At 36.5% G+C, this 144,179-nt stretch overlaps 2 protein-coding genes and 5 non-coding genes across 12 annotated transcripts; 1 reads left to right on the forward strand and 6 right to left on the reverse strand.

Moving 5' to 3' along the window:
• Nucleotides 1–235: 235 nt before the first annotated feature.
• LOC148871809 (uncharacterized) lies at nt 236–26,152 on the forward strand. Of its 3 annotated transcripts, none has more exons than XM_088968815.1 (8): nt 236–407; nt 1,935–2,203; nt 4,430–4,535; nt 6,023–6,205; nt 10,100–10,585; nt 10,669–10,755; nt 10,828–10,908; nt 25,869–26,152. In XM_088968815.1, exons 2-7 carry the CDS (start codon nt 2,156–2,158, stop codon nt 10,890–10,892), a joined length of 975 nt encoding a protein of 324 aa, XP_088824941.1. In that variant the 5' UTR covers nt 236–407; nt 1,935–2,155; the 3' UTR covers nt 10,893–10,908; nt 25,869–26,152. The 3 variants fall into 3 exon arrangements, with proteins under 3 accessions (XP_088824941.1, XP_088824942.1, XP_088824943.1); XM_088968816.1 differs by having other exon boundaries at nt 1,942–2,203; XM_088968817.1 differs by having other exon boundaries at nt 390–948.
• A 324-nt stretch (nt 26,153–26,476) lies between these two features.
• LOC148871810 (cystathionine beta-lyase, chloroplastic-like) lies at nt 26,477–51,800 on the reverse strand. Of its 4 annotated transcripts, none has more exons than XM_088968813.1 (14): nt 51,448–51,654; nt 51,255–51,353; nt 50,991–51,162; nt 50,805–50,917; nt 50,416–50,486; nt 50,239–50,330; nt 50,051–50,138; nt 49,852–49,963; nt 32,472–32,568; nt 32,259–32,340; nt 31,111–31,228; nt 27,174–27,281; nt 26,998–27,100; nt 26,477–26,913 (listed from the first exon to the last, which is right to left on the reverse strand). In XM_088968813.1, exons 2-14 carry the CDS (start codon nt 51,315–51,317, stop codon nt 26,738–26,740), a joined length of 1,395 nt encoding a protein of 464 aa, XP_088824939.1. In that variant the 5' UTR covers nt 51,318–51,353; nt 51,448–51,654; the 3' UTR covers nt 26,477–26,737. The 4 variants fall into 4 exon arrangements, with proteins under 4 accessions (XP_088824939.1, XP_088824938.1, XP_088824940.1 ...); XM_088968812.1 differs by having other exon boundaries at nt 51,255–51,368; XM_088968814.1 differs by lacking the exon at nt 51,255–51,353 and having other exon boundaries at nt 51,448–51,800.
• Nucleotides 51,801–68,095: 16,295 nt separating this feature from the next.
• Nucleotides 68,096–68,169, reverse strand: TRNAV-AAC (transfer RNA valine (anticodon AAC)). The gene has a single exon. It is a non-coding gene; the product is annotated as a tRNA-Val (tRNA).
• A 2,079-nt stretch (nt 68,170–70,248) lies between these two features.
• On the reverse strand, nt 70,249–70,322 carry TRNAV-AAC (transfer RNA valine (anticodon AAC)). The gene has a single exon. It is a non-coding gene; the product is annotated as a tRNA-Val (tRNA).
• An 8,631-nt stretch (nt 70,323–78,953) lies between these two features.
• TRNAV-AAC (transfer RNA valine (anticodon AAC)) lies at nt 78,954–79,027 on the reverse strand. The gene has a single exon. It is a non-coding gene; the product is annotated as a tRNA-Val (tRNA).
• Nucleotides 79,028–96,484: 17,457 nt separating this feature from the next.
• On the reverse strand, nt 96,485–96,558 carry TRNAV-AAC (transfer RNA valine (anticodon AAC)). Its single transcript has one exon. It is a non-coding gene; the product is annotated as a tRNA-Val (tRNA).
• Nucleotides 96,559–107,764: 11,206 nt separating this feature from the next.
• Nucleotides 107,765–107,838, reverse strand: TRNAV-AAC (transfer RNA valine (anticodon AAC)). The gene has a single exon. It is a non-coding gene; the product is annotated as a tRNA-Val (tRNA).
• Nucleotides 107,839–144,179: the final 36,341 nt, after the last annotated feature.

Here is a 144,179-nt window from a genome sequence, read left to right on the forward strand (position 1 = left end):
AATATAGCCGAAATCCGAGAGTAGAAGTTATCAACGTCATGTACCAGTGGGCGGGACCCACCAAACCCACCAAAGGAGCCAACATGATGACGCCTGACAGCGGTTCAGCTCCAGAATCCATCAGCACGAGATCTCTCGTGTGGGACCCTCCTCCCAGTGGGCCCCACCGATCATTACGGAACGGCCGAACACCCACTCCCCCGTCGACTGTCGTCCCATTACGTGCTACGTTTTTATGTTGAGTCGTTTGTCCTTTATCAAACACTCGAAAAAGGAAAAGAAGGAGAAAAGCAATCGAAGAATTTGGACAGCGAAAGCAGAGAGCTTCGCCATCTCTCTCTCTCTCTCTCCGAGCTTCAGTGGAGAAACTTTGAAGGGTGTCTGCCTTTGAGAAAGAACAGAAAAGGGTGAGAAGAAGTTACAGACGAAATTAAGGAAAACTGATGCTGGGTTTTCAATTCTTTGTGCTCTTGTGTGATCGCTGGAGTTCTTAGTGTTCGATTCGTTGTTTACAGAGACTTTATTCTCTCCTTTATTGGTGGTGGAATTTTGATCCGCTTAGTTCAACCGTGATTCTTTTTTTTTTTTTTTTTTTCTATGTATCTTTAGAAGTTTGGGATCAACATTTACATTTTGGGTTTGATGATCTTTATTTGGGATATAGTTTTCTTGTTTCTGGGTTCTTGTTTATTGCTTTTGTTTTTTGGTCTTATTGGTGTTGCTGGCTAGGGTTCCTATACTGTTTCGAGTGTTCTTTTGAACTTGATTCCAGTCTGCCCATTTTTTTCTTCTTTACATATATTTATTTATTTTATTGCTGAAGATGCTATTTTTTTTACATACTGATCAGTGTATTTTTGCTGTTACTTACGCGTTTACGCTTAACTGAATGACGCCCAGAAAGGATCTTCGAGTTTTCCTCTTAATTTGAGTTCATCATGTTTCAAGGTTTTGCTAAGAAAGGGTCTTTATGGGTTGCATATGTTTCTAATATTTATGTTATTCTTTCTGTTTTGGCTCTGTTTGTTCCTGATCTTGCAAGATTTAGTTACTAAGTACTAACATTTCCATCCATTTTATTTTGAGACAAACACAGATTTAAAGGAAAACCTTGAACTTGAAGATTTTTTTATTTTTTTTCTTTTTAATAGTACAGTAAAATTTTATGAAAGAAAAAGAGAAACGGGAATGTACAAGACAAGATTTATTAGTTTATTTTCGTTGTAAATTTAACAATAAATGAAAGGAACTCTTTATGTTTCTATTTCTTGGTTTGTAGCAGTTTTTGTCATGTAAGAAATTATCTTTGTTTCTTTATAGTAAATCTATATTTTTTTTGGCTATAGTCAAACTTATATTAACATAACATATTGTAATTCTAGAATATGTCAACTGAATGGATATAGCTACCCTTGCCAGTAATTAATCATTTTGTGGAAATGTTGTCTATGCTTTACTATAGGATATTAATTTGTTTGGTTCTCTTTTCATATCCTTTGTTTTTAGATCCAGAACTTTGCCTTAAATAACCATATGATAACTGAATGAACAACAACCAATCTGGTTCCCAGATAAACCCAAAGTCCCAAACTGTTGACTGTGGAACCACGCGTCCACATGGAGTGAAAGGGTCCAGAATTTTGAACTGTATTGCATTTATTGCTTTATTATATTGTCCCCTATGGTAATAATCTTGGGTTATTCCAATTATAAGTTTGCTTTTGTTTTTTCTGTTCAAATTATATGGTTATTTGGCTTAATTGTCAATATTTATGTAATATAACTTCTGTGTTTGGGTAACATCCATTTCTATGTCTGTCATATTTCTGATGCCATTGCTTCTATAGTAATTGGTGTCTTCTCTTCTCATCCTACTCATATTTCTGATGCCATTGTCGTTATGACTTATTTTTCCCTCTATGTTTCTGTATTAGGATACAGGCTTGCATGTGCTCCAGTTTGTCATCAAGCAATTAATTTTGCATTCTCATCATAGTGGTAAATGTGGCATCATCTGTGTATGGATCAGCTTTTTAGTGTCTCTGTTTCCTCCTTTGAAGCATGATAAGACATTCACCATAGTCTCTCTTGCAACTACCAATTTACTTGAAGCATTTTCAAGAAAAGTAGTGATTTAATTGAGGAACCTCAAGAAATGTCCAGTGGAGAGCCAAGAAGAGTCTCACATAAAGATATACAATTGGTAAGAAAATCATTAGTCATTAAGCTTGATATTTCTTTTACAGATTCATAGTTCTGATAGCATGTGATAAGTTTTTTCTGTTTATTTTTTTGATATATAACAGAATTTATTAATTATGAACAGAAATATATGTACAAGTTAAGCATCCCTTGGAGAGGTCAATATTACTACCTCTCCCAAATGGCACTAAATTACAACTAAGAGTGCAGTTGATCCCTATTGACCCCTTGCTTTGCTATTGTGTCAGCCAATCCATTTGCAGATTTTACCTGTTGTGCCCTTATCAGCATGCTCCTTTTTAACCATTTATTCTTTAGCACCTCTCTGTGATACCAAACTGCTTTTTCCTCATCCTCTACCCAGCTCACCACCACATTAGTGTCTCCTTCAATGATTAACCTATTCAACTTCATTTCTTTTGCTCTTTGTACTTCATGAAGAACAACATAGAGTTCAGCCCTTGTGGAGTCCCCAAAGCCAATAGAGCCCGAGAACAAGACTAATGCAGCCATCCTTATTCCTAAAAATCCCCTCCAACACCTAAGGGACCTAGATTACCACAACTTCTCTCATTGAAGTTTAGCTTTATGAAACTATCCTCAAGTGGTTTCTATTCCTTTTGAATTCTCCACTTTTTTGATAAAGTTACTGCCACTTCCCCATTTTCTCCTTGTATCATCATATGAGTAGGATGAGAAAATATCCATAGCTTTAACCGAATCCACCCTATCCATGATGCATTGCAATACTGCTTCCCTAGTTCTTGAGATTGCCATTTAATAGAAACATTCTTGATAAATCACTTACACATTTTGACTTTCATCTATTGTGTCTTCATTGCAATTTAGTTTCTAATGTTAACCCTTATAGGAGAGAATTGAGCTAAATGTACAAATCATGAGATTCCATTTTTTTCCTTAAGAAGTTAGTTTTGGTTTTTGATTGATAACTAAAACCTCATTAACTAAAATTATGTTTGACATAGAAAAAAGGAAGGAAAAGAAGGTCTCCACTCTGAGAGAACAATCCTAAGTTAAGGCTTCAAAGAAGGAAGTGCAAGAGAAAGAACCAAAGGGAGGATTCCAAAACTGGCCGTTGGGTTTAGTGGGGTCAAGGAACACCTCATCAAGGATTTGGAGAAGTCTAAGCACACTGGGAAGTTCAGAATCCATATGCTTTAAGTGTAGTCAGCTAGTATATGTATTAGCCACAAGTTGAGAGAATTCTTGTTTACCTGAAAGATTTACTAAGAAAAAGGATCTTATATGCTATATGCTGATCATGATCACCTGAAGCTGGAGGTGTTCACAAATGTATATTGGACTAGCTTTTGTGATAATAGCCATTTCACATCAGGCTATTACACCTTTGTGGGTGGCAATCTTGTGCCATGGAGTAAGAAATAGTAGTGACTAGTTCTAGTGCTGAGGTAGAAAATATGGCTATGATTTATGGATTTTTAGAACTGTTGTGGGTTAGATCCTCCTTGGCAAGTTTGGCATTAATCTTGATGAACCGATGAGGTTATATTGTGACAACCAAGCAGTCATTATCACTGTACACAATTTAATCCAACTTGATGGAACCAACATATTGAAGTTGATTGACATTTTATACAGGAGACGATTACTTCTGGTTCTGGAGATGTGTGCATCAGTTAAAATTAACAATAAATTACCTGCCAAGCTGGGCATTCTTTAGATCTATGCTTAGTTTAAGGGGATGTATTGAGATGCTTAGTTTGTACATGGCACTCATATGCATGCTTATGTGAGGGTATTGGTGTCAATCTGCATTATGTTATAAATAATGCTGACTGCTTAATCATTGACTCTTATTCTCTCAAACACGTTCTCTTTTTCATCTTTTTCCATTCTTTCTCAACCCTAGTCAAGGTAAAATCAATCACACAATACCCAGTATTTCTTTTTGCTGGGGCTGATTTTCCTTCGCTTGGATCACAAATCATGTATACTTCATTTTCTTCTCTTTTAATAAATTTCAATTTTGTATGATGCCTGTAGAAAAATATGCAAATAATCCCTAATTAGAATTGCTTGGTTTTCTTAGAGTTGATTAAATTCTTCCAGTATATTTCCTTGTTTTAGTTGCCACTTACTTTGGGCTTCATAACTAGAAGTATAAATCTATGGTTTCATATGTGTTTGGATCAAGTTCTTTTCTATTGTTGTGACATCTCTAGCTATATATATTCCCTAATTGCAGGTACAAAATCTTATAGAACGATGTCTGCAATTATACATGAACCAGAAAGAAGTTGTTGATACTCTTATGAAGGAGGCAACCATAGAGCCTGGTTTTACCGAACTTGGTAATTGTTATGTATGGTTTATTATTTAGTCATGTCTCATGCGATATGATATATTGTGGTGCACAGACATTTTATCTTTTTTTGGAAAAAGGTAAGGTAATTTATTAAGACAAACAGAAATTACAGAGGAGCTCCAAAACCAGAGCTAGAATACAGAGAACCAAATGTAATACATGGGTATGATGGATATAGTATATGTGTCAGACTCATCAAAGCTACGGCATTTCTTGCTTTTGGTTTCCTATTTTTTCTCTTTTTTGAATTTTGAGTTTGTTGGACTTGGTAAATACCCAATTATTTGGATATTGATCCAACTTAAAGTATGAATTGATATTTACAAAGCACTATAATTTGAGATTGATATTTGGACACATGTAAGACCAATCTCAATTTAACCTTACACACCACACCATACACTGATAGTGAACAATTGTATTTTGAGTTTGTTTCATGCTGCAAGTTCATTTCTTTGCCATTGTTGATGCTCTTGACCCCTTTGAATATTTCCTCAGCCATCAAATTATACTTGGCTAAACAAGGGGAAAGTAGGGAACAGTTGTTTTGGGCCAATTGTAAAAGGAATTTATGGGGAGAGATAGGATTCCCTCTACTCTCTTTGAGTTGCATGTAATATCTATACTTACTTGCTTATAATTAATAAAGTTTCTATTATCTATCAAAAAAAAAAAAAAACAAAAACAAAAATTATCAATTTTTCTTCTGATGTTTTTTGACCACTAGTCGCCCTTAAGCCTGGCCCGGGCCTGGACCCAGTACTTTAGGTCCAAACTGCACATATTTACATATATTATATCTCTACACATGTATACATGTTATTTTATCATATACTTTATATTATGTATACACATTATAATATTTTTTATCAGAAACAGATATAAACATTATAATGTAACACCTATAATAGATATTATATATTATAAAATATATAACAAAATTTGTACATATATTATATTTCACATATAATATGAAATTTTATGTATATTTAATATTTTATTTTTGAAGTCATAGGCCTGAGGTCCAGGCCCAGGCTATAACCCTTATCATAGGTGCTAACTGCTAAGCCCAGCCTGGTCCATGGTCACACCTAATTGGATCTCTGTTGGGATAGATGCCATGATTGTATTTCTATTCCAATACAATGATGCTTTTACACAAATCTTAGGTATGGAAATAATGTTCTTTCTCTTTGCTGGAGTTCCAATCCTACATTTTTAGCATTAGAAGGTTAACTCAGCCACACCTACAAAGTAAGACATCGTGATCTTTTCTTTCTTTTTTTTTTTTTTTTGCTCAAACATCAAGAAAGGGCATGATGGATGATGGGGATATAGTAAGGTTATTCTATAATAGTAAGCTTGATTTTCCCACCTAGCTACTTGTTTAACAGAAACTTCTTTTATTTTACATCAGAAAGTGATTATGTTATTTATTTGATCTCTCCATGATTCTTGCTTTTTTCTCCTCAGTTTGGCAAAAACTTGAAGAAGAGAACAGAGAATTTTTCAAGGCATACCATTTGAGGTTGATGGTGAAGAACCAGATTCTAATTTTCAACAAGTTACTTGAGAAACAGGTTGAGTTAATGCGCCAAATATGCCCACCTGGAGTTGCTTCTCTACCTGTTTCTAACGGGTCTCGTACATCATCATGTATGACAGCTTTCTGCATCATTGTGTTTTATATGTGCTTGATCTAATTTGAACGTGTTCTATTTTCATGCTTACAATTCTTTGCTCATTGTTTTTGTGGCATTATTGTATAATTCTTGGCCTGTAGCATAATTAATATGGATACCATTTCTGTCATCATATCACATCCGTAGCTTTGACTGAAGCATTTGAACCATGTGCAAATACTCAGTCATAAAATGCCTATTTCTTCCCTTGGTTGATTAGGAGATTAAGATACAGTTTGATGGCAGCTCTCTGTGGAAATGTGGAGCCAGCTGGGATTAGCAGAATTTTTCTGGGTGTATAGTGAACCTGTTGGCAATGTGGACCCGACTGAGGCAGGGTTGTTTCTTTCGTAACTAGGGCCTGAATTTGCTGAGGATCTTTCATCTCATCCTCTGATAGTTTTGTTGAGGGGGACTTGGCCAATAATCAGGTGGAAGTGAATTGGTCAAGGTCCTTGGATACTTGCTTACTACATTCAATTGCTTAGCTAGATCATTTGTAGGAAGCTTTATGTATGTAAATAGGTCTATGTCCACCTAAATTTTCTAGGTGGTGGGTGGGGGTCATCATCATATTCTTTTTTACGTCATTGTATGTCTTCTGATATTTGGCATATTAATACAATGAAAATCAGCTGCCTTTACAGAAGAGGAAAGGATAACAGTAACAGACCAAGTTCTATGTTATCATCAGCATTGCGTGGACATGGATATGGTAGTTGCAATATAATGCATGCCCAGAAGTCTGACTCAGCAAGATGGGAAAAAAGGCATGCAGTTGGGGATGGGGAGATGTCCAAAATCAGTTTTTACTAACCCATTTAACTTGGATTGTCATGTCTTTTGACAGCCATTTAAATCATCTGAGTTCATTTCTTAGATGCCATGACACTCCTTCCCCCTTCAGCCATTTCACAATAGTTCTTGAATCACTCTCACTGATCAGTCTATCAATACCCAAACCTTGGCCCTCTCAACCCTATTTACTATAGCCAATAACTCTGATCTAACCACGTCACCTTGTTCAGTTGATCCAAGTATAAGGCTACGATGTTTCCTTCTTCATTCCTAATGACACCTCCTATGCCTGAGGGGCCTGGATTGTCTAGATAACTTCTATCACAATTGAATTTCTTCTAGCCACAATTTGGGGGTGACCACTCCTCAACTATTTTCTGTCTTCTGGACAATGAGGCAATAATTACACCCCAAGACCTGAAGAAGTCCTCAACTTTAAAATCCGAGAAAAGTTTCAGACTTTTAGCCCATTGTGCCACCACTGTTAGAGCTATGACTTCTACCAAAGCTTCCTTCTTTCTTTATCTTGAAAAATTCTTGAGTTCCTTTCCTCCCACACTGTTCAAAGCACCACTGCTCTGGTACATCTCAAAATCTTGTGCCTCCTTTTAGTACAACTAAAAACAGTAGGGCTAAACAATCCTTCCAAACTGCTAGGAGAAGACCATTTGCATCCAAAAAGAGAAGAAAATCAATTCCAAATACAACTAACAAAAGGATAGGAGATGAAGAGATGAAAAGCAGTCTCACCATTTAACTTACAAGGGAAGCACCGGCCAAGGGGCAAATAGGGGGACAAACATCAGTTTGGACTTTTTCTTTGAAGCAAGTCAAAGGTATTAATACAACCATAAAGCACTGATTTTTGGGGGGATATGAAAACACCAAACTTCCTTAACCATGAAAGAAGAAGAGGAGATGGCTACCAGGGAATTAAAGAAAGACTTGCAAGAGATCAAACCATCAAGATTAAGATCCCAAACCCTAGAATTCAAGCCACCTTCTCCCAGGACCACTGAATTCAGAAAACCTAATAGCTCAAACACACTAGGAATTTCAGATTTTTCTATTGAAACCTAAGTTCCAGTTCAGCCTTGAAGGAAGAGAGTGCTGGCCAAAACAATCCAACACAGTTACCCTTAAGACAGGAAAGAGCAAAAGGTGAAGGAAATCTCTCCCCCAAAGGGATATCCTCAATCCCTAAAACTTAACTCTTTGACCCAAAGCCAAAACATACTTGACATGATTGAGGAAAGCAGGAAGAATCTCATGAATGGCCTTTCAAGGAGCAACCAGAGTAGCTCTACGAAGACCACCAACATCCCATCCATTGATTGACATGACATGAATACTTGCAACAACTTTGTGCCATAACCTCTCATTTTCTTTGGGGAACTGCCAAATCCATTTATTAAGCAAAGGCAAAATTTTCAACCTGACATTACCATTTCCCAAGCCCCATTTTGTCTTTAATTTCACCACTTTCTCCCGTCTTACTAGACGATCTTTCTTTCTTTCTCCTGGTTCCCAAAGAAAATCTCCTCTGTGATTTTTTCAATTTTTCTCACTACCTCTTGGAGCATCCTAAACATTGGGAGGGTGGTGAGGGTGGACTTAGTAAGAGTTAACCTCACCCCCGACGAAATATTGCTCCTCTTCCACCCATCTAATCTCTTCTCCACCCTCTCCACCACTGGGTTCCAAAAACTAGAAGATCAAGTGTTGTCACCTAAGGGTAACCCTTAGTATTTCATAGGCCACTCTCCCTTCTCACAACCTAAAGAATCTTTTATAACCCTCAATTCATATTCTTCTATGTTGATTATCTTCCTAAACAAGGGACTTCTCGGGAACTATTATATTGGGCTGCATGTAATCTTTAGTTTTTGAGAACCTGTAATCACTATTATAGAAGAGGTCACACCTCTTCAAGGGATGCTTGTAAAAGTTTATCTTCCTGATTAATGAAATTATCAATTCAATTATCAGGAAAAAAAGAAAAAGTTTGTCAATGAACAAAATTTTACAAAAAAGCATGTAAGAAAGGGGAAGGTGAAGATGTATATTTTTTATGCTCGAAAAAAGTGAGTAACTATAACAAAGAAACTGAATCTACATTTTGAATATCATGCATACAGTTAAGGTTGATTGTTGTACCATCTAGTCTAAGGAAACTTTGAAGTACCATTTCAGAAGAATTTTCAAAGCATATATTTACCTAGATCAATATGTGATTAAGAAGGCCCATGGCCTAGATTGTTGATAGACCTGTTCATGGGCCGGGTCGGGCTTTGCCTCTTTATCAACAGAAAATGTGTAGGCCCAAGCCTGGCCCAACCATCGGGCCTAGATCTTGAGCCCAAGCCCAACCCTTATATAAAGCTTGAAGCTCGACATGTACACAAATGTCTTATTTTTAGTGTACTTTTATAAACTAATATTATATTAATTTAGTAATAATTTAATTAATTAATAAACTAATTTGTATTTTCTAATAGTAAATTAATATTTATTAATAATTTAAGAAATAAATATATATTATATATAACATAATGCTTTTTTATTATATGTAATAGTATTGGGCCCGGCTCGGACCCAAGCCAGGCTTTTTTGAGAAAGCTCAAGCCTGGCCTAAAAAATGACCAGGCCTAGTATTTAAAGCCCAAGCCCAAGCCCGTGGGCCTGAAGTTTTGTCCAAGCCCCAAAAATAACAGGTCGGGCCATTGGGCTACCTGGCCCATGAACAGGTCTAGTTGATCGCCATTGCACTTGGAAGGGGTGCATGCCTAACATTTGCCCAACTGTGAGTGCACACATCAACAAAAAGAAAAAAAGGAAACTTTTTGTTTGAAGCATCTTTGCATGTTATGTTAATACATAGTACATGAGTTTTGCTTTCATGGGGGTCACTTGATAGATTTTGCAACTTTTACACCATGTATTTGATATTAATTTTGTGGCCTTTAGTATTTTTTTGCGGATCCACTAGATTGTATTGATTTCTGTTGACAAGTGTTATTTTGGAGTTAAACTCCCATTGAACCAGCAATCTGATGTTTCTTTGTTACAGTAAACCAGGCTTCTGCATGCTATGTCCCAGAGCATACAATAGCACCTGCAAGGCTGGAGAACAGGCATCATGGAATTGGTCCTAATGCTCCTAATGCATTCATAAGTGATGCATCTTCAGTGTGCAGGAATATGCATGTAACTGATGATGTTCCTGCTCATACCAGGAGGATAGATGTCTCAGCTAGCATACTTTCAACTCAAAACTCACAAATGGGAATGGTACCAGGAATGAATGGAATGGTGATCAAATCAGAACCTGGGTATTCAAACAATTCAACTTTTAGTTTTGGTACTGAAACCAATGTCTTGGAAACACGCTCAGCACTTGGCGATGCATCTATTACAACTTTCAGTAGCACGGAGTCCAACTCACACCCCCTGAATGAGCTCCTGGAAAATGATGTTTCTTCATTTGGACTTTTAGGCCAGATTCCTCGAAATTTCAGTCTTTCAGATTTGACTGCTGACTTTTCGCAGAGTGCTGGTGAGTAGGATTAGTCATTCTGATCAATCAGTTAATTGTTCTATAATGGCCAATGCTGATCATTCTGTTCTCATAACTTAAAGATATACTGGAGAATTACTCTAGGTCCCCATTCCTAGGAACAGATGCAGAGGACTTCCTGAATTCCCCTGGAAATGGTGACTGTCAAGGTGAGAAATTTATAGTTTTATTTTGCTAAATCTCTTATTTGGTTCCTGATATTTACATGTTGGCTCAATCAGGAGGGAATAAGAGACTGGATACCATATCAGAGGACTTAAGTTATGAGGAATTTGGTAGTGAATGATCAGACTTTTCAACTTGTAAGTTCCTGTATCTTAGAACTATTTTAAAACATGTTGCTTCTGATTTTCTGCTATTAGGGAACCCTTCAATAATAAGATATGAAAATTCTTGCTGGCAAGATTAATCAATGACAACCCATGAAGTTAGAGCATTGAGCAAAGGGGCAAGACAAGAGGAAGATAGTGGTTGAAGAGGGTGTGACGTTTGGGATGTCAGTGGAGATTCTGGGTGGTTGGTTAAAGTACTTTTATTCAAGTAGGTGTTGATTATCTTTTGTCTGTAACAGACTGATAAAACCCAGCCCACTCTATCTGCTGTGTGTGCTCCAGACCCGAGCCTATACAAACCCAGGAATATCCTTGGTCCCCCACCACCACACTCAACCTCACCAACTAAGCCTATCATTCTCTGTGTACCTTAGAAAGCTGTGTCAGGCTACTGGGAATAACTAACTGCACATGGCTTCAGATGTAAAGCCTATGAGTATCAGCAGAGCAATTGAATTGGAATGAAAAATTTCCCACTATTTTCCTATATTCTTCTACTTCTTAGGAGGTTGAGTCGCCCTCGAAGCCGATTCCTGTGTTGAGCAGTATCTCAACACAGACCTGTATTGTGCCTGTTGTCCCTTGATGATAAATTCCTTACCTTTGCCATTGGATATATTGTTTTGGAGGGAGGGGGATATAACCTTGTGTGTGGGTGTAGTAAAAGAAAGAAAAAGATGAAACATGATGAACCAATAAAAGAAACTGTGCCATAAGTATTAGAATACATGGAATTAACCACCAACAATGTATCCCGATTGTCAAGAAGGAAAATTTGATTCAAATAAGGTGGTGGACAAGGCAGTTCAGGTTATTAAGAGTTTGGGCATTTTCTTTCTGGGTGGAGATTGCCAGAAGTGTGTCTATGGACTTAGAAAGGAGATTGGGGTGATGCCTCAGACTTTGCTGGAGCTTCTGTCATCCTGGCAGAAAAGGGGAATGAGTAAAGAAGGGAAACTAGTCTGGGATGCTGTGCAAGTGGTGGTCATATGAACCATTTGGGCTGAAAGGAATAGATGGATTTTTCGAAATGTAAGCAGATCTAGGGAGGAGCTCATCAACATCTCAGTAGGAAATCTGAGGTCTTAGGTTGTGGCTGCCAAGGATTTGGACCATCAATCCATCCCTTCAATCTGTTGATTTCTGGTTGTAATGTTCTGTTGGTGTGTATGTGTGTGGGCTGGGGTCCTTGGTGTTTGTCAAGGCCTTGATCCCTTTGTTATATCATTATTTTTTGTTTCCAGCAATAGATTTTACTTTATCTTTCACAAAAAAAAAAAAGAAAAGAAAAGAAAAGAAAAGAAAGGAAAAGAAAAGGTGCCAACCAGCTGGTTGGTAAGGTCTCCTGCTGGTCATAGCGGAGACTAGGGGTCGAATCCTGCCTGTCCCTGGGTTGTGGGGTTGGGGGTTGGGTTTCAAAACTTGATCCCAACAGTGAGTCTCACATACCAGCAGCATCATGATGATCTTGATGAGAAATTTGATCCCAATTAGTTTTAGCCTGGTGTTTTGAATCTGTGAATGTTGGTTTTCTTTTGGGTCTGTTAGCTGGTTGGGCTACTATAGGGGGCTTCTGGTAGTTTCTCCACACCATATATTCAGGTTTCATGTCTTTTGGAGTTATTATAGGTGCATTTTTTTTACTGGGCTGTAGTTTCAGATTTTGGTTTGTAGGATGTTTGCCTGTTAATTGACATACTGTCTGATGTTAGCATGGGTTGGATCTTGATTTTTAGTACTGTATTTTGTTTTATAAGTTATTCCTTTCTGGGGCCACAGTGTCTGTATATAACTTGTATTTTTTTTATGAGCAAGACAATTTTCAATTATTAATATCCAAGACAAATTCAAGTGTTTTAGCTACTCAGTAGCCTAGAATTCATCAGAATACAGCTTGCCGACAGTACTTTGGTTTGCCAGTCCCCCCGTTTTGCTACTACAGATTACAACATTGCCCAAAATAAAGTGGATCTATCAGCTACCTATTTTGCTAGGACATCTGCCAACCCATTTGCTGTCCTTTTTTCCAGCCAAAGTTAGAGTAAAAACTCTTTACAAGAAGATCAATTTCCTTAAAAGCAAATCTATATTTCCAAGGGGTTGAGTTGATTTGCTTAGCCCAAGAAATAACCAACGAGGAGTCTCTCTCTACTTCCAGTTCTGTAACTCCTAGCTGCACTGCTAGTTTCAGTCCTTGTAAGAGAGTCATTATTCTCAGCTTTAACCAAGTCTCCGAATCCACTTGGTCCCGAGAACAAGGCCACTACTTCTCCTTGATGGTTTCTAAAGACTCCCCGTATACTTGGTCCTCCCTGGATTGCAAAAAGAGCTGCCATCAAAATTTCGCCTCAGTTTATTTGGCTCCGGAGGTTTCCATTCCATTCTCACTTCTTTATGTCTATCTATTTGTACCACTTCAGCCCATTTCCATAATAAGTAATTTGTAGAGACATCATTGACAAGTTCCATTGTTCTTGCCCATGTGCGGATCTGAATTATATGGTTTCAATCGCTTCTTCCCATTTTTTCCAAACCACGTTTGCTCTTGTTGTCCTCCACAAACATCTTCCCTTTTTTTTTTGGAAAAGGGTAAAGTGATTTTATTCAATGAGAAAGCCAATTACAACAAGACTCAGGCCAACTAGGCCTTCCTGGGCCCAAAACATATTACAAGAACATCCATGATTTAGTACAAAGAATGAGAGAAACATTCTGACTTTTAAACTCCTCATTCACCGACACCCAGGAGCAAATCTTCCCCACCACTTTGTGCACAATCTCATCTGGACTTTTTGATTGATTATAGAAAATTCTATTGTTTCTTTCCATCCAAATGGACCAAAGAACAGCCTGCGGAATAGTATTCCTAACAAGCCTGCCTTTCTTGCTAAGACCCTCCAATCTCCAACTCATAAACAGATCCTTCACAGACTTAGGCATAGCCCAACACACCTCTAGTTTCTTGAAGAAAGGTCCCCAGATTGAAGAGGAAATCGGACAGTGAATGCACAAATGATCTGTAGATTCAGCCCCAATGCCGCATAAAACACAGGAGGGATCAGGAATCTGAACACCCCTTCTCTCCAAGTTGACCCTGGTTAAACATTTATTCAAAAGCATTCTCGAAACCAGGAAGTTAACCTTGGAGGGACAGGTGGGGTTCCAAATCTGCCTATCCGGGAAGTTCTCCTGACCTGTGCCCCTTTTTTTTGTTGCCTTAAGAAGTTGGATTTGAACAAACTAACCTCATCCTGTGGGGGAACCCATCTGCAACCAAAGAGAACAGAAATATTCTTAAATGCAAGTCAGAAAAGAGTAGGATATTAGTGAGAAAGGGTCTCACCACTAGCCTTACAAAGGATATGAGGGGATATGAGAGAGAGAATTATTTGGCCTCCTTTTCTGTGGCACGCAACAGGTTTTAATTTTTCCAAAGAACATTTCCCAACAAAGAGCCTGCACTTTAGGAGGGACTGGTTTGCACTAGCTCTCTCACCGGGAAATTCACCCCCATAGGTTTTGAGCGAATAAAAAGGTTAAAGAAGGATGCACAAGAGAAGAGGCCATTACGTGAGGGGTACCAAACTCTACCATCCAAAAGATTTTGATCCAAAAAAGAAAAAAAAAACTTTTCCAAATTTGAGAGTTGGAAGAACAAGGGATTAAGTGGTAAATCCCCAAGCCAAAGCTCTTCCCAGAGTAAGACTTTATTTCCAAATCCCACATCAAAGCAAATGAAGTTAAGAAAGGTAGGCAATACCTCAAAAGTTGCTTTCCAAGGGGAGTTTGAAGCAATATGAGGCATTATTTTGCATCACAGCCATTGTCCTCTACACCGTGAATGTTTCCTTGTACTGCTTTTTCTTTAAGAATTTTATTTTACTAACAAGGCCTTGATGATGATGATGACCAACAGTTGGGAGTGATGGTAGAGCACAATGGCTAGACAGGATTCATGTAACCAAACCTCAAATGTTGGGATTAAGGCTGAGTTCAGTTTATATACATTATCTGAAACTTGAGGGTCAGTAAATTGTTGGATTTATTCTTCTTGCGAGGAGGGGGGGGGGCGATTTGCAAAGGAAGCTTGAGCTTGTACAAAACAAACCGTATCTTCAAAAAATAAATAAACATAAGCACAGAAATTTAAGCAAGCACCTTTTAGCCCATATCATTGATAAAAAATTTAAAAAAACTTTTAATCCGTATCTTTTTTTTTTTTTTTAGCAAAGGTAAAGTATAATTGTATTAATGTAAAAGGTCCTTTGTACAATGAGCTTGTACAAAACAAACCAAAAGCAATGTTTTGAAAATCGTAAACGCATTGTAAATCGTAGAGAAAATTGAATCGTGAAACATATTGTAAATCATAAGATTATTTCTATTTCTACAAACTTGTCAAAAAATTAAATATAGATATATTAAAAGGCTAAATATATATAGGAAAGTGATTTTACCCTATTCTTAATCTCTATCTACCATATATGTACTTAAAACAATAGAATTTACCACTTATACAATAGAAGTCTAAGATGATATAATCAGTTTGACTTGAAAATCAAATAAATCTACATACAGTGGCCCTTTAACTTACATATGATAGAAAATAAACTCAATTTCTAGTCTTGAATAATGTTAAATAAGTCGGCAAAACTAAACATAACCCCCACCAAAAAAAAAAAACAAAGTAGACAACTAATTCTTAGTTGAATTTATTTGAATCTTAAAAATCATGTAAATCGTAAGATTTATGAATCAAATCATAGGATTCATATAAAAATGTAAGATTTTTGCAGAAAAGGATTCAAACATAAGAGTCGAATTGAAACCTTTGGGATTCATGATTCAAATCGTAAATCATATTGTAAATTGTAAGATTTTGACAACATTGGTACTCTCATTTATCAAAAAAATAAAAAAAGATTTTGACAACATTGGCCAGAAGGACCTCAAAAAAGTACAATCAGAAGTATCCTCTTTCTCAGTAAGTATAGACAACAAATTTCTAATAAAACCTAAAGCCATCCATATTTATGACCTCAGCTTCAGTGGAGGATTTGAGATCAAAAACCCTGCTATTCTTTTCTGTCCATACCACCCACATAATTGCCAATAGAATGGAGGACCATCAAATCTTTACATATCTCAAACACTAGGAAACTGTTGAAGATTAATTAGTTTTATTATGTTTTTCTGAGTAGATGTTTATGTTAGTTGTTAGATAGGAGGTGGGGACCACAGTAGTTATGTGAGTCCAAATTTTATTATGTTTTTTTGAGTGTTATATATGATGTTTTATGTTTTGCTGCCCTATAAGGGCATAGTTGTCTTTGTACTGTTCTATTATTTTAGTATAAATCATAAGTGAAGGGGGCAGCCAGAATTATTGCTCTCTTTTCTTTCAACTTCTCTTCTTCTCTTCTTCTCCTTCTCTCTTCCTTCTCTCCAAGAAACTACTTTCTGTCATATTTTTTTTTTAATTCAACAGATTTCTACTTGGTATCAAAGCATCGGCTAGGGTTTCTTGAAGCATTCTCATGCAGCCCTAGATCAGCCGATTGCATGAAGAAGTAAAGGGATGATCGATCTGCTATAGATTGCCCAGTTCTTGGAGTTTTTGGTGGGATCTAGACATCAGGAAGGTGATCTACTGTTCGGCATCAAAATTAGGAAGAACTAGAGTACGAGGAAAAGTCCCAGAAAAGTTGGACTCTTTGTTTTTTATCTGATCTTGGGCGCTCGGGTATTGTTAGTTTTCTTTTGATTTTCTAAAGAGGGAGGTTTGGTTTTTGAAATTTTCTAGGCCTCCCGGAGTGATCGATTCCCTTTTCTCTCTGTTGGGAGACGTGGGGAGGAGAGAGATTTCCCTCCAGCTAGGGTTTTCTTCTTCCGGAAGGGTTGGTTTCTATGTGTGGTATTAAATAATTTTGTGAAGGTCTTCAATCTATTTTTTCTTACTATTGAACTGTTTGAAGTAAAATGGAGAGTTGGAATACCGAGATGAAATCTACCGGTACTATGGGACTAGGTGTTGGAGGTAGTAGTGATATTTTTTGGTCTGGGATCATTACTACATTAAAACTTGATGGCACAAATTATTTGGAGTGGGCACAATCAGCTAAGATGGCTATTGGTGCTCGTGGGAAATTAGGGTATCTCACTGGGGAGGAGAAGAAACCTGATACAGACTCTTCCTGATGGGTGCAAGAGAATTACATGGTAATGTCTTGGCTGTGTAATTCTATGTTACCTCATATTGCAAAAAATTTCCTATGGGCTAATACTGCTAAGGAAATTTGGGATGGAGTGACTGAAACCTACTCTCAGAAGCAAAATGAAGCCAGAGCCTATCAGTTAAGAAATCAGGTTATAAGTATAAACAGGGAGAAAAACCTCTTGCTATGTATTTCTCCATGCTGAAAACCCTATGGCAGGAAATAGATCACTTAGAAACTGTGGTATGGGAAAGTGTAAATGATGCAACAACTTATCACAAACTGGTAGAGAGGAATAGGGTTTTTGAGTTCTTGGCAGGGCTGAACCCTGAATTTGACATTGCTAGGCAACATATTCTTTCTAGGGAGGGTGTGACACTCTCTCATGCCTATGCTTTTGTCTCTGGAGAGGAGAGTAGGAGGAATGTAATGCTGAGACAGCCTGGGATTGACCAGTCGACTATGGTTGGTACAACAAAACCTAAGCCGAATGGAGACAGGGGGAGTAGTGAGACTAGAAGGGAAGATAAGAAGGACTTGGTGTGTGATTATTGCAAGAAGCCTAAGCATACCAGGGACACTTGTTGAAAGCTTCATCCAAATCTTATGCCTACTCGGATAAGAAACAAGAAGGGAAATGCAAATGTAGCCACTACAGGAGACTCTTCAGCCCCTTTCTCCCAAACTAATTGGGAATCCATTGCAGTAGTAGCAGTGAGAACAGAATTGGAGAGGTTTGGACAACTTATGAGTAAGAAAGATTCACCCAGCCCAAGTGAGTTGAGAGGTGGTCTCTAGGTGTAAAAAACTAGAGATCTTGGGATTGGTAATTTCAAGAAAAGGAATATGGCTCTACTGGGGAAGTGGTTGTGGAGGTTCTCATTGGAAAGGGATAAATTGTGGGCTAAGATTGTGGCTAGCATTCATGGGCTGGAAGACAATGGCTGGGATCTTGGAATCTTGGCAAAGGCTTCAGCTGCTTCTCCTTGGAAATCAATCCACAATCTGATTCCAGTTTTCTCCCCTTGGATCAGGTATGGTCTAAATTTTGGTAACCGAATAAATTTCTGGGAACAACTTTGGGTCGGGGATTATCCTCTGAAAGATCAGTTTCCTTCACTGTATGCTCTTGCAGACTTGAAATGAACTCATATCTTCTTTCTTGGTCCCTTCAGCCTCCACTTCTGGCTTTGGATGGAACCTTGGCCTGCGTAGGGCAATTAGGGATACAGACTTGGATAGCTTGGTAGCTCTGCTAGCCTCCCTTGAGGGTGCCTTCCTAAACCCTACTAAGGAAGACACCGGATTTTGGACCCTTTCTAGCTCTGGTATCTTTTCTTGTGCTTCATTCTTTGAAACCTTAACTCAGCCTCCTATTCCCTTGGGGTTGTCCTTTCCAGTTAAGGAAATTTGGAGCAGGCCTGTTCCTCCTCGGGTTGGTTTTTTTTGTTGTGAAATTTTCCTAGAAAGAATCAACACTTTAGACTTACTTCAGAGAAAGAGACCCAACTATTGTCTACTTCCTAATAGATGTGCTCTTTGTAAAGCTGATGGGGAATCTGGCTACCACCTCATGGTCTCTTGTAAGGTTGCTAAAACTGTTTGGGAGTGGGTTTTCTCCCGTTTTGGGTGTTCTTGGTATTTTCCGGAGACTGTCCAAGGTTGGTTTTCTCCTCCTTTTTTCAGTTGGTCTAAGAAGCGAGGGAAGACTATGTGGAGGTGTATTAGGGCAGCGGTATGCTGGTCTTTGTGGGAAGAAAGAAACTCACGCATTTTTTTTGACAAGGAAAGGGCATTGAAAGATTTGTTAGATCGAATCCTTTTAAGAGCTGTCCACTGGCTAAAATCTTTGGAGTTGTTTTCAGATTTTCCTATGGATGACTTACTAAGAAACTGGAAAGAGATTGCTTCCACTGCTAGATGCAAGAGGACTCTTTGTCCGTTCTGGTCCCCTCCCCCCTCGGGCTTTATAAAGCTGAATTTTGATGGCAACATTGTAAGGAATCCAGGGCCCTCTAGGATTAGAGGAGTCTTTAGGAATGAGGAAGGGATTGTTACTGCTTTATTCTCTGGCCCTATTGGAGAAGGTGACTCTCTTAGGGGCTGAGATCCTTGCAACGCTTGAAAGTATTCGAAGAGCAAAGGAATTAAATATTAGCCGCTTGATTCTGGAAGGTGATTCGAAGGTGGTGGTTAGTTGGTTGAAGACAGAGGACAGTGATTTGTGGAACTTTAACAATGAAAAAAAAACAGTTCTTATGGCTGGGTAGGGACATTGAGATTCAGTACAACTGGGTGAAAAGGAGTGCCAATTCATTTGCGGATGGGTTGGCCAAGCAAGAAGTGAATAGGGGGGCTGTTTTTTGGGCTAGTTTTTAATAATTTTCTTTGTATTCCCTATGTTTTCTGTTTTTGGGGAGCTAAGTTATTTTATCTCCCCCTTTGTATACTTATTCCCTCTCTTCTCTTATTTTAATGAAGATGGTGTTATTGATAAAAAAAAAAAAAGATTCACCCATCCCTGACCTTCCAGATGGACAATAGAATGCAGGAGCCAACTACACCACTTCCTTTGCACATACAGGTAGTCCATATACAACTGCGAATCTTGCATCCACTTCAAGTAAAGAGGGACCTCCCTGGATTATAGACTCAGGAGCATCCAAGCATATGACTAATGCCCCTACCATTTTCAGTTCCTATCAGTTGTGCTCTGGTAGAGACAAAGCCTCTACAACAGATGATTCACATATGCCTATTGCTGGGAAGGGGACAGTTAGAGTGACCAATGATATAACTCTGTCCTCTGTTTTACATGTCCCTAGACTTCATACCAGCCTACTGTCTGTTAGTTCTTTGACAAAAAATTTGAATTGTTTTGTGACCTTTCTTCCTAGTAATTGTGTTTTGCAGGATTTGGAGTCAAAGAAGATGATTGGGAGTGGTCGTGAGGTGAATGGAGTCTACTTTCTGGATGAGATTCTGAGACATCAAGGCCATCATGTTAGCAGTAGTAGTAGTAGTTGGTCAGAGTCAGTAAAACCAGATTATGCTTTGGCACAATCGCTTGGGACATCTTTCTTTAAATTCTTTGAAATATCGTTTCCCAAAGTTGTTTGAGTCTGTTCAATTATCTACTTTGGAGTGTGAGAGTTGTCAGCAGATCTCGACAGTATTTTGAGCTTTATTGCACTTCTTGATAACGTTGTCTTAGACCCCACTAGGGCGGATTCTAGAATTTGGACACCTACCCCCCAATGGCATCTTCTCTTGTGCTTCGTTCTTCAAAGTCTTAAGTCAGTCCACCAGTCCTACCTTCCCCCCTTTCCCTGTTGGTGAGGTTTGGTTTAGAGCAATACCTCCTAGGGTTGGTAGTTTTTGTTGGGAAGCCTATCTGGAAAGAATCAACACTGGTAATCTACTCCAAAAGAAGAGACCCAATACTTGCTTGTCACATCAGTGGTGTGTTCTATGTAAAGTGGATGAGGAGATTGGTTTTTACCTACTGGTGTCTTGCCACTTTGCGAGGTCAATTTGGGATTGGGCTTCCTCCTTATTTGGATGTAGTTGGAATCCCCCATCAGACTTGCAGGGCCTTTTCTCCCCTACCTTTTTCAAGTGGCGGATAAAAAGGGGAAGGATAGTGTGGAGAGGACTAAGGGCTGCAGTATGTTGGACATTGTGGGAGGAAAGAAACTCCAGGATATTCTCAGAAACTCAAAGAGGAGCAGCAGATCTGAGGGTTATCATACATATTAGGGCAATACAGTGGCTGAAATATTTGGAACTATTCACAAATTACACTATGGATGGCATGTTGAGGAAGTGGGGTAAAATTGCAAATTGCACATAGACCAAGTCAGTAATGAATGTGGCGTGGACTCCCCCACCTAGTGGATTCTTGAAATTAAACTTTGATGGATGCAGTAGGGGAAATCCAGGGCAATCGAGGATTAGAGGTGTTTTTAGGGACGAAAATGGGGTCATCTCTGCCATGTTCTCAGGCCCAATTGGAGTGGGTGACTCCCTTAGAGCTGAGATCTTTGTAGTTATGGAAGGAGTCCGGAAAGCTAAGGAGTTGAATATCAAGAAACTCATAATTGAAGGGGAATCAGAGGTGGTGATAGGGTGGCTGACTAAAGATCAAAATGGTTTATGGAAGTACAACAATGAGAGGAGGAAATTCATGTGGCTGGTGTGGGAGATGGAAGTTAAGACATGTTGGGTTAAAAGATCGACTAATTCTCTAGCTGACGGTTTAGCTAAACAATGGGCAAAAAGGGATTCACTGTTTTGGGCTAAGCTGTAACTTTAGTGTCTTTTTTTCTTTTCTCTTTTTCTCCTTTTTTTCCTTTTATGAGGCTCTTGGAAGATAAGTGTGTTTGTCTTCCTCCTGTAATTTTTCTATTGATGATTTAATGAAAGTGTTATTGATAAAAAAAAAGTGTGAGAGTAGTTAGTTAGGAAAGCATTGTAGACAGTCTTTTGAACCAAGTAATAAAAGAAGTACTTTTGCTTTTAATATTGTTCACACTGATGTATGGGGGCCATATCAAATCCCTTCCATGGGAGGATTCCGTTACTTTCTCTTGTTTGTGGATGATTATACACAATATTCTTGGCTATATTTGATGAAATCACGTGATGAGGTTCATAACTTAGTACGACAATTCCACCATATGGTTCTCACACAATTTGGAGTGAGAACTAAGGTTTTTAGATCAGATAATGCCAGAGAGTACTTTGAGAAGGATCTAACCACGTATCTCATAGAACATGGTGTAGTTCATTAGAGCAGTTGTGCATATACACCGCAACAGAATGGAGTTGTTGAGAGGAAAAACAGACACATTGTGGAGGTGGCAAGGAGTCTTATGGTGCGCGCTTCAGTCCCTGTGCAGTTCTGGGGAGATGCAGTTCTTACAGCCGTACATGTGATTAACCGTGTTCCTTCACGGACTTTGGGGTTTAAGGTGCCATTTTGCCTCTTTTTTTCAGATGGAGAGATATTTCATATACCTTTGTGGGTTTTTGGCTGTGTTTCTTTTGTTCACATTCTTGGCCCTCACCGCAAGAATTTTGATCCTAAGGCCAAGAAATGTGTTTTTCTTGGGTATTGCTGTTATGACCCAGTGTCGAGGAGCAGATTTGTCACTATGGATGTTACCTTTTTTCAATCCACATTCTTCTTCTCGAGTGGTTCTCCTCGGGGGGAGAGTTTTGGGGAGGAGAACTCACAATCTATTCCTCTTCCTGTTTCTGTGGTGCCTCCATTGGTTTAGCCAGCACTTGCACCATCAGTTCAGCCACCACCTGCACTATCAGTTCAGCCAGCATCGGTTCAGCCAGCACTTGCACCTCTAGTTTCATTACCTGAGCCACTATGGACAGCCTCACAGCAATATCAGTGTCGACAAATGATGGTTGACTCCACACATCCTCGACCCACACCACTCTCTATCAGTCCTTCTAAAACTCCAGATTCGGCAGATAAAGTTGTAGGTATTCCTCTTGAGCCTGTTATGTTTTCTGATGATAATGTTTTTGTCCCTAACACCACTGTTGCAGTTGATCCCACTGACCTTGATCTTCCCATTGCACTTCGTAAGGGGAAGAGAAAGTGTATAGCCCACTGCATTTCACATCATCTTTCCTACAATGCATTATCACCCTCCTACCGTGCTTTTCTTTCTTCCCTGGATTGTGTCTATACACAGGAATGTTACCGAGGCTCTCTCCAAACCTGAGTGGAAAACAGCCATGCAAGATGAGATGGATGCTTTGGTCAAAAACCAAACTTGGGAAATAGTTGATCTTCCCCTAGACAAGGAGACAGTCGGATGTCGATGGGTATTCACAGTGAAGTATAAGGCCGATGGCAAGATAGAGAGGTACAAGGCAAGGTTGGTAGCAAAAGTGTATACTCAGAACTATGGTGTTGATTATCTGGAAACCTTTGCACCAGTAGCTAAGATGAGTTCAGTTCGTATTCTTTTATCTCTAGCAGCCACCTATTCATGGTCCTTGTTCCAGTTTGACGTCAAAAATGCTTTCCTCAATGGTGACTTACAGGAGAAAATCTCTTTATGGATTGAAACAATCACCTAGGGCTTGGTTTGATAGGTTCAGAGGGGCACTCATCCATTTTGGATACACACAGACACAGTTTGATCACACCCTCTTTGTGAAGAGGAAAGATGCTTTGGTGTCAATTCTGATTGTGTATGTGGATGATATAGTGGTGACAGGAAATGATCTAGAGGAGATTGATGATCTCAAAAAATCATTGCAGCAAGAATTTGATATCAAAGGTCTTGGTGAGCTCAAATATTTCTTAGGGATTGAAGTTGCAAGATCCAAGCAGGGATCTTCATTTCACAAAGAAAGTATGTACTTGACCTACTACGAGAGAATAGGAAGCCGGGACCAAACCAGTAGACACTCCTATTGATTCAAATCACAGAATTAATGGTGTGGATGGTGAATTGGTAAAGGATGTGGGGAGATATCAAAGAATGGTGGGCTGACTGTTATATCTGTGTATGACACGACTAGATATTTCTTATGCTGTCAATGTTGTGAGTCAATACATACATGCACCTCGGGTTCAACACTGGGAAGCTATTGAGAGAATACTTGCATATCTGAAAAAACACCCTGACAAAGGTATTCTTTTCTCAAATCATGAGAATCTGAAGCTAGAATCCTATACAAATGCAGACTAGACAAGATGCTTAGATGACAGGAGGTCTACATCAAGAGTGTGCACCTTTGTAGGTGGAAACTTGATCTCCTGGAAGAGTAAGAAGCAAGCGGTTGTGGCAAGGTCAAGTGCAGAGGCTAAGTATAGATCCATGGCCCATGGTGTCTCAGTACTTCTTTAGGTTAGATCTCTTTTGAGTGAGATTGGGGTGAAAGCAGAAGAACCTATGATGTTATACTGTGACAATCAGGCTGCAATCAATATTGTCCACAATCCAATTCAGCATGATAGGACAAAACACATTGAAGTTGATAGACACTTTATAAGAGAAAGGATAACAATCGGAGAAGTTTGTTTGCCTTATGTCTCTTCAGAGTTGCAGCTGGCTGATGTTCTAACTAAAGGGGTGGCAAGGAAGAAGCTTGAACATGATCTACACAAGTTGGGAATGTGTGACATTTACTCCCAACTTGAAGGGGAGTGTTGAAGATTAATTAGTTTTATGATGTTTTTCTGAGTAGATGTTTATGCTAGTTGTTAAATAGGAGGTGGGAGCTACAGTAGTTATGTGAGTCCAAATTTTATTATGTTTTTTTGAATGTTATATATGCTGTTTTATGTTTTGCCGCCCTATAAGGGCATAGTTGTCTTTATACTGTTCTATTATTTTAGTATAAATAATAAGTGAAGGGGGCGGCCAGAATTATTGCTCTCTTTTCTTTCAAATTCTCTTCTTCTCTTCTCTTCTCTTCTTCTCCTCCTCTCTTCAAGAAACTACTTTCTTTCAATTTTTTTTTTTAATTTAGCAGATTTCTACTGAAACCATAGCAGGAAAGCTATTGCTTAAGCTTCTACCACAATAACTGGAAGATTGCAATAAATGTTTATTTCATCTTCAGGATTTCTAATAAATCAGGTTGAAATGACTGATTGAGCCTCATCTATTTGCATTTCCTACATTTACTGGATGTTAGCGTCACTGTCCTGGCTATTTCAGGCCAATGAAATCACTAGGACAAGATATAACACCCCTTAGGGACTGTTTGATATCTGCTGAAATGGCTGAATTGAATGGCTTATTACTATGTCTTTTAGTGAATAAAATATTTGTGGATAGTAATTAAACCAACTTCAGCATCAGCTGTTAAGGAGTTAAGGAGCTCACCTCCTTAACTGTTCATTCAGTTCAGCCACCTCAACTGTTATCAAACTGCCCCTTAATCCCTTGCATTGCGAAAAATTCCTGTTTTTGTTTTGCCTATTGTGGTTTGACATTTTCACAATATAAAGGCCTGCGATCCTATAATTACTCCCTCCATTACAAATTTTGTATCGGACACCTTATTTCCATGTCAAAACCAATAAACATATAAACATACCCGTTTTGCTAGCATTTCATGTATCAGTAATGAATTTGTTTCTCCGATAGACAGAAAATGAGATGAAAGTGTCAAGATTCTCTGTTAAGTTAGGATTGTGCCATTTCCTTCAATACTATCAAAATCCTATGTCAAAAATCAAATCTTGTTCTCAATGATCAAAAAAATAAAAATCAAATCTTGCCACTGATAAGAAAATCCAAGCTAGAGTCCCTTTTCATTTCTTTGTTCGATAATGTGATTCAGAATATGAATCTAGTTCTATTAAATCTTATTCCTACGCTTTGATTTCGACTGTGACAACAGTGGAAACAATTTTGTTTGAAAAAAAATAGTGTTTTATTACGAATGCTGGTAGCCAAATTGGATTACTTGCACCAACTGGCTTGTTTTAACATTCGTCATCTGTGGGCAAAAAGTACATTGCATGGGGTATATTTGGTATTTCAGCATATTGTAGTGAATTTAATCTCTGCATCCTGTTTGCATGTTTCTGTAATATTTCTAGGAAAGTAGGATAGATTCTATGTTCTTCCTTTAGCCATTCCATTTCTGATACCTAACGATTTTCCATGCTTTGATTTTACTTCAACAAAACTAATTCATTCTTATGTTTTGCTTTTTGTACTGCAGAGCAACTACATAACTTTAGAGAAGTTATTGATTGTACATAACAACTGCAAATCAAGAAGGATTCAAAATTTATTGCCTATGTAAACTTATAGTAACTAGAGATGGGGTTTTGATTATATTAGATTGATTGCCTAAAGGAGGCATCTACAAGTAAGTTCACTTTGAACAGAAATGGTTCTTTGTAACCATGGCCGTCAAATAAGTGATTTACTTTATATTGTGGCATATACAATAAACAGAATAGATCAAGTCATAATGGAGTGTGCTTTCATTGAGGATTGAAATCCCTTTTGTTGGTGCAGCCACGTAAAGAAGCTTACTAATCGGCACGATACTTTTTAACTTTTTTCCTTTTATATATTTATGTACCGTATATGCGATTGGGCTTGTTTACTGGGTTGTTCTATAACCTCCCCTAAATCAGTATGGAATTTCATATTTGCTTGTATCCGATATGGTTTCATACTTTCCTCTTCCCACCCTCTATTCATGAAAAAAGAAACGACCCAGAACACCTCATAACGTGTGCAAGATTTGTTCAGTTTTATTGATAGATGGATTTATGCAGCGAAGATTCCCATAAATCGAAACGGATCGGGATCCAAAGATTTGATAATAGGATCGGATGGGGATGTAGCACTATAGCTGGATCCAATCTGAATCCGGTCCAATTACAGCCCTACTTCTATCTAGGAACCACTAGGAAGAAAAGGGCCAAAAAGAGGAAAAAGAAAGAACACAGAAAAACGGTTATGTTTCTTCTTCTCTCTCTGAATCAATATACTTGCAAGAGAATGAGATGATGACTACATCAGTTATTGGCCAATAGTATCTGACACAGATTAATCAATATCAAATCAGCAACTATCCTACACAGGTCCCGTTCTAATTGCATGGTCCAAATCAGCAATTAGATCATCAACATCTTCAATGCCAACAGAAATGCGAACAAGGTCTTCAGTTAAACCCCTAGCTTCACGGACTGCAGCAGGTATGCTTGCATGAGACATAAAGCAAGGCATGCTAATGAGTGACTTCACACTCCCTACATAAAGAAAAACAATGAGGATCTAACTGATAGCAGCAACTATTTGGAAGAACTTTCAGTGTCTGGAGAATAATATTTTACCAAAACTGACAGTAATGCTAAAATACTTGGTAGTTTCCACAATGTGTTTGGAGAGTGCCAATGACCCTGTCAAAAAACTAAGCACAGAACCTGCACCCTTTGCCTGCAAGATGTGGATGTGAGAAGAAATCTCCCTGGTGAAGTACCAATTTTGCTAATGAAATCAGATTAGTTACCTGAGAATAATGTAAGGAGCGTCCGGGATGATCAGGAAGACCAGCATAGTAAACTTTCTTCACCCTAGGATGAGATGAGAGGAACTCGGCTATCTTTTGTGCATTCTCCTGTCAGATGCAAATCCACATTATCCATGAAAACTCAAAAAGAGGAAAGAAAAGAAAATTGACAAAGATGATGGCTGTGCAACAATGATGATGATGATGATGATTGAAATAAATTGGAACAAAACATGAAAAATCCTCAGGGCAAGATCTAGAAGCATGGTACTGCTGAAAGTACCATAGCCAAAACATTATTGTAACATGTCCACTTCTCTGCAGGTCAAGAAGTCAAAGGAAACCTCTGTCACAACCATATCTCACACCTTATCCAGCTGTGTCCTTGTTGTATCTGGGTAACATAGCCAACCCATCTAAAATCCACCTTTCCTTTCTTTGATAAATAAGGTATGTAAAAGAAAAGGGAAAACTCCAATTTTATATGATATATACATGTCTATTAATGAGTATTGTGCCAAGGAAAAAAATTAAAAAAAAAAGGTGAAAAACACAGGCACACCAGAAAAGAACCATAGACAGCCAGTGAACCTTAGATATTTGAATGCTAGCTCTATCCACTACCTTGCTTGGCCAACTAATAGCAAATGAATCATTTTTCTTTCTTTTATACCTCATAAGTCGTGTGATACCCCCAGACCACAACTTTTTTAGTTTTTCTTTTGAAGAGTAAAAATAAAATTTCATTGGAAAAAGGAAAAAGAATACAATAGGAAGGTGACAAGACATCACCCAAAGAGGAAACATACCCAAAGAACCCAAACAACCTCAAGCAAAGGCCAAGGGAAAAAACCCAAAAAAAAAATCCCCATGAGAGCATATACAGCCATCCCCACCCCTGATCAGAAACGTAATCCCTCCTTGCCCAATAACCAAGGCCTCAATCTTCCTCCACGAACTCATCCTTCTGGCTTGGATCATCTTCGTCCCAACTCATGTCTCCTTCCCAATGAACTTTACTGTTGACCTTCTCTTCCCATTTCCTCCTTTCAAAATCCTCAAACGCCCTTCTAGCAAACTCCTCACCACCCCAGAAAAACAAACCCATGCTCTTTCCAATCATGACCTCACCAAATTCTGGAGTCCCACACCCCGATCTAGCGTCATCGCCTTCGTTATTTTGCATTGTCCCGCTTGCACCAGAATCAGAGTCAACACCACTCATTTTGTTCTCCTGTTGCTCCTTCCTCGAATGGGAGGCCAATGGCTGACTTTGCACCGTTGCCCCCTATTGTCAGTGCCAGATGTCCCACTGCCTCGTTCTTTTCCTCCTATAAACCCATTTGTAGTTTTTCGTAGGTCCTTGCCCTACCAGACCAAGTTTTAGCCTGGAGAAGATCTTAGTCACATGCACTACATTATGATTTCACAAATTGTGTGAGTTCTTGCTAATCGCCTTGCTAATCTGGTTCTCTTCCTTTTCATCAGGCATGTTCCTTTGGCCCAAATCAAAACCCAACCTTCCCACCTTCACCTCCTAAGTGAAAACAGTCCTCATCATAGCTCTCTTCCTGACACCCAGCACCTTCGTCATCACCTGTTTCCCCTTTCCCTCCAGTCTCACCTTCATTCTCATATTCATCACCTGCAAAGATGCGCCCTTCCCCAACTTCCTCCTCCCCCTCCCCTTCCAGCCTCTCTAAACCTGCAAAGAAATCCACTTCTGAAGTCAATAGAGCAGGATTTCCAGAGCCGTACTTGTTCGCATCTGTAACCCCAAGCTCAGTGGAGTTGCAAATCACCTTGGCTCCTCTGCCACCCTGAGAGCAGAGATCAGTATCACCATTCGCTGAAGAATTTGGGCAATTAACAAGGTCCACACCTGTTCCACCGATAATACTCTTCTTATCAGTCTTATCATACTTGGCGATCACCCAGTCCACCTTTCTTCCTTTCTCTTTCTACTTCCAGACAAGGCACTTCTAATCAGCGTCCCACTTCTTTTGAATTTGAACTTTGGTCTGTTAGGACCCAAGTCCTTTCTCTTGTAAACTCTGTCCTTTCTCCTCTGATTTTTCTTCCTTCCATTAACTAGATCAATACTACGAGCTTGAGCTTCATTTAAAACTCCACTTGGATGAGACACAAGCTTCAGGCAAGTCCTCTGAATGGAGAAGATGATGATAGACGAGGCAAATTGTCACCTACCGAGTCACTCAAAGACCTTTCCACTCAAGTCGTCTGATTACTTAAATAATCGCATGACCTGCTTTTTGTAACCCGACCAGACCCTAAAGCCGGTCCCAACCCTTGAACTATACTTAAGTTGTGTGGTCCCAATGCTTTAGATGGGGTGGCTCCGCACATAATGGCCTCTACACAAGTTTTTGCACTTAACCTTTGTTCTCCGTTTTCAAGTAAACTTGAATTGCAACTTTATCGCCAGACCCACGTGCAGTCTCTACAGATTCCTTTGAACTTTGGCCAATAGCCTTTGATCCTTTGTTAATCCTATCCCCTCCATATGTGACCCATTCCTAGAGAAAAACATAGTCTGCTACCTTAGAACATTTCATCCAAAGCAACATTTCGACTTCCAGCAGAACCCAGACATTCAGCCAGAGACCATCTGCAAGCAGACTCATGCATCTAGGGACATCTTCAGGTTTCAGTCCCGCGATTCTGAGTCTTGCAGTATGAAGACCTTGAAGATTATAAGCTGTCAAATCTCCACCCATAATCTAGATCAACCTTTCAAGGGTTACCACATTCCAAAGATTGAAGGAATGCCCTGCAAGCTGAATCGCAATATTTTCTTCAGAGATGGGGTTCTGATTATAAGACATGTACCAAACCTCCGCCGTTACCATGCCATCTGGAGAGGCCACCATTTCAGCAGTGGAAATCACGTCTTCGTCAACTCCAAATAAAACAGCCTTCGAATCCTCGAAGGGCTTAATATTCACAGGACCCTTTAATTTAAATCTCTCCACAATCACCTCCAAAATCCTTCCCCAATCAGTAATTCTTTTGACTGATGTTAAGATCACATTCTTCTACCAGGCCATTGGGCCATTAGAGTTTTTTTTTTTTTTTTTTTTGCTGTATCAACATACCACAGACCACAATCTGCTAGTTGAATTGACATGGCACCTAGATTTGGAGCCAAAATGGCCCATCTTGTCTAACTCTTACCCTCTAATCATGGCATAACCTTCAGAACAAAAGTTCTTATCACATAACCAAAATAAACACCTCATGTGGGCAGTTTTAAACAAAAACAGTTGAACTTTGGGATAGTTACCACCCAAAAAAACATTTTCCATATACACCAGGATCTTATGCATCATCAGATCTAACCACCCAACAAATCCAAATTATAATAGTTTAAAAAATCATCATTAATTCTTAGAAAGAGACACTTTGTCACCCAGTACCACATTTGCGCATATGCACACACTATACTTTTTTATTTATACAGAGATGGAATATAGGTGAGACAATTCTATCATTTCTATAATTTGCGTATTAATGATAAAATATGTTCAAAGATTTCCAAATGCTATTCTTTGTTTTACAAAACATTACTCACTCACCCAAGTGATTTCCCAAACTAACATCCTCCCTGTCATTACATTGCACAAGAAGTGTTCTATTCTTCTGTTTATAACAATCATAAACTTTATACTTCCTAGTTCTACACTTATCCTTGCATATAGTTGCCAAGGGAGTTTCTACTACTTTACCACTCCATTGGTACTACATTTCTTTTCTTTTATTACCCCAATGGTTTATTTATCTAACTATTACAACAGAACAGACTCAATAATAGCATACATGTACCAAAAAATAAAAAGAAAAACTCTAATTTTAAGCAGGACAGTCTTACAAATTACTGGAGGTTAGAAGAATCTAGTATTAGCAGGAGGTATTGTACCTGCTGCTTCTCAATACGCAAAGCCATGGTCTTAATACCACGCAAGCAAATCCAGCAATCAAAAGGAGCTAACCCAGACCCTTCTGCGTTTTGTAGGAAAGCTATTTCTTTGGCCAAGCTGAACATTGTAAAATAAATATATAAATAATCACAAAGAAGAAAATAGAAAAAGTGCAATACCAAGGGTTGATGTCTCAATCATCAAATGAATTTATAGTAATTTCAGAACTCAGATGTGGAACCTAAACTGGGGTTTTAATCAAAAACTTATTAGAAGAGAACTGAATATTTCTTTTCTTTTAAAAATAAAAGAAGAAAAATATTTTTTTTTGATAATTGAAATATTAATTTATTAATCAAAAGATAGATCTGTTATAAGTATCCCAGAGAGAGCCACAAGATGCAGCCTCACTCTTAAAAGATTACATCCAACCAAAAAGAAGGAAACTGAAATAACAAACAATTACAGTGCAGCCCAAAACAGGTGCTCCCTATTAAAAGAAAAAAAGAAGAATATAATATTTCCCAAAAAACTTTGTAGCACAATAATATGAAATACGTCCAATGAACATAACTAAACTATTTAAATCTTCTTGAAGACAATAGAATGTATACTTCCTTGACCAACTGAATGTAATAAATCAAAGCCAACAAATAAGGCAATGAATAGCACAGCTTAATTAAAAGAAATGAAATATAACCAAGGTTATATAGCTCCAAAGCCATCGCCAAAGGATAGGGGATGCAACTTCATCAGGCCTGGATTGAGCATTGTTAAATTTGAAGGGCCTGACCATAGGGGCCCAGGCCTGATGCAGTGTGAAACTTTCAAATCAGGTACTGATTTTCACCTTCTAGTCAAAGAATATGCAAGAAAACCAAAAGCCTGGAAACAAGAAATCCAGTTGCAAATGCATTAAGTCAAAAGGCATTTTCATGCATAGGACTGGGTGTCATTTTACATGATCAACAACCAAGTCCAGTAAATGAGGGGGAAACAAATATTATAAGTTATTTTTTCTTTTACTTGTATATCTAAACCATAAAGTATATATCTTAGAACCCATTTGCTTCAAATAAAGTTCTTAATTTTTGTTTTCCATAAAATATTACATGTGAAATAAGCTACAAATGGTAAAATTACAAACCTTTCACCCTTTACAGCAAGGACACCAGCCATGACATCACTATGTCCAGCTATAAATTTTGTAGCTGAGTGCATCACAATGTCTGAGAAGGTACAAGGAATGATCAGAATCACATGCTGATAGTTGAAATAGGAAGCTATTGCACTTTGTTTAACTTTAAATATTAACATGCCACACGGACTTTGTTTAACTTATTATATGCATGGAAAATACCTGCTCCTAATTCTAATGGCCGTGAAAGTACAGGGGACATAATACTGTTATCCACCATCAAAAGAGCACCATGTGCATGAGCTATCTCTGCTATCTTCTGGAAACAAGAACAAAAAATGGAAAAAATCCCCATGTTAGATAAAATGATAATAGGAACATATTTTATCTACCAAGGAAATTTTTAAGAGAACAAAGTACTGTAAACAAAAGAAAACAGAAGTAAAACAATGTAAAATGGCATTCGAAGGTTCTTGGTTAAAGCCAATCTCTAGACAGATAAAGAATAGTTTTTTAATAAATAGTCATAAGCATTTCATTAAAAATCTCCATACTACCAAAAAAGAGTAGCAGGCCAATAGAGTACAAGCCCATCTGGCTCAGTTTTATAACAGTTGATTTACAAACCCATCTGTAGACAGATAATGGTTAGATCTTTCCTTGGATAGAGAATCAACTTTTTTTCTGATCAATAACACAATTCATTAATTTAATTAAAAACTTTCAATAATAATTACAAAGAGGAAGACAAACTTTCTTATCTTCCAACTATAACTTGAGCCCCAAGAGAAGGAAAAAGAAAAAGAGAAAAAGAAGGAGAAAAAGAAAAATAAAATTACAACTGTGCCCAAAACATTGACTCCCTCTCCACCCTTAGTTTAGCTAACCCATCAGTAAAGAATTAGCTGATCTTTTTACCCAACTGATTTTAACTTCCATTTCTCGAGCCAGCCATCTAAATTTCCTCCTCATATTGCTGTAATTCCATAAACCACTGCTGTCTTTATTCAGCCATCTTACCACCACCTCTGAGTCCCCTTCAATTATAAGTTTTCTGATATTCATCTCCCTGGTTTTCTGGATTCCTTCCATAATAACCGCATGGATCTCGTGTCTGAGAGAGTCACCCACTCCAATTGGGCCTGAGAACATGGTAGAAACAACCCCATTCTCATCCCTGAAAACACCCCAACACCTGATTGTCCAGGATTCCTCTACAACTCGATCAAAGTTTAGTTTTATGAAACCCGCAAGTGGGGGAGCCCAAGACACATTCATCACTATTTTGGTCGGCGTGCTGTTAACAATCTCACCCCAATTCCTCAACATATCATCCACTGTATAATCTATGAATAACTCTAGTGACTTCATCCACTGTACGACCCTTGTAAGGGATCAAAGCCCTCAATTCGTCAGCACTTCTCTCTACTTCCAAGAAGATCCTGGCATTTCTTTCTTCCCATAAGGACCAGCAAACTGCAGCCCTCAGTCCTCTCCAAATAGTCCTGCCCCTTTTCATGTGCCACCTGAAAAAAGGAGAAAACAGATTTTGCAAATTTGATGGAGGGTTCCAACTACACCCAAATAGGGAGAGGGCCCACTCCCAAATAGACTTTGCAAATTGGCAAGACACCAGTTGGTGAAAACCAGTCTCCCCATCAGCTTTACAAAGAAAACACCAGTGAGGGGACAAACAAGTATTGGGTCTCTTCTTTTGGAGTAGATCACCAATGTTGAATCTTTCCAAAAAGGCTTCCCAGCAAAACTACCAACCCTAAGAGGGATTGATCACCACCAAACCTTATGAACAGGAAAAGGGAAGGCTACAGGACTGGTGGACTGGCATAAAACTTTGAAGAAAGAGGCACAGGAGAAAGAACCAGCGGGGTGGGGGTCCAAATTCTAGAGTCCACCTTAGCAGGGTCTAAGAAAATATTGTCAAGAAGCTGAAGTCAAGGTCTGAGTCTCTCACAGCCCTTCTCAAACCCAAATTCCACCCAAACCCAGAGGTGGAAGAGGGGGTTATGAAGGAGGAGATTGGCTCATTTTTAAGGTCAGAGAGGGCATACAAAGAAGGAAACTGATCCTTTAGAGGGGCATTTCCCACCCAAGTTTGCTCCTAGAATTTTATAGCATTACCTGAATTCAATGGCTTTCCAAGGTGAAGCACTTGTAGTCCTAGCTCGGATTTCCAGCATCCCATCCATTTAGCTCCAGCCCATGTATGCTGACCGCTATCTTGGCCCATAACTTCTCCTTCTCTAGTGGGAATCTCCACAACCATTTCCCCAGAAGGGCCAAATTCCTTTTTCTAATGTTCCCGAGCCCCAAACCACCACTATTTTTACTCCTGGTCATCACCTCCCAGCCTACTCTATGGTCCCTCTTCTCCTCTCCCGGCTCCCAATGGAAGTCTCTCATCATCTTTTCCAATCTACTAGAAACTTTACTGGGGTTTTGAACACTGAAAAAAAAATAAATTGGTAAATTTGCTAGAGTAGCCATAATCAGTGTTATCCTCCCACCACTGAATTCTAGAAACTTTCTTTGGGTTATCACCCAATGGCAACCCCAAAGGCCACTCTGAGACTTCACACCCTAGCACTTCTACAATCTCTCTTATCTCACCTTCCTCCATATTCACACCCACTACACAGCTTTTCTTAAAATTCACCTTCAAGTTTGACATTTGTTCAAAGAGTTGTATCACCAATTTCATGTTCCTTATAAACCTCTGATTTCCCCCTTCACAGAACAAAATCGTGTCATCTGCAAACTGAAGATGGGTGAGGGGGGTATCCTCCCTTCCAACTCTCCATCCTCTAATAAGACCCCTAGAATCTGCTCTATGGATCAATCTCCCCAAAACATCAGCAATCAGTGTGAACAGGAAGGGAGACAGGGGGTCTCCTTGTCTTACACCCCTAATGGCTGGGAAGAAGTCAACCACTGTCCCATTCACTAGTATCGAGTAATGACAATTCCGAACACACCCCATAATCCATTTGCACCATTTAGCCCCAAATCCAAATTTGGTCATAACTTTCCTCAAAAATTCCCATTCCACCAAGTCATAGGCCTTTTCCAAATCCAACTTACAGACCACTCCCTTTTTTCTATCCTTCCTAAAATTCTCCACACTCTCATTAGCAATTAGAATTTGACCTGTTATTTGTCTTCCACTCACAAAAGCTCCTTGATTTGGTGAGATGATAGCTGGCAACACTTCCTTCAATCTCAGAGACAACACCTTTGCAAGGATCTTATACAAGATATTTACCAAGCCGATTGGCCTGAAGTCCTTTGGATGCAATGCATCTTTCTTTTTAGGGACCAAAGCTAGAAAGATGGAATTCACACCCGAGTTAACCACTCCTCTCCTATAAAATTCCTCAAAAACCGACAAAAGGTCATCTTTCACCATATCCCAACAGTCTAGTAAAAAGTCATTGTGAAACCATCCGGTCCTGGAGCTTTTGTTCTATCCATAGAGAAACAACCTCCTAAATCTCTTCCAACTCAAACCCTCTCTCCAATCTTCTGTTATCATTTCCTACATCTGGCCAATCCAATCCTTCTAACCGTACCCCCTACTTATAGGCCTTCTTAGAATGGATTTAAAGCGTCCAACAAAGGATCTTGCAATCTCATCTTGTTGTGTTAACTCAACTCCGTCTACTTCCAGTTTGGAGATAACAATTTCTCCTTTTCCCGTTTGGCAAAGAATGAAAGAAACTGGTATTTTTATCTCCCTCTTGTAGCCATTTACATCGAGATTTTTGCCTCCAGCTAATTTCCTCTTTATGTAGGCAGTCCTCAAGCTGACTTCTCAAACCTTTTCTTTATTCCTTGTTTGCCTCTCCAAGGTCTCCCATTTCTTCGTTCAAGTCAAGGCTCTCAATCTTGTCCATCAAGGTTCTCTTCTTTTCTTCAAGCCTTCCAAACTCCAATTGATTCCACTCCTTGATCTTTGCTTTCAAAAATTGTAGCTTCCTATCGAACCTCATCCCCTCCCAATCCACCATTGGGTTGCACTCATACCACTCCCTTACTCTTTTAGTGAATCCAGGATAGAGCAACCACATATTCTCAAACCTAAAGGGGGCAAGTCCACCATTCCTCCTTTCCTCCTGGCAAATCACTATAGGCCAATTGTCAGAGGTCAATCTTGGAAGAGCACTAGATTCTAAATTTCCCCAGTTTTCTTCCCAATCCAAAGAGAACAGAAACCTATCCAACTTGGAGCAAGTGGGCCTCAATTGGAAATTTGACCAAGTGAATGTCTTATGGGCTAATAGTATCTCTTTGAGTTCAAAGGCATCCACAAATTGGTTAAACTTCCTCATACTAGTTGTCACCCTCTGATTAGTATTACTAGTTTCCTCCAAGAATCTAATCACATTGAAATCCCCACCCACACACCAAGGCCCATCCCAAAGTAAGATTGTATTAAATCAAATAAAAAGTACATATGGTCCTATGTACAAAGAGTTTCTATAACCTGGTTTGGTAAGTGAGTCCATAAAAGAGTTTGCACTTCTCTTAATCCACTTAAACTTAATTTCTATGTCTCGGGTCAACTGTCAAAGAATTTGCTTAGCTAAAGCATCCACCATCACATTAGCCTATCTCTTAACTAATGTATCCTCAAATACATATTTCCAGTAAGCCATTTAAATATCTTTATATCATCCCTAAAACAATAAGGAACAATAATGGTGACAAGGAATCTCCTTGTCTTAGACCTCTTGATCTCTTGAGATTTCCTTTTGTAGGACCATTAATTAGGATCAAGAATCTTGGAGTAGTGGTGCAAACTTTTATCAATTTTCTCCACTTCTATCTTGCTATGTAGGAGAGAAGAAGAAAGGAAGAGAGAAGAGAGATCTGAGAGCCAAAAGTTCTACTGGCGACATTTGCTTTTGGTATATATACTAGGGCGACAAATATAAAAAATAAAAGGAGAAAATTACAATAGTACCCCTACGGTACTATACTTGGAGAATTAAGAGCCTTTTAACACTCCCCCTCAAGTTGGGACATAGATGTCAATCATGCCCAATTTGTCACGTAAATCATGATGACGTGAGTGGTGTAACCTTTTTGTAAAGATGTCTGCAAGTTGATCTTCAGAACTAACATAAGGAATACACACTTCCCCTATGACAACCTTTTCTCTGATAAAGTGTTTGTCGACTTCGATGTGTTTAGTTCTATCATGCAGCATTGGATTAGCAACAATGTTTATGGCTGCTTTGTTATCACAGAATAGGGTCATAGGCCCGTCAGCTGGAAAACCCAACTCACTCAACAAACATTTAAGCCACACAATTTCAGCTACTCCATGAGACATTGCTCGATATTCAGCTTCAGCACTAGATCTATCTACCACATTTTGCTTTTTCTTCTCCAAGTAACTAGATTACCTCCTATAAAGGTACATTAGCCACTAGTTGACTTTCTGTCATTCAGGAATCTTACCCAATCTGCATCAGTATACACTTCAACTTTCAGATGTCCATGCTTTTGAAACAACATGCCTGCATCTGGGAACTTCTTAAGATATCTGAGAACTCCTGCAGCTTCAAGATGGGTAGTCTTAGGGGCATGCATGAAGTGGCTAAGAACACTCACTGCATAAGCTGTCTGGTCGTCATAGAAAGATATAACAATCTTCCTACAAGTCTCTAGAACTGTTTCACATCCTTGATGAGTTCACCTTAACGGCCGCCTAGTTTGTGGCTAGGATCAATAGGGGAATCAACTGGCTTCACTCCCAATTTTCCTATATCCTGGAGTAGATCTAAGACATACTTTCTTTGGGAAATGAAGATACCCTTTTGTGAGCGGGCCACTTCAATCCCAAGAAAGTACCTTAGAGGACCTAGATTCTTCACTTCAAACTGGGTAGCAAGAAAATTCTTCAACTTCTGAACTTCATCCTTCCAATCACCAGTGATAACTATATCATCAACATACACTATCAATGCTGCAATTTTCCCCTCCTCTCTTTTCACAAACAATGTGTGATCAGATTGACACTGCTTGTATCCTCTTTGTTGTACTGCTACATGGAACATGCTAAACCAGGCTCTTGATGATTGTTTCAACCCATATAGTGATTTCTTTAACTTGCACACTTTTTGTTCATTACCTTGAGCCTAGAAACCAGGGGGTTGTACCATGTATACTTACTCTTCAAGGTTACCATTCAAAAAGGCATTCTTGATGTCAAGCTGATGAAGATCCTAGTCAAGATTAGCAGATAAGGAGAAAAATAGGGCTGTTCATAAGAAGGCCCAACCCGACCAAACCGACCAACCCAGACTGACCTAACCCGAGTCGGTTGGGTTTTCATCAGCACGGGTCGGTTTCGGGTTGTGCAAATTCCTTGTTCATAAGAAGGCCCAACCCGACCAAACCGACCAACCCAGACCGACCTAACCCGAGTCAGTCGGGTTTTCATCAGCACGGGTCAATTTCGGGTTCTGCAAATTCCTAAACCGATTATTCGGGTCGGTTTTGGTTTTCACACAAGAAAACCGAAACCGATCCGAACTGAACCGACTTAGTTCCTAGTTCAAACATGAAGTTCCAAAGCCCGTTAGGCCACCTAGTTTTTGAATGGTTGCAAGAATCTTTGGATTAGTGAATAGTGATTAATGAACAACTTTTGTGATTAACTTTTCATTTAAATTTTATCATAGGAGATGGCTGAAATGATGTTCAATTTATGACTGTTTTTAAAATTAGCAAGATTTTATCATAGGGATGAACTTAGAACCGAAACCAACCCAAACCGACCCAACCCGACTCAAACCGACTAGGTCGGTTTTGATAAACACTGGTTCGGTTAGAAAAACCGCAATAAACCGACCCAACCCGACCCGTGAACAGCCCTAGAGAAAAGGACTCTAATGGAGTTCATCTTAGTAACAGGTGCAAATGTTTCTGCATAATCTACTCCATACACTTGTGTAAACCCCTTTGCCACTAAACGAGCTTCATACCGTTCCACGGTGCCATCAACCCTGTGTTTAACTATGAAAATCCATTTACATCCAACTAGATCCTTTCTCTCAAGAAGATCTACTAGTTCCCTTGTGCCACTTTTATGTAACACATTAATTTCTTCCTTCATAGCATCTGTCCATTTAGGTACCAAAAGAGCTTCTACAACATTCTTAGGGATAGGAACACTGTCAATGGAAGAGAGAAAGGCTAGAAAGGAGGGTGAAAATGTTTTCATAGGAAACAAAGTGGGAAATAGGGTGTTTAGTGGTGTAAGATCTAACAACTTTTCAGTGAGCAATAGGAAGGTCAAGGTCATTAGCAACAAAAGTATCAATAGCAATAGGGTCAAGAACATCAACAAGAACCAAGGTACCTGAATGGGTATGATCCGCCCCCGGAGAATCTGATGGCATTGGTGGTACAGCTTCTAGGTGCCCCACAGCTCTTGAACATGGTTAGCCTTTGTGACGACGAAAGAAGACACGAAAGCAAGGAGGATCAAGAAAAGGAGGGAGATGAACTAGTTTCTCCTCATTCCTACACTCCTCTTGAGGAGAAACAGGGAAGAAACGCTCACTCTCAAAGAAGGAGACATCCATAGAAACATAAAATTTTCGAGAAATATGATCAAAAAACTGGTATCCCTTCTGAGTGAAAGAGTACCCCAAGAAAATGCAAGGAATGGCACGAGATCTAATTTTCCACGAGTGGATAACAGATTTTTAACAAAACAACAACAACCAAACACACAAAGAGGAATAGAAAGAAGGGGAGCCTTAGGAAAAAGAAGCTGATGTGGGGCTTTGCACTCTAACCAACAAGAGGGCATGCGGTTGATGAGATAGGTAGCACAAAGGACAGCCTCAAGCCAAAAATGTTTCGGGACATTCATATGAAATAGTAACCCCCGGGCCATTTCAAGGTGTCAATTCTTTCTTTCAGCAACATCATTTTGTTGTGGTGATCGGGCACAAGAGCTACGGTGAAGTGAGCCACACGAAGCAAAAAACTCCGTAAAATCACTATGAAAATATTCTTTGGCATTATCCGATTGAAAATTTTGGATTTCAGTTTGAAATTTGGTGAAGATCATCCGTTGAAAATCTTGGATAATTTTTGGTAGTTCATCTCTGGTTCGCATGGAATATACCCATGTATATATGGAGTAATCATCAATAATGGTAAGAAAATACTTGTAGCCACTCTCAGATGGTAAAGTAATAGGGCCCCAAAGGACCAAACATCAAAATGAACAATGTGGAAAGGAAATTCAGATTTATTATTGTTTGAAGAGAAATGGGTTCCACACTACTTACTTAATTGACAAGTTTGACAAGTAAATTCTAACATTTGTACTAACTTAAACAACTCTGGAAACACAATTTTAAAGATTCAAAAGATAAATGACCAAGACGACTATGCCATAAATAGACCTGACTCTTACAAGACTGACTCTTAGACTCTGCGACTTGAAGACCAGCCTTATTCTCCAGCATGTAAAACCCACCCACCATACATCCTCTACCAATCATCTTCCCCGAGGGTAGATCCTGAATCACACAGTAAGAAGGGAAAAATGTCACTGAGCAGTTTAAAGAATTAGTAATACTACTAACAGAGAACAAATTAATGGGAAATTTTGGGACATGTAAAACCTTAGATAAGGTAAAGCCTAAGGGAAGAGAAATGGTTCCTTGACCAACTATGGTAGAGTATGATCCATCAACTAGTCTCACCTTGTCTCTTCTAGAAGAAAGGTGATAGGTTTGAAAGTAAGAGGGCTTACCAGTCATGTGTTTAGACGCTCCATAATCAATGATCCAAGGAGTGTTAGGGGTATGGGATGCTACATGGAAAGCTGTGGCAGACTTACCTGATGTAGACGCAAATGAAGTTGAGGGAGGAGCATCCATCTGACGAATTGCTCTACCATAGAGCTCTAAATGGTCATAGAAGGAATTAATAATATCCCCCCTTGGGTCAAATCCAGAGGCGTGTGTCTGAATCACAATAGTAACGGGGGGCTAATTCTCCTGAGTAGCCATATTTATCATAGTGTGCTTTCTTGTACCTTGTTGTCCTCCTGACTTTTTATTCAAATTTGAACCTTGCTTCTTACTCGGATCTTGAGCCCATTTCGGCTTCCCATGAAGATACCAGCATGTGTCTCTAGTGTGTCGGGGTTTATAGCAATGAGTACACCATAGTTTGTCCTTGTCATCCACCTTTTTCTAAAAATCCCCCTTCTTAAAGGTATTTCCCCCACCTATAGTAACACTCCCTTTCACTGCCAACATGACTGCATCCCCTCTAGAATTGTTCATCAAATTTCTTTTGCTTTTTTTTTATTGTACTAGAGCATAAACTTCCTGGACATATGTAAGATCCCTGCTACCTAGGATCTGGACTCTGATAGATTCATATGCAGGGTTCAAGCCATCTAGGAAAGCAAGCACTCTTTGTTGGAAAACAAGTTTTTTATACAATTTTACATCTTCATCACACTTACAGTCCACACTCTGATAATGGTCGAACTCCTTCTAGACAGAGGTCAAGTCTAAATAGTACATAGACAGACACCTCTCCCCCTGTTCAGAATAGGTTGATTTTGCTTGTTTCCGGATCTCATTTGTCGTTTCAGCACACATACAATTCCTTCTTATTTGAGGTTGCATAGATACTAAAAGCCAAGACATGATCATGTTGTTTTCCTGGTTCCATCTATCATATTCAGCACTCCCAAAATTGGGTTCTTTGATTCTCCCATTTATATAACCTATCTTTCCCCTTGCAATGATGTATAGCTTGATCCCTCTTGACTACTCTAAATAATTTACCATCGAGAGGGATAACAGCCATGGGAAATTATAGATCCACACCCCACTCATTCCATTCTGCATTGAGGAAACACCGGATGTAGCAAAATCTTCACCACTCATGATTACAGATTCAAAAACTCTTAAAGTGGGCACAAAACCTTAAAAAAAAGGTCTAACACCAAGGGAGAAAGGAAACCCCTTTTTTTCTTCAGAAACACAACCTTTTTCTGTAAAACATAGGTGCTGTTACAGCACTAACAGGTCATCCCTTGACCTATAGAATCAAACACAGGTGCTGTCACAGTGCACACAGGTCATCTCTTGACCTACGCATCAACAAAAATGTTGTTACATCAAGTACAGGTCACTCTCTGACCTTCAGTGCACCATGCAGCACACAAAAGGTCTTCACGACCTACAATTTATACAAGGGTCAGTTGACCCCACAAAAAAGGAAAGAAAGAGGTGTTGATCACCTCACATCCAACCAGTAGACCTAGTACAAGTTCTGCCCTGACACATGACCAGAAAAAAAAAAACAAAAAAAAAGAGAGAGAGAGAGAAGTTACTTCAGTGCGTGAGAAAACCTTGATCTTCAATCAGCCAAACAGTAGATGTAGGTGGCAGATCCAGAAATTTGGCGCGAAGGAAACTGTTCACTCGACCTCTCCTTTCAGATCTAATCATCCCACTCTGATACCATGTTATGTAGGAGAGAAGAGAAGAAGAGAGAAAAGAGAGAGAAGAAGAGAGAAGAGATATATGAGAGCCAAAAGTTCTACTAGCAGCACCAGCTTTTGATATATATACTAGGGCGGCAGATATAAAAAATAAAAGGAGAAAATTACAATAGTACCCCTACGGTACTACACTCAGAGAATTAACAGCCTTTTAACATGTCCAAATTGCAATCTGCCTAACATGTAATTTGTTGCAGTCCAAATCAAGAAACAAATGAAAGAGGAATGAGATGAAGAGTCGAACGGGCCAAAGAGGTCGTGTTTTGGAATGGTAGAATACTGATATGTTTCATTCTATTGCCAATGGGCACATTTATACAGTAAGCTGATGCAATAAATAGAAAGAAAGAAAAATAGAATGAAAAGAAGATAGAAAGAAGAAAAAAATAGAAAGAAGAGAAAATAGAAAGTACAAAAATAGAAAGTACAAAATAGAAAGAAAGAAATAGAAAGAAAAAACTTTCTAAATCAATCCTTCCACAATCCTAGGAATATATACAATTCTATTCCACAATCCTCAAGTTGGTGAATAGAGATCCTCCATTCCCAGCTTGGCTATAATTCTCTGAAAGTCCGTACTACTGAGCCATTTAGTAAGTACATCGGCCAGTTGTCCTTTTGTAGACACATAGGGAGTGAAAATCAACTTGTTGTCCAGTTTATCTTTTATAAAGTGTCTGTCAATTTCGATGTGCTTCGTCCTGTCATGTTGAACAGGACTGTGAGCAACATTGATGGCTGACTTGTTGTCACAATATATTTTCATAGGCTCTTCTTGTGGAATCTCCAGGTCTTCTAAAATTATCTTCAACCAGAGTAATTCACACACTCCTTGTGCCATAGCCCTGAATTCTGCCTCTGCACTTGACCGAGCCACTACATTTTGCTTCTTACTCCTCCAAGTGACTAAGTTTCCTCCTAAGAAGGTACAGTAACCAGAAGTGGACCGTCTATCCACTGGAGATCCTGCATAATCGGCATTTGTATATGCTTCAAGAGTCAGTCCTCCATTTCTTCTGAATAAAATTCCTTTTCCTAGATTGGCTTTTCAAATAGTGCAGAATTCGATGAGCAGCTTGCAGATGAACTTCTTTAGGATTATGCATAAATTGACTTATTACACTTATAGCATATGCAATATCCGGTCGTGTATGTGCAAGATAAATTAGTTTTCCAACTAGTCTTTGGAACATCTCCTTGTCTACACTTGCATTCTCATGGGCTTCTCCAAGTTTATGATTGGGATCTATAGGCATGGAAGCTGGTTTACATGCCATATTTCCTGTTTCTCTCAAAAGATCAACAACATACTTTTGTTGAGAGATAAAGATGCCTTGTTTAGAATGTGCAACTTCAATTCCGAGAAAATACTTTAGTCTCCCCAAGTCTTTTATCTCAAATTCTCTGGCAAGGCAGTTTTTCAATGCTCCCTTCTCCTTTTTATCATTCCCAGTAACAATTATATCATCCACATAGACTAATAGTGCAGTAACTCCCCCTGAGGCTGTGTGTTTGATAAACAATGTGTGGTCACCTTGACTTTGCTTGTAACCTGTACTCAGCATTACCTTCGTAAGCCTTCCAAACCATGCCCTCGAAGATTGTTTGAGACCGTATAGTGCTTTCTTCAAGCGACAAACTTTGTTCCCTTTAATGCCTTCTCCAAAACCCGGTCGAATGTCCATGTATATCTCCTCTTCTAGATCACCATGGAGAAATGCATTTTTTACATCAAACTGTTGTAAATCCCAATTATAGTTAGCAGCCAACGACAGTAACACCCTCACTGTATTCATTTTAGCTACTGGGGCAAAAGTCTCCTGATAATCTACCCCATAAGTCTGTGTATATCTCTTGGCTACCAGGCGTGCTTTGTAACTTTCTAATGACCCATCAAATTTGTACTTAATTGTGAACACCCATTTACAACCTACCGTCTTCTTGTTTCTTGATAGATTCACAACTTCCCATGTGTTGTTTTTTTCTAATGCCTCCATTTCCATTCTCATGGCTTTTCTCCACTCCTTATTAGAAAGTGCCTCGGCCAGAGTATTAGGAATTGGAATGGTGTTAAGGCTGGCTAGAAAACTTTTATGGGATTTAGAGAATCTTTGGAATGATACATATTTGGCTAAAGGGTACAATGGACGTTTGGTACATTCTCTGGTTCCTTTTCTCAGTGCAATAGGTAGGTCATACTCATACTTAGACTGTGAAGGTGTAGGTTCAGGATATAAGCATCCCTCAGTTCTAGGATTAGGAGTTGAATCTTGGACTTGCACAGGTTGAGGATCTGGATTTTTCCTCCTAGAGTAAACCTGCATATATCTCACATTATCATGCACATCATTTGTGGGGTTAACAGTGTCCGAATTTGGTTCAATGGTCGGGTTGTTTGACTCTTGTTGAGACTCAGGAATGTGGGGCTCAGAGGAATGTGACTCAGAGGGATGTGATTCGAGTCCTTATCTTCCATTAATGAGGGCTCCCCCTGAAGATAAGGTTGAGTGAAAAAAGATTTTCCTTCCTCAAATGTGACATCGATGGAGGTGTAGAATTTTTTGGTGGTTGGATGATAACATTTATAACCTTTCTGAGTTGGGGAATATCCCAAAAAGACACTTGATTGCTCGTGGGTCTAATTTTCCCTTATTATGGACATGAATAAAGGCAGTGCAACCAAAAATTCTTGGTGTGAGGTTATTTGAGGCTCGAATATCAGGGTAAAATTGAAAAAGGACTTGTATTGGGCTTCGGTTGTCAAGAACTTTAGATGGTAGTCTATTTATGGTGTAAGCAGCAGTAAGGACAGCTTCCCACCAATATTGTTTTGGCACCTGATTTTGAAAGAGAAAGGCTCGAGTGGTTTGCAAAAAATGGTCATTTTTTCTCTCAGCTACCCCATTCTGATGGGGAGTGTTAACATAGGAGGATTCATGCACAATGCCTTCTTTTTGAAAAAATGGGGACAAATTGTAATTAAAATAATCTGTAGCATTATCATATCGAAACCTTTTAATTCTCACACCAAACTGAGTTTGGACCATGTTATGAAAGTTGGGAAGAATCGTACCCACATCAGATTTAGACTTAAGAAGAAAAATCCATGTGACCCTAGTGCCATCATCAATAAAGCTGACGAACCATCTAGAACCAGTAATGTTGGGAATTTGAGAAGGGCCCCATATATCCGAATGAATCAAATAAAAAGGAGTTGAAGATCTTTTATTGCTGATTGGGAAAGAAACCCTTTTGTGCTTAGCAAGTTCACAAACATCACAATGAAAGGTTTCAACATCAATTCCTTTAAACAAGGAAGGAAGCATTGTTTTTAAAATAGGAAATGAAGGATGACCAAAACGAAAATGATGACGCCAAATTAAATCTTTATTGGAGGTAGATAAGAATGACTCGTGTGTGACATGCATAACAGTGTGAGATGATTTGCTGGTTGCTTCAAGGTAGTAGAGTCCATCTCTTTCCTTAGCAAGTCCAATCTTCTTCCCCGAAACTTGGTCCTGAAATACACAGTAAGAAGGAAAGAACACAACATTGTAGTTCACATCCTGGGTGAGTTTATGTATAGAGATAAGGCTAGTGGATAACTTAGGAACACGAAGCACATTTTTAAGTAATAGGGATGGAGTAATTTGAATATTCCCAATCCCCGCCACTGTGGTGAAAGAACCATCAGCAACAGAAATTTTTCTATTATTAGGACAGGGTGTATAGGTGAGAAAATGTAGTGAAGAGGGTGTCATGTGGTCAGTAGCTCCATAATCAAGAATCCATGAAAAAACACTAGCCGAGGCATGTAATCCTAGAGATAAAGACTCACCTGAGAGAGCAAGAGAGGTAGAACCACTTCCTGGTTTCAAGGATTTCAAGAAGCACCTTAGCCTTTCAATTTCTTCATCATTAAATGGTCCCTGACTTGAGTGTTCTTGCTGCAGGGTTGTGGAGACATTATGGGCCTGTTGAACTCCTTTTGAAACTCCTCGATTTCCCCATTCCTTGCTGGATGTGGAAGGTTTCCCATGAAGTTTCCAGCACCGATCTTTCGTGTGTCTGGGCTTCTTGCAATAGGTGCACCAGAGGTTATCGTTAGAGTCACGGGTGGTTATGTCACGAGTCAAGTTGTGATTGTTTTCACCCTTTGAACCACTGTAACTTCCTCCCCTTGCCACCATGGCTGAGCCTTCGGGATCTTTAGGCTCAAGCATGATTCCACGGCGGCTTTCCTCAGCTCTGACAAGGGCTATGACTTCATTCAATGGAGGCACTTCTTCTTTGCCAAGAATTTGTATTCAGACCTGATCAAATTCAGCATTCAGTCCGACCAAAAAATCATACACCCTATCTCTTTCAATAAAATTCTTCAAGATCACAGCATCATTTGCACACTTTGTCTCAAGAACCCGATAATGACCAAGCTCATGTCAAATTTTGTAGCAGATTTGCATACTCTATAACACTCCTGCTCCCTTGTTTGGCCGCCACAGTCTTCACTTTGACCTCATAGACACGATCAGCGTCATGGGCTTTGGAATATGTTTGTCGGAAAGCATCCCAAATAGCCTTTGCAGAGGGAAGAAACATACAAGTATCACTAATCTCGGGTGTCATTGAACTCCACAACCATGACATAGTCATGGAGTCCTCTTCGTCCCAAGCATCAAAATTTGGCTCGCCCAACCTTGGTCCTGTTCCAAGGAGGTGACTAATTTTTCCTTTTCCCATCAAATAGGTACGCACTAGTTGTGATCACTTCAAGTAATTTTGTCCATTCAGTCTATATGTTGCCTGAATATTCTACAAATCACCAGTGTGAGGATGAGAATTTGTTGCTCCTTCATCGGTTTGGATGGGAGCACTTGTTGCAGTCATGTAGGACATTGTTAATGGAGGAAAAATAAGGCCGACAGGAAAAGAGAATAAAGGAACACTTCTGGTTACAGATCAACACTGAAGGCCATAAGAGAAAAACACAAAAAACTGGCAATGAAGGCCAAACAAATCTCAAGGTTGACAAACCTAGAGCTCTGATACCATGTTTTGGAATGGTAGAATACTGATATGTTTCATTCTATTGCCAATGGGCATATTTATACAGTACTGCAATAAATAAAAAGAAAGAAAAATAGAAAGAAAGAAAAATAGAAAGAAAAGAAAATAGAAAGAAGAGAAAATAGAAAGTACAAAAATAGAAAGAAAGAAATAGAAAGAAAAAACTTTCTAAATCAATCCTTCCACAATCCTAGGAATATATACAATTCTATTTTCAGATCTGAACCAGTAACCCCACGTTTTCCAACAGGTCGTATGGACCGAATTGTTTCTAAAGGCACTTGCAAAAAAGTCAGAGAGTCCCGAGGTGTGTTCCTTGGGGAGAACTCTCCAAGTCAGTAAGTGAGCAAAGGATCATTGGACCAAGCAGAAGAGGCTAGGACGAGGTGAGGGCTGAAAGGGTGTTATAGTGTGCATACCTTTCCTAGGGCTGGGGTGTCTTAAATATTTATAGAGGAAGTGTTGTGCTCGTCGAGGAGTTCTAATCCTATTGGGAGACAGCTGCTAGGAGTAGACCCGGCCCAAGCTTCTTGGTGATTGTCCTTATTGGGACCTAGGCATACTAGAGGATTCCGGGTGAGCTAATTGGTCAAGTTAGCAACTGGGGCAATTTGGGTCATCGATGAGTTCCTTGAATGTTTTTTTAGGGACACATGGTGACTCGAGATTGGACCGCACAAATGGGCCTCATCACTTGCCCTCCACTTTCAAGACCAAGGTGGTCATCTTGCTACTCTAACAGTAAGAGGTCGAATCAACTGAAGAAAGTAATCCAGCTATTTGTTGAAGTGGGGGCCAAGCCTGAGCCATGTCGTGGTTGTTCCAAGGTGATGAAAGAGGCATTCCATTCACGGCACGTGGGTCATACACATTCTTTGAGGGCTTGCATCACTTCTGCTTGTGTAGTTGGCATGGGTGTTGTCATTAGTGTATCACTTCATCTTCCAAGGCGCTTGTCAAAGTGAACCCTCAATCATGGAATGTGTGGCAAGTGTCAAACTAGATTTGAGCCATTGATGGGCAACCGATCTAAGCCGTTGAAGGTCTTACATAAGGGAAGAGCCTCGATTGATTCAGACTTCACCATTTGCTCTAGAGCCCTTAGGGAGATTAGAGCGGAGCTGGGTCATTATTGAGTTCAGCTTGATGCTTAGTGTCTTCCTCAATTTTCCTATGTAGTCAGTTTGGTAAGTTTCCTTAGCTCTACTTGTTTCATTATATTGTCTTCTTCCAGTTCTACTAGTTCTTTTGGTTCCCATACCAAGCGCTCCAGCTCAGTGTTGGAAATTGGAATTCGCAAGTGCCCACTCCAACTCAATTAATGGTCGAAGTTGGCAAGTGTCCATTCCAGCTTAGTTGATGGGACAGTTGAGGTCGAGGTCTAAAGGACCAAGGCCCATAGTCTCCGTGATGGGGATGAACCTATTCCCGAGGAGGCCAAGGTCCAAAGTCTACTCATTTGACAACATTACTTATTACTTAATTGTCATGACTCATGAACTCTCAAGTAGTATCACAATATCCATTTCTGAAAATTACATGTGCACTAAGAGGTATAATGAGGAAAAGAGGTAAAAAAGAAAAATAATAATACTCAATAGGATGACAAAAGCCAAAATGTCACACGCAATAGTCAGAAATGGATAATGTGATATCCGAAACAAAGAAGAAAGAGGAAATCAACAAATCCATATTAACTCGTAGTCAAATATATTATTATCAAAATAGGCAAAGTAAGATAGAAGTAAAAAAAAAATGATGACTAGCTTGTGCATAAGAAGCCAAAGCCAAGGAAAGAAATGAAATGTCCAATAGCTATATATTATCAAGCAGCACTAAACAGAAAGACTCTCATTATATATACAAAATATTTTGGTTATCGAATAAAAAACAAATTGTACATGAAGATGAAGTAGTAAAAAGCTATCATCATTTCATGATCCAAGCATAAACACTTCTTACACGTATATCAGAAATTTGCTGGCGAGGATTAGTTGGACTTTCCAACCACACAAGCTTGGTCCATGACCCAATTGCAGCTTCAACCTCACTTAGATCACTTGTACTTACTCGTCTGTATATTTTGAGAATAAATGTCAGTATCAATTAGCAGTGAAAATTATAAAATTGTAATCAACATCAGAAAGGAAACTATACTAACTTAATCGCAATTCCTTTCTTCGGAATTACTTGAGACAACAACCGATCAGAACCACCATATATGTCATCCCCAGCAACAATTTCCTCACCTAAAATGTGCACACTTTAATTGTTTAGAAAGAGCTTACAAAGATTCCCAAACACCTCATCACCAATCAAACCAAGAGTGTCAGGAAGTGGGTCGAGCACCAGTTGCAATTAAATGTGTGACAGCAGATAACGCTGCCATTCCACTAGTAAAGCAGAATGCGCGGTCGGCTTTATCAAGCTTGGCAAGGAGACTGATCATTACAAAGAAGACGATCAATGACAAAGCAGAGATGTTCAAAACCTGAACTACTGCAACCAGAGCTAGAGACTTGTCACCTTTCTAGCACATCACGTGTGGGATTGCCACTTCTAGTATAGTCATAGGGACCATTCTCAGTTGCTGACGGCTGCAATTAAAGGAAAGCAGGCAAACATAATAATGAATTTGTGTTTGAGACTGCTATGTCATCTGGAATATGTAAAATTTGCCCATAAAATTGAAGTCCTGCTGCGAATACATAAACTAAAACCATATGTTCCAGCAGTTCCATTCTCAACCCATTTACTAAATTCAACATTTGATCTTTGCAAAATATGCAAGTCAAGAAGTTTCCAGATTATGGTATTGAATTTGACTTCCAATGTTCACAAAATGCTTTTCCATTCAACACAAAACATAACCTGAAATCAATATTTAAGTATACATAATTCTCGATTAGTCTTACCTGCTTAAATGTAGCCGTCTGGTAAAGAGGAGTACTGAGAGCATCATAGGGATCAAATGAATTCCCGAAGTTCAATAACATAGTCGAGACGCTCGGCTCCTTCAGTTCAATATCTGCTTCCAATTGAACAAAATTAAAAACACAAACCAAATGAACCACGGGGAGGGGCAGCTATAAGAGACAAACCATTCAAGCACTCAGCAACGCCATCCACCAAAGCCGATGTGCTCACATCCATATCCCGCTCTCTCGAGCAATTTAGCTCAAACTTCTCACGACCCACAAGCCCCTTTACGTTCTTAGGCAACAGTCTGTTAAACCCAAGGCTCTCTCTTGGGAATTGGATACGCTTCAAACCCTAAGTCATTGCCCAGTGCCCACAAAAGGTTAAAAAAGAAGTAAAATTTTATAAAGAATAAAAAGAAACAAGAGTGACAAAAAGGGTTTTACGTAATCGCTGAGATCAGTAGAGAGAGAGCGGAGGGATGAGTTGAAGGTGGAAGAAGCCGCCATTTTTAAATTGAGGTGAAGGGTTACTGTTCTCTGGTGCTGTGGAGACAGAAACTATGAACGAAGAGAGAGTGCCATCAAAGTTGCAGAGTGGATTAGTTATGAACATGCAGAGGCCAGAGAAAACTCAAACCTCAAAGATTACGACTGTGTCGGCGCAGAAACTGAAGAAAGCTGTGTTTGTTTTTGCTGTGAGCTATCTTCGGGGGCCAGAGGAGACAGATTACCGGCGAAGCCTCCTCGGCTGTTCTCCCTCCCAGCTGCCTGCCTATGATATGTCACTGACACTGACTCACTGGCTGAAACCAGGTTCAAGTTGTTCTTTTTTATGTTTCCACCTATTGCATTTCTACTGTTGCCACTCCTTGTAAATGGCAATTCCCCCCGTAAAACTGGGCCACCGCCCCGCCCCGCCCTGTTCAACGGGCGGGTTTTCCCCGACCCTAAATAAGAATGGGGCAGGGACGGGGAAAATAATTTTTCTCCGAATCGGTACTGGTCGGGCACGGGTTTTGTATATAATTGCCTCAACCTGTTTCAAATTCAAAGGTAAATTAGTAAAATATCTCTAAGTTTAATATTAATATTTAAAATATCTCTAAATTTTTCCTAAATTTTTAAAATCTTAAGATCCCATAATTTTATTTTTGATTCCTAACTCAATTCTAAAATACCCCCAAATTCTTATAACCTATGTATAAATTATTCATAAAATAAATAATTTTTAAGTAATTGGCTTTGAACGGGGAAATTTTGAAGATTCTCCGATGGAGAATGGATGCCCCGCCCCACCACCGAAGACAGGGCAAGGTATCATGACTTCGAGGCAAGGACGGGAAGAGGGTGCCCCACCCCGTTGCCATTTCTATCCTTGTTCAATTTATGATTTATGTGGTCTATTTTTGCTTGGAAGGGGAGTGGTAATAGTAAAACTAGGAAGGAGGAAGGTAGAATATGATAACATGTTTGGTTTGATACTTTGATATAAAACAAGAGCGAAATACATGGTTAACCCTCTATTTCACAACACTTATAAGAAGTACTTCTTTTAACAAGTACTTCTTTTAAGAGCAGGGACCACATATTAAGTGGTTATTAAGTGATTTTGTGTGTTTGGTAAAAAAGTGGGGAAAAGTACTTTTTTTTAAGAAATAAAGTGACTTCAAGTTGGCTTTTTTTTCAATACTTCTCCAAAAAAATGGGACGAACCAGTCCCTAATAAATTTTATAATACCTAAAATACCCCCGCATGAGGATTATACTTCCTTTTCCTTTCATTCAAACATCTTTATTACCAGGTAGCGGCGCACCAGTTGCAAGTCCACTAGCAACCATTGGCAGTGAAGAAAAGTGGCCAACAGACCTATCGTTAGTTTGCAAATTTGAGATCGAATACACTACCACAGAGATCAAACTCGATCGAAACCTAGATTTGGTTGCTGGTATGCAACGTTGCCACTCATTGTTCCTATTTTTTCTTCCTCCATCCTCAGCCTTGCCATAGAGGTCGAACTCTGGGACCGCAAATTTGTTTTTTCTTCCTCAATCATTGTTCCTATTCAACACAACCACTCACCACTGTTGCTGGTTTGAACCGACCGTTGCAACGACGATGATGAATAGGAAAAGGGAAAGAGTGAAGACTAAGGAGAAGATGAAGAAAGAGAGACCATGTGGGAGAAAAAAGAGAGATGAGAGATTGGAGGTGGAGATTAGAATGGATTCATCGCCGCCATTGGTTCTATGTCGTGAGGAAGATGATGAACAGTGGATTTCAGGGGGGTCTAAAGAAGAAAAGGAAGAAGAAGTATGAGATGGAGAGGGAGGCCGGAGTATTATTTATTATTTATAATTATTATTTATTATTTAGTATCATTTATTATTTATTATTATTATTATTTATTATTTATTATTTATTAAGATTATTTATACTTATTATTTACTATTTATTATTATTATTATATTATTATTATTATTGGCTCCACATGGTGATTCACGTGTGGGTCCACGTGGACTCTCAATTAAAATGTATAGCACATAACATGTGAAAAGCATTGTATATATATATAAGCAAAGTGAGGGTTAAATTTGTCATTTGTGTCAATATAAGCACTTACGGGGAAAGTAGCTTACCAAACATCCCCATCCCAATAAGTGCTTAAAAACATAATAAGTGATTTGGAAAGTGAATTACCAAACAGCCTTAACTGGTTGTTAAAATAAGTACTTCTAAGAATACTTGTTCAAACAAGGCCTTAATAGGGGTGATCATTTCAGCCCGGCCCAGCCCACACAAGCCCAACCCGAAAATTCCAAGCTTGGGCTTGAGTTTTGTGTTCAAGCCCAACCCAGGCCCAAGCCCACAAATTTTAGGGTCGGGGTTAGGCTTAATACTTCAAGTTCGACCCGAGCCTGGCCCAACCCACATATATTTAAACTTACACATTTTGTGTATAATGTATACATGCTATTTTACATTAGATTATATATTTTATATATAAATATTATAACATGACATGTATGATTTATATTATATGTAATATTTTATATTATATAATGTATAAAATAAATTTATATGCATGTTATGTCATTTAATATAAAATATTATAGATATGTAATGTTTTATATATGAAAGACATTGGCCCAAAATCAGGCCCAACCCGGCCTAGGCCCGTGTAGACTTGGTCTAGGGCTTATGTTTCAAGCCCAGAACCCTGAGCTGGGCTGGGCCCGGGCCTAAGCTATAGCCCTTATCATAAGTGCAAAGCTTGGTCTAGCCCGAGCCGAAGAGATAGTGCAAAAAGGTATTCAAAGAGTGTAGTTCCCAAAGTTCCTTACCTCGAGTAGAGAATACCTATTTATAGTTGAGCTTCCGTGTCCTAGATGGATAGGACTTTCGAGGTTGTCGAGATGAGGGTGTCTACTGAGGTCTTCGGGAGGATTTCTCTTGCCTAGCAGAGATCGCTTCCTTGTCCATGTAGGACACTTCTTAGTCATGCTCTTCTATTATGTGTGGCGTTGGCGTAGCCTAAAAGGAGGCGGTTGCAAAGATTTCCACATGGCATCCTTGGCCACCTCAACCATCACCCAAACAACTATCACAAATCATATATTTGGAAAACCCTTGGGATGCTTAGTTGAAGACGAAATAATAACCATCTTAGAAGTTCTACATAAATGGGAGTCAACCACTCACCAAGGTCAAAATGCAATTTGTGATCACATTTTCTACTTAGGGTTTTATTGAAATACTATGAGCAAATGGATATACATTTAAGAGCAAGGCATCAACTATGAACATGAGGCAAGGACAATATTAAGGAATAAAAGTAAATACCTCATAGAAACCTCGATTTCATAGAGAGTCAGTCTCATAGGTGCCCTTTTAAGGGCTCATGGGAACATAATAGTAGAAGAAAATAGTGATCTTCCAAGACCGAGCGAGATCTAGTGAAAAAAATCTTACAAGTTGAGGACAATACGATCTTGTTGAGCTATGCAAAATCATGAATCTAGAACTAGCAGGCAAGTCTAACCTCGTGGCAATGTGGTCTCACATGACTCATATCAAGATTTTATCATTTTGGATTGTGCTCAAGGCAAAATGTATTACCACCTCAAGAAACCTACAAATTAATTGCATTTGATGACTACATAAACACATCATTTCCTAAATCATTCCAAAGAATTTGATCTAACGACCTCATAGTCCCCAAGACATGTGTCTATTGGGCAGAAAAAAAGACGAGACTTGCTTTCCACATGTTTGTTAAAGTAAAGGAGATTTTGGAATATATAGAGCCATGCACATAGCTTGGCTCCCTAATCCTATAAGTAGAGGGTGAGGACTCTAAAGAAGGGATCCTCTTCCCTTAGCCATCTCTTCCTTAGTTCCCTTTGTTGATATACTTTTCTATCATTAGCTTTCTTCACCCTTAGGCATTCTCATTACCAACATCAAGACCTGTAGACCATCCCCATCTCATTGGCATACACCTACCATGATAGAGGGTGTTACAAATCATGTTAAGCAATATCATATCTACCAATTAAACCTATTCAAGGGCTAGGCTTTGCCTCTAAATTAATAGAATATGCTTAGGCCCGAACGCAAGCTTGACCCGACCATCAGGCCTAGGCCTTGAGCCCAAGTGTGGCACTCATATAAAGCTCGAAGATCGGCTATAAATTTGGAAAGAAGATTTTTTTACTTTTTAATTCAATTAAAAGCTAATTTATTTATATTAAAAGACCTCAAAACCTAAACAAATAATGCAAGACATCATTATTACTTGAAAAAAGAGAAGAAAATAAAGAAAATATTATATATATATATATATATGTTTTTTTATTATATAAAATATATTTTTATTATATAATACATTATCAAGTCGGGCTTTTTTGAGAAAGTCTGAGCCTGACCTGAAAAAAGGTTGGGCCCGATATTTTAGGCCCGAGCTTGAGCTTGCGGGCCTAAAATCCTGTCCAAGCCTAACTTAGACCAAGTCGGGCTTTTTTGAGAAAGTCTGAGCCTAACCTGAAAAAAGGTTGGGACCGATATTTTAGGCCCGAGCTTGAGCTTGCGGGCCTAAAATCCTATCCAAGCCTAACTTAGACCGAGTTTGGCCGAGCAACCCGTTGGTCTACCCAGCCCATGAACAAGTCTACTACCAATTTCAAGCACTAAATCACCATTAACATGCCTAGGAGCTTTACCCAATCATCACCCCCAGTCATTTCACACTTGGAGGATAGACTTGATCAGAAAAACCGCAAGTCCATTTCAAGGGTATTGCTTTATCTTGGTTGCTATTGATTATTTCACTAAGTGGATAGAGGTCATACCTTTCAAAATGATAATTTCTGCCAACATTGCAAACTTCAACATGCAAAACAACATCCATCATTTTCGACTTCTAATGAGAATACTAATAGATAATGGTTTGTCTATAAAAAAATAAAGAAGTCAAGAACTTGTTAGAACTTTATGGAATTCGATTAGGAAATTGAACTACCTACCATCCACAAGGAAATTATTAGGCAAAAGCGATAAACAAGATTATTCTATGAATGCTAGGCAAAACAATAAGTGGGCACCAAAGAGATTGGATAGATAAACTATCTGATACACTTAGGGCCTATAGGACCTCTTCCATCAAGAAAGCCACAAAAGCAACACCTTATTCTCTAGTCTATAACCATGAGGTAGTATTTCCAGCTAAAATTCAAATGCTACCAACTAGAGCCACTCACACAATGGGAAAGAAACATAACACAAAGGACAAACATTTAGAAATGTATGAGAAATTAGACACCCTCGATGAGAATCATGAACAAAGCTTTTAGAAATAGATAAAATATAAACAAATAATGGCTTCAAACTTCAATAAGATGGTCAAACCCCACATATTCAATAGGGTGACAAAGTTATCAAGATGTCACTCCATGTATGACAAGGCAAGTTTGACAAAAAGTTTAGCCCAAACTAGACAAACCCATGCATTACCAAGGAAATGCATCCCTTTGGTTATTATGTACTAGACCTTGTGAACCTTAAACAAGTCAGAACATTGAATGACCACTAGCTCAAGATGTATCATGATTTAACTTAATTTATTCATTTTTTTGCACTTATCACATATCAATGAAATTGTCATTCTTTAGTTTTATATAATCTTTGTGAATAGCTAATGATATGTGCACTTACTTCCACATTACATTTATGCTTACCCTAACTTCATAAGTGTGATTTCTCAAGTGTTATCCATTCATTGCATGTTTGGCAATGCATTCATGAATCACATATTTTACTTCTAAAAGCCTTGGATAACCAATTTCAGTCACAATCACAAAAAATAAAATCCCTAGGTAAGTCATTCTAGGCACAAGCAAATCAGATAGTGAAGCCCCCTAAGTAGCTAGTTCTAAGCACTAAAAGCCCTAGGTAATTAGTCCTAAACACAAATAAATCACAAACATCAAAAGCTTTGGGTAATTAGTCCTAAGCACTAAAGCCCTAGATAACCAATCCTAGACACAAGCAAATCAAATATCAAAGCGTTGGGTAACCAATCCCAAGCACAAAAGCTCTAGATAATTAATCCCAAACACACACAAAAAAAAATTCAAACATCAAAAGCCTTGGGTAACTAGTCTTAGGAACAAAATTCCTAGATAAACCTAACCACACAAAAGTTGTGGGTAACTAGTCCCAAGCACTAAGATGTCTTTATTATTGATTATAATATTTTTCCCACAGAAAATAAAAGTATATGGTCAGGCGCACAAATCTGGGTTGCTTCCGTCCAAGATCAAAGCAACAATATTTTAGTAAATATTTTGTCGCTCATAAAAAAGCTAACCACTCATGAAAAAGCCATAATCAATGGTAATAACCAAGTGTAAGAATCAAATAGGGAAGTGGCACATATGGATGGCCACGAGCCAAGCTCTTCATGAGCTATTCAATCTCGGCTCATGAAAAACTTGGTTCAACTCGGTTTCAACTGAGCTTCGAGCCAAGCTCGAATACATATATATATACACACATATGTATATATATAAAATAATATATATAATAAAAATATTATAATTCTTAATTACTAGCGGAGGGGCCCTGCTTTGCAGGGGTGTAATGGAACCGTCAACCCGTTGATCCAATCCCTGGCAAAAAATCATTGAATCGGTCAACGACCCATTGACCCAAGCGGTCGAACCGTCAACCCATTGACCCGTTCAATGGTTTTTGACTATTTATTTTTTATTTTTTTAATTGGGAACCATCCAGGCAACTGGTTCCGTTTTATCCTAATCTTGGTCCCTAGACAAAAAATCGTTGAATCGGTCAACGATCCATTGACCCGTTCAATGGTTTTTGGTCTTTTTTTTATTTTTTAAATTTTGTTGTTAGAGTGGGCCATTCGTTCAAGCCGAACAGTTGAGCCGTCAACCCGAAAACTGGTGGCCAGAACGGTTCCGTTTTCAGGTCATATGAGTCACACACTCGAATGACATAACATGTATGGTACTGCTTAATGGACATCATACACTCAATTTTTTGCTTGTAATTTTTTTTTTCAGAACAGGTAATTCATTTTTTTATTTTTCTAATTGAAAACCATCCAGGCAACTAGTTCCGTTTTACCCCAATCCCGATCCCTGGCAAAAAACTGTTGAATCGATCAACGACCCATTGACTCGAGTGGTCAAATCATTAACTCGTTGACATGTTCAATGGTTTTTGGTCTTTTTTTTTGTTTTTTTTTTAATTTTCTTGTTAGAACGGGCCGTCCATTCGAACCAAACAGTCAAACTATCAACCCAAAAATCAATGGGCAAAACGGTTCTATTTTTGGGTCATATGAGTCACACGCTCGAATGACATAACACGTATGATGTTGCTTAATGGACTTTACACACAATTTTTTTGCTTGAATTTTTTGTTGTCAAGATGGGTCATTTGTTTAAACTGCAAGATTGAACCGTCGACCTGAAAATCGGTGGCCAAAACGGTTTCATAATTGCTTGTAATTTTTTGTTGTCAAAACAGACCGTCCGTTCGAACCAAAGGATCGAACTGTCAACCCAAAAATTGGTGGCCAAAATGGTTTCAATTTCGGGTCATATGAGTTACATGCTCGAATAACATAACACGTATGATACTACTTAATAGACCTCACAAACTCAATATTTTGCCTATAATTTTTGTTGTCAAAACAAACCATTCGAATCGAATGATCGGACCGTTGACCCGAAAACTGGTGTCCAGAATGGTTTCGTAATTTCTTGCTTGTAATTTTTGTTGTCAGAACGGGCCATCCGTTTGAACCATCTGTTGTTAGAACATTATTAACAACATTTATCAATAATAGTAAGTAATTATACTATCTAATTAAATAATCATTAATAATAGTTTTAATAATTATTTAGTTAATTTTAATATAACAGTAAATATTAAATTTATGAATAGGATTTATTAACAATATTCATTAAATTAATAATTACCAAAATTATATTAAAATTTTTTTATTTTTATAAAATATTTTTCTCAAATCGAACTCGAACTAAGCTGAGCTCGACCTTATGAGTTTTTGAATCAAGCCGAGCTTGAGCTCGAGCCTTGTACTACCTTGGTGAGTTGAGCTTGAGCCTCATAGTATTTGGCTCGAATCCACCCCTAGTGGTACATGCTATCTATCATACATAACTTAATTATTACCATCTTCAAGTCAGCCATTGGCCACCCTATTGCACTTTGGCATTATTGCTTATAGTTCACAAGCTACTTTTATGCATGTTGTACATATATACTTTCTAAGGCATACAAGTTACAAAACTTTTCTATCTCTTACAATTAGTTTTAATTTTACTAGCTAAGATATCACATCTACTTTCACTAAGCTTCATTGAAAAATCTACCAAGTGTTCGTTTGAGAGGGCTTGAGGGCTTTGATTGAGTCGTGTTGATTAATCCACTTTTGCGTGTCCTAACATTCATGGGATTACATACATCAGTATGTATCAGGTCAAGTGTGTCCATAGATATTTTAGGCTTTTTCGTAAATGGTCGTTTCGTCATCTTACCCTGAAGGCAACGTTCACAAATTGGAAAATCTTCTACAGTTAGAAAATCCAAAGGACCATCATTTACTAACCTTGTGATACGATCTATATTAACGTGGCCAAATCGGTAATGCCATAGGCACGTGTGATTAACCGTATCACGCGATCTTTTCTTGGAGATAATTTCTGACGTAGTTTCGGTTATGTTTGTTTCCAAATAAGGACGGAGGACATAAAGAGCATTCAAGTTCTCCGTAAGTGAGGAATTTGTTATTCAGCTTAACCAAGTAAAGTGCCACTTCATCGTCACTCAACCTTCTGCTTATTTTGAACCCCTGCAATGTGTTAAATGCATGAGTACAAGCCCCATAGTTAATACACCAGGATGCAGAAGTGACTAACATATTGATTTCTATGACAAGAGATTCGAAATTACCTTATTTATTCTTGGTTTCTAGATACTAAGGGCAATTCCTCTTCTAGTGTCCAATCTGCTTGAAAAAGTGATATACATATGATGCATTGTCTTTCTTCTACTTTTTAGGCTTGTCAACTTTCTTTTGAGGCTTCTTCTTAGCCTTCCTTTTTTTTTTTTACCTGATTTGCCACTTTCAACAAGTAAGGCTATTGGCTTATCCTTTTTTATCAGTTCTTCGCCCCTTTACAACATATTGCTGAGTTTCTGAAGGCTAACTTTTTAGCTTATTTATGTTATAGTTCTTTATAAACTGATTGAAGGATCGAGGCAAAGACTTTAAGATAGCATCAGTTTTAGTGTTGTCATCTAGCCTAGAACCAAGAGCCTCCAGTTCGTTAATGTATCCCATCATTTTTAAACAATGGTCATGGACCTGTTGGCTCTCAGTCATCTATGTGGTCATCAACAATTTGAGGACATTCTATTGGGTAGAACGGTTATGCTCGTCATACATTATCTTCAGATTATCCATGATATCCTTGGACACTTCGATCTTATCGAATTGTCTCTATATTGGATTGTCTAAGGATGCTATGATGTAACACCAGGCAAGAGAGTTCTTCTCCTCCCATTCTTGATACATTTTCTTACGGGCCTCAAAAGCCCTATCACTCGAACGTTCCAGTGTAAGGTTTTTGGCAACCTTGTCCAATTTCTTGGACATCAGAACCAGTATAAGGTTACAAAACCAATAATCATAATTAGGCCCTTAAGCTTATTGTCATCCAACAATTTGGCGAATTGTCTGTTTGCCATTTCTGATAAAAGGCAACATAAATTAGCCCACGACCTAAAATTGATTCACGTTATCCACATAGAAAAGTCTTTTATCTATGTTTCATTTCCATTTCTTCATCTTTGAGATTTCCCTCCTATCTCAGTGACGAAGACACGGTTATGTCTCTAAAAATGTGGGAAATCACATAAGAGCATGGAGCCAACTGTTTCAACTACAAAACCCCACCACTTTCTGTGAAGGATCTCACACACTCATCAAATGAGATTTTCCTTTGGCCTTTATCAAACAAGGTTCTTTTTCATTTTAGGTTAAACCTTTCTGCCTAATAAATGCTGACCCGTCATATCCTAGACCATAAGGTACCATAAGAGAGTCTTCCATTTTAGGATAGGCCCCTCCCACATTGGTCTATGATGCCCCTATCATCTTATGAAGCAATCCAACAAACTGGACCAACAAATGGAAAGCCCAATTTTATGGTGCATTTCCTCATTGTTAATACAACCCATATTCATGCTAATGATGAAAGGCCTTTGGAGAATTCATCATATGAAATTCTCTCTCATTTTCACTTATATTAATTGGAGAGAACAAATTAAAACGTCCCTAGATCTGATTTAGGTCAAATCAAAGTGGCTCGCACTGACATTCATAAAGTCATATTCAAATGGGCCTAAAACGGGCTAAGGTTTCGTACAATTCCTCTTGGGGAGGAAGCTGATCTAGGGCCCATTGAGAAGGGAGATCATCCAATGATCTTTAGGACACCATGGAAATGATGTGCATTCAGCCATGGTGTTCGTAGAGAGCCACTAACAATTAAACATGGGCCAAGTACTTATTGCCCATGTACGAATCATACTTAACACATGACATGCATTCACATGCATAAATTGATCCAATCAATTAAATAATCTGTAAAACCCTAATAAATTAAAGTAAACACATTATTAGCCCATCATATGGATGGTCGAACCATGTAGGGTGGCTGGGCGAAATTTCAAAAATTTTATTTTCTTCATTCCAGGAATCATATTCCTAGTTTTAGAAAAATTGTATTTTTTAAGGGTCGTTCTTGAAACAAATTGGACCAAATCTGAAACCAAAAGAATGGTAGAGCAATACTCGATACGGAATCCACACGTGTAGTTCCCAATGTAGGTGTTCACACCCAAACAGGGTACAAAAACCCGCTTCCACTGAAGATTGCACAACTTGAGATGAAGTAGGTTTAGCGATGTAGTCCTTCAACAAGAACTGCAATCCTTCAGCAAGGATCAAGCAAGGAGTGTGGGCATGAAATCATATATGATTTTTTTAGCAAAATCATAGGTAGGAACTGATCTCTACTAGTCTAAGAAACTAGGGATTGAATTAGGGTTAGGCGGCAAGAATAGAGGGAGAGAACTGAATGCAGAAAGGTAAAGACTGAAGTAGTTTGCCCCCTCTATTTATAAGCCTTCAAGATCAGCTCTCCTAATCCTATCAGGAGGAGTTCTTTGATCCAAATCTTTATTTGGATTTGAACTCTTAAGTGGATAAGACTTATCCTCTTATCCTCTTGTTGATCCAAACCCAAATTCGCCCAAGTCACAAGATTGCTTAAGGCCCATTAAACTTGTAGACTCACTTCACCTTTTAATTAAATGCTAGCTTGGCTCTCTTCGTATGGTGTGGGACCCTAACATTGATCTCACAAAAGCCTAATGGGTTTAGCCTAACCTCTGTTACAAGGCGCGACCAAATTCACTGTTGAACACATTGAACCCTTGAACCTATCAGTATAGGCTCTTAATGGGCCCAACATTTACACTAAATGGTCATTGAGTCTAGCCACCTAATGAAGGCCCAAGGACTATGGTCTTAAGTGAGATTAGTCCATTAGATATAAAAGCCCTAAATGGTCTTACACTTAACCTCTTAGTCCATAATGGTAAAACATTGCCCTACAAGAGAGGACCCCTCCTTTGGCTGCAAAGTATAGTGTTGCACTCTCTGCTCGAATGGATCCTGGGAATTAAAACATTTTGCAAACATTTTCATAAAACACAATATATATATATATATATATATATATATTCATATAAATATATTTTGCAAAAACAAATCTCAAACACGATTGAAATCTACTACTGGTAGTTTTGGTTTCCATCAGAGAGAGTGCAGTCCCCGATCATTCACTTTGTCCGACAAAGGGGCTGATTTTGTCATTATGATCACCCACTCAAGTGAATTCTCAAATTGCCCCAACATACCCAAATTTTGACCCCCGCTAAGGATCTCATTGACTGGCATGTCAAAGACAGCCCAATCCGACACCTAGTGCAGTACCATAATCAAGTCTAAGGGTTAGGTGTAATTTTCCAGTTTTGCCCATCAATCTCCAAGGTCCAGGGCACAACTGGAAATTTGTCCGAGTTCAGTTTTTCAAACAAACACACAGTACATGTGCTTCGGGGTCTAACCCTGGCAGTTGAGACAAGCTGCCCCAACCGACTTGGCACACATTAGTATCAGCCTTGGCAAGATAAACCTCCCAAGGTCTATCCAACGGCTGGGAACATTCTAAATTAACACAAGTCTCATGAGTGTTTAGTTTAAGGGTAATTACACAGAAAAAAACCAAGTATAATATGAATCAATTATGCACTTTTATTCATTTACAATAAATTTTAAATGTACATCAATCTGATTGAAGCTAAGGGCATACACTGTCTAACACCTACTTAATGATTTATTAAGTTCAGCCACTCCAACGAGATCAAATCAACCCCCCACAATGTCCCACAGCACATCCCGTTGTGCATTGGGAACATCTTCCGATGATGACATCATTATTTCTGGTATTATCATTGAGAGATATTCCCAATACACGGTGGGGATGTATTGTGGGACATTGTGGGGGGCTGATTTAAACTCCACTCCAACCATTATCAAATAACCTCTAGACAAGATGTTCTTTGAAATCTATACAATTGGATTATGACCATAATTCAATCGTTCCTATACTTTTCTTTGGTTATGTTTTGGTAATTAGGACTGGATTAAAGTTTCAAAGTATATTCACTTGTATTAGATTCAATTGATTTGAAAATTCTTTGGATTTTGTTTTTGAAAATCATGTATTAAATGGTTTTAAGTAGGGGATAAACGGGTTAATACAGACCAAGTTGGATTCCAGTCTAAACCCAAAAGGGAAATACTCAAATTAGATCCAGGGAGATCTGATTAGGATATGATGTGATATATTCATATCTACTTCATTTTGTATACTCAAATCAAATCTGTAGCAGGTCCAGACTTGAATTGGAACCCTCTCATTGATCCTGATTGAATCTGGATCTAAACCTGAATAGGAAAACCTCCCATTTAATCTGAATATGATATGACGATGGATCCATTTCTAGCCTATTTGCACAATATTAATTTGAAGGGAAAATAAAGCTGATGCATGATAAAATTGGAACTTTTTGTTCCAAGCATCCCCAAATTACCTGTTTTGGGTCCATTACTCCATTTTTTATTTATTATTATTTTTTTTTGGAAGGGTGGCATGAGGAATAGACATTTGAATTCCAAGAAATCATGATGGGAATGGAAATCCACTCAAAACCCATTGCTATTGCCCCAAGGAAGAACGATATCTATAGTGCAGAATTCAGTATAGGCTAACAACACCTCAGAAATCATCTTATAAAAAGGTGGATGCGCACTATGAAGTGGAAGTCTACAAACTACAATGGCCATTAGAGAGTCTCTTTTTACTTTTTAATAGCCAATTTGGACTGGTGACTAATATCTTTATGTGGTTGAACTAGATGCAAATGAACCAACAAATCGAGTTATATCCAATACATAAAATAATTAACAATATGGATTTCATATAAATCCTAAGGCTGTATTTGAAAGCGATGTAAATCAAGAACCAATGTAAAATTTACATTGGTTTAGTTTTGTACGTGTTTGGAAGGGGCGTGTAATTATGATCAACATAAAACTTTACTCTGGTTCAGTTTTGCATCCATTTGGATGGAGTGGAATTCTACGCCAATAATCGATGTAAAACCTCATCAAGCATAAAGTTTTACATTGACAATCGATGTAAAAACTACATCGATTTTATTGATGTAAAACTTTATACTCTTCCATCCATCGCGTTTTTTAAAAAGCAACGGTTACTTTCACAGTTACATCAATGACGTTTTACATGGATTCCAAATGTAGTCTAACAAAACATGAAATTTGTAGTGGAAACCGCTTTAAAGGCTCATTTAAAAGACAATTTCTCTGAATATTTTAATGTTTTAACACCCCAATTGATGACAAGTATGAACAAAATCCAAATGCAATATATTTTTCAATTAAAGATACGGTTTTTCTATTTTTTTTCTAAAAGAAAGATACAGTTGAGATGGATTAATTAATTATATTAATTTTCAGTTTGAGCCATCTATAAGGTAAAATCCATCCAATGCTAAGTCGGGATTCTTTGTGAGTGGCCATGTAGCAGCTTGTTGCGCCACTTCAGAACTCTTGTGATGACAATTATTTTTTAAATCAATTTATTAAGGCCTTAATTTTATCTAATTAATAAAATCTGCCATTACCATCTCCATTAAGATCATTCTATCTTCCCCTTGAAATCCCTCTTTTCATATTGAATTTTTTATCATTTTTAATTCTCTTTAATAAATTAGAGGTATAAATCAGATCATGTAACTGCCAATCTTAAATTTTGCACCTAAGGGTGTGATTGAAATGTTGTAAATAAGTGTGAATGCAAATATATAGAATGTAATACAGTTCATATAAATTGTAAAGTTGGGTTAATTTTACACTGACAAATTTATCTCTCCTTACCAAATAGACTTTTAGACTTTAAGCTGTAATGGATGCAAACACGAATTCCAATAAAGCATATGTTTTTTTTTTTTTATCAAAAGCCCACTTGAATGCAAATTTTACTTCTTTTTTATTGATATATTTTTACATTTTATTATCAATGTAAATATTGCATTGATCTGTCATTTGTTAATGCATAAATGTAATGTTGCCAAACACAAGCAAAAATGAACTAGAGTGCAAATTTACCCTGAACCGGAATTTATACTCTATTTGCATTGTTTCCAAATGCAGCCTAAATTTGTCAATTCAAACCTAACAAAATTTCTACTCAACCCTATGAGACACAATTGGATTCTAACAGGATCAGGTTCCAATTTTTTTTTTTTATTGCTTTGAATTGGGGTCAGAAAAGAAATAAAAAAGTACAAGAGAGGTGGCTCATTCTCATTCGTCAAATGCTTCTCAGATGTATTTCGAATGGTTCATAATAATTAAAACTAGCGGAGGGGCCTGCTTTGTAGGGGCTGGAATGGAACCATCGACCTATTGACCCATTGACCCAGTTCCTGGCCAAAAACCGTTGAATCAATCAACAACCCATTGACTCAAGCGGTCAAACTATTGACCCATTGACCCGTAAAATGGTTTTAGCCGTTATTTATTTATTTTTAATTGGGAACCATCCAGGCAACATGTTCCATTTTATCATAATCTTGGTCCTTGGCCAAAAATTGCTGAACTGGTCGATGACCCATTGAACCAGGCGATCGAACCATTGACCCGTTCAATGGTTTTTGGTCATTTTTTTTGTTTTTTTTTAATTTTTGTTGTTAGAATGGGCCATCCATTCGAACTGAGCAATCAAACTATCGACCCGAAAACTAGTGGCTAGAACGATTCCGTTTTCAAGTCGTATGAGTCACACGCTCAAATGACATAACACGTATGGTACTACTTAATGGACCTTACACACTCATTTTTTTGCCTATAATTTTTGTTGTCAAAATGGGTCATCTGTTTTTTATATTTTTAATTGGGATCCATCCAGGCAACCAATTCTGTTTTACCCCAATCTCGGTCCCTAGCCAAAAACCGTTGAATCGGTTAACAACCCATTGACTCAAGTGGTCGAACCGTAAACTCGTTGACCCATTCAATGGTTTTTGGCCATTTTTTATTTTTTATTTTTAATTTTTTGTTGTTAGAATGGGTCGTCCGCTCAAATTGGATGGTCGAACCGTCGACTCGAAAACCGGTGGCCAGAACAATTTCATTTTCCGGTCATATGAGTCACATGCTCGAATGACATAACATCATGGTTTTTTAAACCGACCTAGAGACCGAACTAGTTAGGGGCTGGTTACAGGTTGAACGGTCGGCCCGTTCTGACAAAAAAATAAAAAAGCGGTCAAAACCGTTTGAACGGTTCAAACGATTCAATATCTAGTTATTAATAATATTTATAATAATTATTATATATTTATATAATTATATAATTAAATAAACAATAATTAGATAATTAGATAAACAATAATTACATAATTATAATAACAATATTTATAATTATATATAATAACTATTATATATTTAACTAACAATATTTATATAATTAATAGGAAATGGGTTGCTTTCACGTGGGAATCTACTGGCACGAATAGATTTCATCTCCTGCATGGAGAGAGTACTTCAATCCTATTAAACAATATTATAATTATATAATAACTATTATATATTTATCTAACAATATTTATATAATTAATAGAAAATGGGTTGCTCTCACGTGCGAATCTACTCACACGAGTAGATTTCATTTCCTGCCCGGAGAGAGCATCATATATATATCATTGGCCGATTAGGATGCTCTCTCCGGACAGGAAATGAAATCTACTCGTGTGAGTAGATTCGCACGTGAGAGCAACCCATTTTCTATTAATTATATAAATATTGTTAGATAAATATATAATAGTTATTTATCTAACAATAACTATTCAACAATATTATAATTATATATAATACCTCATTTCTTTTTCATATTACATAATTTTGAAAAACGAAAAAAAAAAGATTTTCCCTTTTAGCTTTCAGACAATTGAAAAGAACATTTTTGTTTTGTTAGCCAGCTGGCCAATTAGGCAAAAATAAAGAAATGAGAAAAAGTGGCGTCGCCCAGACTCGAACCGGAGACCTTCGGTGTGTTAGACTGACGTGATAACCAACTACACCACGACACCGTTGCTTGTAAACAGTTTACCTAAATTTATATCCATTAATTTTGCAACTCAATATGTCATGATCATGAAATCCACAGTTCTGCAAATAATACTTTTGGTTTTGATTTTCTGTGAGACAGAAATCTGATCCTCCGGGAATGATCTTTGTGACTAACTAACTATTGTCATGTTCAGCTTCATCTGCTGTTGATTTGATTTTGGATTCCTTCGCTTGCTTTTCTTTGTTCTTCGTGCATGTAAAATTTTGCAGATATATATTGTGTATAACTGTGTATTAATCCCAAAATTCTGCAACAGTGTACTGTAAGGCTATGTTTGGTTTAAAGGAAAAGATAGGGAAAAAAAGATAAAAATATGGAAACCCATGCAACGTTTGTAAGGGTTTCTCTGCTTTTCCCTTTCTTTCCCTACTTTTTTCTTCAAACCAAACACAGCCTAAGTGAAAAAGAATGGATTTAAAGTGGCCAGGAATTAATGCTCAGTTTGGAAGGAGTACAAATACAAATATGTAGAGTGCAAAACCTTATTTTTTTTGTATTATTTTGTATGTATTTGTGTGCTCTACATATTTGTATTTATAGTCTTCCCAATTGAGCCTAAGGCTGTATTTGATTGCAGTGTAAATTTATTTGTACTGGTACAAATGTAAAAAATGCAAATTCTTGTTTAATTTTGTTTTGGATTATACTTTATTTTGCTTCATGTCTTAATTTATTTTATTTTTATTGCAATCAAACAAAATAAGCTAAAATTTTAAACAAGAATAGGTCAGAATTTACACTCAAATCATGTGCACAGACATGGTTTTGCATCAGTGAAAATTTATCTGTATTGCAACCAAACATGTCCTAAGGCTCAATTTGCAAGGAGTACAAATACAAATACGTAGAATGTAAAACCTTGTATTTTGTATTTTTTTATACATTTTTACTGTATATATTTGTATTTATATTCTTTCCAAGCTGAGTCTAAAGAATTAAGTGGGGTAAAGTTTGGTGCATAGGGCTGCAACTAGGATTGACCCAAACTACTCTTACCCATTACAACCCAAGTTTTTGACAGATTGGGCCTGAGTTTTCTTTGCGGGCCTGGGTTAAAAAACTCAGTCTGACTTCAACTTGTTTGGGCCTGAACCCTGTCTTATCCAACCTGAGCCCGTCCAAATAAATCATATATGCACCTTGTTTCTCATTTTTCTAATTTATATTAAACATGTATATGTACATTTGTTAATGATTTGTGTACATATTTTCAATTATTTTTATTCCTAAATTGGGCATAAAGACCAATAAAAGATGTCATAATTTTATAATAATAACTCAAAAAATAGAAAGAAATAAAAATTATAAAAATACAAAAATTTATCAAATAATTTGTTCACATCTAGGGGTATCAATTGGACTGGATTTGGTACAAATCCATCCAACCCAATGTGATTTCATTACAAATGGACCAGGTCCAAAATCCAATCCAATACAATGAATATTTTGGACTGGTCCAATTCAATGCTTGAACCGTCCAATCTGTTCAAATTTATTTTAATTTAGATTTATTCTAACCCAAACCTGGTCTATTGACACCTACATTCTTATCTTCTATCAATAGACTAGACATTGGTTCAATCCAATCCAATCAAATATAAATTCATCATGGATGGCCCAGGTCCAATCCAATCCAATAAATACTTTGGACCATTAAGTCTGGATTGGTCCAATTCAATGTGTCTTGTTGCTCCATTTAATCCATCTAAACTGATTTTGGTTTGGGCAGGGTCCGATCAAAAACCGATCCATTGACACCCCTATTAGCATCTCTAACATTATACCGTTATCATATCAAACAAAAATAAATATGATAAATAAGAAAATGACAGATGATACCCAACACCACCAATTACTAATGTCTTCATTTCTTTTTTAATATTAAATACATTTTAAAAAACAAAAAAGGCTAGAATTTTTCTTTTCAAATTTCAGTTTTATCAGACACTACCATAGCCATGGATCTATGGACTATATAGCATGTGGCACTTTGGTAGCCAGTTGGCCAATTGTGTAAAATATTAGAAATAAAAGGAGATGGCGTCGCCCGGACTCGAACCGGAGACCTTCAGTGTGTTAGACTGACGTGATAACCAACTACACCACGACACCATTGTTTCTAAGAAGTTTACTTAACTATAAGCCCATTAAGTTTGCAAATTGTACTTCGCAATCTCAAGTAGAAGATGTCATGAAGTCCACAGTTGTGCAAATAATACTTTCGGTGTTGGTTTTCTGAGAGGCAGAAATCTTGATTCTCCGGGAATGATCTTTTTGACTAACTGAGACTATCGTCTTGTTCAGCTTCATCTGCTGTTGCTTTGATTTTGGACTCCTTCGCTTTCCTTCGTTCTTCGCGCATGTAAAATTTTGCAGATCGATAGTGTGTATTAATCCCAAAATTCTGCAACAGTGTGTATCAATCCCAAACTTCAAATTAATGGGAAATTAAAACCATAGTTAATGTAGAAAAGGGAGAAGGAGCCATCAAGTATTCTTTGTTGGTGGGATCATGGGTTTCCCAGAAAAAATCACAGAGAGAGAAATGGAGTTACAAGTATTTACTGCTTTTCCACCTCGACCGGATAATCATCCGATCCAATCCAAATGCAATCCTATTTTTGTTGGATTTAATAACCCCTATTGGATTTTCGGATGGATAAGAGGATCCGATTATTGAAAATCAGATTGAATTCGAATCACCCCTCTGTACCATCAAATCCGATCTATATATATTATTTATAAATATGTTTATATTGCATTTTTTATAATTTTTTTTCTAAACAGACATGCTTTTTCTTTTTATAAATGAACTATTATGTTTTTATTTTAATAATTTATTAAAATTATCAGAAATTAAATTGGATCATATCAGATTCAGATACCCGGCATCCTTTATGGATTTGGATTTGACTTGCTATTTGTGAGATCCAACCGGGTCTTTGGATCGGATTGGATCTAGGATGTGTTATTGGATTGGATTCGGATATACTTCAATTTTAACCCAATCTGATCCGTTTGCATCCCTATTTGTTACAGTTGCATCTTCCCATTTGTAAAATGTCAAATTTGAAGTTTCTCACATATGCATTTTTAGTTGAAATGACAATTATATATGATGTGGAAATACATATTTCTCACAAATTTGTATTGAATAACCCAAAATGCAAAGCACCATAATGCCACCATACAAAACACCCCTACTCTCCCGTTACTTTTACTTTTACCCACTAAGGCTGTGTTTGGAATTAGTGTAAAATGTCATCAATGTAAAAATACACTGATGACGCTTTACACTAAACTAGAAAATGACCTTTGCTTTTTTGAAAATTGTGTTGGGTGGTAGTGTAAAGTTTTACATTAATAAAATCGATGTAGTTTTTGCATCGATTGTCGATGTCAAACTACACTGCATCCAAACACATGCAAAATTAAATTTATGTCGATAATAATTACACCCTCTTTCCAAACGCGTACAAAACCGAACCAATGGTTCTTGATTTACATCACATCCAAATGCAGCCTAATAAAAAAAGCGAGACATGTTACAATGTGGTTGGTTGTGTAGACTTTGTTCTAATTCATTGTTTCCAATTCATCAAGGACCTCATATGTACAAAATATGTATACATAAATATATGAATGAAATTTTTACATATTTTCAATCAATTCTACTTTTAACTTAAACCATAATAAAATATGACTATGTTAAAAATATACTTGTAAATTCCTTCAAACCCGACCAACTTGTCCAAGTTCAACTAAGCTTGACTTAATCCAACCCAACCTTAGTCCCAGCTCAAATTGAGGCTAAATTGATAAAATATGGTTTGACCTTCGGTTGGGTCATGCCCAAATTCGAGGTTTGCACCTTAAGTTGGGTTTGGATTAACTCTCAACCCAACCCAACCCGTAGGGGTGCAAATGGATTGAATCATGACCCGATCCGATCCTATGTGGTCGAATTCGGATCACCCCTGTATGGATTTTTGGATCGAATATATGTGTTATTTATTTACTTATAAATATATTTTTATAAATTTGTTACATTATTTATTTTTTATAAAAAACATGTATATATATGATGAAAATAATTAAAATATACTTGTATTTTATGTTTTCACTTTATTTAAATTAGTATATTTTATTTTTTTTAATAATTTATTAATTTTTAAAGAAAACAAGTCAGATCAAATCCGAAGATCCGACTTACCGATAGGATTCGATCTGACATAAATAGTGTCTGATTGGATTCAAATATACCTTGATTCGAATTTGATCCGATCTATTTGCATCCCTACCAACCCACACAAGTTACACCCTTAGTCATCCACCTACATATGAACTTGTTTAATGGTGGTCAAGGATTAAAATATCAATACAATACACAAAGGATTAAAATTGTTTCGATATTCTCTACCAAGTTCCCAAGCATGACCGTAGGACTTTGGAGATTAATCAGTTGGTGGGCTGAATACCTTCAATTTTGTTTCTGATTCCAAATCCCAAAACTCTGTAAGTTAACCTAATTTTTAATGTATGTATGCCTATAATGTTGATTATGATTTTGCAAAAATCAAATCTCTAGTGGTTGTTAATTGAATACCCTACACACCTTAAATGTCTTAGAATCAAGCTCATAATTTTCCTATTATTATTTGTTTTGGCTGGCCTTACAAGTCCTTTATTATTTCACTTGAAGATTTTATACAATACAATTTAAGAGAAGTAGGACAAGAATTATAATCATGGGTTACAATTGAAAGCAAGAATTCCCTAAAAAAATTGACATGTTTAAAAAATTGGCAAGAAAGAATTTATCCACAAGTTCCCTAAAAAAATCTATTAATACTGTACAGTATTCCTAACATCTAGATTCTAACATAAAGTATTATAAACATGATGATCAACTCCGGGAGATGAAGATTTGTCTCAAAATAATCCTTGGTCATGCTTTGAAATGGAATCTATACACAAGATGTTAATGTATGTTAGGTTTGCTACATGTTAGGGTTACTCCATCCCTAACCTTACTCCTTTAGCTCTAAGCCAGTAAGCCACCTTGCCAACTTGCCCTGCTGGTCTACCCCTGCCAGTAAACCTCATGTCCAATGCAAACATGTCCTTACTTGACATCTCCAAAACCACTACTGGTCTACCCTACTCTATGGGTTTTACAATTGGATGAACCAAAAAGTTAAAGAAGCACCTTAAAAGGAAATGTGGAGTAGGAAAACTACAAGAAACGGTAGGAATGCAGCAGATCAGCTGAAAACCAATTTAGAAATTAACATTAATAAAATCTAAAGACAACCAATTCAAAAACTTAAGAGAAATTTGTTGTAAAACTAAAGAAGTTTGAAGAAAAGACACCAATTCATAAATTTAAGAGATGTTAGTTGTAAAACTAAAGAAGTTTGAAGAATGAAACACAGAAATCTATATAAAACAATCGATTGCTAACTTAACCTAAAACATCTAGAACAATTAATTCCCCTATTCTTAGAAAATATGCAAATCACAACTTTTGTTTTGAGAATTCTACACCTTATTGTCTTATTTTAGCTACAATGTGTTCAAATTATGTTTGCATTGCATAATTCTTTTTCATCTCCTAAACACCAACATAGGCATTAAATTATTCGAACACACTTTATCAAAACATCCATGATAAAGATGATAATACTTTCATATGTATCTCTACAGGTGCCACAAGTGTTGTAACTACCAATGAATTGATTTTGTGGTTGTTCATAGAATTGATTTAAGTTGAATTTGTTAGAAAAGTAAGGTTTGGAGTGTTATTCTATTTTTTTTTTCTGATCTATAAGACAGATAATGATGTTCATCCATGATTACTGGATTTTCCAATTGATATTTGAAAAAGCTCTCCCATTCTTCTGTATTTTGGAAGATCTTTGCCTCTGTGGTGAATTATCTTCAGTTTGTTTATCATTTGAAGCTTTGTGATACAAAGAAGGTGAAGTATGTTTATTTAATTCAGTTGTTTGATTATTTGTTCCTCCATTTCTCAAGTATAGGGATCAATGCTCAATTCATTAACTGAAAAATAATAAAATTTTATTAAATTTAAAATTAATTCAAATTTCACTTAAACTATTGATTTTCAATGTTTCAATGGAAAACCAATTAAAATTACTTACTGGGTTTTTATAGAAGGGATATGTGCATTGGAAATTTGCCACTCTTATTGTGGGTGCAATTTAGATTGCAATGAGACCAATTAGATGTAAGATGTAACCCAAAAATAACAATTGGGTTGAACAACTTAGTCCAATTAGAAATGTTATAGGACTCGTGCTTCAATTTTACTTGATAAAAGAACTTGGTATAGACGGGATTCAATCTTGGGCGTCCACCATTACATGTATATAGCCAAGTCATTGTATGTGTACATGCTTTAAGTGATCTTTCGTCATTGGTATTTTTTTCTCACGTATTATTTTTTAATGGTTTCATACTTTTTGTAGTAATTCATGCCATATTAAAACTTGCCAATTTCTACTTTAATATTTTGTGACATAGTGACAGATGAATGCAATATTAAAACGTGCCAATTTCTACTAACTATAGTTTCTCGTGTATCGTACGGGTCCCCGCTAGTATATGTAATAGAAAGAGGAAATGGGAGGTGAGGGCCTGAACAGTCCTCTCACCACAAAACTCACATGTTCCTCCTCTTACTCTCCTTTCTCACACGTGTGCATAATTATTTTTAAATGAAATCATTAAAACCATTCTTGTTCTTTCTCTCTCTCTCTCTCTCTCTCTCTCTCTCTCTCTCTTTCACCTTAATAGTCAATGTTTGTAACATCTCCCTTCCCATTAAATCTTTCTTTTCTTCTTAAATATCTTTTAATCCCTTTTGTCTCTCTCTAATAAAGTTGAGGTGTAAATTAAATGGATTGGGTTAGGTTAAAGGTCAACCTAAATATGAACCCTAGCTCACATAGCTCACTGCATAGTTCACATGTGTCTCTCTCTCTCTCTCTCTATATATATATATATATATATAGTTCACATAGCTCACATAGCTACACAAGAGTAGGATTGAAATTTCATGATTGAACTTGCATTGACTTGAACGATATTTGAAACCCAAATTAATTTCTGATCATTCTTGATACGAAGTCCACAAAAGCAGCTTCCAAAGTGGTGGTTCACGACCAATAGAGATTAGTGTGAATTGTTCCTCCCTTCTTAGTCCCTTATATAGAGTACTCTCCTAATCCTATTAGGAGCCTATCCAAATCAGATTTTGATTAGGTCTTTATCTCTAATTACATAAGCTTTATCTTCTTAAGAGAAGGATTACTCCATACCTAGATCCATACCCATTTTTTATCCAAATCACATGACAACTTAAGTTGTCTTGTGATCACTTAACTATTCACACTAGTATTTGGCCTTAGACCCATTTTCTTTAATAGCTTACTAACTTAGGCATTGCATGGCCACATAGGCTTGATGATTGTATGGTGTGGGACCTACTAAGGTCTTACATAAGTCCACAAGGGTTTGGCCTCACCTCTTCCACAAGGGTCAAGGGTTCATTGTCGAGGGGCAGTGAACCCTTGACCCAATCAACTTGGGGTAAGTTTGGCTCAACATTTAAGCATAAATGATCTTTGAATTTAACAAACCTATGAAGAACAAAGGATGATGGACTTATGCAAAATGAAGCACATTAGGTATTCAATACTGTAATGGCTTCTTACACTTAACCTTTTAGCCCATAATCATTAAAACACTACTCATAGGGAATGACCTCTTCTCTGATTGCAAAATTCAGTGTCATATTCTTTACTTAGATGGACCTCGAGATTAAAACATTTTTCATAAAATAATAATATGTCATATAAATATATTTTGCAAATAAGATTTCAAGTAGAATTGAAATCTATTGTCGATAGTGAAGGTTTCTATTAAAGAGTGTAAACCTTGATATTCACTTTGTTTGACAAAGGGGCTGATCCTATCACTATGATCAACCACACAGTTAATATCCTAAACTACCCCAACAAGCCCAAATATTTGACCCTTGATGGATCTCACTGATTGGCATATCTAAAGTAATTTAGTCCAAAACTTAGTGTAGTATCATAATCAAGTTCAATGTTAAATGCAATTTTCTAGTTTTTTCCATCTCCAAGGTCGAAGGCAAAACTAGAAATTGGTTTGGGTTCAATGCTTCTTTCAAACACCCACTGTTTGTGTTTGGTGTCTAATCCTAATAGTTGAGATAAGCCATTCCACCAACTTGACAGCACACCAGTATTAGCCTTGTCAGCATAAACTCCCCAAGTCTATCCAATGATTGAGAATATTCTAAACCAACACGAGTCTTATAAGTGTCTAGTCTAAGTGATAATTGACAAAAATAAACCAAGTTTGATCATGAAAGAATAATATACTTATATTACTCTTAAATACCTATGTACATTAACCTGATTGGATTTAAGGGATGATCATGGGTAGGCCCGAATTAGGTGGAATTAGGTCATAAATGATTATAGGGCTAGCAATATCATAAGGTTCAATTTGCTTCACAATCCTTTAATAAAGCCCGTATGTTACATGGGTCCCGATTAGTAATAATCTATACTACTATTAAAAGTGGGAATGATATATAGATTATGGAATTTTTCTTGATTAAATATATCCATTGTTGAATATGATCCTTATATTACATCCATTCAATTCCCTCTTATTAATTCTTATATTTAAGGTATTAACTCCCTTCTCTCATTAAATCCTATATTTATTTTATATTAAATAAATAAGTCTTGTATAATTTTTAACTAAAATACCCTTACCTTTGAATTTAGTCTTTTTCCAATTGATGACAGAATATGTAATTTAAACTATTACTTTTCACTTCATTTAATTCCCTCTTATTAAGATGTTAATTTGTATTCTCCTTCCTTAGATTCTTTATTTGTAGTATTTTTATTTTCTTCTCACCAATAAATTCTACTAATTAAATCTATACCTAATAATTTTAACAATTAAAAATCAACGTGTTTAAATCCAACATGAAAACTAGGTTGTTCCTTTGTTAGTGTGGCAAGTATGTAGTTCAACCATCTAGGTCAAACGGGTCACCAATGGTAACATAGTTAAATAATAGATATTTAAAAATAAATAAAAATATAAAAATTACAAGAAAAATTACATCTCTAAAAATATATATTTATCATTTTAAATAAAAATAAGTATGATAAATAAGAAATGTTGATATTAATGATGAAAATGAAATATAAAATTAAAAGTGACATAAAAATAGAAACCATTTTCCCATTCAAGCGATGGGTCTATAGTTCAACCTTTCAATGATCAACCCATAGTGTTATTAATTAAATAATAGTAATTTTAGGAAAGATAGAGACAAAATTATTAAAAATACAAAAAATTTGCAGAGAACATTTGGGTACATCTCTAGTATTGTGTATTTTATCATATTAAATGAAAGTGTAATAAATATGAGTTTGTCTTTTGTGTTTTTAAACTAACTTAGAAAGAAAATTATTTTTTCCATCTAATTGGTGGTTAGTGACACATAAAGATGCAAATTAGGTGGGCTCAATTTGAGCCTAGACCAACCCAACTTGCAATTTTAGACAAATTGGCTTGGGTTTTGTTCCTTAGGCTGGGCCTAAGCCTAGTCCAAAATATTGGGGTTTCATGTGTTTTTGAGGTGTACATACATACATACATACATATTTGCAGACATCTATAACCAATCCAAGCTTCAGCCCAACCCAAGTGCTTCAAATTTCAATGCGCGTTGAGCCCAAATTGGATAGATCAACCTTGACGTTGGGTACGAGCATTAGGCCCAATGCATAAGGGTTGGGCCTAGGTTGAGTATGAACTTGGCCCAACTTACACAACTTGCACCCTAATGATTCAACCATTTGAAAAACAAGTCAAATAATGATGTCATAATTAAATAATAATAAATAAATAGAATTACAAAAACAAAATATAAAAATTTATGGAAAATTTTAACATATCTCATACAATATAGATTTGTTATATTAAACAAAGTATCATAATAATAGTTTTTACAATTAATTATGGAAATGGCATAGAAAATTTAAAATTTCCCAAAAATGAGATTGTTTTATCTTTTATGTAGTTAGATAGGTCAATGCATGATGTCATAATTTTATAATAATCACTCAAAAAATAGAAACAAATAAAAATTATAAAAACGCAAACATTTATCAAAAAATTTGTTCACATCTAGCGGTGTCAATTGGACTGGATTTGGCACGATCCGGTCCAATTCATTGTCTGGACTGTCTAACCTGTTCAAATTTATTTTTATTTAGATTAATTCTAACCCAAACCTGGTCCATTGACACCTACCTTCTTATCTTCTATAATGGACTAGATATTGGCGCAACCCAACCCAATCCAATATAAATTCATTATGGATAGACCAGGCCCAATCAAATCCAATAAATACTTTGGACCATTAGGTCTGGATTGGTCCAATTCAATGTCTTGTTGGTCTATCCAACAAGACATGCCCAATTAAAACCGGTCCATTTACACCCCTATTAACATCTCTAATTATATATTTATCATATTATATAAAAATAAATATGATAAATAAGAATAATTTTTATTAATAATAAAAATAAAATACGAAATTTAAATCCACTAGCACACCATACTTTAATTACTTATTTTTTTATTACTTAGATGGCTATCTGGCGTCGCCCGGACTCGAACCGGAGACCTTCAGTGTGTTAGACTGACGTGATAACCAACTACACCACGACACCATTGTTTTGGAGAATCTTACTTAACTATAAATCCATTAAGTTTGCAAATTGTACTCCGCAATGTCAAGACAAATCTTGATCCCTTGGGAATGATCTTTTTGACTAACTGACTATCGTCTTCTTCAGCTTCAACTGCTGTTGCTTTGATTTTGGACTCCTTCGCTTGCTTCCTTTGTTCTTCGTCCATGTAAAATTTTGCAGATAGATAGTGTGTATTAATCCCAAAATTCTGCAACAGTGTGTATCAATCCCAAACTTCAAAGGGAAATTAAAACCATAGTTAATGTAGAAAAGGGAGAAGGAACCATCAAGTATTCTTTGTTGGTGGGATCATGGGTTTCCCAGAAAAAATCACCGAGAGAAATGGGGTTGCAAGTATTTCCTGCTATTCTACCTCATCCGTTTGTTTTAATTTTCATGCTTTCACACCACCTCTCTGTGCTTCCATCATTTCCACTTTCAGCACTCTGTTTCTCAATTCTTCTGAAGAGCCGGGTTCACTTCAATTTGATGTGTTTGAATAATATAAAAAGTAACAGTCATCTCGGATTTGTTTGGAGGGGTGCAAATGGATTCAATAACCCCTATTGGATTTTCGGATTGGATAAGAGGATCTGATTTTTCAATCAGATCGAATTCGAATCACCCTCTATACCATCGAATCTGACTTATATATATTATTTATAAATATGTTTATATTGCATTTTTTTGTATTTTTTTATAAAATCATGTTTTTTCTTTATATAAATGAACTGTTATATTTTTTTATTTAATAATTTATTAAAATTTTCAGAAATTAAATTGAATCATATCAGATTCAGATATCTTAATCGGACATCCTTTATGGATTTGGATTTGACTTTCCATTTGTGAGATCCGATCAGGTCTTTGGATTGGATATTGGATCTAGGATGTATTATCGGATCGGTTTCAGATATACCTCAATTTGAATCCTATGTGATTCGTTTACACCCCTATTTGGTACTGTGGCATTTTCCCATTTGTAAAAGAAAGACATTGCTAATTGAAGTGTTTTGAATTGATCATACAAATTGTTAATTCTATCTAAAATGCCAAATTTGATGTTTCTTACACATACATTTTTAGTTGAAAAGAAAATTATATATGATGTGGAAATACATATTTCTCACAAATTTGTATTGAATAACCCAAAATGCAAAGCAATATAATGGGTGGTTAATTCTTAGCATTTATATTTTAATTTATATTTTATAATAATAATAATATTTATTTTTTACAAAAATAAAATATTGTTTATCAAACATTTGAGAATTAATCTTTTAGTTGACTTTTTTTTATTAATGTTAATGTTAATGTTAAAATTAAAAATAACAAAATAAAAAATAATTAATATAAAAAATTAATAGTGATACAAGGAAAGTCACTTCCCTTGCTTGGAAAAGAAAGGGAACCAAATTGAATAAGCTGAAATTGAAAGTTTTAAACAAAAATTAATACACTTGTCCCTTCATGGGTGTGTAATTCTTAGCATTTCTTGGGCCTGATCCAATGGCACTTCGTTAGATCGATACAAGCTTCAAAGACATTTGAAACATCCCAGACTGACCCCCTCCCCTGCTAATATCAACTACTGTTGGTTCTAAACCATGAGATCATCTTTGGTTTGGTCCATTTTTTCAAGATCAGCTAAGGGTCTGACTCTTTTAGGGCCTCTTCGTTTCCTCTTAACTCTTATCTCTTAAGAGGAATATTTTAACTTTAAGAGAAAAATGGTTGTTCGTTTCCTATTATCTCTAATCTCTTAAAGTGTAATCATATAACTTTTTGTTTTCCAATGATACCACCAAAAAGACAAACAAAAACTCTCATATATGTGGTCAAAATGAATATTTGATAATTTTCAGAATTCAGCACAACATTCTTAGCATTTAGAGTTCATAGGAAAGAAAAGTTCGCCAATACCAATATAACTCTTAATGTAATTATTGCACTTTCAGATGTCAGACTTTAGAGCAAACAAACAGGCCCTTATGCAATCTATTACCTAGGGATAATGCAAGTCAGATTACCTTAATTTAGAACTTCAACTACATTAGTGTTCAACCCATTCAAATTTAACAAATGCTCAATCTATCTCAAGCTGCACCCCTACTATTACAATAGGTAGGGATTTCCCGGCCCAAAACATAGCCTATTACTTTTAGTAGTCATAGATACGACTTTCAGTTTTTTTAAGAGGCTTCTTTCAGTTTCAGGCACTGTACAAAAAAGTAAAGTCTATAAGGTAGAGTCTGTGAATCCAATGCCTTAATAATTTTGTACAGTGTCTTCTTTCAGTTTTTTAAGTTATTACATACTTTATTGGTTCCATGTCTCACTTCCCTTAATAAGGCACAGGAAACAACACTATTGTGTAGAGACGGTGAAATCTATCCATAGGGCAATTTTTATACTTTTACTTTTCTTTTTTGTACATAATTCTTTGTATTATCTCTCTACTATACATTAAGGGAAGATCTGTCCTTTTACAACTTAATATAAATATTTCTTTTAGGGTGTCGAATGACATAGGTTTTCACACCCACCCTTCGGCTATGTTGTCTCTCTTTCTTAGCTTTTCGATTTGACCCTGACATGGTACCAGAGCAGGTAATGATCTGATCTGCAAGTGACTACTTCCTCACCTCTTTCTTATCTATTACTTAGAGTCCTCCCTAACAGCATTTGGGAGACTCTTGAGTGTTCTTGAACCCTATTTCTGAAGCTGCATTCAATCAGAACTCGATAGACTCTTTTCCTGGACTGTTGCGCCACTAGATTTCTCTTTTGGATTGGATCTCCCTCTAGAAGCATTGGATCAGGCTGAAACTTTAGATCCAGTGTCGCCCAGGGCAGATATATTGTTTCCAATTGGTTTGGTTTGAATCGGATTTGATTTGGAAGGCTTTTGAGCCACTTCAAAGTTTGACAAATCCTTACAATTTCCTTTTCTGGACATTAACTAAAAGGTACTCCTTTATTCTACTGTTTTGAACATTTCTCTGTGGTTTTTCTTGCTCTTGTGATTCAATGGCATAAGAAAGAATGGAAATTCTCCCCATCAAGTTTAATAGTATGAACTATGCACTTTGAAAATTCAATATCCAATTTCATATGGAGGTGAAAGGTCTCTGGGGATATTTGGATAGATCAATAGTTAAACCAAACGATTCAGACATCAAGGGCCTTAATTAGTGGAGAATTGTTAATGCAAAAATTTCATCATGGATCTTAGGATCCGTTGAAACTAACATTGCAATTCCTATGAGAGGATACAAGATTGCCTTTGAGATGTATGAGTATCTCGAAAGAATATATCAACAATTAAACACCCCAAGATAGTACCAGATAGAGGTTGACACCTTCTCCTATTATCAAGAAGAAAGAAAGGTCCAAGAGTACTATGTTGGGTTTGTTAACCTTTGGACCGAGTATGAGCTTATTCACATGGGAATGATCCTTTTGAATGTTGTGTGAAGTATATGAAAGAACATTTTGATAGAAGAAAGATTATGAACTTCCTAATGCATCTCAGACCTGAATTCGAAGTTGTTAGATCTAATATCCTAAGTCAAGAAACACTTCCTGACTTGGGTATTATTCTTGGGGATATTCTGAGGGCTGAAAGCAGATTTTTCACATAGACTACTTTGGATGGAAGAAAGGAGTCTAACATTGATACTGTCTTTCTAGCAACAAAACCGAAAGGGAAGAAGAACTTCTCTAAAATACAGTGCTAAGGAGTTTGGGTATGTTGTTTTTCACTGCAAGAAAAAGAATACATGCACCTACTGTAAGCAGGTTGGCCATATTATCACTGAATGCCCCACTCGGCCCCAGAAAAGTAGTGAATCAAATAAGAAGAAATGAAACTACAAGGCTTATCAAATTGGTGTAGATAGATCAGATGTAACATCCTCCATTACTTCTGTGACTGGGAAAAATGACACCTTAGGTAGCATGTCTGAAGAACGAATTTGACAACTCATGTCCTTTGCTATCTCTTCAGCCTTCTCTGCTATGGGCCTATCTGGTAAGTCACCTACCTACTATCCCTCACTGAACCATCTATGGTACATTGACTCAGGAGCCTTTAACCATATGACAGGAGCCACTCTTGGTCAGTGTTATAAACCCCATCTCCCCAATAAACACATTGTTACTGCTAATGGTGAGAAATTAGATATATTTGGATGTGATGATTTATATTTATCTATTTCTAAGTCATTTCCATTTCATTTGTCCAAAACCCTATTTGTACCTAAGCTTACAACCAATTTAATTTCTGTTGGCCAACTCGTAGAGGAAGGAAACAATGTTTTATTTACTTCTGATGGTTGTTTGATATAGGACCAACAAACTAGGGAGGTGAAGAGGAAGGGGCGTAGATTGGGAAAACTCTTTGCTCTAGAATTTGAGAAGAACAAAACTGTGCTTGCTCCTATTTCATGTTTGATGTATACTACTTCTAGTTTTGAGTCTGTTAATTGTAAAAAAAATTGGCAGTTGTCGTATAAACGACTGGGCCATCCTTTTTTTAAGAAACATGATCTGTTGTTTTCCTCTGGTAGTTTACATGTTTCTAATGTTTCTCTTAAAAATGTGAATAAAGACTGCATTACTTGTGGCTTATGTAAGAGCCATATTTTGCCTTTTCCTTCTCATTCTGAACAACAATCCCTTTTATATTTAATACATAGTAATGTTTGATCGTTTCTAGTTGTCTCATTGATGGGTTTTAAATCTTTTGTAACCTTTATTGATGATTGCACTCATTTCACTTGGGCTTATTTTCTTCGAAAGAAATCTAAAGTGTACTCCGTATTTCAACACTTTCACACCTATGTTACCATTCAATTTGATGCCCGAATTTGTGTGTTATGATCGGATTTAGGGAAAGAGTATATTGATGGAGATTTCTAGAACTACTTAAAACAAAATGGAATTCAAACCCAAAAGTCTTGTCCAGGCACCCCACAACAAAACGGGGTTGCAGAAAAGAAAAATGGGCATATTTTAAGTGTAGTCAGAACTCTTCTATAGGATTCCCACGTACCCTCTTGGTTTTGGGTGGAGGTGGCCAACACTGTTGTGTATCTCATAAATCTTCTGTCATCAGTTTTGAACAACTCTTCTCTTTTTCAATCCCTCTTCCACAAATCCCCATACCTATCCATGCTCAGATTATTCGGATGTGCTTGTTTTGTCCACCTTTTACCCCATGAATGCATAAAGTTAACTACACAAGCAGGTTTGTGTGCCTTTATGGGGTAAAGCTCTAAACATAAATGGTTTCTTTGCTATGACCCTTTGGTTCATTGTCTTCGAATTTCTCGTAATGTAATTTTTCTTGAAAGTGTGTTATTTTTTGAACATATTGTGAAGTTCCTAGTTCCTTTTGTTTCTTTGCTACATAGTTTTGATTCTACAGGTACATTGGATACTCTATTGTCACATCCGCAACAAGTTCAGACCTACTTCAAGAAGAAATGACCTTCTTCAGTCTCCGTCCCCCCTATGCTCCGCCTCCAGTTGTTGATCCGGTTACTCCAGCTGCCTCAATATGTGCTCAAGACCTTCCCTCTGAACCTATTGCTCCTACTTTGTGTCATTCCTCTAGAATTTCTCGTCCACCTAACTGTTATGGTTATTCACCAGACCATAACTCCTTTTCTACCATTTTATCTACCACAAACATTCTCAGATCTTATCAGCAGGTTGTAGCAGAACCACACTGGAAAGATGCAATGGATTTTGAGGTTCGACTATGAGGAGACTTTTGCTCCTGTAGCTAAGATGACCATTGTATGACTTCTAATGGCTATATTTGCAGTCAAACAGTGGACAATTCATCAGATGGATGTCAAGAATTCTTTTCTCTATGGGGAATTGAAAGAAACAGTTTACATGAAGCCTCCTCTGGGATATTGTAGAGATCTACAACTTGTTTGTCGTCTGAAGAAATCACTTTATGGTCTGAAGCAAGCACCTAGGGCCTGGTTTAAGAAGTTTAGATTTTTCATCACTAATGCTGGATTTATTCAACATTCCTTTGATTACTCCTTGTTCACCCTAAGGCAAAAGCAATGTGTAAAGATATTACTCCTTTATGTTGATAACATACTCATTACAAGGGATGGCATAGAAGGAATTTACAAGCTACAAACAATTACTCAATGAATCCTTCAAGATGAAGGACTTAGGGTCGTTTACATATTTCTTAGGCCTTGAAGTGAGCATAATATCTCGAGGCTACTTTGTTAATCAGTAAAGATAATTGGTCTCCCCTTGAAGATCCTACCCTTTATCGTTAGCTAGTGGGTAGTTTAATCTATCTCACCATGACTTGGCCAGACATATCTTATGCAATTCAGATAGTAAGTTAGCTTGTGTCTTCTCCGAGACAACTACATTTATCTGCAACTCATCGGATTATAAGATATGTACAAGGCACACTATCACATGGGATATTCTTCTCCTCATCATCTCTCATTCATCTTATGGCCTATGCGGATGCTGATTGGGCTGGATGCCTTGACACCCGATGGTCCACTACTGGCTGGTGTGTCTTCCTAGGCAACTCCCTTATCTCATGGAAGTGCAAGAAACTAGTTACTGTATCCAAATCCTCTATTGAAACTGAATACAAGGCTATGCCTTGTGTATTGAGATCATATGGCTTTAGGCTCTTCTATTTGAAATACTAAATGAGCCACCATTGTTTGTTCCTCTTTATGTAGACGATATCGATGCAATAAAAATTGCATCCAACATCGTTTTCCATGAGCGCACCAAACACATAGAAGTTGATTGCCACTTCATTCGCAATCTCCTTCTTGAGGGTACCATATCTCTTCCTCATGTTTCTTTTGGGCTCCAACTAGCAGACTTGTTAACTAAAGCAATGACACAGGCTCAACATCTATTTCTCATGGACAAATTGATGGTCATTCCTAGACATCAGTTTGAAGGGGAGTGTAGAGACAATGAAATCTAGTAGTAGGGCTATTTTTGTACTTTTACTTTACTTTTCTATATATATTTCTTTGTATTATCTCTCTACTATACATTAAGGGCAGATCTGTCCTTTTACAACTTGATGTAAATATTTCTTTTTGGGTGTCGACTGACATAGATTGTCACACCCACCATTCGGCTGTGTTGTCTCTCTCTTTCTCTTTCTCTGCTTTTCGATCTGACTCTGACATATTGGCTATATTTGATCAATTTTGTTTTATGTACAAAAAAAGTGTTAAGGGTATTTTTCAAATAAAAAATCATGGGCCTAATGGCAAAACAAAACTCCTCAATGAAAGATTGATTAAGTAAATAAGTTATAAAATATATGGGATGTTTAGTAAAATGAAAACTATAAGGTAGGTTTAAGTAAATATGTAAAACTATAAGGTGCATTCTAGTAAATGGCCCTAATAGAAACACATAAGAGTATACAATTGTTTTATATTTTTAACTTTTAAATAATTAATAATTATTCATATTTTATATACTACTTTTAATAAATTTTTTATAATACAAAAATAACAATTATTGATTTCAGTTAGGTTTATTCACCAAACCGATGAAACCGACCAACCTGATCAACTTGACTCGAGTTGGTTTGTTTTCTAGTATTTTAGGTCGGCTTTGGTTAAAAAATTTCCCAATTCGACCAAGTTGGACCAATTTCACTTTGGCCATTTGTAAACTGACCAAAATCGAATGATCTAATCATGGATATATATTAATATTTTATATTTTAAATATAATTTTAATATGAAAAAGTGGGAAATTCCCCACAACTGACCAAACCAAAAAATCGACTCAAACTAATACAACTTGAGTGGATTGGTTTTCACAAAAAGTCAGTCGATTTCAGTTGACCAACTCCCCAACCTGAACAGGTCAATTTGGTTAGCCAAATAGCCGATGACCGAATCGAAGCAACTCATGAACACTCATAATTGTAGCTAAATTAATAGTCTCATCTTTGATAAATGACAATAGTTTAATCCCCAATAATTATTGAAAATTTATAGCAAAAATACACAATTTTTGAAAATACATTGATAATGAAAAATTACAATAATTATAAAAATACAATAAGTACAAAAAAATAAATTTAAAAATTTAAATAATAGTAGTTTAATCTCCAATAATTATTGAAAGTTTTCTATTAATTAACAAAGAAAAATAAATTTATATATAATCATTGAAAATACATTTATCACAAAAAACAATAAATATTTACTGAAAAAAATAAATATCAATTTTAGTATATATAATTATATAATAAATACAGATTAGGAGGTTAAAATTATTATTAATAAATATTAATTTTTTGAATGTTATTTTCTCTAATTATTACTTGTTATAAGTGAAATTAGTTAATTAAAATATTATGTAAAAATATTAAATTATTATTAATTTCAATATTATGTTATAATTATTTTTCTACTTTTTAGAAATTTTAAATTTATTACATAATTTCTTTATTTTAACTACCCAAAATCTAGTTATGTTAAATTTTTTTGTTATTTAAAATATTCATTATTTAAATACTTAAATAATGTGTAAAATATATAAAATTAAAAATATTAATTATTTATTGAATTTACTTATCCATAAAATCATAATTTAAACTATTATTACATAATTTCATTATTAATGTTGTTATATATTAAATTATTATTGATTTCAGTATTATGTTATAATTATTTTTCTACTTTGAAGAAATTTTTTAAATTCATTACATAATTTCCTTATTTTAACTATTTAAAATCTAGTTATGATAAATATTTAGTTAATTAGATATTTAAATAATCTATAAAACACTTAAATTTTTTTGTTATTTGAATTTTATTTATTTAAATCTATTATATATTATTAAATATTTGAAAAGAATTTAAATTGATAATTGCGTGATATATTTTATAAAAACAAAAAAAAATTATTATTTTTTGTGTTTTTTATAAATATTTTAAAGTTATTATATAATTTTTTTAGAATATTTAAATAATTCTTAAAAATTTTAATCCAAACTTTCTTTATGTAGATATAGATAAAAAGAAGTGGAGAGGATAAATAGGAATTAGAGATAATTTAGGAGAGAAACTCTCTACTAAATTAGAGATAATTTTGGTGATAAATAAGAATTAGAGATAATTTAGAAGATAAATAGGAATTAGAGATGATTTTGGAGATGTGGGCGATAGTGGGGGAAGTAGTTTAGGAGAAATTTTAGGGGAAGAGATTATTTAGGTTATTGGGAAAGTGCATCTCATTGGTTGTTTAAAAAATGACATGGAATTAAAAAATCAAAAATTAAAAAAAGGAGAAAATTTCTAGACTTCCTTGTTTTAATATATATACTAACGGGGACCTGTGCGATGCACATGATTTATTAAGCGAAAGATAAATAATAGAAAGGGTCATTGACTAAAACACCCCTTATAGTTTCATGGATTTACTAAAATCTACCATATAGTTAGCATTTTACTAAAACACCACTTATACTTTGCAATGGATTTAATCAATCTTCCATTAGATGACATTGGAAAAATGACAGTGTTAACCCTAAAGTTCATTTAAATAAATTTAATCAAAAGAAAATAAAAATAAAAATATATTTTTCCCTTAATAAGACACGACCAACCGCTCTATTGGCTATATTTGGTCAATTTTGTTTTCTATACGAAAAAAGTGTTAAGGGTATTTTTTGAATAAAAAATCATGGGCCTAATGGGAAAACAAACACTCCTTGATGAATGGTTGATTAAGTAAATAAGTTGTAAAATATATGAGATGTTTTAGTAAAATGAAAACTATAAGGTAGGTTTAAGTAAATATGTAAAACTATAAGGTTTGTAGGAATGACTACAACGTAGGTTCGGGGCAGGGATCATATTCCCCATCTCCGACCCCAAATCTGAAATTAACCCCCATCCCTAATCCCCGACAGAGATGGGTTCCCCGTGGGGACCCGAATCCCCAAAATGTTTTAAGATAATAGTATTTTTTTAAATAAATTTATTTAAAATAAATAAAAAATTTAAATTATAGATAATGTTTTATATATATATAAAATTAGGGCTGGGGTAGGGCGGGGACCTCAATCCCCATCCCCGACCTCGATCTCGACTGAGGATTCCTATTAATCCCCGTCTCCACCCCTGCCCTGCCAAAACAATCACTATCCCTGGCCCCATTGGGTCATGGAAGTCAGGTCCTTGTCGGGGATGGGGAAAATTGCCATCCCTAAAGGTGTGTTATAGTAAATGACCCTAATAGAAACACACAAGAGTATACAATTGTTTTATATTTTCAACTTTTTAAATAATTAATAATTATTCATATTTTATATATACTATTTTTAATAAAATTTTTATAATACAAAAATAATAATAATTTATTTCAGTTTGGTTTCTTCATCAAACTGATGAAATTGACCAACCTAATTAACTCGACACGAGTTGGTCAATTTTCTAGTATTTTAGTTGGCTTTAGTTAAAAAGTTTCCCAATTCGACCAAGTTGAATCAGTTTCACTTTGGCCATTTGTAAATCGACCAAAATCGAATGACATAACCATGGGTATATATTAATATTTCATATTTTAAATATAATTTTTAATGTGGAAAAGTTGAAAACTTCCCATATTTTTTAGTCTAAAATATTTTATATCATAAATCTAAATTTTAAATTTACTTTTTAATAATTGCATTGTAATTTTTAAAATTAAATTAAATTTTTAAGTTTAAATCTTTTGAACCAACTAACCAAACCAAAAAATTGACCCAAACCGATATAACTTGCGTGGGTTGACAAAATAGCCTATGATGGAACCAAACCAACACATGAACACTCATAATTTCAACTAAATTAATAGTCTCATCTCTAATAAATAACAACAGTTTAATCTCCAATAATTATTAAAAATTTATAGCGAAAACACACAATTATTGCAAATATATTGATAATAGAAAATATAATAATTATAGAAATTACAAAAATACAATGAGTACAAAAATATATTAACATAGTCAATAAATAGTATAATTTCAAATAATAGTTTAACCTCTAATAAATATTAATCAATAACTTATAACAAAAATACAATAAATACAATAAGTACAATAAACTAAATTTAAAATTTCAATAATAGTAATTTAATCTCCAATAATTATTGAATGTTTTCTGTTAAATAATAAAACAAAATAAATTTATACATAATTATTGAAAATACATTTATCACAAAAACAATAAATAATTACTGAAATACATTAAATATTAATTTTAGTATATATAATTATATAATAAATACATATTAAGATTTTAGCATTATTATTAATAAATATTAATTTTTGAAAGTTCTTTTCTCGAATTATTACTTGATATAAGTGAAATTAATTATTTACAATATTATGTAAAAATATTAAATTATTATTAAATTCAATATTATGTTATAATTATTTTTCTACTTTTTAGATTTTTTTTAAATTTATTCCATAATTTATTTATTTTAACTATTTAAAATCTAGTTATGTAAATATTTTTTTTATTTAAAACATTTAGTTATTTAAATACTTAAATAATATGTAAAATATTTAAATTTAAAAATATTAATTATTTATTGAATTCAATTATCCATAAAATCATAGTTCATACTATTGTTACATAATTTCATTATTAATTTTGTAATATATTAAGTTATTATTAATTTCAATTTAATGTTATAATTATTTTTTTCTACTTTGAAGAAAATTTTTAAATTTATTACATAATTTTGTTATTTTAACTCTTTAAAATCTAGTTATGGTAAATATTTAGTTACTTATGTATTTAATTAATCTATAAAATTTGTTTAAAGATTTTATATTTTTTTAAATATTTGAAAAGCTTTTAAATTGATAATCCAGAAAACATAATTTTAATTGTGAGAATATAATTTCATGTTATATTTTGTAAGAATATAAAATTAATTTTTGGTGTTTTTAATAAATATTTTAAAATTATTATACGATTTTGTTAGAATATTTAAATAATTTTTAAAATTTTTAATCCAAACTTTCTTTAGATAGATATAGGTAAAAAGTAGGAGAGAGGATAAATGGGAATTAAAGATAATTTAGGAGAGAAACTCCCTGCTAAATTAGAGATAATTTTGGAGATAAAAAGGAATTAGAAATAATTTAGAAGATAAATAGGAATTTGAGATAATTTTGGAGAAAGTGGGGGACAGTGGAGGAGGTAGTTTAGGAGAAATTTTAGGAGAAGAGATTATTTAATTTATTGGTTTTTGTAGTCATAGATACAAAACATAGCCTATTAGTTTTTGTAGTCATAGATACAACTTTTAGTTTTTTTAAGAGGCTTCTTTCAGTTTCAGGCACTGTACAAAAAAAGTAAAGTCCCTTATATATGGGATATAAGGTAGAGTCCGTGAATCCAATGCTAGTAGGGGTTATCCACACCCGTATTAAGACATTGTAGTTAGTTATCACGTCAGCCCACGTCTTATAGGTAGAGTCGGTTTCATTTTACTAAATCTTATTAAGGCATTGTACAAAATTATTCACCCCTACTATTCCTCCCCTCTTAAGTCCCTTATATAAAGTACTCTTCTAATCCTATTAGGAGTTGATCCAAATCAGATTTTGATAAGGTCTTTATCTTTAATTGGATGAGCATTATCTTCTTAAGAGAATTAGTGCATCATACCCAGATCCACACCTATTTTTTATCCAAATCACATGACAACTTACGCTATCACATTAGTATTGGGATTTAGGCCCATTTTCTTTAATGGCTTAATAACTAAGATATTGCATGGGGCCACATAGGCCTGATCATTGTATGGTGTGGGACCCATAAAGGTTACGTATAAGTCCACAAATGTTTGGCCTCACCTCTAGAAGAGATTAGGTTGAATTCACCACCTAGGGATGGTGAACCCTAATTGATGATGTGTGATCTAGTAGTTCCCTATTGGAGGGCAGCTCAGATGCTAAGCTAGCGAGTTCCCTGCTGGAAGGTGGCTCAGATGCCGAGACAGCTAGTTCACCAAGTCAACCTACAAAGAGACAGTGTCAAAGTGCCTGGGAGTCTTTACCCAGGGTGGGCACTCCGATGCTTAAGTCAGCGATGTGGAGATTTTAGGAAGAACTAAAATGCTAGAGAGCTAGAGAGCTATGAGAGCTAAGTTGTGCATATCTTATGAGATTGAAAATTAGACCTTTATATAGATGTTGTTTCATGTAGGCTTCACGCACCGTGTCCAAGATCTCTATGAAGACATGGCTGGCCAATCCGAAGTCTTTGGAGGTAGTGGCGGATGTAAACCAGGCTTTGTGCCTTATTCTATTTCCTCTGAAGCATTCGATGCAGGAGCTAACTTCTGAAAGACCCGGGAGTGATGGGATGCACACACGAAGGAGGTTGATGAGCACGTCTCGCCGGTCGCCACCTAGACCTCAGTCGAGTCAACAAGTCCTCGAGGGAGGTTGCTCCTTGCATTGAGGTCCCTTGGATCGGTAACGATGAGATACCATAGTTTGACCCTGGACGAGGTTCTCCTAGCTGCCCTGTCAGCATAGGTAGGTCACCAGCTAGGTTTCTAGTAGGTTGACAGTTGGGTTTCCATCATTTTGGCTTAGGCAAATCATCGCCCCTGTGGTGTTGGGGTGTCGTCTGAATGTTTTGAGATGTTACATGTCATGATGTTAGTGGGGGGGCAAATTTGCCCTCATCAATTGGCCCCCACTTCCGAGACGAGGTCGGTTTGGCGACGTGAGTCACTGCTATAGGTTTTTCGTCCAAAATGGCTAGTTCGATGATTTCATAGGCATCGGCTTAGTTTGCTCCCTTGGTTAGAAGAGTCTAAGGGTTGAATGCAGCCTTATATAGGACTTTGCTGTCTTGATTATCAGGGCACAAGAGTGAACTCATCCGCTTGAGGAGAGGCAGAGCAGGCACCCCGGGGACATCTACCTTACTAGGGATAAAACCGTTAAGGAGTTCTACAATTCAGCCAAATACCTTAAGAGCAAAGTTTTCCATGCCATCCTCAAGAGGGTTTTCCAACTACATGATTGCCTCATCAGGTCACTCCACTTACGTGAATTACAATGCAATGTCCCTTAAGCCGGTTCTCGAAGGAGTAGCCGACAAGGTCTATGCGGAGACTAAAACCGAGGTGGAGGACAACTGTGAAGAAATTGGCCAAGTTTGCATGTTTGCCACGGTGATGAAAGCGAACTAGTCTTCCTTTCCTCTGTTTCTCTTTCCTTTTTTCTTTTTTAGGTCAGTGGTGAGATGCCGACGCCCTTTGAGATTGATTTAAGTGTAGTATCGACATTCAAAACCCTGTCGAGCTAGATAGATGGGGGGCTAACCTGCTTAGATTAGTCTACCTATTGCTGACGTGTTTCGAGGTCGGCTTGATGGGGCCTTAGCTAAAAAGTGGGGTGGCTTCCCCTTAAAATTCTGTTTGACCAGGTCACTAAAGTGGATGGTCGTAATTTCGACTACCAAAACGATGCCGAGATGCCAAAGTATCCCAAGGTCGGCATAGGGGGCCTTAGCTAAAAGTTGACTTAATTCGATTTGACTAGGTTGCCAAAGCGGATGGTCATAATTTTGGCTGTCAAAATGACGCTGAGTTGTCAAGCTGCCGATGTATCTCAAGGTTGGCATAAGGGCCTTAGCTAAAAGCGATTTGGCTTCCCCTTAGAATTCAATTTGACTAGGTCACCAAAGCGGATGGTCATTCTATAGTAGCTTTAAACGTAGATGCATCTTTGACATCACGTGAAATTAACTCTCTTAGGTCTATGTTCGTGAGTCAACCCCACAAATATACTACACTTGCTCTTGGAGCTGCTAGCTGCCCACTCCTATTGGAGTCATGGGGGCTCACCTTAAGGGGGTTGCTCTACTGCCTGCGGGTCACCTACTCTTACGGGAATAATGAAAGGTTCGACCTGTGAGGCCAGTTCCACATTCAACTAGCTGCCAACTCTTACGAGAGCCATGGAGGGCTCGATCAGTAGTAAGGCTTTGCAGTTGGGCTGGGAGACAATCTGGGCCAAACCACTGAAGCTCACTCGGGCTTGGGCTCTATTTGGGCCCAACATTTAAATATAAATGATCATTGAATTCAACCACCCTATGAAAACTCGAGGATGATGGACATATGTAATATGAAGCCCATTAGATAATTAGCACTGTAATGGTCTCTTACACCTAACCTCTTAGCCCATAATCATTAAAACACTATTCATAGGTAAGGACCTCTTCCTTGAATGCAAAATGTAGTATCATACTCTTTACTCGAATCTCGAGATTAAAATATTTTTCATTAAATAATAATATAACATATAAATATATTTTGCAAATAGGATTTCAAATATAGGTAAAATCCACTTATGGCGGTTAAGGTTTCCATCAGAGAGAGTGTAAACTTTGATATTCACTTTGTCTAACAAAGGGGTCGATACTATCACTATGATCACCTACTCGGGTAATATCCTAAACTACCCCAACATGCCTAGATATTTGACCATTGATGGATCTTACTACTTGACATATCAAAAGTAGTTTGGTCCAAAACCTGGTATAGTATCATAATCAAGTCTAGGGTTAAATGCAACTTTCTAGTTTTTTCCATCTATCTCCAAGGACCAAGGCATAACTAGAAATTGGTCCAGGTTCAATGCTTCTTCCAAATATCCACTAGCTGTGCTTGGGGTCTAACCCTAAAAGCTGAGACAAGCTACTTTACCAACTCGACAACAGACCAGTGCCAATCTTGTCAGGATAAACTCCCAAAGTCTATCTAATGGCTAAGAATATTTTAAACTAACACGAGTCTCATAAGTGTCTAACCTAAGGGGCAATTCACAGAAACACACCAAATTTGATCATGAAACAACAATATACTTATATTACTTTTAAATGATTATATACATTCATATGATTCGAGCTAAGGGCATACACTGTCTAGCAAATTGTAGTTAGACTAGGGATGATTATGGGTAGGCCTGACTTAGGTGAAAATAAGTCATAAAAGATTACAGGGCTAGCAATATCATAAGGTTCAATTTGCTTCACATTCCTTTAACAAAGCCCATGCATTGCACGGGTCCTGATTAGTAATAATCTATATTACCATTAAAAGTGGGAATGATATATAGATTCCAAAATATTTCTTGACTAAATATCTCCATTGTTGAATATAATCCTTATATTATATCTAATCAATTTCCTCTTATTAAGTCTTATATGTAAGGTATTAACTCCCTTCTCCTCTCATTAAATCCTATGTTTATATTAATTTAAATAAATGAGTTTTGTAGAATTTTTGACTAAAATATCCTTACTTTTGAACTTGGTCTTTGTCTAATTGAGACAAAAAATATAAAAATTTGGCCTTTGTAGGTTGAGTATGAACTTGGCCCAACTTGCACATCTTGCACCGTAATGATCCAACCACTTGGAAAAATGGGTCAAATAATGATGTCATAATTAAATAATATAAATAAAATAAAATTACAAAAACAAAATATAAAAATTTATGGAAAAATTAACAAATCTCATATAATATAGATTTGTCATATTAAAAAAAGTGTAATAATAATAGTTTTTGCAATTAATTATGGAAATTGCATAGATAATTTAAAATTTCCCAAAAATGTGATTGTTTTATCTTTCAAGTAGTTAGATAGGTCAATGCATGATGCCATAACTATATAATAATAACTCAAAAAATAGAAAGAAATAAAAATTATAAAAACACAAAAATTTATCAAATGATTAGTAGTCACTTGGACTGGATTTGGTACAATCCGATCCAGACCAATGTGATTCCATTACAAATGGACCGGGTCCAAAATCCAATCCAATCCAATGCTTATTTTGGACCGGTCCAATTCAATGTTTGAACTGTCCATTCTATTCAAATTTGTTTTAATTTAAATAAATTCTAACACAAACCTGGTCCATTGACACCTCATTCTTATCTTCTATCAATAGACTAGATATTGGTTCAATCCAACCCAATCCAATATAAATTCATTATGGATGGGCCAGGTCGAATCCAATCCAATAAATGCTTTGGACCATTAATTCAATGTCTTGTTGGTCCATCCAATGTGTCCAAATTGATTTTGGTTTGGATGGGGTCCAATCCAAAACTGGTCCACTGACCCCTATTAACATCTGTAATATTATATCTTTATCATATTAAACCAAAAGAAATATGATAAATAAGAATAATTTATATTAACAATAAAAATAAAATACAAAATAAAATAGGTAGATTTTTGCTTTTCAAATTTCAGTTTTATCAGACATGAACATAGCCATGGATCTATGGACTATAGCATGTGGCACTTGGATAGCCAGCTGGCCAACTGGGTAAAATATTAGAGATAAAAGGAAATGGCGTCGCCCGGACTCGAACCGGAGACCTTCAGTGTGTTAGACTGACGTGATAACCAACTACACCACGAAACCATTGCTTGGAAAAGTTTTGCTTCACTACAGGTTAAGTTTGCAAATTGTACTTCTTAATCTCAACATGTCATTAAGTCAACAGTTCTGCAAATAATACTTTCGGTGTTGGTTTTCTGCGAGGCAGAAATCTTGATCCTCCGGGAGTTATCTTTTTGACTGACTATCGTCTTCTTCAGCTTCAACTGCTGTTGATTTGATTTTGGACTCCTTCACTTGCTTCCTTTGTTCTTCGTCCATGTAAAACTTTGCAGATCGATAGTGTGTATTAATCCCAAAATTCTGCAACAGTGTGTATCAATCCCAAACTTCAAAGGGAAATTAAAACCATAGTTAATGTAGAAAAGGGAGAAGGAACCATCAAGAATTCTTTGTTGGTAGGATCATGGGTTTCCCAGAAAAATCACAGAGAGAGATCTATATGATACTTTTCGCGTATCATATATGAATTCAACGGCATCAGAATGGTCTGCACGCCCCTCACAGACCTGTAAAAACAAGAAGAAAGACTTTGTTAGTTAGTTAAACTGGAAATATAGGAAAATGAAGGAGAGAAATGGGGTTGCAAGTATTTCCTGCTATTCCACCTCGTCCATTTGTTTTTAAAATAGAATACTCTAATCAGTAATCTCACAGAACATAGAAATTAGTAATCTCACCTTGATAATCTCGGTCTGTTCTTGGACTTGATTTTATATTGATTCTTAAGAGTACTATGTGTATACACAGAAATTAGTAATCTCACCTTGATAATCTCGGTCTGTTCTTGGACTTGAATTTATATTGATTCTTAAAAGTACTATGTGTACAGGAGTCTTCATCATACTGGTATATAGAGGATAAGAATGCAATAAGTTAGAACATGATAGAAATTGGCAGGTGTACAGGATAGAGTTTGACATATGTATGACTTTATCATACTCTATCATCCCGCCTCAAGTTGACGGGGGTGGAACAATAGTCAACTTGTCACGCAACATACTGAATCGAGCAAGAGAGAGGGGCTTAGTGAAGATGTCTGCCTCCTGATCATGATTGGAAATAAATCGAATGTGGAGTTCCTTTTTAGCAACTCGCTCTCTTACAAAATGATAACCAATTTCAATATGCTTGGTGCGAGCATGGAAGATTGGATTTGTTGTAAGTTAGGTCGCACCAAGATTATCACAGCATTGGGTGGGAGAAGTAATAGATGAAACACCCAATTCACGAAGGAATGACTGCAACCAAATCAGTTCTAATGTAGCTCGCCTATGAGAAGACCAACAAATGAGATTGGAACCCATAGAGACACAAAAACCACCATGGGATCGTCTATCATTGGGACAACCAGCCCATTCTGTATCTAAAAAGGCATGGAGATCAATGGATGTAGAAGGAGACAACCGCAATTCAAAAAGAAGCGTAAACTTGAGAGAGCATAGAATTCACTTAACTATTTCCCAGTGATCAGAGGTGGGCTGATGAAGGAATTGGCAAACTTTGTTAACAGAGAAGGCAATGTCAGGTCTGGTTAAAGTCAGATATTGTAAAGCACCAAGATACTACGAAGCGTAGACTTGAGAGATCATAGAATTCACTTAACTACTTCCTAGTGATCAGAGGTGGGCTGATGAAGGAATTGGCAAACTTTGTTAACAGAGAAGGCAATGTCAGGTCTGGTTAAAGTCAGATATTGTAAAGCACCAAGATACTACGAAAAGTAGTAGGATAAGCAAGAGGCTATCCAGAATGTTGGACCAACTTGGTGTGGAAACAGGTTTTACCCCGTCTAGTGTTGTGATAAGATTAAACCTGTTTTGTCAGGAATGACCTCAACACCAAGGATGAAGTGTAATGGACCCAAGTCTTTAACTGCAAAGGCACTTCTCATTTGATGAATGATAAGCTGTATAGCCTCAGTAGATGACCTAGTCACAATGATGTCATCAACATATATTAAAATAAAGATGACACTGTTAGGTGAATGCCTTATGAAAAGAGATGAATCAGAGATCGACATCTTGAAACCAACATCAAGTAAGAAGGAACTGAGCTTCTGATACCAAGCTCGAGGAGCTTGTTTTAAGCCATATAGGGACTTGTGCAGATGACATACATAGTCATAATGGGTTGGGTCCACAAAACGGGAGGTTGCTTCATATATACGTCCTCCTCAAGATCTCCATGGAGAAATGCATTTTGTACATCCAGCTGTTGAAGAGGCCATCCTCTAGAGAGAGCAGTACTTAAAACAACACGTATGGTTGTGGGCTTGATAATAGGGCTGAATGTCTCTGTATAATCAATGCCAGGACGTTGATGAAATCCCTGAGCAACTAGTTGTGCTTTATAGTGACTGATGCTGCCATATGGGTTTTGCTTAATGTGAAAAACCCATTTGCATCCAACAAAATTGATGTTAGGGGGGGTACCAAAACCCAAGTTTGATTGTGGTGTAAGGCATCAATTTCAGACTGCATAGCTGCTCGCCATTCTGGACTGGCATTGGCCTCAGCAAATGATGTTGGTTCAGTAGACAAAGAGGATAGTGGATACTTGGAAGCCATATATGTTTTAGGTTTGAATATCCCACTTTTGCTCCTGGTCTGCATAGGATGACAGTTTAAAGGAGAAGAGGAGGGCAACACTTGAGCATCATTAGCAGAGGAGGGAGAAATAAGTTCACTGGTACTGGTTTTTGGTTTAGGTGAAGAAGATGGAGCAGAACCAGTTGGTGAAGGTGAGGTGCATGACTATACCAAATCAAGTGATGTAGATGAGGGTGGTAAGGAGAATGGTGGGTCAACGGAATGTGCCATAGGAGGAGCAATAGTAGTAGTGGAACATGGCACTAAAGGGATATGAGTTACCATAGGAGGTGGTCTAAGAGAAAACAATAAAGGTGAAGATTGCTGTTTGGGTTCATGAGAATCAAATGGAAACACATCTTTATCAAATAGGACATGCCGATATGTAAAAATGCGTTGAGAGGGCAAATGTAAGCATTGATATCTTTGTAATTATCAGAGTATCCCAAGAATATGCAAGCTGTTGAATGAAAGTCCATTTTATTACAAGAATAGGGCCGAAGATATGAGAGGCAGAAACACCCAAAAACCTTTAAGAACTCATAATCAGGCTTATGTTTGAACAACAGTTCAAATGGTGATTGCACGTTGAGTATCGGCATGGGAAGTCTATTAGCCAAAAACACTGTTGCATGAAAGGCCTCTCACCAGTAATCTTGAGGCATTGAGGACTTTACTAATAATGCCAGTCCTGTTTCAACAATTTGGCGATGACGTCTTTCAACCATCCCATTTTGCTCTTGCGTATGTGAACATGAGAGTTGATGAGAAATGCCATAGTACTCAAGGTAAGATTGAAACTTTCTAAACTCTCCCCCACCATCATTTTGAAGTCATTTAATTTTAACATTGAATAGATTTTCAACTTGTTGTTTAAATTTGACAAATGTAGGAAGTGCATATGGTTTGTGAACAAGAGGAAAAATCACACTAACATCTGCTAAAGCCATTAACAAATACGATATAGTACCTGAATCCATTAATGTAGTTCATAGGAGAAGTTCGCCATACATCACTAAAAATAAGTTCAAGTGGAGATGTATATGTAGTAGAACTAGAAGAGAATGGTAGTTTATGTGACTTGCCAAGAGGGCAAGAATGACACAATGTCATCTGCATATTAGAAGATAGAGGAAAATTATTGGAGGCGATTATATATTGAACTAGCCTTGCAGTAGGATGCCCAAGCCTTTCATGCCAGTGATCAATAGAAGTCTGCACCCCAAGGAATGCAGTAGGAGGAGGGACATTATTTGTAACTCCACTTGAAATCCCCTATAACTCATACAAGCTGTGTTTACTGTGACTCTGAAGTAACACTCTGCCTGTCTCTCGGTCCTTCACAAAGAACTCTTTGGGGTGAAATTCAAAGAAACAATTGTTGTCCTTAGAAAATTTAGCCAAAGAAAGTAAATTCTTAGTAATGTTGGGAACATAGAGTATGTCTTTCAAAATAAAGGAATGTTCAGAAGCATGTAATGTAGAGGTAATAGTATGTGCAATAGACAGACCTTCTCCATTGCCAATTGTTATTTGATCTAGTCCGGTATATTCAGATTGAAGATGAGGATTTGCCAAGTCTACAGTCATATGGTGGCTTGCACTTGAATCTGGGTACCAATGGTTACCAATGACTGGACCAGTTGCAGCAATGTATGTAGAAGGAGATGAATCAGGGCAGAAATTCTTATCAAAACCAGCCCTGCATGTGTAAGCTGTATGCTTGAATTTGAGACATATCTGGCACCTAACCCCTTGATAGGGATTAGGTTTCTTATCTTTATGCTCACCTGGCTTTGACTTAGATTTGTAGCCATCTGTTTTGAATGATTGAGACTGCTTCTGGATTGCAACATTGGCTTGGGGAGATATTGGATCAAACAAAGATCTAGTGTGCTGCATTCGAATCTCATGATTGAGAAGAATAGCATGTATGTCATCAAATGATAGATCTTCTCCTTTCAGCAAGAGAGTAGTAACAAAAGATTCATAGTCTGGGCCAAGTCCTCCTAGCACAAACTGAATCAGTTCAGAGTCTATGACTGTTTCACCAATAGAAGTAAAGCTATCAGAGATCAAACGAGCCTTTTCTAGATAATCATCCATTGATCGATTCATCTTCTTCAAATAGGTTAGTTCAAATCTGAGTTGCATCACATGAGCTTTTGATTTTGAAGCAAACAGTCTTGACAGGGCATTCCATACGCTTCTTGAGGTTGTGTGCCCAATAACCTGGGCCAAAACACCTTCTGAGAGAGAAGCAAGAACCCAATTGAGGAGAAACTGGTCCTATTGTTCCAATAAAATGAAATTTGGATTCATGGTATAAGTACCACCATTCTCAATGGTCTTAGGTGGGCATTGGATAGTACCATCAACATAGCCCATAGCTATAAAACCTTTGAGAATAGCCATAAATGGAGATCGCCATAGTAAGTAGTTCATGCGATCTAGTTTGATGGAGATTAAATGGCTTGTTGTAGCTGGCAGATTCATGTTCCCAACAGTTGTGACTCCAGCTTTAGTAGTGCCTGAGTTTGTAGATACAATCGACATGATTGAGTTTGCAAAAGAGGCCAACATGCACTTTGATACCATAAAACAGAACATTGTAATCAATAATCTCACAGAACACAAAAGTTAGTAATCTCACCTTGATAATCTTGGTGAGTTCTTGGACTTGAATTTATATTGATTCTTAAGAGTACTATGTGTACAGGAGTCTTCAATGTACAAGAGTCTTCATCATACAAGTATATACAGGATAAGAATGCAGTAAGTTAGAACATGATAGAAATTGACAAGTGTATGGGATAGAGATGTACAAGATAGAGTTTGACAGATGTATGGCTCTATCATACTCTATCAGTTTTAATTTTCATGCTTTTTCACCACCTCTCTGTGCTTCCAACATTCCAACTTTCAGCACTCTGTTTCTCAATTCTTCTTAAGAGTCGGGTTAACTTCAATTCGATGTGTTTGAATAATCTAAAAAGTAAGAGTTATCTCAGAGGTGTTTGGAGGGGTGAAAATGGATTCAATAACCCCTATTGAATTTTCGGATTGGATAAGAGGATTCAATTGAAAATCAGATTGAATTTGAACCACCCTTTATACCGTTGAATCCGATCTATATATTATTTCTAAATATGTTTATATTGCATTTTTTATAATTTTTTTTATAAAAAGGCATGCTTTTTCTTTATATTAATGAATTTTTATGTTTTTATTTTAATAATTTATTAAAATTATCAGAAATTAAATTGGATCATATCAGATTCAGATATCCAATATCCTTTATGGATTTGGATTTGACTTGCCATTTGTGAAATCTGATTGGGTCTTTGGATCCGATTGGATCTAGTCATCTAGGATGTGTTTTTGGATCAGATTCAGATATACGTCAATTTGAAATCGATCTGATTCATTTGCATCCCTATTTGGTATAATGGCATTTTCCTATTTGTAAAAGAAAGATATTGCTAATTGAAATGTTTTGAATTGATCATACTTCTATCTGAAATGACTCTTTCATGGTATTTCTATCTAAAATGTCAAATTTGGTGTGTCTCACACATGCATTTTTAGTTGAAATGATAATTATATATGATGTGGAAATACATGTTTCTCACAAATTTGCATTGAATAACCCAAAATGCAAATCCAATAATGCCACTGTACCAAAACATCCCCACTCTCCTGTTTCTTTTGACATGTTACAATGTGGTTGGTTGTGTAGCCTATGTTCTAACTCATTGTTTCTAGCCCATCAGGACCTCATATGTGTGAAATATGTATATATAAATTTGTAAATGAAATTTATACATATTTTCAATCAATTCTACTTTTCAATTAGGCCATAATAAGAGATGGCTATATAAAAATATATTTGTAAATTCTTTCAAACCCAACCAATTTGTCCATGTTCAACTTAGTTTGACCTAACACAACTTTAGTCCCAGCTAAAATTGGGCCTAAATTGATAAAAGAAGGTTTGACCTTGGGTTGGATCATGCCCAAATTCGAGGTTTTCACCTTAGGTTGGGTTTGGATTAACCCTAAACCCAACCTAATGAGCAAAACTTACACCCTTAGTCATCCACTTGCACATGAACCTGGTTTATAGTGGTCAAGTTTAAAATATCAATACAATATGCCTTGTACGGGGTATTGGTATTGCATGCTAACGATATAGGATACACTACATTTGGGTGTATCTTGCTAATTGTGCATATTGGTCCCATACAAACCCATATCCGTGTGTATTACACAATATCGGTAGATAAGGTCTAATACACACTAATACAGAGGTGCATTGGATACTAATTTAACAATAGTCATTATTCTTTTTAATAAAAGGGAATGTCATCATTCAAAGCCAAGTTATCTCGTATTTAGTCTTAAGCATGCCTTTAATCACTAAGCCACCTTTCATTTTATGCTTACAATTGAAATAAAATAACATTTATTAACTTCAATGTCCACATTTCAATAAAATTTAAACAAATAACTTATATTTATATCCAATAATTCCAACTATAATATTCAAAATTAGTATTTTATAAACTAATGGAATAAATAATTTATCAAATCCACATTTATATCAAAAAATAATTTTTAATCTCAATAAATCCATATCTATAAAAGTCTTAACGATAGAATAATTATTTCAGTACTTAAATTTTATAAATTTGTACATGATATGTATCTTAAAATATTGATAAAATATTAATTAATATTTTCATTTAATCAAATAAAAGCACATATTATTTCTAAAAATAAAAATGTTGTCTACAAAACATTTGAGAACATAATATAAATTTAAACTATCAAATTCACTAATCTACATTTATTTCAAAAATTGATTTTCTTTTTTTATTTTAGAAAATTTATATAACTAAAAATATTGATAATGAAAATTAATTTAGTAGTTAATGTCATGGGCGTGTATAAGAGATTCAGATGTGATGCGGATTCAAAAGTGGCACTACTATGTGCTTGTTGTAGAATGTCTACAATCCAAGCTTTTAATCATTTTTGGAATACATTGTTCATCGATTGTGGAGGCAGCCATTAATATCATTGGGTCTTATGGGTGTAGCACAAAGAATGCTCGAAATGTGGGCTTGCTGCGAAACCTCTCACGACATTTATTTAAAGAAGCCAATCCACTCTTTCATGTAAGCTTTTCATTTCTCTGCTTCATTTGTTATTCTTTAGTGGTTGTGTGGGCTACTAATTTGCTTGGGTTATGTATAGTTTCTGATTTTTGATAACATTGTAAGTATAGGACACATCCCATGCTTAATGGCCTTATGTTTTTTTTTTTTTTTTTTTTTTATTCTATAGGATAAGTGGTTGACTATTTCTCATTAAGCTTTAAGTGGTGGCTCGACTAGAAGTTGGTTGCCATTTAAGATATGGCTGCCAACGGGTGAGGTCTAGGTTTGGTCTAGGTAGAAGTAATCCCAAATTGATCAACTATCATGACAAAATCATTGACCCAGAACTGTCCTTGTTAATTTAAAATTTAGCTTTAAACAATAACATAGGTTAAAAACCGAACCAATTAAACATTGAATAACTTTTTTTATTTAAATGGTAACCAAAAATTCAAATTTTAATCTTATAATGTTAATAAAATTGATAAAAAATACTAAATTATTTATTTGTTAAAAAGTTAAACACATTTACCAATCTATCTATCAAATTTGACACTATAAACCTATAATATGATAAAAATTATAAGAAAATGAAGGAAATAATATATATATAACAAAATAATCAGTTTTGGGTGTGATTCGGTTCAGGAGGGGTGAAAACCGAAACAAACCTAATTTTTAATTCTAACATAATCATGAAACTAGAACCTTTACAAGTGGCTCAATCTGTTCAGAACCATCGGGTAGAAAATGGAAAGGCTAGTGTTGCAACAAGGTTGGTATCTCCTTTTCTTCCAAATTGGGATTTGTTCTTCTAGGTAAGGACATTTACAACCCATACTCGATGTTCAAACTTTTGCTATTGAAATATATGGTTTTGTCGTGTAGTGTTGATTTTGAACTCACACAAATTAATAAATAGTTCTGAAGCAATTTCAACCTTGTCATTACAGGCATGTTCTTATGAATTTGGATTTTCAACTGTGTATCAGGAATGGTTGTGAACGTGTATGCAAGCATTGATTGTATTTGCTAAAACTTTTTTTAAGGGCTGTAGTTTTATTATTGTCGTTGTTGTCCTTATAACCTTTCTTTTCTTTCTAAACTTATATGGACATCATCTCGCGTTGATACATGAAGATGGTTCAAGAATTTGAATTGGAGCAGAAATGAGCCACGGTCTTGCATACTTTAGAGCTAGACCTGCTCATGGGTTGGGCAGCCTGACGGGATGGCCCGGCCCGACCCGTTATTAAGTCGGGCTTGGTCATAATTTTTTCGGGTCGGGAAGGGCCAAGCCCGAGCCCAAGCCTGACTTGATGCAATATATTAAATAATAAAAATACATATACAATATTTTTTCTTTATTCTTTTCCTTTTTCCCAAGTAATAGTGAGATGTTTATTACTTTTGAGTTTTGAAGGTTTTTAATATATATAAAACACTTTTGTATTGAATAAAAAAAGAAAAATATTCAATTTTCAAATTTCTAGTTGGGTTCGGGCTTTGGGCCCTATATGAGGGCTGGGTTTGGGCTCAAGACTTAAGCCCGATGGTCAGGCCGGGCTTGGGCTTGGGCTTGAGTGTATTCTATTGATACATATACAAAGCCCAACCCAAACCCGGCCCGACCCGACCCATGAACAGGTCTAATTAGAGCCCAGAATTAGCCACTATAACCAACTTACTCTATATTCACTTGTAGAATTATTTCTTTTCCATATAATTTTGACAGGATATTTTTGATTGGTGAATGTCATGGGCATGTAAAGGAGACTCAGATGTGATGCGGATTCAGAAGTGACACTATTTTCTGCTTGTTGTAGAATGTCTACAATCCAAGCTTTTATTATTTTTAGAAGACATTGTTTGTCGGTTGGGGAGGCGGCCATAATATCCTTGGGTCTTATGGGTGTAGGCGCAAAGAATACTCAAAATGTGGGCATGCTGTGAAACCTCTCATGGCATTATTATAAAAAAGTTAGGCCACTCTTTAGTGTTTATTTTTCATTTCTCCACTTCATTTGGTGTTTTCTTGTGGTTGTGTGGGTTACTAATTTGTTTGGACTATATATAGTTTTGGATTACTCGTGGTCTTTCTACTTTGAGGAAGGGCTTACCGACTCTTGCACATGACAACTGCTTCTGATTTTCGATAACAATGTAAATATAGGATACATCCCATGCTTAATGGACTTCCATTTTTTTATTTATTCTATAGGATAAGTGACTAATTATTTCTCATTAAGCTTTAAGCAGTGGTTTGACTAGAAGTTGGCTGCCATTCAAGATATGGCTGTCAGCCAATGGGGTCTAGGTGAAAGCAATCTCAAACCAATCAACAATCATGACAAAATCATTAACTCAGAACCATCATTGGTAACTAAAAAAATGAGCTTTTATAATAATAACTCAGAACTGTCCTTGTCAATGCATGATGTTCAAGAGAGTCGAACAGTGGCGGTGAACAGTGTTCAGCACCAACGACTCCAAATGCTCCAAGCTTAAGAGAGTCGATTCGATGGTTGAACTTCCGCTCCAACTTGGTGATGGTGATCAGATCTGCCGCCGCTCTGCTTCTTTGTGAAGAAGATGAACAGTTCAAATCTGGTGACGGTGTTCAAATCTAATGTACAGTTCAACTTGGTGACGGTGTTCATCTTCTTCACAAAGAAGCAGAGCGGCAGCAAATTTGAACCCGTTCTGCATCGAGTTGACTCTCTTTGCTTCTCTGTTGCCGCTCTGCTTATCTATGAAGAAGATGAACAGTGCGGGAACAATGGCAGTGAACAGTGTCCATAGACTGGAACCACACTGGTTTTCTCCTGTGGTGGGGAACAGTGGCGGTGAATAGTAAAAAATTAGATAAAACTTAAGGGGCATTCGTGTCTTTTTCCATGACACTCAACGGTGAATTAACGCCAGGTATTAGATTATTGCAAAATGAAAGTTCGGGTATTATATTGTCGCATTTTAAAGTTCGGATACTAAATTGGCCTAAAGTATAGGGTATCTATCAGGAATTTTCCCTAATTCTAATCCAAACCTGGTCCATTGACACCTACGTTCTTATCTTCTATCAATAGACTAGATATTGGCTCAATCCAACCTAATCCTATATAAATTCATTATGGATGGACCAAGTCCAATCCAATCCAATAAATGCTTTGGGTTTGGGCGGGGTTCAATCCAAAACCGGTCCATTGACACCCTATCATCTCTAATATTATATGATTTTTATATTAAACAAAAATAAATATGATAAATAAGAAAATGCCCAACACCGCCAATGACTAATCTCTTCATTTCTTTTAATATTAGATACATTTTAAAAAACAGAAAAAAAAAACAGAAGAATTTTGGTTTTCAAATTTCAGTTTTATCAGACACCACCATAGCCATGGACATATGGACCTATAGCATGTGCACTTTGATAGCCAGCTGGCCAGCTAGGTAGACAATTAGAAGTAATAGAAATGGCGTCGCCCGGACTCGAACCGGAGACCTTCAGTGTGTTAGACTGACGTGATAACCAACTACACCACGACACCATTGCTTGGTAAAGTTTTGCTTCCCTATAAACCCATTAAGTTCGCGAATTGTACTTTGCAATCTCAAGATGTCATGAAATCCACAGTTGTGCAAATAATACAAGTTACACTACATTTGGAGGTGTATCCTATTAGTTGTGTGTATTGATCTTATACGGACCCATGTTGGTGTGTATCACATAATATCGCTTGATAAGGTCTAATACACAAGGAAATTGACTTCCCTTGCTCAGAAAAGAAAAGGGAACCCAACTGAATAAGCAGAATTTGAATTAATACACTTCTCCCTTCATGGGTGGATAATTCTTAGCATTTCTTGTGTCTGATCCAATGTCACTTCATTAGATTCAAGCTTCAAAGACATTTGGAACATCCCAGACTGATCCCCGTCTCCTGCTAAAATCAACTACTGTTGGTTCTAGACCATGAGATCATCTTTGGTTTGGTCCATCCCTTCAAGATCAGCTAAGGATCTGACTCTTTTAAGCGATCTATTACCTAGGGTTGCCTTAATTTTGAACTTCAACTACATCAAGCTTGAATTAGTGTTCAACTCATTCGAATTTAACAAATGCTCAATCTAACCCAAGCTGCACCCCTACTATTACCACAAAACATAGCCTATTAATTTTAGTAGTCATAGATACAGCTTTCAGTTTTTTAATAGACTTCTTTAATTTCAGTTTCAAGCACTGTCCAAGCCCAGGGCAAGCAGCTCTATGTTTTAATTTCAGTTTCATCAATCCTCTGTAAATAACTTGTGTATGAGTTCTAATGTTTTTCTCATGTATGATGGTGTTCCTATACTTATAGAGTCTGTCCCATCTTTCAGTGGTTCTAATTATTATTTTATGGGGAAAGGGACAGAATATGTCTTCCATCTTCTTAATAATCGGGTAATCAAGAGCAAAAGCCTTACCACATTAGGACTGGCCAAAATAGGATAGACCCCTCTCACAGCAAGCAATTGCCTGGCCTGCACATAGGAAATAAACAGAGAACAACATAAGAAATAAGAATATTGAGGCCTCTAAATAACTGGCACATTGATACCACCTGTGAAGGCCTATATTTTGCAACCAGCCTATCAATAGAGTAAGATATGACAATTAATGCAATTTGTTGGTATAATGGTAAAGTCTTGTGTTGAAATGTGTGAGAATGAAGGTTCCACACTGAGAGTAGGAACCGTCCAGTCCACCCCTCGCAAGACCCATATAGATAGGAGTGGCCACGGGTTGAGTTTTTTACAGCTCATAAATGGTTCGGTTTGGCTGGTTTAAATGGAGCTTTGACACAAATTTCAGTCTAATATACAGGTTCGTTTGCTAATCGATTCAAGCTCGAGTTCAATGAAGTTTGAGTCGTGAGGCTTGTGAGCCTAGTATTAAATAAAACATTTTTTATTATATATAAATACATACATACGTACATATATATATGTATAATAGTAAATAATTTTTATATTTATTTTATATATATAATATTATAATATTATATATTTTTATAATTAATTTTTGTAAATATAGGTATATATATTAAACCCTTTTTATAATTCCTATTTTTGTCTAAAAATAAAAAATAATTTTATACATATAATTTTCATTTTTTGAAAAAAACTGTTATGGTCGAGCTCGAGTTCAAACTTGTGAGCTATGAACCGAGCCGAGCTCAAGCCTGATACTATTTCTGCGAGCCAAGCTCGAATGGCCAAGTATTTGGCTCGGCTCAACTCGAATCCACCCCTACAGATTGCTAAGACCATGGTTTTTGAACTGTCGTTGAATTAGTTAACAACCTATTGACCTGGCCAATCAAACCATCAACCCGTTCAATGGTTATTGTCCCTTTTTTATTTAAATTATTTTTTTTAATTTTTTGTTAAAATGGGCTGACTGTTCAAATCAGATGATCGAACTATCAATCTAGAAACTGGTGGTCAGAACGGTTCTGGTTCCAGGTTATTTTTTGAAACATTACATAGGACCAATATTTGGTAATTGCTTTTTTATATGACAACGAACAGAGTTGAATGGCAGAAAAGGATTCATGTAGCCAACCCTGTATACTTGAAACTAGGTTTAGTTGAGTTTGAGTTCTTTTGCCATTCCCAAAGGTTTATATTTATTTACTCTTTATGTCGTTAGTTAATATACTAATAACTTATTAATAAGAATATACCCTCAGGTAGGCAGAGGTTTTGGCTCCTGAATACCTCTTATAGTGGATCTGATTTCCCTAGAGTTCTTTGATAAAAATATTTCTTAATTTTTTCTAAATACGCACATATTTACTTCAGCACTGATTCTTCCAACGACTTTTATTGATTCAAAAGGATAGAGTCCCCGAAGCAATATGTGCCAATTTAATGTAATTAGTTATGAACCATCAAGCAAAGGTATGTACCAGAATGTCTTTAATCCAAGCTTATATCATTTTTGGAAGACAATATTTGTCGATTGTGGAAGCAACCATAATATCGTTGGGTCTTATGCGTTTAGGTTCCAAGAATGCTCGAGTCGCAGGCATGCTGCGAAATCTCTCATGACATTATTCTAAAGAAGTTAGTTGACTCTTTGATGTAAGCTTCCCATTTCTCTAATTCGTTTGGTGTTCTCTTGTGGTTTTGCAACTTTGAGGAAGGGCTTGCCGACTCATGTATCTTACCATTGTTTCCAGGTTTTAATAACAATGTAAGTGTAGGACACATTTGGACTTCATTTTTGTTTTTATTCCATAGAATACATGGCTGACAGCTTCTCATCAAGCTTTAAGAGGTGGCTCAATTGAAAGTTGGCTGCCATTCAAGATAGGGATGTCAACGGGTAGGGTCCAAGTTTTCTCTTGGAAGAAGCAATCCCAAACCAATCAATAATCAAGACAAAATCATAGACCCAGAACCGTCCTTGTTAACTAAAATTTAGGTTTCAGCAATAACATAGGTTAAAAACTGAATCAGTTAAACACAAAACCATTTTTCATATTTAAATGGTAAAGTAAAACTCAAAATTTGATCTTATCATGTTAATAAAATTGATAGACAAATTCTAAATTATTTATATGTCAAAAAAGTTTAACACCTTTATCTATCTATCTATCTATCTATCTATCAGATTTGACACTATAAACCTATAATACAATAAAATTTTAAGAAAATGAAGGAAATATTATATATACTAAACAAAATAATCCATTTTGTGTATGATTCGGTTCAGGAGGGGTGAAAACTAGAACCTTTATAATTGGCTCAGTTTATTCGGTCCTATCGGAAAAACCCAAATTGTTGGTATCCCTTGCAAGAATATGAAAAATAAAAAGGCTAGTGCTCCTGCAAGGTTGGTATCTCTTTTTCTACTCTATTGGGATATGCTCTTCTAGGTAAGGACATTTCCAACCCATACTCGATGTTCAAACTTTTGCTATTGAAGCATATGATTCTGTCATACAATGTTGATTTTAGATTCACACAATTTAATAAATACTTCTAAAGCAATTTTAGCCTTGTCATTGTAGGCACATTCGTATGAATTCGCACTGTCAACTGCGGTATCGGGAATGATTGCGATCATGCAAGCTAGCATTGTATGTATATGCTAAAACTTTTTTATGGGCTGCAATTTCTTTATTGTCGTTAATGTCCCTGCAATTTTTTTTAGTTTTTTCTCCATCTATTTTTTATTGGATATTCTTGATAGGTGAATGTCTTGGGCATAGAAAGGAGACTCAGACGTGATACGGATTCGGAAGTGGCATAGGTATTTGCTTGTTGTATAATGTTTATAATCTAAGTTTTTGTCATTTATGGAAGACAATGTTTGTTGGTTGTGGAGGCGCCCATAATATACAAGGGTCTTATGGGTGCAAACACCAAGAATGATCGAAATGCGGGTATGCTACAAAACCTCTCACGACATTACTATAAAGAAGTCTATCCACTCTTTAGTGCAAGTTTCTCATTTCTCCGCTTCATTTGATGTTCTCTTGTGGTCGTGTGGTTTACTAATTGGCTTGGATCACATGTCTAGGTTGGATTACTCGAGACCTTGCTACTTTGAGGAGGGCTTCCCGACTCATGTGCCTTTCCATCGTTTTCGATTTTTGGTAACAATGTAAGTATATGACACATCCCATGCTTAATGGACTTCCACTTTCATTTAACTCCATAGGATAAGTGGTTTAATGTTTCTCATCAAACTTTAACAGGTGACTCAAGTGGATGTTAGTCACCATTCAAGATAAGGTTGTTAATGGGTGGGGTACAGGTCTGGTCTAGGTAAAAGCAACCCTGAACCGATGAATAATTGAAACAAAATCATTGACCCAAAATAGTCCTTGTTAACTTAAAACTTAGGTTTGAACAATGAAATAGGTTAAAAAGCGAACAAGATAAACATTAAACCACTTTTCTGATTTAAAAGGTAACTAAAATTCAAATTTTGATGTTATAACATTAACAAAATTGATAGAAAAGTTCTAAATCATATATATGTTAAAAAGTTAAACACCTTTATCCATTTATCTATCAGATTTGACACTATAAACCCATAATATGATAAAAGTTATTAGAAAATGAAAGAAATATTTTATATACTAAACAAAATAATCAGTTTTCAGTATGAATCGTATCAGGAGGGGTGGTAATCGAAACCCACCCAATTATTCATTCCAACATAATCATGAAACCAAAACCTTTATAATTGGTTCAGCTTGTTTGGGCCCGTCGGGTAGACCCAAATCGTTGATAGCCCTTTCAGGATTATAGAAAATGAGAAGGTTAGTGCTACAAAACATTGGTATCTCTTTTTCTTCTCCATTGGGATTGCTCTTCTAGGTAAGGATATTTCTAAGCCATGCTCGATTTTTAACTTTTTCTATTGAAGCATATGATTCTATTGTGCAATGTTGATTTTGGACTTTTACAAATTAATAAATACTTCTAAAGAAATTTCAGTCTTGTCATTGCAGGCACATTATTATGAGTACGCATTACCAAGTGTGGTATCTAAAGGAATGAAAGATCTATCATATGGATGGCCGAACCCTGCGGGTAGGTTAGGCAAAATTTCAAAAATTTCCTCTCCCCTCATCTGGGAATCACATTCCCTATTTTGGAAAATCTGCATTTTCAAGGATCAATTTTGAATCCTAAATCGAACCAGATCTGAAAACAAAAGCAGGAGAGGGATATACCTGATACGGAGAAACAATATCTCCCAATGGAGGTGTTCACACCCAAGGAAAGAACCAAAGATTGCTCCCACTGAAGATGGCACAGCGTAGGATGGAGCAGAATCAACAGTGTTTTTCCAAAGAACAAGATCCTTCACAAGAATTAGTTGAACGGCATGTGAGCACTACTTCCAATCAGCCCTTTCACAAAGGACTGATATCAAGAACGTTCTTGATCACTCCTACTGTCATGGAGATGCACTGGCAATGGCGGCAGCAACAGGGAGAAATCAACGCAGTCTTACTAGAAGCTATTTTCTCTCTTCTGTATCTCTTCTCTGTAGGTGAGAATGTGATCTTCTAATAGGCTGCCACCCCTCCTCCTTTTATAATCTTAAAGGGATCAGCTCCTAATCCCATTAGGAGTTGCTGATCCAAATCATATTTGAATCAGAATTCCCTTTAAGTGATCAGGATATACCCTTATCTTATCAGGAGGTTTCCAGATCTGAATTTGTATTCAGATTTGGACTCTTTGAGTGGATAGGGTAAGACCCTATCCTATCTGCTAATCTAATTCCGGATCCACCCCTTTATTTAATTGATCAAATCAGCCCAGTTCAAAATGGGCTTTAGGCCCAATAAGTATATGTTCTCACTTAGCCTTCCAAACTACTGCCCAGTTGGGCTTCCTTGTATGGCGTGGGACCCAAGCATTGATCTACACATCAGCCACAAGGGTTTGACCCAGCCTTTGTTACAAGGCCTGGCCGAATTCACTAAAAAGCCCAGTAAACCCCTTGAGCCCATCACATGGATTCTATGGGCCCAACACTTACACTAAGTGGTCCCTGGGCCAAGCCACATTGTAACACCTAGGTACTATGTACAGATGCAAGATTAACCCATCATGTATTACCCTCAATGGCCTTACCCTTAACTTCTCAACCCATAATGATTAAACATTGTCCAACAAAAGATGACCTCTCCCTCGGCTGTAAGGTACAGTGCTGCACTCTCTACTCACATGGATCCTGGGAGTTAAAACCTTTTGCAAACATTTTGAAACCAATATATATATATATATATATATATATATATATATATATATATATATATGTATATAAAATATATTTTGCAAAACAAATTTCAACGATTGAAATCGGCTGCCGGCAGTCTTGGTTTCTATCAGAGAGAATGCATCCCCGATCATTACCTTTTTCTGAAAAAGGGGCTGATCCTGTCAGTATGATCACCCACTCAGATGAATTCTCAATCCGTCCCAACATACCCAGGTTTTGACCCCCTCTAAGGATGTCACTGATTGGCATATCAAAGACAACCCAATCCAACACCTAGTGCAGTATCATAATCGAGTCTAGGGGTCAGGTGTAATTTTCCAGTTTTTCCCACTAATCTCCAAGGTCCAGGGCAATACTAGAAATCTGGTCCAGTTCAGGGTTTTAAGTAAACCTACATTGCATGTACCTCGGGTCTCACCCTGGCAGCTAAGATAGGCCACCCCAACACTTGGCGGCACACCAGTGTCAACCTTAGCAGGATAAGTCTCCCCAAACTTATCCAACGACTGCGAACATTCTAAACTAACACGAGTCTCATTATGTGTCCAGTTTAAGGGTATTATACAGAAGCACACCACTATAACATGAATCAAATATGTACTTTATTCATTTTCAATAAATTTTATAATGTACATCATTCTGATTGGAGCTAAGGGCATACACTGTCAAACAACTCCCACTTGCACTTAGGTCCAATTGGGTACAAGCCAGAGTCCCAGACTTTCTACGTATTTCTCAAACACTTTATGTATGTGTGGCTTAGTCAATGGGTCTGCCACATTCTCCGCTGATGCTACCTCTTAACATCAATCTTCGTAGATCCAATGTTGTCACACAACAGTGAAATGGGTGATGTGTGGAATTCCAAATTCCAGAATGAACACCTTCATTCAAAAGGCAGTCTCACTTACGACAATGTAATCGGCTTGGGTTGTGGACTGTTATTTTTGCTACTCAGGACTTTCAGCAAACAACACACGATCCTATTGTGAAGATATAACCAGATGTAGACATTCTACCATTTGGATCTGGCTGGTAGTCGATATCAGTATACCCTTGGATCTGTAGTGAGCTACCTTCAAATACCAGACAAAACTCTTTTGTCCTTCGAAGGTACTTAAGTATATTTTTCACAGCAGTCCAATGCTCCTGCCCTGGGTTGGTCTGGAATCTGCTTACCACACTCACTACCTGAGCAATGTTAGGACGAGTGCACAGCATGATATACATGATGCTCCCTATGGCTGAGGCATAGGGAACGTCTTTCATGCCCTCAATCTCCTCAGAGGTCTTGGGAGACATCTTCTTGGAAAGAGTGACTCCGTGCCTGAAAGGAAAATTTCCCTTCTTGGAGTTCTCCATGTTGTATCTCTTGACAATTTTGTCAAAGTAAGCAGATTGGGATAATCCTATTATCCGCTTCGATCTATCTCTATAGAGTCGAAGACCCAGTATATAGGAGGCTTCTCCAAGATCTTTCATGGAGAATTGCTGTGAAAGTCATACTTTCACTGTAGTCAACATTCCTATATCATTCCTAATGAGTAGAATATCGTCTACACACAAAACCAAGAACATAACCTTATCCCCACTTGACTTCCTGTAAACACAGGGCTCATCTGAATTCTGCTCAAAGTCAAACTTTTTGACAGTAGAGTCAAACCAGATGTTCCAACTACTAGAAGCTTGCTTAAGTCCATATATGGATCTATTTAACTTACATACCATGTGTTCCTGACCCACAGCTAAGAAAACTTGTGGTTGCTGCATATAGATATCTTCAGTAAGATTTCCATTTAGGAATGTAGTTTTGATATCCATTTTCCAATCTCGTAGTCATGGTATGCTGCTATAGCTAGCAGGATCCTAATGGATTTAAGCATGGCCACGGGCGAAAAGGTTTCCTCATAATTGATGCCCTCTTTCTGAGTATACCCTTTCGCCACCAGACGAGCTTTGTAAGTCTTAACCTTACCGTCGGGGCCCTTCTTCCTCTTATAGATCCATTTGCAACCAATTGCTTTTACCCCGGGGGGCGGATCTACTAGAGTCCAAACTCCATTGGACTCCATTGAGTCCATCTTAGCTCTCATGGCATCTACCTACTTCAGGGAATCTATGTCCAACATAGCTTTCGCATAAGTCACGGGATCCTCCTCACTAGTCAAGGCTTCCACCAGGTAACTATCCTGATCATAACCAAAATGGACTAGTGGCCTGGATACTCGGGTAGATCTTCTAGGTTGGTCAATACCTGGAACCTGTGGGACACCTCCTGCTGAACCTGAGCTCTCCTCATCAAGAACAACTTCCTGACGATGATTGTTCAGGATATAATCACTTTCCAAGAACTGTGCATTTCGATTGCAGAACACCTTCTGCTCACTTGGGTCATAGAATAGGTAACCCATAGAGCCTTTTGGGTAGCCTATGAATAGGCAACGACTGGTCTTGGGTTCCAACTTGTCCGCACTCATTCTTTTAATGTGCGTAGGACAACCCCAAATCTTCAAGTGTTTGACACTTGGTTTCTTTTTGGTCCAAAGTTCGTATGGAGTATTTGGAGCCGATTTGGTTGGAACCCGATTCAGCACGTATACTGTAGTCTCTAATGCATAACCCCAAAAGGATGGGGGTAACTCTGAGTGTATGAGAAATGATTGGACCATATCTAATAAGGTCCTATTCCTCATCTCTGAAACACCGTTAAGCTACAGTGTAGTAAGAGGAGCCAATTGTGATAATATCCCATTGACCTTCAAGTAGTCCCTGAATTTGTCAAAGAGATACTCGCCATATTGATCTGGTCGAAGGGCCTTAATTTCTCTTCCTAACTGTTTCTCGACCTCTTGTCTGAACTTTTTGAACTTTTCAAAGGATTCAGACTTGTGTCTCATTAGGTACACGTAACCATACCGAGAATAATCATCAGTGAATATAATGAAATACACGTGCTGGTTATGAGTCCTAGTACTCAGGGGACCACATACATCACTATGTATAAGGTCAAGCGTGCCTATACATCTTTCAGGCTTACCGTTAAATGGTCGTTTTGTCATCTTACCCTCAAGGCAAGGCTCACAAGTGGAAAGACCTTCTACAGTTAGAAAATCCAAATGACCATCCTTTACCAGCCTTGTGATACTGTCAACACCGATATGGCCAAGTCGGTAATGCCACAGGCACTTGGGATTAACTGTATCACGGATTCTTTTCTTGGGGATATCAGCCGATGTACTTTCGGTTATATTAGTTTCTAGAGAAGGATGTAGAACATAGAGACCGTTCTCTAGTTCCCCGTATGCAATAAATCTGTTATTTCTTTTAATAGTAATCGTATTACTAAAGAAGACAAAATAACTATCCGCACACAGTGTTGAGTTAGAAATCAAAATTCTTCTTAAATTATGTACATAAAGACAAGCTTTAAGTACAATTATTCATTCTCTAAAAATTAACTCTATGGTTCCTATGGCCACAACTGCAACACTTGTAGAAGTCCCCAAGTAAAGCGTTGCTTCTCCTTCACTCAACCTTCTGCTTACCTTGAACCCCTGTAGTGAGTTACACGCATGAGTTAAAGCCCCAGAGTTAATACACCAGGACGTAGAAGCTACCAACAAATTGGTTTCTATGACACAAGATTCGAAATTACCTTTCTTGGATTCTAGGTATTGAGGACAATTCCTCTTCCAGTGGCCGGTCTGTTTGCAATAGTGACATGCATCTGATGCCTTGTCTTTCCTCTGCTTCTTGGGTTTGGTGGCCTTCTTCTGGGGCTTTCTCTTTGCACTCCTCTTCTTGCCCGATTTGCCTGCTTCAACAAGCATGGCTATGGGCTCATCTTTCTTAATCAATTCTTCATCACTCTGCAACATATTGCTAAGTTTCTATAAGCTGACATTCAACTTGTTCATGTTGTAGTTCATGATGAATGAATTGAAGGACAGAGGCAAAGAGTTGAGAATGGCGTCTATCTGGGTTACCAGATCCAGCCCGGATCCAAGAGCCTCCAGTTTGTTAATGTATCCCATCATTTGAAGACAATGGTTGTGAACTTATTGGCCCTTGGACATCTACGCGGTCATGATTTGCTTCAAGACCTTCTACCGAGTAGAACGGTTCTGCTCTTCATACATTGTCTTGAGACTATCCAATTTGTCCTTGGAAAGTTCGATCTGATCGAACTGCCTTTGTATTGGATTATCCAACGAGGCAATGATATAGCAGTGGGCCAGGGAGTTTTTGTCCTCCCATTCTTGGTATTCCCTTCTCTGGGCCTCAGAAGCCCTATCTCCCGGACGATCCGGAGCAGGATTCTTGGCCACCTTATCCAGTTTTTTTGAGCTTAAGACCAGCATAAGGTGACGATACCTGTCGGCATAGTTTGGGCCCTTAAACTTGTTGTCATCAAGAAGCTTTGCAAATTGTCCGTTTGCCATTTTCTGATAAAAGAGCAAACATCAGTCCACAACCTAATTTGATTCATGTTATCTACATAGATATGGCTTTTAATCTATGTTCTATTCCTATTTGTTCATCTTTGAGATTTCCCTCCTATCTCAGTGAAGGAGATAGGAACTTGTCTCTAAAAATGTGGGAGATCATATAGGGTGCATGGAGCCAACTGTTTCAGCTGCAAAACCCCACAACATCTCTGTGAAGGATCATATCCACTCAACATATGAGCTTTCCCTTTGGCCTCTATCAGATAAGGTTCAGAGCCATTTAAAGTTAAACCTTTTTGTCCAGTGAGTGCTCACCCATCATATTCGTGAACACCAAGGTACCGTGAGAGAGTTCCCATTTTCTAGTGAAGACCCCCTCCCACATCAGTCTATGACGCCCCTATCATCTTATGAAACACTCAGACAAATCCAACAACAAATGGATAGCCCATTTTCTGGTGTGTTTCCTCATTACTGAAGGACCCATCTTCATGCTTGATGGGAGGCCTTTAGAGAGTTCATCATATGAATCTCCCTATCACATGCACTCATATTGTTGGAGGGAACAATAATTACGCCCTAGCTTAATTTAGGTCAAACCAGAGTGGCTCCCACTAACTTTCATAAAGCCAGATTTAGGTGGGCCTAATCGGATAGGGTTCCGCACGTATCCTCTTCAGGAGGTGTGGTGCCCACCACTGAGGGAGATCATCTAATGATCTTTAGGGACACCATGGCAATGATGTGCATTCAGCCATGGTGTGCGCAAGAGTCACTGTCGAATCTGCATGAGCCAAGTACTTATGGCCCATGAACGTGTCACATCACACATCCATACATCACAGGCGGGGATAAATTGATCCAATCAATTAAATATCTGTAAAGCCCATAATGAAAGCTCATTTTAATCCATAACATTAACAATTAACATTATCTAGATATATGGGCCGAATTAGGGTTTAGCAGTTCGACCCATATAGCTTTCCTACAAATGTGGGCTTTTAGCAGTTTTAACAATTTAAAACTGGGCCTTACAGGTTGGGCCGAATTAAACTCTTAATTAATTATCAATCCTTAGGCCCATCAGTGGGAAATTAGGGATGACAATCAGCCTCCATCGAACCCTGGATTCGGTCCAACCAATTTGGACCAATCTGGTTCAAATGGGTCTAGGGTTTGATCTTTAATTAATGATTTAATCCAAGAAACTGATCTGAAATTAAATACTAATGAAAAAAGCAAGAATCAATCAAAGAGGGTTGTTCGCACATTCCATCCTACAAAACAGAGGTTAGATCACGGTGTAGTTTCATAAACTGCAAATCGCAGATAGCAATTTTCCCATCTGCGGAATCTCCTTCCTGCACCGCCTTCTTCGATCCAAAAAATAATAAAATAGAAACCCTTAAATTTCTATTAATATTACATAAGATCAAATCCTATACATTCAGTCTAAAAAATAGAAAAAAAATTATTTTACAGACCAAATGTAATGAATAAATCAAGAAACTTCAAATCGCAGATTGTCATGAGCCAGAAAAAGATTTCGATCTCCACTTGTAAGAACAACCCATAAATCAAGAAAAGTATAAAGAACAATTCTTAATAAAAATCCAGATTCATAAAAATTAATTTCAGATCAATCGCCCTTTATCTGGGAAATAATTTTCTAGAAAAACCCTAATCTGCACAAATCGGGTATAACGCCTTCTACCCATTTGCGCAGGTTCAGATCTGGTTTAATTTGGTTCTTGACTAGACCTGTTCATGGGCCGGGCCAAGCCAGGCTCGGGCCGGGCTTTTAGTGTTCATTAACAGAAAAATAATAGGCCCGAGCTCGAGCCTGGCCCGACCAACAGGCCTAGAACTTGGGCCCGAGCCTGACCCTGATAAAAAGCCCGAAGCCCGAGCCTGAGCCCGAAGCCTGACCTAATAAAAGAAAATCAAAATTTTCCCTATTCAAATAGACATTATCTATTTTAATTTAGGTGCTTTTCCCCTATTTAAATGGACAATGGACCTACAAGTGAATCAACAACCTTCTCAAATCAAAAAAATTTATTCAAATGGACATTACATAGGGTTTTTACTTAGGTTTAACTATAGGTCGGGCCGGGCCGGGCTCGGGCCGGGATATTTTGGCAAAGCCCGAGCCTGGCTCGAATTTTATGCGGGTCGGGCTTTTTGGCCTAAGGTTAAGCACACGAGCCAAAAAGCCTATTCAAGCCCGTCCGGGGGTTGGGTTGGGCCAGGCCGGCCCATTGGGCCACCCAGCCCATGAATAGGTCTATTCATGACTTGAACCTGGCTCTGATACCACTGAAGGAATGAGAGATCCATCATATGGATGGCCGAACCCTGCAGGTAGGTTAGGCGAATTTTCAAAAATTTCCTCTCCCCTCATTTGGGAATAGCATTCCCTGTTTTAGAAAATCTGCATTTTCAAGGATCAACCTTGAACCCTAAATCAAACCAGATCTGAAAACAGAAGTAGGAGAGGGATATACCTGATATGGAGAAACAATATCTCCCAATGGAGGTGTTCACGCCCAAGGAAGGAACCAAAGACTACTCCCACTGAAGATGGCGCAGTGTAGGATGGAGCAAAATCAACAGTGTAGGATGGAGCAGAATCAACAGTGTTCTTCTAAAGAACCAGATCCTTCACAAGAATCAGCTGGATGACACATGAGCACTACTTCCAGTTAGCCCTTTCACAAAGGACTGATATCAAGAACCATTCTTGATCACTCCTACCGTCGTGGAGATGCATTGGCAATGGCGGCGGTGGCAGGAAGGAGGCGACAAGGAGAAATCAGCGCTATCTTACTGGAAGCTATTTTCTCTCTTCTGTAATCTCTTCTTTGTAGGTGAGAATGTGATCTTCTAATAGGCTGCCGCCCCCTCCTCCTTTTATAATCTTAAAGTGATCAACTCCTAATCCCATTAGGAATTGCTGATCCAAATCATATTTGGATCAGAATTTTCTTTAAGTGATAATGATATACCCTTATCTTATCTGCAGATTAGATCAGCCCTCTCCTAATCTTATCGGGAGGTTTTCAGATCTGAATCTGTATTCAGATTTGGACTCTCTGAGTGGATAGGGTAAGACCCTATATATCTACTAATCTAATCTCAGATTTTCCCCTTTATTTAACTGATCAAATCAGCCCAATTCGAAATGGGCTTTAGGCCCAATAAGTATATGTGCTCACTTAGCCTTCCAAATTGCTGCCCAGTTGGGCTTTCTTGTATGGCGTGGGACCCAAGAATTGATCTACACATCAGCCACAAGGGTTCGGCCCAACCTTTGTTACAAGGTTTAGCCGAATTCACTAGAAAGCCCAGTGAACCCCTTGAGCCCAGCACATGGACTCTATGGGTCCAACACTTACACAAAGTGGTCCCTGGGGCAAGCCACCTTGTAACACCTAGGGACTATGGGCATATGCAAGATTAGCCCATCAGGTATTACCCTCAATGGCCTTACACTTAACCTCTCAACCCATAATGATCAAACACTGCCTGACAAGAGAGGACCTCTCCCTCGGCTGCAAGGAACAATGTTGCACTCTCTACTCACATGGATCCCGAGAATTAAAACCTTTTGCAAATATTTTGAAACCATATATATTTATATCCGTATATAAAATATATTTTGCAAAACAAATTTCAACGATTGAAATCGGTTGTCGCCAGTCTTGGTTTCCATCAGAGAGAGTGCATCCCCGATCATTACCTTTGTTCGACAAAGGGGCTGATCCTTTCACTATGATCACCCACTCAGATGAATTCTCAGACCATCCCAACATACCCGGGTTTTGACCCCCCCTAAGGATATCACTGATTGGCATATCAAAGATAGCCCAATCCGACACCTAGTGCAGTATCATAATCGAGTCTAGGGGTCAGGTGTAACTTTCCAGTTTTGCCCACTAATCTCCAAGGTCCAGGGCAATACTGGAAATCTGGTCCAGTTCAGAGTTTCAAGTAAACCTACACTGTATGTACCTCGGTTCTCACCCTAGCAACTGAGACAGGCCACCCCAACATTTGGCGGCACACCAGTGTCAGCCTTAGCAGGACAAGTCTCCCCAGACTTATCCAACGGCTGTGAACATTCTAAACTAACACGAGTCTCATTATGTGTCTAATTTAAGGGTATTACACAGAAACACACCACTATAACATGAATCAAATATGTACTTTATTCATTTTCAATAAATGTCATAATGTACATCATTCTGATTGGAGCTAAGGGCATACACTGTCTAACAGTATCAGGAATGATTGCAATCATGTAAGCCAGCGTTGTTTATATATGCTAATTTTTTATGGGCCATAATTTCTTTATTGTCGTTGTTGTTCTTGTAATTTTTCCTAGTTTCTTAAACTCATATTGACATCTTCAAGAATCGACAACTCTCTAGATTGTGTTGGAAAAGATGATTCAAGCATTCGAATTGGTGTAGTAATGAGCCATGGCCTCGCTTATATTGGAGCTCAAAATGAGCCACTATAATTAACTTCCTCTATATTCACTTGTAGAACTATTTCTCCTACATTTGTTCCTGAATGGATATTCTTTGATGGTGAATGTCATGGGTGTGCAAAGGTGGCTCAAACGTGATACAAATTCAGAAGATAAACAGTTATTTGCTTGCTGTAGAATGCCTGTAATCCAATATTATATCATTTTTGGAGGACAAGGTTTGCTAGTTGTCGAGGCTACCATAATATTGTTGGGTCTTATAGGTGTTGGCACCAAGAATGTTCGAATTGTGGGCATGATGCGAAACCTCTCATAGAATTAATTTAAAGAAGTCAGTCCACTTTTCAGTGTAAGCTTCTCATCTCTCTACTCCTTTATAATTGGCTTGGTTTGTTCGGGCCCATCAAGTAGACCCAAACCACTGACAACTCGTTCAAGAATACGAAAAATGGGAAGGCTAATACTGCAACAAGGTTGGTATCTCTTCTTCTCATTTGGGATCTACTCTTCTAGGTAAAGACATTTCAACCCATAACCGATGTTCAAACTTTTACGATGTTGATATTAGACTCGTACAAATTTTTAAATACTTCTAAGGAAATTTCGCCCTTTTCATTGTAGGCACATTCTTATGAGTTCACATTGTCAACTGTGGTATTAGAAATGACTGTGGTTGTGTATGACGTTGTTGTTTGTATAGGCAAAAACTTTTTGAAGGGCTACAATTTCTTTATGGTTGTTGTTGTCCTTGTAATTTTTCATAGTTTTTTAAACTCATATTGATATTTTCAGGAATTGGCACTTCTAGGAGATTGTGTTGGCAAAGATGGTTTAAACATTTGAATCGGAGCAGCAATGAGCCATGGCCTCGGATATGCTAAAGCCCAAAATGATCCACTATAACTAGTTTCCTCTATATTCACTTATACCCTATTTATTCTCCATCTTTTTCTGACTGGATATTCTTGAAAGGTGAATGTCATGGGTGTGTAAGGGAGGGTCAGATGTGATATGGCTTCAAAAGTGGAATTGGTCTCTACTTGTTGTAGAATATCAATAATCCAAGCTTATATCATTTTTGGAGAACAAAGTTTGTCCGTTGTGGAGGCAGCCATAATATTGTTGGGTCTTATGAGTGTAGGCGCCAAGAATGCTCGAAATGCGAGCATGATGCAAAACCTCTCACGGCATTACTATAAAGAAGATGATCCACTCTTTGGTGTATGCTTCTCATTTCTCTTCTTCATATGGTGTTATATTGTGGTTGTGTGGGTTATAAATTGGCTTGGGTTATATGTGTAATTTTGAATTGCTTGAGGTGTTGCTACTTTGAGGAAGGGCTTGCCAATTCATATGCCTTATCATTGTTTCTGATTTTCGATAACAATGTAAGTATAGGACACATCTCATGCTTAATAGACTTCAGTTTTCTTTTTATTTAGTAGGATAAGTGACTGACTTTTTCTCATCGAGCTTTAAGAGGTGGTTTGACTAGAAGTTGGCTACCATTCATGATAGGGCTACCAATAGGTAGGGGTCGGGTTTGGTCTAGATAGAAACATTCCAAACCTAATCAATAATCGTAACGAAATCATTAAACCACTTTTCTAATTTAAATGGTAACCTAAAATTCAAAATTTTATCCTATAATGTTAATAAAATTGAAACAAAATTCTAAATTTTTTATATGTTAAAAAGTTAAACACCTTTATCTACCTATCTATCTATCAAATTTGATACTATCAACCTATAATATGATAAAAATAATAATAAGATGATGGAATATTATATATACCAAACAAAATAATCTATTTTGGGTCTGATTCGATTTGGGATAAATGAAAACTAGAACAAACCGAATTATAAATTCTGACATAATCATGGAACCAGAACCTTTATAATTGTCTCAGTCTATTTGGGCCTGTCGGGTACACCCGAATCGTTGATAGCCCATTCAAGAATTGGGAAAATGGGAAGGCTAGTGTTGCAACAAGGTTGATATCTCTTTTCCTTCTCTATGGGGATTTTCTCTTCTAAATAAGGACATTTCAACCCATACTCAATGTTCAAAAGTTTTGCTATTGAAGCATATGATTATGTGATGTGATGTTGGTTTTTGACTCGCACAAATCTATAAATACTTATAAGGAAATTTCAGCCTTGTCATTACATGCACATTCTTATGATTTCGCATTGTCAATTGTGATCTCAGGAAAGATAATGATCGTGTAAGCCAGTATTGTTTATCCTTGTAATTTTTCAAAGTGTTTTTATCCTCATATGGACATCTTGAGGCATTAGTACTTCTGGGAGATTGTGTTCATGAAGATGAATCAAGAGTTCAAATTGGAATAGTACCATGGCCTCGCACATGCTGAATCCCAGAATGAGCCACTACATCCAATTTCCTCTATATTTACTTCTAGAACTATTTTTTCTTCATCTATTTCTGACTAAATTTTCTTGACAAGTAAATGTCATCTGCGCGCAGAGGATACTCAGACATGATACAATATCAGAAATGGCATAGGTAGCTACTTGTAGAATGTCTGCAATCCAAGCTTTTATTATTTTTTGAAGACAATGTTTGTCGGCTGTGGAGGTGGCCATAATATCCTTAGGTCTTATGGGTGTAGGTGCAAGAATGATCGAAGCATGGGCATGATGCAAAGCCTCTCATGGCATTCTTATAAAGAAGTCGGTTCACTCTTTAGTGTATGCTTCTCATTTCTCCGCTTCATATGGTGTTCTCTTGTGGTTGTGTGGGTTACAAATTGGTTGCGGTTATATGTGTAGTTTTGAATTGCTCGAGGTCTTTCTACGTTGAGGAAGGGTTTGCCTATTCATGTGCCTTACCATTGTTTTTGGTTCTCGATAAGAATGTAAGCATAGAACACATCCCATGCTTAATTGACTTCAATTTTCATTTTATTCCGTAGGATAAGGCTCTGTTTGATATCAATTGAGGGGATTCTCATTCTTAGAATCTTTTTAGGAAAGAGTGGATTTTGAGAATATTCATCCTGAGAATCACCAGCACAATCGTTTGATTCCTATTTCTCAGAAACAGAATCACGTTTGGCAGCACCCATTTCTTTGAATCAATTCATTGACCGTTTGATAAAAACAACCACATCGATTCTAATAGATTTAAACTCTAATGGAATTACATTTAAATCGTTGTCAAACTGTTCAGAAAATATTCATGGTTCGTTCAATAAATAATGCTAAACAAATTGATCTTAAAGTTAACAATGAAACTTGATTCTTGGCTAAGATTATGACATCATTGAGATGTCCAATTAACCTAATATCAAACCAATCCTAACGTCTTGTTAGTACAAAGAGAAGCTGTTCACATCTAATCATACAACAACATTCAACCCTCATTAGTCCCTCTTTGTAACAAACATTATAACAAAACCCTGAAAGACATACAAACACAAGGTAAATGCTTGCACTCTTGCGACCATATTTATAAGACATAACAGAATCTTCACCAAAAAATGGGTCAGACCAGATCAATGCAGTTTGATAGTATGACTACTATGGATCGATCCCAATGTCACCATGAAATATGTCGTAAAGAAAAAATATGGCTAGCAAAATTTGGTTATCCATTTTGCTAGGTTAGATGGCTCCAATAAAAGAAACCCAGATGGATTCATCCAATGTTGTTTGATTATTCTTCCAGAGTTTGATATCATTTTTATAAAGCAACTTTTGTTTCTTGATGTTGTCCAGCTTTGGTTAGGAAACCTCTTGGCTGGATGAAAAATACAAGGCATATCTAAGAAAGGGAGGTCATGCTGGTGGTGGTGCATCTAGCAATCATGTGGGCTCTATGGTGGGAAAGGAGTGGTAGAATATCTGATCAGAAGGCCATTTCTGAGGAGTTGGTTAATAACACTTCACTAGATTTGAAGACCATTTATAATTTTATGATATAGGGAAAATTCCTGATCAGTACCCTGTACCTTGGCTTGAGTGACAATTTGGTCCTGAACTTTAAAATGCGACAATCCAGTACCTGCCATTAACCAGTCTGTTAATCAGCCATTACGTGACATTTGAATTTGAATGCCATCTAATTATCTTTATCAACCATCCAAATATTGACAAAAAACTGAACAGTCCCAAAACATAGCCTCTTCTATTCAAAAAAGTTGGTGACTGTTTGGAACAATCTAGAGTTTGAGACTATTCATTTTATTGTCATTGTTTGGATGGTTGATAAAGAGAATTAGATGACATTCTTGGGGCATTTTTGACTTTTCAAATGTCACTTAACAGCTGATTAACAGACTGGTTAAAAGAAGGTACTAGATTATTACATTTTAAAAGTTTAGATACAGGATTGTCACATTTTGAAAGTTCAGGTATTGAATTGTTGCATTTTAAAGTTCGGGGACCAAATTATCACTCGAGCCAAAGTACAGGGTATTGATAAGGAATTTTCCCTATGGTATATATTAACATTTTCAAAAAAAAAAAAAAATCTAATTCACCTACTAGGATCAAATTAAGCTAACAGTTCATAACTTGCAGCTAACTTTTACATGCTAAACATACCCACTAACATTCCAGATGACATGTATTTTTGGATTACAAATCCAGATAAGGAGTAAATATAAAGTGAACAGTTTGGAGGAACCAAATATAATGAAAAATCCAATTTTCTATGCGATATAGAAGTAGTGTCTTGCATTTCAAGCATGGGAACTGGATGAGTGTATTACAGTGAATGAACCACAAATAAAGAGAATTGGATGAGTGTCTCTTGCCAAGTTTCACTTTAATAAACCACTAAGAGCAGTATAAATGATATGATATTCTTCCTTCAGAGGGGAAACTGCAAATTGAATCTGCTATCTTTCTTTTGTATTTTTAAACTTAGAATATAAAATTTTCCATTTAATTAGTGGTAAGTGACGAATTGGGATCTGCTCCTAATGCATGATGGGATGTACCTGTGAGGTCAGTGTGAAGCACCATGTGTGAGGAGCAGATCCGGTCTCGTTAGTGACACATAAAGGCAGTAATTTGAGCCTAGCCCACCCAACTTCAAATTTTAGACAAACTAGCTTGGATTTTTGGTCCTTCCTTAGGTTGAGCCTGGGCCTAGCCCAAAAGCTTGGGCCTTTATGTTTTACGAAATGTACATACATACATACATATTTTTAGACATCTATAACCAATCCAAGCTTGAGCCCAACCCAAGTGCTTCAAATTTCAATGTGGATTGGGCCCAAAATGGATATTTCAACCTTGACCTTGGGTGTGAGCTTTAGGCCCAATGCATAGGGTTGGGCCTAGGTTGAGTATGAATTTGGCCCAACTTGCACCCTAATGATCCAACCATTTGGAAAAATGGGTCAAATAATGATGTCATAATTAAATAATAAAAAATAAATAAAATTACAAAAACAAAATATAAAAATTTATGGAAAAACTAACAAATCTCATATAATATAGATTTGTCATATTAAATAATGTGCCATAATACTAGTTTTTGCAATTAATTATGGAAATTGCATAGAAAATTTAAAATTTCCCAAAAATGTGATTGTTCTATCTTTCAAATAGTTAGATAGGTCAATGCATGATGTCATAACTATATAATAATAACTCGAAATAGAAAGAAATAAAAATTTAAAAATGCAAAAATTTATCAAAAATAATTGTTCACATCTAGGGGGTGTCAATTGGACTGGATTTGGTACAATTCGATCCAATCAATCCAATGTGACTCCGTTATAAATGGACCAGGTCCAATCTAATCCAATCCAATGAAAATTTTGGACCATTTTGAACCGGTCCAATTCAATGTCTGGACCGTCCGATCTGTTTAAATTTCTTTTAATTTAGATTAGTTCTAACCAAACCTGGTCCATTGACACCCACATTCTTATCTTCTATCAATGGACCAGATGTTGGCTCAAACCAACCCAATCTAATATAAATTCATTATGTATGGACCAGGTCCAATCCAAAACCGGTCCATTGGCCCCCCCTATTAACATTTGTAATATTATATCTTTATCATATTAAACAAAAATAAATATGATAAATAAGAATAATTTTTATTAACAATAAAAGTAAAATACAAAGTTTAAATCCACTAGCACACCATACTTTAATTACTTATAATTTCTAATGGGTTCCGATGAGATATAGAAATTATTAGAGAGAATGACTACTCAGACCAAATCAGAATTCTTAGCCCCATTGTACAGGGCTAGGGAGGATGAATACTGATCGTGGATTGATGCCAAATCCACAGGCAGGATGCGATTTTATGCGGGGGGGGGGGGGGGGGGGGGGAGCTACTAGTAGACTATGGGGGAATGTATTTTCAGAATTTTGTAGTGGGCTACAGTACTGTATTTCTCGAAAATTATTATTGCTATTTGAAATTGTCACAAGCAATTTCAGAATTCTGTAGCGGGCTACTTTGAAAAGCATAAATAGCTTCAAGAATATTTCTGGAATTTTGTAAGGAAAAAATCTACCCCTATATATTTTAATTTATTGATAAAAATGAGGGCAAATAGGATAATTGGTTATTGATATTAAATGAGTTGAAAAGAGGTAATTTTAAGATATTCAATTCATTCAATTCCCTCTCATTAAATCCAACATTTAAGGTACTAACTCACATTTACTTTTATTGAATCATCTATTTAAGGCATTTTTGTTTCTCCTCATCATTTAATTATGTTAATTAAATCCATATATAACAAATTAATAATTTCAATAACATGAAAACTTATACTTTTAAAATCTATTTAAAAAATAGTGTTTTTATTTAGGTGGTGTTAAGAAATTAAACCATTTTGGGTCAAATGGGCCAACACATGTCGCTACAATTAAATCATAAAATTCAAAATTAGATAAAATGCAAAAAAAAATATAAAAAATTTAAAAAGTCTGAAACATTTTTAACATCATATATCTGACATATTAAACAATAATAAGTATGATAAATAAGAAATGTCTTTATTAAGTGTGGAAATGGAATATAAAATTTAAATAAAACCATTTTCCTATTCTATCTCATTAAATCCTATATTTAAGATATATTTTTTTCTCATCATTAAATTCTACTAATTAAATCATTTATGGTCAAATGGGTTAATAAATAATATAAAATTAAAATATATAAATATATAATACAAAAAAATAAAAATAATAGATGGGATTATCTCTAATATTGTATATTCATTATACTAAACAAAAATAAGTATGAAATATAACAAGTAGTTTTATTAATGATGAAAATGGACAAATTTAAAATCAACTTAGAAATGAAATGATTCCATAGTCAAATAATAAAATTTTAAAAAATTGAAAATACAAAGAATCACAAAAATTTTAAAAAAAGAGAAAATTTGGGCACACATCTAATGTTATATATTTATAAAAAGTAAAATATTAGGTACATCTCTAATATTACAAATTCATTGTATTGAACAAGAATAAGAATTATATATAAGAAATAATTTTGTCAAAGATTGAAATGTAATGCAAAATTTAATGTCAACCTAGAAATCAAACTATTTTCCTTTTTCGGTGGTAGGTTAGTAATTTGGGTCAAATGGATTAATCGATGATATGATAGTTAAACAATATATCTTAAAAAAATAAAAAAGTACAAATATTAGGTCTAATAAACAATATAGATGAACTATATAATATAAACAATATATCTTAATTATGTCTAACAAAAATTAGATCTAATAAATAAAAATTATTTATAAAATATAGATGAACTATATAATTTAAAACTAATCCAAAAGCAAAGCTATTTGCTTATTTAGATGGTGGGTCAATGTTCCATCTTTTTAAAGAAACTCATGATGCCATAATTGAATAATAAATATTTAAAAAAAATAGAACATAAAAAAATGAAAATGTACAGAATTTTGTCGAAAACATTTGGGAACATTTCTAATTTTATATATTCATCATATTAAATAAAAATAATTGTTAAAGTAAAAATTATTTTTATTTATGACAGAAATGGAATACAAAATTTAATAATAATAATAATAATAATAATAATAATAATAATAATAATTGTTAATGTAATTTAAAAATTCCATGTGCGATGTGCATGCACATTTACAAAAAACATTTATGTTTATTTTTAATCAAATTGTTACTTTTGTTCATTTCCAATTTCTATCTTAACTATGATATATCTAAAATTCAAGTAGTTAATATGAAGAAAATTTTCTTGCGTATAACACACTTGATTAATTACTAATTAATATAAAATGTGCATGAAGCACAAAATTATTATAGCAAATTCTGAAGCATGCGAAAATGACAGATGATAACAAACATCACCAATCACTAATGTCTTCATTTCTTTTAATATTAAATACATTTTGATAAACAAAAACGGTAGATTTTTGCTTTCCAAATTTCAGACACTACCATAGCCATGGATCTATGGACTATTGCTCACGTGGCACTTAGATAGCCAGCTGGCCAACTGGGTAAAAAAATAGAAATAAAAAGAAATGACGTCGCCCAGACTCGAACCGGAGGCCTTCAGTGTGTTAGACTGACATAATAACCAACTACACCACAACACCATTCTCTGTAAAAGTTTCACTTCTCTACATACCCATTAAATTCGCAAGTTGTACTTCGCAATCTCAACATGCCATGAAGTCCACAGTTCTGCAAATAATACTTTTGGTGTTGGTTTTCTGCGAGGCATAAATCTTGATCCTCCGGGAATCATCTTTTTGACTAACTGACTATCGTCTTCTTCAGCTTCATCTGATCGATCTGCTGTTTCTTTGATTTTGGACCCCTTCGCTTCCTTCATTTGTTCTTCGTCCATGTAAAATTTTGCAGATCGATAATGTGTATTAATCCCAAAATTCTGCAACAGTGTGTATTAATCCCAAACTTCAAAGGAGAATTAAAACCATAGTTAATGAAGAAAAGGGAGAAGGAACTATCAGGTTGGTTTGTGGGATCATGGGTTCCCAGAAAAAATCACAGAGAGAGATCTATTTGATACTTTTCGCGTATCATATATGAATTCAACGGCATCAGTGTGGCCTGCACGCCCCTCACAGACCTGTAAAAACTGGAAATATAGGAAAATGAAGGGGAGAAATGGGGTTGCAAGTATTTCCTGCTTTTCCACCTCGTCCGTTTGTTTTAACTTTCATGCTTTTCCACCACCTCTCGGATGTGTTCCATGTTTGGAGGGGTGCAAATGGACCAGATGATCATCCAATCCAATCCAAATGCAATCCTATTTTTATTGGATTTAATAACCCCAATTCGATTTTCGGATCGGATAAGAGGACCCGATTATTGAAAATCAGATCGAATTCGAATCACCCCTCTGTACCATTGCATCCAATCTATATATATCTATACTATTAATAAAAGAGTGAATAACTCCATTTTCCAGTCTTTTCTTTAGACATTTTTACCCCTTATCTAAACAACATACAATGGGCATATGTGTCATTTATTCTCACTCCAAAAACTGCATACTTATAATAGTTAAGAAAATGCTCATTTATAACTATTCAAAAGTTGTCCATTATAACAATTAAGAAACTGTCCACTTATAACTGTTCAAAAACTGCCCATAAATTGTACATAGTTTTGTCTTGGAGATACTGTCACGCGTAAATGCACATACATGTTTACCAGTTATTTATAAATATGTTTATATTACATTTTTTATAATTTGTTTATAAAGAGATGTTTTTTTTTTTCTTTATATAAATGAACTATTATGTTTTTTTGTTTATTTTAATAATTTATTCAAATGATCAGAAATTAAATTGGACCATATCAGATTCAGATATCTGACATCCTTTATGGATTTGGATTTGACTTGCCATTTGTGATATCCAACTGCATCTCTGAATCGGATTGGATCTAGGATGTGTTATTGGATTGAATTCGGATATACCTCAATTTGAATCTGATATGGTCCGTTTGCATCCCTATTTGGTACAGTGGCATTTTCCCATTTGTAAAAGAAATATATTGCTAATTGAAATGTTTTGTAAACATTTTGAATTGATCATACGAATTGTTAGTTCTATTTAAGATGTCTTTTTCAGGGGCATTTCTATCTAAAATGTTAATTTTGATGTTTCTCACATATGCATTTTTAGTTGAAATGACAATTATATATGATGTGGAAATACATATTTCTCACAAATTTGTATTGAATAACCCAAAATGCAAAGCAATATAATGCCACCTACCAAACACCCCCCTCTGCCGTTACTTTTACCCACCGTCATAAAAATATGACTATATTAAAATATATTTGTAAATTCTTTCAAATCCGACCAACTTGAGTTGAACTATGCCTAACCTAATCCAACCCAACCATAATCCCAGCTCAAATTGAGCCTAAATTGATAAACTATGGTTTGACCTTGGGTTGGGTCATGCCCAAATTCGAGGTTTGCACTTTAAGTTGGGTTTGGATTAACCCTCAACCCAATCCAACCCGTAGGGTGCAAATGGATCAGATCATGATCCAATCTGATCCTATTTGGTTGAATTCGGATCACTCTGATCTTCAAATCGGATAATAGGATCCAATCCAATATATTATATATTTATAAATATAAATATATATAATGCATATATGCTATTTATTTATTTATAAATATCTTTTTTATATTATATTTTTATAAATTTGTTATATTATTTATTTTTTTATAAATATTTATATATATAATGAAAATAATTAAAAAATGATTGTATTTTTTGTTTTTACTTTATTTAAATTAGATTATTTTAATTTTATTTTAATAATTTATTAATTTTTAAAGAAAACAAGTAGGATCGGATCAGATCCAAAGATCTGACTTACTTATAGGATTCGATCTAACATGAACAATGTTGGATCAGATTCGAATATACCCTGATTTGAATCCGATCCGACCCGTTTGCATCCCTACCAATCCACACAAATTATACCCTTAGTCATCCACCTGCACATGAACCTGTTTAGTGGTGGTCAATGTTTAAAATATCGATACGATACACATGTATTGGGGTATTAGTATTGCATGGTAACGATACAGGATACATCATGTTTGGAGGCAAATCCTACTAGTTGTGCATACCGGTCCCATACAGATCCATATCGGTGTGTATCGCACAATATCAGTTGATAAGGTCTGATACAAACTGATACGGAGGCGTTATTGGACGTTAATTTAACAACAGTCGTTACTATATTTAATAAAAGGAGATGGCATGATTCAAACCCAAGTTATCCACTATTTAGTCTTAAACACGCCTTTAATCATTAAGCTACCTTTTATTTTATACTTATAATTGAAATAAATTAATCTTTATTAACTTCAATGTCCACATTTCACATAGAATTTAAACAAATAACTTATATTTATATCCATCAATTCCAACTACAAATTAAAAATAAGGGTAAAATACAAAAACCTCCCCTATAGTTTCATTTTAGCAAAAACCTCCCCTCTATTTTTAAGAAACTTGACAAAAACCTCCCTTCCATCAATGACCAAGATGGAAAACATTTTATTTTTTCTTAAATACCTACTTTACCCTTTAATAAATTAGTTTGCTTCTACTTTACTAAGATACCCCTATCGACATATTATACCTCTTTTACCCTCTTTTTTTTTCTATTTTTCCAGTTTGAAGAGGAGAAACAGGAGGAACGAATGCAGGAACGAACACACAAGGGTTTCGAGGAACACAACACAAGCCGTTAGTTTCATTTTCGTTTTCGTTTTCGTTCTTTTCTTCCCCTTTCAGACGTATTTAGCCAAGTGAGTGAACACAGCACAAGCCGATATCTTATTCTTCCTCTTTTGGTCATTATTTTGACATTGATATTTGGTTCATTGTTTTAACATTATTGCTTTGTTTTAACAATATTTTAATGCACTCGGGTTCCGATCATTATTTTAACAGTATTGCTCTGTTTCCAGACATATTCATCCGGAAGGTTTCTCTCTTTTCATTCAAATTTTCAGTAGTATTGTTTTGTAGAATTTTAATAGTATTGCTCTGTTTGGAGCTCACTCGATTGATTAGTCTTGGATTTCTACAGAATTTTAGGGATCTAGGAAACTCCTGGAGCATCTTCAAAACTTGCCACATCCTGGGTCTCTGCTCCGGAGATGTCTCACATGGTGGCTATCTCAAGAAGCATGGCTAGCCGGTTCTCATTGCCACTATCGTCGTCTCTGATGGATCTGACCCAATTAAGTAGATCACTGGATATGAGCAGGGGATGCTGGGATGGAGGTTTTCCAGTCAGTTCCAGTAAGAGAATGCCAAAGGACTAGACATCGGATTTGGAGGTGGCTCAACAACTAGACTTACAAGCCTCAGGGGCCCTATATCTAGCGGAGTCAGGGGTTTCATCTTTGGAGGAGGTATCGGTGAGCATGGCGAGGTAGTAATGGGTGAGACAAGCAGCAAAGTCGGGACCCATGAGTTACATTAGAGGACTTGAGGTTGACGTGAATGAGCCTGGATGCTTAATATTATATATGCCAGGCCCTGTGCCACGTCCTCTGCTATTTTGAAGCATGAAGTCCAGTGGAGTGGTCTGGCCCGTGTTGATCTCGAACCCGTGACATTATTATTAGGGTAAAATATACAGGGGTAAAATGGGTATTTGAAAAAAATAGTCATTAGTTTAACGTTTTCCATCTTGTCATTAACGAAATAGAGGCTTTCATCAAATTTTTAAAAAATAGAAGGGAGGTTTTTGCTAAAGTAAATCTATAGGGGAGGTTTTTATGATTGTCAGAAACTTCAGGAGAGGTTTTTGTATTTTATCATAAAAATAATAATATTCAAAATTAGTATTTTATAAAATAATTGAATGAATAATTTATCAAATCCACATTTATATCAAAAAATAATTTTTAATCTCAAGAAATTCAAATCTATGAAAATATTAATGATAGAATAATTATAAAACACATTATTTCCAAAAATAAAAATACTGTTTACAAAACATTTGAGAACATAATATAAATTGAATCTATCAAATCCACTGCTCTCTATTTATTTCAGAAATTGACTTTTATATTTTAGAAAATTTACAGAATTAAAAATATTAATAATGAAAATTATTTTAGTATACAAAAATTATGAATTTGCATATGATATGCATTTTCTAAAGTTAAACAGATTTGATATATTTTAAGTTAAGAATATATATTTTTATAAATTATTAATTTTTATTTTATAATAACATATTTAATTTTTACAAAAATAAAAATATTGTTTACCAAACATGTGAGAATTAATCTTTTAGTTGACATTTTTTTGTTAATGTTAATGTTAAAATTAAAAATAAAAAAATAGAAATTAATTGACATAATACTTCAAGTATAATAGTTGCATATATTTTGTACCTTGGATTTTAATAGAAATAAAATACTAATGGTTTTATGCAAATTTTAATTTTTAAAAATCTATATAATATGCCTCCTGGACACTCTTGATTGATGCATTGTCAATAAAACTGTAATAAATTGTATGATATCTATGCATCCTACTACATTAATTGTAATGTATTTCTTCATATATATTATTAGAATATATATTTTCTATGTGTTTATACATTATTTGTGGCCATTTTGACATTAAACTTAGTATTTATTAATATATTTATAGAATTTGTATCATTTCCTTAGCGTACTCCATAATTTTTGTTCGTATCTATGTATTTACAAAATGTATCTATATCCATATCCGTATTAGAATCTCTACACAAATTTCACACGACGATAACTAATACCCACACTTTAATCCATTGTGATGGTTGGGGGTTCTTAAAATGGAACTGGGTGGCAGGGTGTTGGTAGCCCATAAGTTTCCAATATTAAAGTAACTTTAGAAACGGCCATTATTTTCCTATATGCGTTTATTTTTGCTTAGGTTTCATCTTCAACAATTCTCGGTGCTTTGCCTGTTAGTAAGACCAATTCAGGTGTAGGCATCATTTCTTTGAGACCAACCATGTCTTCTCTCGTGCTATTCCACTTTCCAAATTCTCTCCTTGGTATGTACAAGTATTTGAGCTTTTTCATGTAATTGCATTAGCTGTTGATCTGGGTTTGCAAAATGTTCACTTTGAAGGTTTTGGGATTTCAATGTCAATGATACAGGTTGTTCTCAGGTACCCAGATGAGGTTGGCTTTACTGCCCAATAATGCCGAGTCCTAGAAAGCACTTTAGGGAAGATGGGAACTACGCCTTAAAATTCAGAATAAAACAGACACAGAGCTGCTTTCATTGAATGCCAAGAGAAACAATCAGCCATGGTTGCTTGAAATATTTTCAGAGAAACTAGATGGGAATAGGATTAATTTAATAATGTAGAGATTATACAACAGAGCAAATTTATTGGCAATGCTGGTAGTATTACTCCCTAAAATTGGGAAATGGCTACACAAAAATATCAGGCTTGAAGCTCCACAATCTTGACAACTGAGTTGTCCCCTATCTTCTGAAAGACAACAACCCAGTCATTAGGCTTTAGCAATCCCACCGATTTTCCATGATCAAATACAAGTTTCAACCCAGAAAAGAAAAGGGAACAAAATTGAATAAGCTGAAATTGAATGTTTTTAACATCAATTAATACAATTGTCCCTTCATGGGTGGGTAATTTTTAGCATTTCTTGGGCTTGATCCAATGGCATTTCATTGGATACAAGCTTCAAAGACATTTGGAACATCCCAGACTGACCCTTGCCCCCTGCCAATATCAACCACAGTTGGTTCTGGACCATGAGATCATCTTTGGTTTGGTCCATCCCTTCAAGATCTGCTATGGGTCTGACTCTTTTAAGCCATCTATTACCTAGGGATGGTGCAAGTCAGGTTGCCTTAATTTAGAACTTCAACTACATCAGGCTTGAGTAAATGTTCAGCCCATTCAAATATAACAAATGCTCAATCTAACCCAAGTTGCACCCATACTATTATCATAAGTACAGATTTCCCAACCCAACAAATAGCCTATTAATTGGTTTTAGTAGTCATAGATACAGCTTTCAGTTTTTTTAAGAGGCTTCTTTCAGACATTGGTTTTCAATAATAAGACATTGGTTTTGAACAAACGAATAAATATGTGCCATTTTTAATGTAATTAATTATGAACCATCAAGTACAAACATTTTTGGAAGATAATGTTTGTGGGTTGTGAAGTCAGCCATAATATCCTTGGGTCTTATGGGTGTAGGTGTGGCTACCCGATTCGTAGGGGGGAACGGTTTAGATATGGAGTTTGGAGTCACCATCTAAACTTTTGGATTTGAGAATTTAGGAAAACTCAAGATTTTTTAAGAAAAGAAATTTGTTTTCTTGGTGATTCATTGCCCAATGGAGATGAAATTCTTAGGGTCCGGGGACCAAGCTAGGTACGGTGTGAGAAGGTATTAGATACCCCACACGCGTCCGATTAAACTGACCTCTATTTCACCAATTTCCAAGGAAGATTTTAATAATTTTGGGCTTGTAAAAGTAATAAATATCACAGTAATAAATCGACAAAGAAAAGTCTAGCTATCTATTAACAAAAGAATAGAACATTAAACAAATGGATAGAAGCTGATCAGTTAACTAGAGAATGTAAAATAAGACTAACAAAATTGATGAGTAAATGGTTCATGAAAGCGTCTTAGAGGGTGATTTGTCCAAGAGATCACCGAACTCTCCTTTTAATCTCTTTCTTGACTGGAAATTTGATATGTTTATTCAATAATTTCAGCTCCTTAAATAGGAGATTACAAGAGGTAAGAGTCCTCCTCGTAGGAAGACTCCTTGATAATTAAACTGCTTACAGATAAGATAGATAAGACTCTTAGATAAGACTAACTAAACTGCTTACAGATAAGATAGATAAGACTCCTAGATAAGACTCCCTACTCAAGAAGGATAAAAACTCCCCAAGATAAATCAGATTCTATACTAATCCTTATTGGAACAGATAAAAATGAGTAAGAAAGCAGATAAGATAAGGATAAGGTAAGATGAACTATGGCTAGCTAGATAATCTGATGAGGGTCCCACGTTACTGCTTCTGCCGACGGCGGTACTTCTTCCCCACGAATGCGTCCATAATAGAGATAGTGGAGAAAGAGTGTAGGACATGGGTTAGGGAAGCTTGGGGCTGCTTGGGATGTGAAAGGGGTATTCTCTATGCTAGTGAGTGTAGGATAATCTCTCTATGCTTCATTGTGTGTGTAGGATGTGAGAAAGGGGTGATATTTATAAATTTCTTAAGAGGGGAATGGAGGGCTAAAATAGGAGATAAGGGAGATCAATGGCTGAGGTTTAAAAGGTTTTTGGAGGAAGATTGATTGAGAGAATGGGTTGTCAAGACAGCTTTGGGAGAGATCCTCTCAATCAATCAAGGTAAAGAGTGAAAGATTTCACCAATTTACCTAAATTGGACATTCCAAATTTAGGTGATTGGCTTGATTGATTAGAGGCTCCTAACTGGTAAAATCTTGGATTTTTAAGATGCTTCTAGAGGCTAAGAGGAAGTTTTGGTCATGGGGTGCCTTAGGTTTGAAGTTGATGTGAAGAGGATTCCAAATGGAGGGCCCAGATCGAATCTAGCTTTGGGTCTTAAAATGGAGGGGTTAACGGTGTTGGAATTGGATGATCTTGGTACTGTTGGACTCAGAATTTTGAGATCTATCCATTTAAAAGGTTGGATTTCAAATTTCACGAGGCATAGGTTTCAGGATCAAAGATGATCCTGATCAGATGATTAGAATCGGTTCTGACTTCAGGTCTTGAGATGAAGGGGTAAATGGTTCCAGATTTGGGTGATCTTGGTGTCATCGGATTTGGATTTTTTGGGCTCTATGTACCTATGGTTTTGGGTGATCAAAATGACTCCAATCGGACGATCGAAATCGGTTCTAGCTTCGGGTCTTATGATGATGGGGTAAACAATGTCGGACTCGGGTGATCTTGTTGTCATTGGATTTGGATTTTTGGGATCTACATACCTATGGTATTGGATTTTAGATTTGATGTGAAATGAGGTTTATGATTAAAATGACTCCGATCAAACGATCAAAATCAGTTCCAGCTTTGGTTCTTGGGATGAAGGGGTAAACGGTGTTGGATTTGGGTGATCTTGGTGTCATTGGATTTGGATTTTTAGGATCTGTGTACCTATGGTCTTGGATTTTTGTTTCGATGTGAAATGAAATTCATGATCAAACTGACTCCGATCAGACGATTGGAATCGGTTTCGGCTTCGGGTCTTAGGATAAAGGGGTAAGTGGTATCAGACTTGGGTGATCTTGGTGTCATTGGGTTTGGGTTTCTAGTCTCTACGTACCTATGGTCTTGGATCCTTGAGGCCCCAACTTTTTTAAAATTCCAAAAATACCCCCAGTTTACCTGAGAGGTTAGTTGAAACATGCTTGAAGCTCAAAGTATTGCAGAAAAACTAAAGAGCGCAAAAACAGGGTGTCTATAGTAGGCACCAAGAATGCTTGAATTACAGGCATGTTGTGAAACCTCTTACAACATTACTCTAAAGAAGTTGGTCCACTCTTCGGTGTAGGTTTCTAATTTCTCCACTTCATTTGGTGTTCTCTTGTGTTGTGTGGGTTACTAATTTACTTTAGTTATATGTGCAGTTTTGGATTGCTAAAGATCTTGCTACTTTGAGGTACTAATTGCTGACTCATGCGCCTTACCATTATTTGCGGTTATCAATAACAATGCAAATACAAGACACATTCCATGCTTAATGGACTTCCATTTTCTTTTTATTCCGTAGGATTAGTGGCTGGCTATTTCTCATCAAGATTTAAGAGGAGTTCAACTAGAAGTTGGCTGCCATTCTAGATATGGTTGACAACGTGTGTGGTCCAGGTCTATTCTAGGTAAAAGCAATCCCAAACCGATCAATAATCAGGACAATCATTGACCAAGAACTGTCATTGTTAACTTAAAATTTAGCTTTAAACAATAACATAGGTTCAAAACCAAACCAGTTAAACACTAAACCGCTTTTCCTATTTAAATGGTAACCTAAAATTCAAACTTTGATCTTATAACAATAATAAAATTGATAGAAAAATCTAAATTATTTATATGTTAAAAAATTTAAATAGCTTTATCCATCTATCTAACAAATTTGACACTATAAACTGATAATATGATAAAAATTATAAGAACATGAAGGAAATAATATATGTTCCAAACAAAATAATTGCTTTTGGGTATGATTCGGTTCAAGACACTTGAAAACCGGAACCAACTAAATTATTAATTCTGACATAATCATGGAACTAGAACCATTATAATTGGCTCGGTTTGTTCTGGCCCATTCGGCAAGCCCAAATCGTTGATAACCTTTTCAAGTATATGGAAAATGGGAAAGTTAGTGTTGAAGCAAGGCTGGTATCTCTTTTTCTTTTCCACTGGGATCTGCTCCTCTAGGTAAGGACATTTCCAACCCATACTCAATAGTGGTATCAGGAATGACTGCGATCATGTAGACCAACATTGCTTGCATATGCTAATAAGTTTTCTATGGGCTGTAATTTCTTTATTGTCCTTGTTGTCCCTGAAATTTTTCTTAGTTTCTTAAACTCATATGGACATCTTCAAGAATTGGCAAAGATGATTCAAGCATTCAAATTGGAGCAGTAATGATCCATGGCCTCGCATATGCTAGAGCCTAGAATGAGCCACTATAACCAACTTCCTCTATATTCACTTATAGAACTATATCTTCTCTATCTGTTTCTGACTGGATATTCTTGACTAGTGAACGTCATCAGTGTGCAAAGGAAACTCAAACGTGATACAAATTTGGAAGTGGCACAGATAAGTGCTGATTATAGAATGTCTACAACCCAAGCTTATATCATTTTTGGAAGACAATGTATGTTGGTTGTGGCAACATCCATGATATTGTTGTGTGTTATGGTTGTAGGTTCTAAGAATGCTCGAATTGTGGGCATGCTGTAAAACCTCTCATAACAATACTCTAAAGAAGTTGGTCCACTCTTCGATGTAAGCTTCAAATTTCTCTGCTTCATTTGGTATTCTATTGTGGTTGTGTGGATTATTAATTTGCTTGGTTTGTATTTGTAGTTTTAGATTTCTTGTGGTCTCCCTAATTTAAGGAAGGGGTTACTGACTCATGCACTTTACCATTATTTCCAGTTTTCGATAACGATGTAAATATATGACACATCCCATGCTTAATGGGCTTCCATTTTCATTTTATAGTGTATGATAAGTGGCTCACTATTTCTCATCAAACTTTAAGAGGTGGCTCGGTTGGAAGTTGGTCGCCATTCAGGATACGGTTGTCAACTTGTGGGGTCCAGGTGTTGTGTAGATGGAAGCAATACCGAACAGATCAATAATTAGGACAAAATAATTACCCCAAAGTCGTCCTTGTAAACTTAAAATTAAGCATTAAACAATAACATAGGTTGAGAACCTAACCAATTAAACATTAAACCACTTTTCTTATTTAAATGGTAACCTAAAATTCAAGTTCTGATCTTATAACATTAATACAATAGGTAGAAAAATTCTACATCCTTTATATGTTAAAAAGTTAAACCCCTTTATCTATCTACCAATCTATTAGATTTGACACTATAAACCTATAATATGGTACAAATTATAAACCAATCAATTATTAATTCCAACATAATCTTGCAATCAGAACTTTTATAATTGGCACGGTTTGTTCAGGCCCAATGGGTTGATTCGAATAATTGGCAACCTTTTATAGAATATAGAAAATGGGAAGGCTAGTGTTGCAACAAGCTTGGGAGTTATTTTTCTTCTCCACTGGCATAAACTCTTTTAGGCAAAGACATTTCCCACCCATACTAGATATTCAAACTTTTGTTATTGAAATATATGATTCAGTCATGTGATATTGATTTTGGACTCAAACAAATTAATAAATACTTCTAAGGCAACTCCAATTATGTCATTATAGGTACATTTTTATGAATTCTCTTTGTCAACTGTGGTGTCAAGAAAGACTACAATCATGTAAACCAACATTGTTTGTATATGCTAAAACTTTTTTAGGGGCTACAATTTCATTATTGTCGTTGTTGTCCTTATAATTTTCTTATTTTTTTTTAAACTCATATGGTAATCTTCTGGAATTGGTACTTCTGAGAAATCGTATTGGAAAAGATGATTCAAGCATTCGTATTGGAGCAACAATGAGCCATGGCCTTGCATATGCTAGAGCTTAGAATGAGCCACTAAAACCAGCTTTCTCTATATTCATTTTCTAGAACTATTTCTGACTGGATATTCTTGATAGGGGAATGTCATGGGTGCACAAAGGAGACTCAGATGTGATATAGATTCGGAAGTGGCATAGGTATGTGCTTGTTGTAGAATATTTGCAATCCAAACATTATCATTTTTGGAAGACAACATTTGTTGGTTGTGGAGGTGGCCATAATATCCCTAGGTCTTATGGGTGTAGGCGTCAAGAAAGCTCGAATTGTGGGCATGCTATGAAACCTCTCACAACATTACTCTAAAAAAGTTGGTCCACTCTTTGGTGTAGGCTTCTCATTTCCCCACATTTTTTGGTGTTCTCTTGAGGTTGTGTGGGTTACTAATTGTGGAAGGGCTTGCCGATGTGCCTTACCATTGATTCCAGTTTTTGATAACAATGTAAGCATAAGACACATCCCATGCTTAATGGACTTCCATTTTCTTTTTATTCTATAGGATAAGTGGTTGACTATATCATCAAGCTTAAAGCGGTGGCTCAATTGGAAGTGCGTTGCCATTCAAGATAGGGCCGTCAACATATGGAGTCCGGGTTTGGTCTAGATAGAAGCAATCTCAAATCAATCTATAATCAGGACAAAATTATAAACCAAAAACTGTCATTGTTAACTTAAAATTTAGGTTTAAAAATAACATTGGTTAAGAACTGAACCGGTTAAACATAAAGCCACTTTTCTTATTTAAATGGTAACCTAAAATTCAAATTTTGATTGCATCACATTAATAAAATTGATAGAAAAATTATAAATTATTTATATGTTAAAAAAGTTAAACAAATTTATCTATCTATCAAACAAATTTCACATTATA

This window comes from Nelumbo lutea, chromosome 2, assembly GCF_056320005.1.
Source record: "Nelumbo lutea isolate HS-2025 chromosome 2, American lotus-T2T, whole genome shotgun sequence".
In the NCBI taxonomy this organism is placed as follows: Eukaryota; Viridiplantae; Streptophyta; class Magnoliopsida; order Proteales; family Nelumbonaceae; genus Nelumbo; species Nelumbo lutea.

Bases quoted from the DNA above. Each gene is read 5' to 3' on its own strand.
- LOC148871809 (XM_088968815.1), top strand. From the start codon at position 2,156: ATGTCCAGTGGAGAGCCAAGAAGAGTCTCACATAAAGATATACAATTG. The intron at 4,536-6,022 runs GTAATTGTTATG...TTTTCTCCTCAG, and splicing joins GCCTGGTTTTACCGAACTTG to TTTGGCAAAAACTTGAAGAA. The intron at 10,586-10,668 runs GTGAGTAGGATT...CATAACTTAAAG, and splicing joins TGACTTTTCGCAGAGTGCTG to ATATACTGGAGAATTACTCT.
- LOC148871810 (XM_088968811.1), bottom strand. From the start codon at position 51,317: ATGGCGGCTTCTTCCACCTTCAACTCATCCCTCCGCTCTCTCTCTACT. The intron at 51,163-51,254 runs GTAAAACCCTTT...GCAATGACTTAG, and splicing joins CTACTGATCTCAGCGATTAC to GGTTTGAAGCGTATCCAATT. The intron at 50,139-50,238 runs GTGCTCGACCCA...TGCACATTTTAG, and splicing joins CACACATTTAATTGCAACTG to GTGAGGAAATTGTTGCTGGG.